Source organism: Pocillopora verrucosa, chromosome 8 (assembly GCF_036669915.1).
Source record: "Pocillopora verrucosa isolate sample1 chromosome 8, ASM3666991v2, whole genome shotgun sequence".
Classification (NCBI taxonomy): Eukaryota; Metazoa; Cnidaria; class Anthozoa; order Scleractinia; family Pocilloporidae; genus Pocillopora; species Pocillopora verrucosa.
In genome coordinates, this window is record NC_089319.1 from 11,755,837 (window position 1) to 11,898,651 (window position 142,815).

Here is a 142,815-nt window from a genome sequence, read left to right on the forward strand (position 1 = left end):
TGCCGTTTACAGCTCTAAAAATCAATGTAACAATGTCCTGTAGTCGACGAGTGGACAAAGTTAAATCGTAGTCATCATTACCATATATTGTAGAGGAAGAGCTCTCGCATTAAACCTTTCCACCTTCTGTTTATCGGACTTATTACAATTGAGACAAATAGCAGAACAGTAAGTGAAGTAAGACATTACGTTCGAGTTGAAGAGGCAAATTTTCGTTGAAATTGATTGCATGTTCTTTAGCCTGCCTAAAACGTCGAACTGCTTTCCAACTTTCTTAGTAATCTTGGCAACGTGTTTACTAAAATTTAGCGAGGTATCAATAGTTACACCTAAAAGATCTACGATTGGAACCTGCACACTATTTATACTAACGAAAAGATCACCAGGAGAGATTTTTGGAAGAATAATACATTTACATTTCTCGGGATTGAGCACTAGCTTGTTATCATTAAATCAACGACTCGCGACAGACTTTACACCACAGGACAGACTTGATTACAGACTTTACACCACAGGATCGCAACCACTAAAAAAAAATAGAACACTTAAGTAGTCTATATCATACAGATATATTTAAACATACTAACTGTAAGGAGTTACGCCGTCAGTTAACGGTTAAAAATCTTATCTCATGTATATTAAAATGTTAGAAGATTTTTCTAACACTCTTCTATAAAGTTGTAAAGCCTTCGAAGACTGTTACATAACAACAGAATAAACAGAAAATTCACAAAAGAAAGAGCGCACATGAGGTACTGCCTCTAAAATAGCTAAGTGCTGTTTGTATATGTTACCTGATTACAAATTTAGTGCGGAGGATGAAAAGTACTACTTGTTTCTACCTTTAGTCACCTTTAAAGAAAGATGTGTTGAACGTGCTAAATTAAAATTTAAGAAATATTTTCTTAATCGGCAAATTCGATGTGGAGTCAACCTGAAAATGAGAACATATAAGGGGTTGAAAATCATGATAAAAAGGTAAAACTTTTTTTATAAGATAACGTTTGTTTTCTTCGCAGTTGAAACAGCTTTAAAATCTGTCTCCATGTCAAATTCATGACTACAATAAAAGAAGGTGAAAGAAATTCTACCTGTAAGATAGGGCCGACAAAAAGATAAGAAGATCGCCAAAAGGAATAGGAAATGATCAATTTGCTTATTATAACTTTTACTGAATGGCTTAAGCTAATATGCTGTTCCATTCATATTCCCAACACTTAAATAAGTTAAAAACACATAGACAGAAAATTCTTGCTGGATGCCGATTTTGTCTTTTGACAAAAAAATACTGTGAGAAATCACGTCTGGATTAGACCGGATTATTGATTTGGTAGCCAGTCAGTCAACAAGTCTGTGCGCGAGGCAAGTGCTGTAGATATTGACTTTTGGATCAGAGCTGAACAGGGTATTGAAAACCATATATAAACCCCTCTTTTTTCAGGCTAATCACCACAATTTAGCTATTGAAGTTCTTTAGTGCTTTTATTTTTCATTCTATTCCGTTTTTTCCAATTTTTGCAAAAAAAAAAAAAAAAAGAAACTGATACATAGAAAGGGAATTACGCACCCGTCTTCCAAAATCAAAATAAAGAGTAGACTTGATTTGTAATTTTCATGGAATGCCTCAATGGGAAGTTTTTGGATCCCCCCTCTCCTCTTGGTCTCCATATAACCCCTCCACCCCGCATCCCTCCACTTAACATTCCCTCTCGTAACTAGAGTTCATCTGAGGCGCCCCACGCTGACTTTAGACTCACCTTAGCCAACACCGTAGCTGTAACACATAACAAAGCTAGTTTTTGTTTCCACTTCGTATTCGTGCAGTAGCTTCTCGGGTAATTTTACATCGGACTCAAGAGTAAAAGTCTCAGAACAACATGGTTCAAAGGTTCACGAAGCAGCTGATTTCAAGATAGAAGGAATCTTGAAGAAAATTACTCTCTTAAAAATGTATTTGATTTGATTTTCCCGCACTTCTTGTTCTGTACTGACGAAGTTGGCGCGTCTTGATTGTGTTTTTATTTCGCTTGTAATCCGCTTGACTTCCGTTTCCGGCCCCAGCAATATGAGTACTCTCGTGCATCCCCACAGGGGATAGATCAGCGGAACCCTACCTTTATTATATGTAGTAGCCCTTGGAAAAGGATTCATGGTTGATAAACAAGGAAGAGGAGTTGTCAACTGCCTGTTACAATTTACTTTTTATTTGCGTGACTTTCATTTAGCTTCATAAGCACGTGATCGATATCGGTGCCATCGAGTCATGCTCATTCAACACATTGTAATTGTCACGCATAGTTTAGACAGTTTGCACTGAGTGAAACGTTTCTCCGAAAGGAAAGTTTCTACAATTTATGCAAATATCTCGTGTGTTTAGCATAAATCGAGTTTTCCTCCATCAATTGCGCCATCCACCAAGTTGTTTAGGGAATTTTGCCGATTACGGCCGATAATTTCACGAGGGTGATCGTAACACCCAGTCCCAGTCTCAAAACGAAGAAGGGCCTTTTCGCTTTCGGCACAACCTTCCTCACTGAAGCATCAGCAAAGGTTTGATAAGATGGTGTCTTTCCGTGCCTGTGCAATTTACCTACTCTTTCTTTTGCTGGTTAAGTTTCACGGGTCAGGTAAGTGTGAAATTTATTCTCCCGTACAAAAGATTTTACAGTGTTTTTCACCATTGGCCATTTTAAGCTTAGGCAACGAAAACGCCTATCCTTAATTTCTGAACGTGATGTTCGTCCATATGATTTCCGAACTTCAAGGTGGCTTTCAACAGTTTTTGTATTTAAAAACTTAGATATGATTTGGGATTCTAATCCCGTGATAATGAGATCTGAATAGCTATGATGCGATAGAAATCAAGAGCAAAGGATTTTATTCTTCAGGGCTAAAAATACCATATTTACGTTCAGAATTAAACATTGAAACTGAGAAGTGCGCTATTTTCTTGATTAGTGTGAGGCGTCTTCAAACCATAAGAAAACTTACCACTTTGTCAGATGGCCGTCCATTACAAACATGATGGCTATGCAAACCCAGAAAAGAGTTGTCACCTGTACATAAACTCTCTTCCTTGGCATCCATCACTCTTTATTGGTCAGAGCTGTTACCAATTTTTTCACTCATTATCGGTTCAAAGAATGACCTCAGCAAGGATAATTACTGCTAGCTAAGTTGAGTGTGACTTTTCGTCCAGGCAGCAATCATGTAAAGAAACTAAATAATGCACTTGAATGGATACTTGAGCATTATTTGCTCATACCTACATGTATGATTTGTCTACTAGACCAGTTTTTAGCTTTGTGCACACATGATTGTGGTCTCCCACACCAGTGGTCGTGGACTACATATTTTTGTTTTACATTTAGAGACAGTTAAAGGTTTACTGAAGTGTGTGTGTATATAATTGTTGGCTTATCATATACACACTGAGATTTACTCCAAGTTAAATTTGAAGTAAAAAAAATGATTTGTTGTAAACTGCACAAATTCTGATGGGTCGGATGGTTTTTCTCACAAGTGAGAAATGAGCATCTGACCAATCACAAGTCCTAGATAAAATATTTGACCAGTGAAAAAAATAGTGTGGCTTTTTTGCCTTTGTGGTGTGGGGGCTTGCTAAAGTGAATGAAAGTGAATGTCAGCAATATTTGCTGGCTGTATGCAACTGTAGAATCATGATTTCAAAGTTAAAACAAGAAATCAGCTGTTGGTATAAATAAGTTAAATTCATTTATGAAGATAATGTCAGATAAAGCTGGACTTCGTGAGAATTGGTGAAAACCACTCTGATTTCACCTCATGCAAACTGATCACAATCTTAGTATAAATCTATGCTTTGACCAACTCCTGACATTTGCAATCTGGGGAACTAAAGTGGAATCTCCTCATAAATGGTACAAAAGACTTCAATTTCTAGATTCTGACTTTGCTAAGAAAGCATTACAATCCACCAGTTTGCAATTTGGTTCATGCTCATGTGAATGAACAAAAATTTATGTTTCAAATTGGCACTTTAATTCCCATGCTATTAACAAATGCTTTTCATTCAACTAATTTATTCCTTGTTTTTGTCATTACTTTGTTCCAGCAGTATAAATACACAACCTGCAATTCCCAAAATTACTCCATGGTTAGTTTGCATGTATGATTATTATCCACTCATTGAAGTCACAGAAAAGTATAATATTAAACTTGGTAATGCACTTGCTCTAAAATTATTGTTGGTTAATGGAAACAGACCTTCCGAGTGAATAAAAAATAATTTATAATAAGATTAAGAAGTTACAAAGATGCTACCATTTAATGGTTTGTGTTCCCAAGGTGTATGGACCAACCAGCTTGTCCTAGGCTTCCAATATGTGATGGTGAAAAAAAGCGAGGGCAAATTTGGCTTCTAGGATAAATCAAGGATTCTACCAAATCCAGTTTTCTTTGACAGAAGTTCTTCACATAAGAAGTATATTTAGTTTCTGTCTTGCTGTCCTGTGGATAAGTAGAATGTCAGAATGCTTAATGACACAATGGTACTTTACCATTTAATTGTTATCTAGATAAACCATGCATAGGCCTCTAGTTTCTTCTTATCACCTACCAATTCAACTGAGATTGAGAGTATAATTATGTCACTAAGTTCTAACAAAGCTTGTGTCCCATTTAGTATTTCAGCCTCCCTTCTTAAGACTTTAAAAGGTGTTTTATTAATCCCTCTTCAGCTGCTTTTTAATCGCTCATTTTCTACTGGTTTGGTGCCTGATCAATTTAAAGTAGTCAGGGTAGTTCCAATTCACAAAAAAAGGGTCCAGTTTTTTAGTCTCCAGCTATAGACCTATTTCCTTACTCTCCATATTTAATAAAGTAATTGAAAAATTAATGTATAATAGGATTATTAGCTATCTTGAGAAATTTTCTATTCTACACAATAATCAGTTAATGGCTTTAGATCAAAGCATTTGACCACCCATGCTCTTCTTCTCTTGACCGATAAGATACAAAGATCAATTGATAATGGCACCTACTCTTGTGGAATTTTCTTAGATCTATGTAAAGCATTTGATACAGTTGACCATAGAATTATATTAAACAAGTTGGAGTATTATGGCATACAAGGTGTTGCAAATGATTTGTTTGCATCTATATTATTTACGTAACAGAAGACAGTTTGTCTCTTTGTTTGGTACTAATTCTGACTACCAAACTGTTACATGTGGAGTACCACAGGGGTCAGTGCTTGGCCCACTTCTTTTCCTTTCATACATAAATGATATGCCTAAATGCTCCAATATCTTAGAATTTCACCTTTTTGGTGATGATTCAAACCTGTTTCTTAATAGTCCTAACATTCTAAATCTAGAAACCAACTTAAACGTAGAATTAGAAAAGATAAGCCAGTGGCTATATGCTAACAAATTGTCTTTGAACATTGAAAAAACCAGCTTTGTTGTATTCCATTCTCCACAAAGAAGAATAGCTCATAAGTTGAATCTTAGTATCTCCAATACATCTATTAAATCTGATAATCAAGTTAAATATTTAGTACTCATTTTTGACTCCAATTTGAATTGGAAACCATACTTACATGTACACAAATTGAGAAAGAGGGTTTCAAGAGGTATCGGAGTACTATCTAAAGTTAGATATTATGTAAACAGAAACATATATCACATCAATTATATTATTCAATTATTTACCCCTTCCTCGCCCATGTTTTATCAATTTGGGGCAATACTTATAGTTCTACTCTAAAACCTTTAATAATTCTTTAAAAGAGAGCTATACGTATCAGAACTTTCTCAAAACCAGATGAAAAATCTGAGCCTCTCCTTAAGGAATTAAAGATTCTTAAATTAACTGATCTTGTTATCCTTCACGATGCACTTTTTATGTATCACTATTACTATAGTCTTCTTCCATCTTCCTTTGATCACATGTGATGTCAGAATGTGTTAAGAAAAAGAAGTTGCACATAAGATGCAGCTCAGCTTGTTCTAGTTGTCAGTTACTGGACCAGAGGAAAAATGCAAATGAAGCGACGGTAGCAGAGGAGTTAAAAAGGGAGCGAGACTACAGCAGTGGTTACTATTGTGCTATGTTTTACTTACTGAATGCCTAGAACAAGCTAGGCACAGTTGAGTGTGTCACTGATTTATAACTCTACAGAGCCACAGTAACAGAATCCATTTGTTTTAGGTAACAAAGAAGCAAAAATTGTTAATGGTGACATCACCTGTGTTTGTCCTCCAATATATCATAAGTTCATAAGAGAACCAACCAAAATGCATGTAGAAATCAGCTTATTATGTGAAACCTTATTAATCATAGATATTCAAAGCTAAAGAAGGTGCAGTTGAGTGGTTTCAATACAAGTTTTGAAAATTGTTGACATCCTTTCTTTGACCAAGATTATAGAAAATAGAAAATTGTGGTTGATTTCTTTTTTAAAATAACATTGGAATTTTCATGCCAGCTTAATACACCAAAGTTTTTGGAAAAATCACGCACATGTGACATGATTGATCATTGCATTGTTGTTTGTGCTGTTGTTGTCATTTGTGCTGTTGTTGTTGTTTTAACTTGTGTTATGTGATACATGCAATGATTAAATACAGTTAGTATAGGTGATTATAAAGATGTGCATTTACAAGGAAGTGATAAATGCAGTAGAAGAAAATTAATTGCAAAGAGCATCAAAGATGCTAAAAGATTAGTAGAACACTTTTGAAAACAAAGGGATGAAGTTTTTGCTGATTCAATTAAACAAACCTCTTAAAAGTGCTTGCCAGCTCATCTTGATACAGGTAACCAACACAATTGTCACAAATTTTGCACAATGCTCTCTTTATTTACAGAATTTATATCAGAATTCAAAAGCACCTGAGCAAAAATACTTAAACAATTATTTGCTGAATGCCAAGGGAAAGTCAATGAATAATATTTACCTCACCTTCGGCAAATATTTGTTAATTTTTATTCACTATTATGTAATTTTACCATGTTAGGGCAAATTGGAGCATGCAAAATATGCCTTGGTTATACACTAGAACAGGGCAAGAATAGGAACAGAGGGATGCATGTGATCTTTGATTTCTTTTCCAATTTTTAGATATTAATTTTTCAGCAATGAACTTTTAAGCCCACAAGAATTTTGTTCTGGGCATCAAAAACTTGAATTGTTTCTTTTCTGTTGTTTTCTTCTTTCATGCATATCTTATGCCATGAGTAGGATGCTCAGATAAGACCAAACACATTTTAAAATTAGAAGCCAAAAGACTAGAAAATGGAATTAATAGGTCAGATGATAAATCCCTCATTCAATGGTTTAACATATAATTTTTGTGGACATTTTGACTTCACATTCTCCACCTGATGACAAGTTCTTCATTAAAAAATTCTTGAAGTGTAGCACCGTTAAATTTTGGAAATTAACCTAAACTGCAAACATTTTGGAAATTAAAGAAAATGAAACTTGTCAAAAAGAATTTTTATAAAGCACAAATAGTTACACATTACTGTTATTGAACCTTATTTCCTTGGGAATGAAAGTATATTTCAAGCTGATCGATATCTATGAATACCAATCTAGTGGATATTTTCACTTATTAATGTTACTGCTTACACTAAAAGTGCCTCTGTTGTGGACTCTATCTTAGCCCTTCTTCTTAAATATTATCCTTACTCATGTAAAGGGCTGAGAATATTATGTTTATGGTTGTCTATTTTAGGGGGTGTGGATTGGCGTTTCACCCAGGAACCTTCTAATCCAAGCTACTTCAACAATGGTAGTGATGCCAACCTGGTGTGGGACTACACTGATTCACATAATAAGATTAAGCACATTACCTATAGTGTTCTTCTAAAAGGTGTATTTGTCAAAATGATGTTTAATGACAGTCGTGGTGTCCAAGATCATCCTGATATTCCTCTATCTTACAAAGGAAGAGTTAAAATTGAAGGAAGAGCTACTCTGGTTATCAAGAACATCAACCCAGGAGACAATACCGAATTTAGATGTGAAATAAGGGGAATTGGAAACATAATTGAAAGCACAGTTCAGCTTATTGTGGCAGGTACGTATTGAAGACATAACCATTAATAATCAATCATAAATCAAATGCATTCAACTTATGTCTCTCATATTTCTGAGATCTGGAGAAAGTTATCTATAGCATAAATCTGCGCAAATTTTTATTTGCAGGGCTGAAATTGTCTAGCTTACCTGACTTTTGAGAACAATAGTACTACTTTTACTTAGCATGTGACACCACACTCCTAAAATGAGAAAAGAGAATAATTCTACCATTTAATTTGCTGTTTCTCATCAGATAGAAATCAAAGAGTTGTCAAATGGTTATTTCTTATTCTTCTGGCACCAACTACTGGACTGCCCTCTTATGCATAGATAACTATTATTGATATGAGTACTGAGATTTTATCTTAGCAAAGCTGTCAATTAAAAATGGTTGGTCAAAACTAGAAACAATCCAACTGGTTTAATTTACAATTTTGCTAGATCAATTAAAGAAAATATTACATTAACAATCACAGGCAAAATTGGGTGCAAAAAAATTGTATTGCTTTTCACGTCTTTTAAAGGGACTTGCCAAAGAGAATGAAAGTCGGTATTGGGCCATTTGCTGCTTTCTGAGGATTATGATCTTCAAGGTTTACAGATATAAATTTAGTCAACAGAATGGTGACTTCCTCAAGCAATTTTCTGACACTAAGGAGCAAGTTGAGACCTAGAAGATTTTTGCAATGGAGCAAAATTTTCTTAAAGTTATGAAAGCAATAAACCAACAAAGTCTGTTATCCAAGCTCTTTATGCTCTTTGAAGAACACTGGGCATGCAAATAGAAAATAATTCAATGATGATCAACATGGCCAGGTAGGAATGCTGTTCTGACAGGATGCTGTTATTTGTGGAGGTCAGTTCAACAGCTTTAATTTTATTGCTGACTTTGGTTGCTCCACTTAGAAACTGGCTGAATTCCATAAAGAGCTCTAAGAGACTAAACATATTCAATTTCAATTTAGAGTATAAATTTTTTGAGAGCTTATGTGACCTAAACTTTTCAAAACTTTTCATGTATTAAATGGAAGCCTAATGTTTTTTTAACAGAATTTTTAATCTTCTTTCTGAGTGTTTTACCTTCATTTTCAAGTATAGTATCTCGGATGTCCTAACAACATAAAGTTTAGAAAAACAAGAGTTATATTAAGCATGTAACTTCCTGGTCATTTGACTGTGATTCAAAGTCAAAAACATTTGTGATATCTCATTTTCATGTGCAATTTACCTCATTGTTCGCTTGAGTGATTTTATTCACTTGTTGTGAAGAATCCAAACTCACTATTTACTACATTCCCTTGCTTGTTTGTGATCTTTTACAACTCGTGAATGAAAATTGTTTGCGTTCACCAGCCATTACATAGTCTTCTTTCTTTCATTGTACTGCACTCTGTCAGAACCATGGAACTTTCTACATCATAATATTTTAATTATACGTTGGAATTACTTTGCTAAGTTCTGTTGAATTATTTTAACTGTGATGCAATACTTGTCACACTAATTCTCTTTCTGAATTGTTTTATGATAGAAAGATACCAGGTTATTATGGCTTGTAAGGGGCAAAAGGAATCAACATTCGCATTTGGTTTATGTAGCTCAAAGCCCATCCATGTGTCATATTTCATTTGCAGAAAAAATCAAAGACCGCACATCTTGTTCTTTTTTATTTTGTTTTGTTTTACCATAAGGAGGCAATTCTTATTCATGCACAATTGCTATCATTGTAACAGATTTTCCAAATTTTTTAGATGGTTCTTCTGTACCCTCTCGATTGAGATACATGCAGACCTAATGAAACCCTTGAATGAAAAGTACTGTAAATATTTTAAGGAATACTTGAATCGCAATAAATTGGTTATGTAAGTCTTAAAGGCCAATTCTTGATCCTTTAAAAGCAATGGGAATTTCTGCGGTAAAATGGAAACCGTACTTTCCGAGTAAAGAGAAGCTTTGTAACGTGGTCAATTCCACTCCCTGGCATATATCATTTGCAAGTGTTGATATATCTGCAAAGAATTGTTTTAATGTCTTATTTCAAAAATTAAAAACAAATGGAGAAACGAAAATTTGCAAATATTGGATTTACATTGGTGGAAAGCCATGTGCAAATCAGAGAGTACCCAAAAGCCTCTAGAAGATGTGATGGGCAATCTCTCTCCTTTCATCTTGAACAAAATGCTTGTTGTTGTTTTCATGTACAATGCGTTTGGACAAAAGTTGTGGCATTAAGATTGCAGTCTACTATGTAACAAGACGCTTTTGTGGGGAAGTGCGTTAGAGACTTAGATTCTCGTCTGACCAGTTTGACAGCTATTCATTCCCTAGTTTTCTCTTGTCTGCTAACAGTCAATAGTTTTGCAGGTTTTGACTTCGTGTGTTCACCATGATCCGTCTGGCAACAACCACAAAATAATAAAAAGTTGTAGTATTTTGTTTGCTAATGGGCATTTCATTTCTTTGTCTGATCTTCATCATCAAATTGCCAACAATAACAAGGTTTAGGCAGTGGCTGGAACAGTGCCCTTGATGTTCCTTGATAGGTTTTCAAGAGTTTGATCGGTAAGAATTCCCTCCTCTCTTGGAAACAGAGTAGCGTAACCAAGAAAACTTCACCTCCCATTCTGGCTTATGCCTTCTCTTTTAGTGACTGGTGGGATACTCAGCTAGACTATTTATTTCCTTCAGGTCCTTTAGCCTTTTCCAGTCTAAGGCTCTTAGGTCAAGTGACTCTAAATAAAGGAAAAAAGTGAATTTATGAACAACTTTGATTTAAATCAAGATATTTTTGTAGCATTAAGGTCAGTCACACAACAGCTCAGTTTCATTTATTTTTGGGACATGATACATTCTCGAAGCCTTACGGTGCTCAACACTTTGAATATTTCGGCCCATAAATCAAGTTTTTACTTCTGTCATTAAATTAGATTTTCCTCCTTTCACTAATACTCTCTTGGCTACTCTGGCTAGAAAAGTATTTTTTACAATTGTTACTCAAACCTCTGCAACTTCTTCCCTACCATCTCCTGTAGTTTATCAATTAACATCAGCATCTCTTGATGGTCTGGAAAATAGGTTTTTGCTAATGTTAAACAAGTTCAAATCTTGTGTCAATTATTGCTAGGAGCTGCTTACCCTGAATTTAAGCCGCCCTTTTGCTCTCAAATATTTCTCACCCAATATCGTGGGTGCTGCCTGTTTCGCGTTTTCACCGAAACTTAGCCTGGACCTTGTGTTTGTAGAGCTCTGAGGGAATGATGCTGCTACATTACAAATGTAGACAAATGTGATCGTTTGTTTTTTTAATTTATTTACTAGCAAGTGCCTCTGTTTGTCTCATATTGGCTATCGCCTTGACCTAGTTTTAAGGACAAACCCAAATTATCTCGCCACAAGTTTTGGGAACACTTACTCATAATTGTATTGAAATGTAACTCTCTTCTTCAGGGAGTAACGTGTTTGTATAGCTCTGATGGAATGATGCTGCTTCATTACAAATATAGACAGATGTATATATATATATATATAGAATATAAATATAGAGAGACCGAGGATGTGTTTAAATTGTTGAGTGATAACCTCTCTGTTGGGAAGGAGCAAAACATTTAATAATATTAGTTTTAGCACAAATTGTAAACAGTGGTCTCCATAAATCCATTCTTAATGCAGGAAAGTAATTCGTTTTCTTAGTGTTTGACTTGGGCTTAAGAACGTTTTATTTGAGGGTATAATTCTTCAAAATACGAAGGAAACGTCCAAAACTCTCCCTTCTGCAAACTCCCTTTGCAGAACAATCATGATGAATAATTAGATTATCTAATGTTTGATTAAAAAAAAAGATCAATGAGATGAGTAAGTTCTTCTTTAAACTTTAAGTAATGGACCAGCCGCATTCAGCATGCCACTGGTGTATTCTATTTATCCCGAAGAATCCATAGTTTCTCTTTAATCAAAGTTTTAGTTCTCTGGGTTGAGGATGTCTTCAGAAGATCTTTTGTTGGGCCAAGTTCCAAATGAGGTGTGGCTTTACGGGCTTTGTTCCTATTTGTTTGTGCAGCAACAAAAATTCCTTAGCCCGATGAATGGGGAATGAGGAATGATATTATCTCTTTTACCTTTCAGAGGCACCCGTTATAAACCCCTCTTTAGAAGGAAAATATTACATTGAAGGTTCCCCTGTCACCATAGCCTGTGAAGCCTCTGGGAAACCTCTGCCGGATGTAGCATGGATTAGAAATGGAGTACCGGAAAGTTCAGGGAAGAAAGCTGCATTTTTAAAGTTCGATAACATAAACAGAACAGATGCAGGACAATATACATGTGAAGCCAATAACTCAGTGGAAGTCACTTCTAGTGACACAACAATTGTAGTTTACTGTAAGTATATTTAACCTTGATTTTTTTTTTCTGAAATTTTTTTTACAGTGTGACTCCTGTTATTGGGGCCAGTTATACAAAACTGATGAATCTGTTCAGAATACCACCTCAAATCCTTTTCCGCTTTATATGCATGCATTGGTCCCAAGTATTGATTGGGACAACTGAATTTAGGTGGAATCATTGCTCACATTATTTTGCTCAGAAGGACGTGACAATTTGTTCACGAAGTCATTGCTTTAGTTGGACTGTGTTTAACTCAGAAAATGGCTTAAAGCCAGCTCCGTTTGAATAGCGCACAAGGCTAGCGCATATTCTGATTCTGTGCGAGGACTTTTGGTTGGGGCGCAATGGAAATCGTGGAATTGGTCAAAATGTTAACTGTCAGCTGAGAAATTAAACAATTTTTTTACTGATAGCTGAGATCAGCCGGTAGGTGTGGAAATGGGCTGAAACTAAAACTGCATGCCTTAGATTTGCGCACATATTTGCATATGTGGCGTTTGAAGAGGTATACTTTTTGAGGGCGGGAATCCATTCTATATTTCATTATTCGAAGGCTTTTCCACCTTATACTGAGTACTCGACTGCCAAATAACACAAAAGTAACGGACTGTTCTATGGAGTGTTACAACCTTCACTCTTTTTTTTCATCTAAAGACAGAAAAAGGAAAGACAAATGCGGTACCTGGATAATTGATTTCCATGAGTTTCTGGTTTGGGAGGTTGTGTAACCTGCAAGCACTATGCTTCCCCGCCCTGTGAGATACTTAACTGTTTTGGTGTCTGCATATGCGCAAGTATTCGATCTCTTTTGTCAGGAGCAGGTAAAAAGCAAACATGAACGGTATGCTAATCTCTAAATTTAGAAGTCACTCATCAAAATTACACCAGACATGCTTCCTTGGATAATATCACATTTAAATAACATTTCCTGTAGAGAAAAACAAACAAACAAACAAACAAAAACGACGTCAATGGCCAGAAATGCCATTTTGCTCAGCCATTGCAACGATATTGTAGCATTAGGATTTGTTGCTCAGACCGATCTCATTTTGGCATTAGGGTTGCACTTGTGCAAGTACAAATCTATTGTTGCCGACATTCCGTGACAATCTCTTTAACATGCCATATTCAATATCTGCCACTTTACCAGAGAAATTGAGTTTAAATGGTAATTTCTCTTACCGCCTCTTGATTATTGTGGAGAAATATCAGACCTACTTGCGTGATTTGAGCCATGTCATCGTACACGTAAATTTTGCATTAATGATGATAACTTAATCTACAGAAATAATCAGGATTATGATAGGAAATCATATTTCATTAGAAATTCTGAACTTTGGAGCTTGTTAAAATCTAGTATAAAAACAATCCATTCTTTTTCCACTTTTTTAAAACCATCCTACACACTCTTTATCTCTCAAAACCAGAAACTTATAAACCTCCTCGCCATTGATATATGTTTTAAGTATAATTGCTTGGGTGATTATAGAGATGCACGCACTCTGATTGGCCGAGAAGTGCATCATATCTCGCTTTAATAACCGTGCGTGAGGTAATTATAGCGGCAGCGCCAAATTTTAAAATGGCTCCCTTGCATTTTGAGAATGTGACGCAGCAAATGACAAATGTCATAAGGGAAAATTAAATTCTGAAGAGCGCAAAAGATGCTAGTGAAATTAGTCTGTTGAAATCTAGTGGAAACTGGCTTATCTTTATGCAAGTAATCCAAACTATTGTGACAGAATTTACAAGTTTCAATTTGCAAAACACTGTTACGACAATTTGAAAGCGTCTTATGAACATGGATGCCTCATATGTCAACTATTTTACAGTTCCTCTTCAAAGCTACTCTCTTCATCGCTTTCTTCTGAGTCACTGACGCAGGTCAGACCATTGGGATTACTACATGCTTCATCGTCTGCCATGCTGAAGCACCCTCCTGTGCAAGTAAGTCCGGCAAGTCCACACGAATGCTTGGTAGTTTGATTGCTCTAGATGTTGAAGTAGACGATTAGTCATTGGAGGAAACATTCCGTTTTTCATCTTATTCTCGTAGAACATGAGATAAGATAATTCAATTCTTGTCTTTTTGGTGGTCATGTATGAGCTGCAAACAAAGGCTTTGCTTTTGTCAAGTGTGTAGAGAGCAACCTACAGGAAATCGCACAGGTTTACCAAGTGTCAAAAATTTAGCATTCATGTTTAAAGTGAAAGTTCAAACGTACACCAAACGCGACGAATGTCGATTGCTACAACTTTAAATTGCCGGCAACGAAACTACAAATCAGTCGTGGAAATAAAAACATGCTAAACTAAATAATTCGAGCTATACCTTCCTTTTTGATTGGCAGTATTCTTTCCCCACTGTGTTAGTACTGGAAAGGCAGGACCTCAGATTTGCACTTCTAGGGCAATTAATGTTCTCCTTCGCTAACGCTCAACTCTTTTGATGAAGTCACTCAGTATTAGTCAAAGGCCACGTGGACTTGCAGCCAGTTGTTAGAAAGAGCGAGGAACTGAAGATTTTGAAATTTTGACGAATTTACTTGTTGTTGAAAACAGAAACTAAATGTTACCTTTCCCAAAAATTGAAAGTTATGAGCTATTTTATCTTAGTATTCAAGCCTATGTTGCTTAATCTGGCAACTTTTGTAAACAGGTGTTAATTTATTTATTTCCGGAGTGTTTTTTTTATTCTCGGGATGAAATTTTAACGATTACTTGTCTTGAAGTCAGCCTCTAAACGTCAGCCTCTAAACTCTTTACGGTGGCCAATTTACGTTTTCAACTTAGTTGATAACACTAAATTACCCTGTTGAACTCATTAATAGTTGTGTTTGATGGGCTTTAGACCTAGTAGTCGCACGATGAATAATCTCGCCTGACGGCAAATGTCCTTATTTATCGTAAGGAAACGTACTCTTCTCCAGAGAAAGTTCAAGCCAAGCTTTTTTTGAGCGGCCGTCATTACGACCAAAAATTCAGAATTCAGTATTTCTTCGCACATGGCTTTCTAGGCATTAAATGTCACATATTTGAAGTTCTCTCGAGTTCAAGTTCTCAGTGAACTTCATTTCTGTTCAAAAAGTGTGTTTACCAACTATGTTTTCTTTGTTTTTTGCTCTTCCACGAAGCACAGCGCGGGCTTATGGTGTCGGGAGAGAGGCGACTAGCATTTCTTCTCGATGAGAATGTACACAGATACATTACTTTCGGACAGGGTTCAATTATATTAAAGTTTAACCGAAAAAAAAACAAAAAAACAGCGAAATAGGTCAAAGTACGACAAATTCTTCCCAATAACAGCTTCTTGCGAAGCTGGACGTATGTTTACGAGCAAGAGACAGATGAAACCGGCGGCGGTGATGGATGCTCAAGATGGAACACCATAAAATTCTTTCTTTCTTGGATAACTCGCATTCCCCATCTCTAGTAGTCTTGGCTATGCAGAATTGGAAATTGCCACGCTTAATCCAAAAAGAGAAAAAAAAGCAATGTTTAACTGTTATCCTTTCGCCGAATTGTTTTGGAGATACGGCATTAATTCAACTCTGCAAAAAAAAAAAGATGTCACATTTACATAAGCGAAGGAAAGAGAAATATTTGAGTCGCGGCTAAATTTCTCCATGCTGCCACGCACTAGTGTGTTTTCGAAATGGGTTCTTCAAGAGCAATAGGGAACATTATCTATAGGAATGGGTATACCATTTTCGATTTTTTTAGTGATACGTTTTTGTGACTACTAAAGTAGTGACTACTGAAATTAATTACAAACAGTTTTTAGGCCGCAACTCAACCCATTTAATGACACAATTTTTCTACCAAAATTCCATTTTAAACCAATATTTTGCTGGCATTTAAAGCGATTTGGGAAAGAGAGAGAGAGAGAGAGAGAGGGAGAAAAGAGAGGATTAATAAATTATTTATCGGCTTGAGGTCGTGACCCACGTCTTTGCTTAAAAATAATGCCCAGCTGGCAAAACGAAATTTATTTATGAAGAATGGCAACGAAGGCACGGATGACTCTGCGACTCACGAAAGTGTTTGCGGTGCCCGTGGGCAGATATATCAAAATACAGACCGCGCTAAGAACCCATCAGATTCCAGGATTCGTTAGTGTGCACTCGGAGAAAAAAAATAAATACACCCTATACTAGTTGCAAAGTAATTTTTCCTAGCCCTGAAGAGGTGAGAAATAATACGAGTAATGAGCAAAATTTCCGCCCGTATTATATGTTAAACCATGGAACAAGGGATTTAGTATTCCACTATTTCTTTCAGTTTTTAGTATTTAATTTTAGTATGCGAATTCCATCGGCCTTATCTGTGCATTGTATCGATCGCATAAGGCGGTGTACGCGAAAGACGAAAAGAACTTGAACTAAACCAGTAAAGTTTTCTTTGAGTTCTCTCTTGCGCAAAAGTTCGCTTCTTTGACTGTCAAATTTAAAAAACGAAAAAAAAAAAATCAAAGTTTGGATTTTTTAGTGCGGCCAATATGTTGCTACGTATTTTTGTCATGTTCTAAAGCGTAATACTGTGGCATATTTCGCCATTCTCAGGACCTTATTTGGTAAAATGACACAGTAGTGGAATGATAAAGCTCATTAATATTCTGATTGATATGAAAGACCACCAAATATTTATTCATTTGCTTATTGCATTGTTATTTATTCTTAGACTCGCCCACAATTCAAAATGTCACCACGTCATCTAAGAAGTCTTGGATTGGCCAGATAGTGACTTTGAAGTGTCTTACTGATGGTGTTCCCACGCCAACACTCTCTTGGTACAAACCTGAAGGAAGTCAAATAAAGAGAGTCAGAGCCAGACAAAGCAAAATACAAGTGCCACTTAGGGGTGATCAAGATTTTGGTCATTACAAGTGCATTGCTGCTAATGGACAGATTCCATCTCATGAGAAATTGATAACGATAAATCAGATAAGTGAGTAAAAAAAGATCACTTTATTTTGATAAGAGGAAAATTAGGTATAAGGTCAGCATATTCTTTCGCCTTTACTCTTTATCACTGTTTCAGGTGTATGAGAAGTAAAAGCCACATTTTCTTTCAAAGTACTCGACAGGGTAACTCATTCACCTTGTTCATCTCATTCGATAGTTCAACTTATAATACTTTCATATAATCTACTCTTCTTTCACTTTCTAACCACTGCTTAGCTTTCAAAATATATCTTACGGCTTTATCTGAGCGTTCCGTTCGCATTTTCCCCTCTTTAGCAGAGTAAGACCACATATTTTTCGCGTACGTTACCTCAGTGAGGTATAATGGTGTTATACTGGAATTATGCCTGATATAGTCAGCCTGATCTCTTGTGGAAAATGCACCCATATTTTCTAGAAAGATTTACGGTAAACTGTCGACACCGTGCCCTTTGGTAGCATTAAACACGTTACAAAAGAGCATTGAACTTCAGGCAGATTGATGACATCCTCCTATGCGAGTATCCATAGGAAATTTCCTCAGCCATGAAAAATTAATTTTTTCCTCTTTTTATTTGACTTTTGGCTAAATTTATCCGGTAGCTACATGTATATTCATTAAACTGTGATATTACAATGACTTGCATTCATCCTAAGTATTGTGACGAAACTCACTATGAGGTTATCACAAAAAGAAATTTCTCCTTCCTTTCTTTTGCTCAAAATGATCCTTTTTTTATGGCACCTTGTAGAGAAACCAGGGAAAGCATCCTTAAAATCATCAAAGTCAGTCATTCAAGCAACTTTTATGACAATACAATGGACTGCACCAGCTGATGATGGAGGAAGTCCGATTACAGGATACCGAATGATCTTACAAAAGGGTGAAAATGAGATAAAAAAGGATAATATCACCGATCCTGGAACGACAACTTATTCGTTGCGTGGTTTGGAGAGAAATACAAACTACACGGTGAAACTGTTTTCCAGAAATTTTGTGTTCGAGGGAGATCCTAATGTAAGGACGATTAGGACCAAGTTTGAAGGTGAGGAATCACAAGTGATTTCGTTACTGAGCACGATTGATTAGATTTGTTGTGAGTTATATCAGTTTTTACAATGTTTTTTTTTACAAAAGAATCAAACCTCCATAGCTCCCATAGCCATCAGAATTTCTACTTAATTTATTGACATTAAACAAAACCCTCAAAACCTTCCGTTGCATGTTTTACACATGTAGTACTTCTTGTGTTAAAGCTAGGTTTGGTTTGTTTCAAACCTTGTCACGGACTTACAAATGAGCAGTTGAAGAGCCAATTTCAGTCCGAGATACCGTCAATAAAATTATACTCCTAGGTATATATTGTCTGCTCAATGCCATAGCTTGTTTTCATTTCGCAGGGATAGGCCCAAACCAAAACAAGTAAGGTTGTCTTTTTCAGGAAAGTTTCTGTCGAACTTCATCCGGCACATATCTCACTCAACAAAAAAAATATTGTGGCAACAAGCGTGAATTTAGTAACAGAAGTTGAGAAGTTGAACATGGCTACAAAATTCGTAGCACCTGTCATCGCTTTAGCGCTTCTTGTCATTGTTTCCTCAGTTGGCAAACCCCCTGGAGAGAAAAGTTTGTTTTCTCGGCGGAAAAACTCGCGTCAGTTTATGTTTGCTGAAGAAGAATCGTAGCCCTGAACGCTCAAATGGCTCGAGATGCAGAGCATGCGTACTCATTTTCCCGCTGTGTCATGGCCGAGTGTCTGTACTTAGTCTTGCGCGATGTCAAACTTTCTGTAATAACGTAGCACAAATGAATGCATTTTGTTTTAAGCTACAATCGACTATCATCACTTTTTGTCCTTTAAAATTATTTTAAATTTCTTCAATTAATTTTGCTTGCCATACACGTTCGTTTCAAAAATATCCCAAAAAATCCTCCACCAATTTACAGATTATCTTATCATCGACAAGAGTTGTGACCAGGTTTTTATCAAAAAGTTGAATAATTATTAGGAATTTCACACTGGTCATGTTGTTGACATCAATCTAGGAGCCCCAGGTGTGGTCGAAATAGACGACCTGCCAGGTAAAACGACAGACGATACAATTGCCCTAAAGTGGAAGGAGCCAGAAAGTAATGGAAAAGTTGTTATCATGTATTCAGTGTACCAAAGGGTAGTGACTGATGGGAAAGTGGGACAATGGACAGAAATAAGGAGAATCAGAGATGTTTCCGTGAGAGAATTGAAAATAGCACTGGAGAGAGGAAAAGTGTATCAGTTTGCCATTACTGCAACTAATGAGCTTGGTGAAAGCCTAAAACAAGATAAAGCAAATATCCAGGAAGTCAAGGCAGAAGGAAGTATGTACAAATGAATGTTATTTTCCTCTTTCAAAGGTTAATCCTTTTCTTTACTTAATTTTCAAGCACTCTCTATGCCATCAGCATCGAGGTTTTTACGGGTGAATTATTCGCTTGCAAAAACCTGTATTAATGAGAAACATTTCACTTACGTCGCAGATGATATTTGTGTGCCAACTGCAAGGATATGACATATCTATTAACTGAGATTTTATTTATTGGCTGGCACACAGGTATTTTGGGTAGTTTACTGACACATGCTCATCTGAATCCGGAAAGAGAACTCTGCAAAACTTCAGTTTTATCTTCTCACACTTAAATTGACTGTTTTTTTCTTTCCTTTGCCGCCATCATTCAGTTGATGCCTCTCTCCCACAAAAACATTTTCACCCTTCTACACTGAATTCCGAGACCTTTCCTCTCATTTTCACCACCACGGCACTTTATTCTTTATACCGATGAGAGCGACTTTGCACTTAGCCCCCTGTTCGCGCCTTAATTTCTAAACCACGAGAACTCTGAAGGGGCCTATTGTCGGCAATTTCGCTTTCGTTAAATTAAAGATGTATGATCATGCTGCCTCACGCTGCGAACAGAGAGGTTGTCAATCTTTTCACTGGTTTTCTTCGGTGAAGCCATAAAGTGTGACGTAGACTTCCTGTGTCAAGATCTTGAAGGGGTCTTCGTTTTCAGCTCTCAGGTCTTAGGTCTCAGTTTTCGGGGGTTTTCATTTTCGCTTCAAGCGTGCTTCGCTTTCTCTTTGTTGTTGACCTCTTTTCAGTCTTTTTCCTGGAGCTCTTTTTTTCTTCCCTTCTTACGGTGGCCTTCACTAGTTATTCGCCTTTTTACTTTAGCCTTTTCTTGTTCTTTATCGCGTTCTTCCTTTTTTGGCGTCCTTTCTAACCCCTTTCGCGTTTTTCTCGACTCACTCCCCGCCTTTTAAGTTCTTTATCTCTGTGGTCGCTCTCTCTCTCTATTTCCAGCCTATTTGCACTTGAAAATCTTTCTCCACGAGCTCAAATTATAACAATTTTGTCCGTTTAGCTCTTAGTATTGTTGCTTGCAAGTTAATTAGAAATTGCAAAATACTAAAAATTGCTTTTTTCATAGAAAAAGTTGAGACTGCCTCTACCAATGTCATCTATTTCATAACTTGCAGTTATTTAAAAAAGTTATACTCCGGCGAAAAAAGGAAGACGACTATAGGAACGACTCTGAGATCACCGTCGTGACGTAGGAATGACAAACACGCATCCGAAATAGTCGTTAGATACTCTAATGATTCCAAGCTACATAACCGCAGAACTCACGAAAAAAAAATCTCTCAAATTGGCCCTCCTAACCGTACAGTTTATGTGGGTGTTTTTTGTAAGTAAAGGCTGTTTTTATACATGAGTTCAAATGATAATTCTTTTACATACAAACAAACATTCATTTTAAGTCGTATTTTGTTTTTTCCCTGTTCAAACAGTAAGCACAGACGTTTACCTGACAGCGACCATAAGGGAGAACTGTAGCAGACGTACAGAAGTTGCTGCGAAATTTCCAGAAATGGTTAGATAATCTACTTGACCATATACCAGAGTGTATGTAATACTACCATAAGATTCTGTTCTTGAATGAAATCTTAATATTTCTATTTAAAAAAAATATGATATTTTGAACGATCTTCAATATGTAACAAGCATGCATTTGAATATACAGTTTTTCTTTATATGTCCTTTTAGGCTTGTCAAATTGCCTTTAGGTTTGGCTGCTCATCCGCCAACACTGTGAACACCAGGTAAGGTACGATTTTTTCTTTACACCAAAAAAAATCCAACGGGGGGGGGGGGAGCTTTATCTCATAGTGGCGTATTTTAGCGTGAAAACTGGTTTTTCTGCTTTAGAAAATCTTATTTAATTGGAAATAATTTGCATTTGAAGTGCATTTTGTTTAGTGTACAGAAATATAATGACACAGAATGACATGAATTAATTTTATTTACCTTGGTTTATAACATAAAAAGTACTCTTTTGGTTACAGCTCAATGTATTTTAGGACTTAAAAGTCATCAAAGTACAAATATGCGTGATGATACTCTTTGCTTCCCTCCTTATCTAGGTGTGGCAGTGTCGTTCTTGACTTCATGATGAGGTTCAATCACAGTGTAGTCGTCAGCAATGTTTTAATTGTCTTGTCGGATGCTGCAAGGCAAGACAAATTCAGAGGTTTTAAAGTCAATCCAGACTCAATTAAGCAGGTTTCTATACCCACAGACGGCGCGGAAAGCACAAAAAAGGGTAAATTTTACAAAGAAATTGTTAAATGTTTACACAATTCTTCCGAAAACGGACTTTTTCTAATTGTATTCCGTATCTGTTTAATTCAACAACTCATTTCTGTGAGTGATATATTTCCAGGTTTTTGTTTTTGTCGTTGTTGTTGTTCAACTAAACAAAATCCTACTATTAAAAATTATTATAGAGAGAGTGACACCTTACTTTTCCTTCGTACCAAGCCAATTAGAGTTAACTTTTTTCGGTCATAAGTCTAAGCTATGTAGTGAGAGCAGTGTATTGACCAGGATCAGTGTAAATGTTGTTTGAATGTTACTTCATCAAGCTTTGTAAAATGACTCATTTTAGGTCCTGAGGAATGTAACTGCCCATCTAACAACGTCTTGTTAGCCATAATTGGGGTTCTTGCCTTCACAATCCTTCTTCTAATTGTTTACATAATCTGGCTACACAGGAAAGGTAGGTAAAAAAATCATTATCTATGGTAGAGGGTTTGGCTTCAAGATTCATTAATGAGCGAAAGCAAAATTTTGACCCACATCCGCATCATTTGTCTTTTTTTTCCTTTCGTTCTTTTTTAGGCGCTGTAGGGAAAGAGAGGTAAGAATTTGCTGCCAGTTGGATTTTGTCGATGTCATGTACCAGATATGGTTTCATCGTAACAAAAAAAAATTCTACTTAAAGCTGATGAAATTCTCAGCTTTTTGTAAATATTTGTATGCTTTCTCAATGGTAGGACTTATAAAGATGAAAGAGATGATTATGACGTAAGTAAGAGCCATGACATTGCGGTCTTGTTAGTGTAGCCAGAAATTACGTAATCTCACTTTACCTCTACTTTCTATAAGAAATTAAACGCTTGCAGCAAACAAGAAGGAAAAAAGGCGTAGTTCTACAACAAAAAAGCATATTGCATTAGTGGCAGATACAATGAAATAGAAGGAAGTTAGACTCAATAAAGTCTTTGTCCTGGGATCATGTCCTTAACCAAGATACTCCATCAATTTGCCTTCGGTTTTCCCTGGTTTAACTTGGCGGCTTCACTTCGTAGATCGCTAACTGGTCTGCACCCGGTTGATATTTGCTCTCTAAATAATTGTTTTTGCGCATTTTTGGCCTTCTTATTTTCTTGATGCCTTACTTTCTAAACGTTAGTTTAGGAGCTGATAACAGCTACAGTTTTTCGTGCGTGCCTTTTTCAAAAATTACACTACCAATCGTAAATCTCCATGCAGTTTGTAGCTTCGGCGAATATGCTATGAACCTCGATCACCCCATTGGACATATCAGTTTCAAAAGCAGAGAAAAAAACGTTAATAATAGTAAATGTTCTTAATGATAAGGACAAGAGATAGTAAACCATTTGTAATCTCTTGTTAGGGAAGAATTTAAACCTTTGTGTGATAAACCATGAGTAAACTGATTTTTATAACCATGTGGGACTTTATACCGGGATTAATAACCGATTTATATTTGAATACTTTAACGGTATGTTGGTTTAATAGAATGAAACAGGATTAGATGATATCGAACCAACTATACCCGAGTCGAGAAAACTCACTCAGCCTCCTGCGGAATACATGGATCTCATAGAAGTCAACAAAGATAATAGAAAAGCACAAAGTACCGCTTCAGGTGTCGATTACGTGCCTCTTCATCCGTTAACACGCTGCTGGGAAGTTCCAAGACACCACGTAACCATAGAAAAAATCATTGGTAAAGGTGCTTTTGGTCAAGTTGCCAAGGGAACAGTGGTAGGACTTCGAGGGAGTCCCGAAACGACCACAGTGGCTATTAAGATGCTTAAAAGTGAGCTCTTATACTGTAAATAGAATAATAGTCTTGGCCTACAGTCATTCAGGAAATGTTACCGGGTTACCGTAATTTTTTAGCTATTTGCCGTATCATAACTTATTTCGGCATTTCGCATGCTATTCCCGTTAACCAAATTTTATTCCTTGTTTTTAATGCTCCAGCAAACGCCGCTGAATCGGACAAGAGAGATTTGATGAATGAACTTGACACAATGAAGCAGCTGAAACCACACCCTCACGTCATTAAACTACTGGGATGTGTTACAGAATCTGGTATGCTTTGGTTATGCGGGTCTAATTTTGCTGTACACATTTTGGTTATGGTCTACTCTGAAACGCTTTCTAGTCATTGATAATTTGCTTTAATGGAAGATTCACTGCTTCACCACTGAGCACGACAAACAACCCTGGTATAAGGTAATTTTATATTTTTTTAGCCAACAAAGACGCTCCTGGATTTACTGATAGACTGACCAAATATTTGCCACTGAACAGGCTAGAAAGCAACAAGCAGAAACGCTTGTTGTAAGGGAATATTTGGTCCGTTTCTTCTTGAGAGACCATTACAAAGTTTTTCAGCTTTTCTTGGTAAAACCATCTTGTTTTCGTGAGTATTGATCATAATTGGGCTATTTATTGATTTTATTGAAATTTCATCTTTTTTCAGTAATATATCAATTAAATTGTTTAATTTCTTCAGAACAGCTGTTGGTTTTGATTGAATATGTGCCTTTTGGGGATCTACTGGGTTACCTGAGAAAGAGCCGGGGACTAAAGGACACATACTACAAGGACCCGGATTTTAAACCGCAAACAAATTTGACGTCACAGCAGCTGATGAAGTTTGCTTGGCAAATTGCTGATGGAATGTGTTACTTGTCCTCAAAATCTGTAAGTTAATTAAGAATACAAAAGACAAACAATTCTGAAACCTTCTGGTAAGGTGAATCGTCATGTTTAGCTCTGTCTTGCATAGAATATTATGTCTTCACAAGATCACGCCCGGGAGATGTAAACGTATTCTTACCGTCTTGTTGAGGCCACTTCTTTAGGGCCGGGAATCCTCTCAATTTTGACGTCATCTAAGTTTTATTCCAATGGGTGAATGGCCATATTTGTGCATCGTTGCAAGTGTATCCCATCGATATAAAATATCTTGGTTTTTCTCGTGTAGGCAAAGGCAGAGACGAGAGTGAATAGGATCCTTCAGGATATTTAGCCTAAACTGTGTGTACAACAAATATCCATTTTAGTGACAAGGAAGAAAAAGAATTAAATCTTGAAATTCAAAAATTCGTCTTTGGTCGCTAAGCTGCTACGTTACAGAATCCTATTTCGATTAAAATCTGATAAGCGTTCTATGAAATAACTGCGTATTGCAAAAATAAAGTAGTTTGCTTCTCTCTGGAATATGGAGCAGTGTTTATAGTAATTTAATTTTCTGCCATCTGGAAGAAAGAGAAATACACACACCATATCATGTTGCTTGATATTACTATTTTCCTATCTGAACCATTTCATTTCAGATCTTTTCTTATGCAATCGCTAATTTCTTTTTGTTGCATCAATTCTTTCCTAGATCATTCACCGAGACCTTGCGGCCCGCAATGTGTTGGTTGGACAAAAGGAAACGTGTAAAGTGACAGACTTCGGAATGGCCAGAGATGTGCAGAAGGAAAATATTTATGAACGAAAGACTAAGGTAATCAAGAAAGAGGGAAGGTGGAGGCGGTACTACATATCGTTCAGTTTAGTGATCTTTCACAATCATTGTTTTGGTAAAGCTGATACATTCCTGATTTCGATCATGAATTCCTTAGAATGAACCCCAATAAAAATATTAGCCATGCGTACACGAGTATAACTTCGAATATCATTGTCTTTGACCAGTCGCTTCCTACCATTTTTGAGCTGCTTCACAAAGTGATATTTTTAAATGTTTAGGGCCGTCTTCCCGTGAAGTGGACAGCTTATGAGGCCTTGTTGTATGGTAAATATACCACCAAAAGTGACGTGTAAGTATTACCCGTAGCAGTTTTCCAACAAGTTTTATCAATTTTTATCAAGAAATTAATTCTATGCTTTTTCAAAGGATACATATATTTTATTTGTGATATATACTGTTTAAGTCTACCATATTATTTCTGCAGATGGAGTTATGGAGTTTTGCTGTACGAGATTTTCACCATAGGTAACATCGAATGGAAGTTTATAAGGCTCTGTGGATGTTTTTTTTGCTATATACCATGTTTAATTAAACAATGTAACGTGTTTAGTTAGACAAAGGTGATGAGCTTCCCCATGCAACCTCAAACTCCATCAAGAGACACAGGTGGTGTTTCAGCAAAGTTCGTTTTTTCGTCACAATTATATTTCGATGGTCTTGTGGTTCTTTCAGGCGGTTCACCCTACCCACGAATGGATGGAAGAAAAATTGCAAACTTACTTCAGGATGGATACAGGATGCCTAAACCACAACATGTAGATGAAAACTTGTAAGTTTTCTTTTTCAAATCGTTCTCTCTTATTGTACTGGGAAACGTTGTTTAAATCTCTAACAGATCATTTGAACAATTCCAGGTATCAGATCATGATGAAATGCTGGAAGAATGACCCAGATGCAAGACCAACCTTCACTGAATTGAGAAACCAGCTGAAGGACATGGAAAACTTACACAAGGTTAGAATTTTGATCAACATGAAAGTTTCTTTTCACGTGAAACCGACTGGCCTAGGCTCAGCTAACTGAGGTTTTAACCTTAACAGCATTGGGCCAAGACAGGTTACAATATGTACTCATCTCTGTAATTTGTGTGGATTCCATCTTTTTGTGATGTCTGTAGCTAGCACTCCGCGAAAAACAGCGGAGAAGCGCGCTTGAATTTCTCAATGGCAACTGACACTTTATGGTTATTTCAAAGATCATAGGACGATTGCAAAAGTGCATTGAGACGCATGAACGGTAACAGACGACGAAGCCATAAAACACTTTCTCCTTGAATTTGTTTTGGTGAGAAAAGCTGACGGTTAGGAAGGACTGAACCGCTCATAACATAAGAGGAACACTTTTTTAATGATGGTGATTATTGTCTTATTTTTCTCTGCAGAAACTGATCAACATGACAATGTACGACGAGCAGTTGTATGCAAACGTCGAGGATTTAATAGTGTAGTTAGATACACGTCAGCGGTATATGACTGACTAACAGTTTAAACACTTTGCCACAACGAGTTTCAGGGATTAATCATCTTTGCCTTACACGCTTACTTGGTAGAAATAGCCATGTTGTGTTGAGCAATCTTCTGTCACTCTCAGTTGAGTTTAAGATTCAGTTAATCTTACATCATTCTAAACTAGGTTACCTATTGGTCAAAACCCTTCTTTCCTCAGCTGCACTAAATAGTTGCATTAGAAAACAGTACCTAATATGAAAACAACGCTCTTTCTGTCTGGATCAGAGGTTGCTTGAGAAATGGTCTTAACGTCCAAATGAAGGAGAGTTTTGCCTCTGTCTTGAAATATTCACAGACGTCTTTCTTTTACTTCTGATAAAGTTAAATAGAACAATTCCTATCATTGACATATGATTAAATGGCGATTGATCAGTTTATAATTTCCAAACCAAACTAAAGCATAACTAAATTACAAACTCGGAGGCGGGAGTACATTGAATAACATAATGCAAACTCTGCAAACTGTTATAAAAACAAACATTCCGAAAGAGAAAAGGCAAAGGCAGTTATTTCTTTCAAACTTTCATTGAGAAATCTATCCATAATTAACATCTTTGATTTAATGCTTTACACGCGTCAAATACAAAAATGTGCGAATTAATAACGGAGTCTTGAATACTTTACGGTAATAAAGTGAGAAATGAAGAGACCGATAAACCAAGACAATTATCCAAAAAGTAACGTAAGCACTTTCAATCAACATAAGATTTGAAAGAAAATTTTAAGATTTGAAGTTATTGGAAGAGTAGAAATGGTGTTTGCACGGAAAAATGAGTAAATTTCTGTAAGAGGAATAGCCCACCCCTGATGCAAATATTGTGTCATTGGTGGGCTCAGTTGTAGTCTGTAGTGGGATTAAGTAAGTTTACTAAAAATAATAAATGTACTGCTTTTAGGAGTCGCTCCTTGGTAAGAATATTTACTGATATTCCTTTTTAGCCCGATTAACGCCTGCATTTTGAGAATTCTTTCTTACAAATTAGTGAATTTTTGATATGCAAATTAAGATCGAAGGGAAGGGTCTCCTCTGATCACGCTGGTATTAATATTATTTCAGCTGAAGTTTTTATATTTTGTCTGAGAACTAAATGAATACATCTTGTAACTTGTAGCAAGATAGAATTCCGTGAGCCATATTACTGCAGTCGGTGCGCGCTAGACAAAATCTGTGAAATTTTCACTTTCGATCCCTGTCCTCACGGGTGGTCTAGCCAAAAATCATTTTTGGCTTGTGTCGATGCCAAAAAAAAAAAAAACTATCCGAGAACAACTACACTATTTTTGAAATATGTATCCTAAACCCTTTTCATGGGCAAAAAATAAACGAAAATTTTTTCCCGACGGGAAGTCGAGAGGACCGCTCTTGGCGAGAGCGGCACTCAAAGTATTTCTTTTATGACGCATTTCCAAAGCGAATGAATTACAAAAAGAGGCTAAGGTGAACAAAGATAATTGTTAGCAGCAGTTGTTGCCGTGCCAAATGGAACGACAAAGTGAACTGGTTAAAATCAGTTAATACAAGCCGCCTAACTCAAGTACGTACCCATTTTATACAGTAACTTGAATGTCCATCAACTGTCACAAAGGAGTGAACTACTTGTCGTGGGATCTTTATCATTCTCAATTGATCCCTTTATGCGACGAAAAACTGTGATTGGATATAAAACGAATTCACGTGGTCTGAAGAGAGATAAAAAACATTACTACCATCCAAATTTAGACTGGTAAATGAAATGGTAAAGATTCATAGCTTAGTCTTTTCCGCCCTTTTTAAAAAACGACGGAACACTTTGGAGGTAATAACTGTGACTGTTTGGGCTAATGGTTTCCTTTAAGAAACATAGTCTAGGCTAAAAAAAACACTACAGTAGAAAGATTCCTGTAAGTGCTTTTGTGGTAGGTTTCCATTTCCCAAAATTAATCGCAGAAGGCTCTTAAATTCAAAGTGGATCCTTTGACAATTACAGCACCATAAGCTCCTTGACCATGCGTATTAATATACATTATCCGCGGGGAAGTTACCATAAATAAAGAGGTCTTCCCGTTTGAAATAATGTCTAGGAAATACGTTCTGTTAACCTTAAGGTTATATAGCTGACCACATGCTGTGGACAGTACGTGGTCATCTTCTAGTCTAACAGGTAAGGGTTCTGTCACAGAAATATTTGCAAAGGACAACATGGTGGCAGCTTCTGGTAAGGAGAGATATCTCTTGGGTAGACTGTCCCGGCAAACCTCCTATTTCCTAAATCTATACAGGCACAAAGCATCCTAAATATATCGTGCGGAAGGGGTCCTAGATCAGGAATTTTAATTCCATTTCTAAAGAAAATATACGCAACAAGAAGAAAAATTAATTAAGGACTGGAATGTCATCCAATTGGTTTTCACTGAGAAAGAATACTCTACGGCGATACGATCAATGCTCAAAAATGATTGTGGCTTACCAGTATTGTTAGAGTTATCAGGCTACTGTCATGGGATTTCCCCTTTCTCAATCTTCTCGGGTACCACGCTACTGGTATCACCAACAAGTTGACTGTAGTCGCACTCGGTTGTTTTTAGCGAATAGCTCTCACTGATAACTTTTCTTCGCAGCCTTTGCCTCTGCTTAGACGAGTCTGCATAAAATAAAGGAAGGTAAAGAAGTGTGCTTCCTTTTAAAAGGTCAAAACGCTCTGATATTTGAACAAATTAGATGACCACTGTCACTCTTAATTAAAAACCTTAAGTTCATTTATGAATGGCAGACTAAACTCTTGTTTTCAGGAATCTGATAGTTTCCAAGAGCTCTAACCTCATAGCTTTCCTATGTTGTATATCATCTGAGAAATCGAGAAATAATAAATTTCCATCTGCTTTTTTAAGAGTCTGTCCAAGAGAGACCGGGCAGGCGTGACACATACCATCTCACCGATTTCTTTAGGGTCACTAAGTTATTCAAGAATCCAGGGTGGTTCGGGCTCCACACCAAATTCGTGGGTTAAAAGGCTAAAATTAGCAACATAAACTCCGAAGTTCCCCCCCCCCCCCAAAAAAAAAAAATACATATATACATATATGGTGCATTGAGTAAAATTATAATAGGTATATAAAGTGTTTCATTTGTGTAAGTTACATTTGGCAAACGTTGCTTTCAACTGCCGACGTTCATTACTCAACTTGGTAATGTTTAATCTATGATATGTACATACCTTCATGATTAATGTTTTCTAATAGATTGTGTCACCGTCACAGAATTTCTATTATAAGTGATATCTGTTGTTTTTAGACATTAGTGCCACAAAACTAGCGTCAGCGATCACATTCTCAAATTAAAATTGAATGAATGAACATCAGGTCATGACCAAAACTTGAACAGATTAACGTCGGAGGTTAGGTATTTCAGAGGGACGTGATAAAAAATCTTTTACAAAAGGCCAAAAAGTTTTTTTCTGCCACAAACGTTGTGTTAAGATAAGTCTTTCCCGTGATGGTATGTTTGTCGACATACAATGTTGCCCATTAGAGATATTTGCAATTATTGGTTCTTTTTAAGTGGCCCTGTAGGATACGCAAATAAGCCTAGGCCATAAAATTTATTTGGCATTACAGATATCAGCACCTGTGTTTAAAAAGCAGGGATAGATAAATAAATGGTCAAAGTTTTCCTCAACGAGGACGTTTTTGAGGGATTAATGCTAATTGTAGACTGAGTTATGAATCAAGTTTGAAATAGGCCTGTACCATGAGGGATGTTTGATGTCAACTTACAAGCTGTCATGGAAGTGTTATCATTCCAAGTGATTGTCTGCTAAAACAGGAAGCCGTGAGAATAGCATAATTTGCAAAGGTTTAAAACCACAGCTTGCAGTTAACACAGATTTTTAACTTTAATTGATATTAAATTGCGTCTTGAGTCTCTTAGTAATCTCAACATGTTAAATTTTATTGGCATTGGAGACATCAACAGAGAACGTGCAGAGAAATGGCATGTCTATGTCTGTGTTTCCTAGAAGACGCGATTTTCCAGAGAATCTAAAATTAAACTCTAGAAAGTAACTAGGGACTTTAAGAAACGAGAATAGGGACGGCGACGGGGACCCCAAAACCCGCAAAAAGACTGGGGAGATAACGCCGTTGGGGCGGGAATTTCCGCTCATGATGTCTGAAAGAAGTTCGTAATCAACTTTTGATTAGCCACGATGATGGTGTGATAAACGATGAGGAACTTCTACTCCTGTACGATTTAAACAGGTCCGATAATGTTGATCTTCCGTACAATTCTTATCCTGGTTTTGACTTCGATGATTTGGAAAACGACGAATGCCTTTCAGTTTTTCGCTTCTACAAGAACGACTTACCATTTCTGGCTGAAGTATTGGGGATTCCTGAGGTAGTGGAGTGCTATCAAAGAAGTATCTGCAGCGGATTGGAAGCTCTTTGCATTTTTCTAAAGAGACATAGCTATCCTTGTCGATAATTAGACATGATTGCTCGCTTTGGGAAGCCTGTTCCAGTGTTATGCATGATAAACAACTACATGATCGACTACATCTACCAAGCACACAGTCACAGAATTTTGTAGTGGAATGATAGCATCTTACAAGGTAAATTGAAAGAAAATATTCTCGGTAGATGTTTGTCGACTGGCGCGACAAAATTCTTCAAAATTGTGCTGACAGATAAAAAAACCAAAACGGCTACATAAGTTGTAGAATGAATAAAGGGGTAAGTTTCTAAAGAAACTGTGGTGCTGCGTCGGTGGGAGAGTATAGCAGGTAATTTAGTGTTAACAACTGAGTTGAAACGTAAATTAGCCACCGTAAAGGGTAGAAAAAGCTGACGTTTCGAGTGTTAGCCCTTCGTCAGAGCGATTGGAGGAATTGTGGGTTGTGTGTGGGTTTATGTGTAGAAAGTGGAGCTACGCCATCGGTGGGAATATGGTGACAAGAAAACAGGAATAATGAACTTTAACATAATAAATGAACTTTAATATAAGGAATAAATTAGTTGAATGAAAAGCGCTAGTTCATTCCGTGGGGATTAAGGGTGCCGATTTGGAAGATAAATTTTTGTTCTAGTGTTTTACGGCTTTCCGAACTAGGCAGTTGTAAGGATCAGTAGGCTGCAAACTGCCATATGCTGTTTAGAATGATTAGGAAGATTAAAGTGTCTAGCGACTGGTTTGGATGCGTCCTTGTCATTTTTTTCCACGTCGCGAAGGTGTTCTCGGAATCGGTCACCTATCCGTCTTCCTGTTTCGCCGATGTATAACTTATTGCAATAAGTGCAAGTTATGTAGTAAATAACATTGGCGGAGGTACTCGTAAAGTGATCAGTGATCTTATTGGATCTCTTGGGTCCCGATATTTTCTCTACGTTATGAATGAAAGAACACTGAAGTTTTGCATCGTGAGCGAGCGCATTTGAAAGTTTCAGATTGGTCATTGGTTTGAAATGAACTCCTGACTAAAAAGTTGCCTATGTTTTTGTCACGTTTGAATGAAATAGGTGTGGGTTTTCGAAACGACAGTGCCAGTCTCTGAATCGTTTTGGAGTAATTCAAAATTTTTAAGAATGATAGATTTAACTGAGTGGTTGTGAGTATGAAATGTAAGAGTAAATGGAATCCGGTCAGTATTTTCCTTCTCAGCCGTTTGTAGTGCTGACTGTCGATCAATTTGTTAGGCACGGTGGTGGCCCGCTTGAACGACAGAGACAGTATAGCCACGTTTACCGAAAAACTGGCAGATTGCCTCTGATTTTTCGGAAAAATCAGAGTCGTCATTACATAAACGACAAAGTCTGAGAAACTGTGAAAAAGGTATGAAGTTCTTGACGTGAGATGGATGTGAAGATGAATACAACGAGTAACTACGTGAATCTGTAGGTTTGTAGTAAACACTAGTGCATAAACCGTTGCCTTCAATTGATATTTTGATGTCTAGAAAAGCCAAAGAAGTGTCATCAGGACTCGAGGGAAAACAAAACTAATTAGTTTCCCGAGGGACCATGCAGTAAGAGCTTTGTTATATATTTAGACTTTCCCTTTAACAATCATATGGCAGAAAAAAAACTAAAAAAAAGACTGCACAACTTCTTTATTCATAATCGTCAATCCTGCTGAATGAATAAGTCTTAATTTTATTACAAATGTTTCGAAGAACATAAAAAAGTAAAATAGGCTTTTATAACCTCAATAAGAAAAAAAAATCATTTGGAATTGTAAAAATTGATGGTAACATTTGCTACCGAAAATGCCTCTTTCGTTTAGTGTTTACAGTCTCCTGGCTATGAGAGTATTCGACGCGGGCAACAACTGCGCAATTGTGTCCCGGTCAGGATATATTTGAATTTGATCAGGGGCATGTGACCAAGAATTAACCAATGACAGTGCTCGTTGTGTTGAGTAAGAGTCTAGGTATATAACAATGTCGAATGTAATCCTCAGATGCAGTGAAGTAAGTCAATGTCCGACTATCAAGGATTTCTACTTTCTAAATGGAAATGGCAAAGAAAATGTTTACAATTTCTTACCAACAACATTACTTTTATTGTATGCATGGTTTTACGCAGGGTTTACAGCTGTGTTAGTAAGATTGGATCAGCGGGTCCAGACTCGATTGGTAGTCATTACAATTATCAAGACCACGACAGACAAGTAACATTGTTTAGCGGTATTCAACTGTGGACAGTGCCACGCAATGGTGATTACAGGATAGAAGCAATAGGAACCTCAGGGGGGTACGGTGAGAACAGTATCATAAAAACCGGAGGAAGAGGAGCACGGGTGATTGAAAACTTTAATTTGACCAAAGGTCATTAATAGACTTGTTGGTCAAAAAGGAGAAAAATGGAATTCAAACCGAGAAACTGCCGGAGGTGGTGGAGGTACATTTGTAGTGAAAGAAAACAACAAGTCTTTGATCATAGCTGGAGGTGGAGGAGGAGTCAACATCCAGGATGTGATGCATCCATAAACATAACAGGGAATGAAGGGAACAACTCGTCACTGGGGTCAGGAGGAAGCCAAGGACATGGAGGAAAAACTAGTGGTAAATTTGCAGATAAGCGGAGAAATAAGAAAAAAAAAAACCAATCAGTATATTCAATCCACCAGGACAGGAAGACGACAGTAAGATTTATCTAAACTTAATTATTGAGATTACCAATTCTAATTTTGAAGTTTTTCTTTTCTCGGAAGCACCTCTTAGAATATCTAAAGTTCAACTGAGTTTTCCGTTCAGTTTTTAAAAATCCAACACATTTATTTACTGCTCACCACCGATCTGTCAATATGCATATGTATCACTTCATTTATATTTCTCTTGTCCTGATAAGCTTTTGTATTTCTAGTAATTGACTACCCAATAATATTTTTAAATAAACTTCCAAAAATTGAGAAGTGCACTTAGTTGATTCCTCAGGAGCTCATTATCCGGAGCTTCCATCTTTCATACTTACCCTCTGAGTCAACCCTGTCCCGTATCTTTTAATTTTTGGAAGAACCTCCCACGGGGTTTTTCGCGGGTGTTTACATAATAGCTAACGCTCATAATAATAGCCAACGCTCTTAAGTAAGTAATCAAATAGGAGCCATCTATGAGACAACTGCTGCTCACTTTTCGTTTATTGTAGGTGGCGGCGGCGGCGGCTGGGGCTTCTACAATAATGGACAAGATACACAGTACTCTAAAAATAAAGGAGGTAAAGGATATCTTCAAGGAGGAGTGGGTGTAAATGCTACGGGTGGTTTCGGAGGGGGAGGTGGTTTACGTGGAGGCAACCATGGAGCTGGAGGTTATTCTGGAGGAAATGGTGGAGCTGATGAACAGTTCTCCTGTGGGGGAGGGGGTGGATCTTTTAACAATGGGACAAATCAGTAAAATAAATGTTGTTTTAATAGCTGTGAACATGGTAGAGTGATCATCACGTTTCTTCAGTGACATGCCCTTGGCAGCACTTTCACTAACGTGTAAGGCTAATTCTGTTTTGAAGGCTGATTGTTGTTAGTCTAAACTCCGGAGTTGAATTATCTTTTGTTTGATCTTCAAGTTTAGTTGCTGAGCATTTAAGGTGTTGACCGAACGGTGCAACCTGAGGAATTAAATCTATTTTCAATTTTAATACGATCAGTTATACCCAGTATCTTTGTTTTTCCGGCTGCTATGTGAGCCGACTGATTGCATTTTTTCGCATGACACAGATTGCAGTTTTACTGCCATTGGCGCTGGTTACAAGTTATACAAAAAACTTGTATTACAAGGCCTCGTTTGCTGAGTATCAATAGAATCTTTTATTTATAAATATTTTAGCTTTGTTTTGGTTATACGATGATACTCTTGATTCAAAGTTTCAAAGCTTTCAATAATACCTTAGGTTGGAAAGATCCAGACAGTAGAGAAGGGGAAAGCCGAAATATAGTGGCAAGGGCACAGCCCCCATTGCATATAATAGGCCAAGCCGAAAATAAAAAACAAAACTATCAATGAAATTTTTAAAAGCACAGTCCCCGTCAAAGTACCTGCTTTAGGGTTATGGAAATTTGAAAGCTTTTTGGTTTTACTAATAAATCTCATCAGTGATTCGGTCTTGTTTCTCTAAATACGTGAAAGTAAAATTAAGGATGTGAATAAGGTGTGCTGTTTTAAAATCATGTCCATTTATTAACTGGGAATACTCATACGCCTGTCGGGCGAACTTATGTAATAAGTAATAAGTTTTGTTTATTGAAATCACACTCAGCAATTAAAAACAAAGATATGAAATCATCATTATAAAAACCCTTAACATGACATTACGTGACATTTCTAACGATGTAGTTGCTGTAATAAGCAAAATTATTGTTAAAAAATGGGATTAAAAACAAAAGGACTTAAATAAAAAAACAACCTCTGGACTGAATGTCTGCCGTGCTAAAATATCTTTGCTTCTCAGCCTTGGCTTCCTAAGACTCCTGATACTATCAGCTACAGTCAGTACAGATTTAAGATACATTGCTAATTGGAAATACGATCTCATGCATGGGAAACGGTGAAATTTCTCTCTTCTCAAAATTGTAACTTTCAGTAAAACAGTGTCTATCGAATTTGTAATATGAGTAGCGCCACAGCGGCGCCGAGAACACATCTCACTAAAAGCTGGACTACTAAATTAAAAATGTAAAAAAGAAAGAGCCACTGTGGGTTCAAATATTACTGCTTATCTTGGGGGTAACAAAAAAAGCGTTGAATGTTTATGATATAATAAACACCTGATTTCCGTTAGCATTTTGTCTTCAACACGGTGAAGATACCTACAACGCGATGGATACGTTTCGTTCATCATATGGGCGTAGCTCATCATATGGGCGTGGTCTATAGTATGTTGGACGTTGGCAAACATATTGGGAACAATATACATAGTTAACCAAGTGCTTTGACCAACAAAACCACAAAAAACACTCCCGGATCGTAACGCATGTACGTGAAGCTATCTTGGTTTCAATTTTCCAGTATCCTCCAATATTGGAACACCAACACTTATCCCAATAGGTAACGGTGCCTTTTCCACCTGCGCACAGATTACATGGGTGAATTGGCGGAAATGATCTCGCATTTCGACGACTGCGATGTTGCGTTCCTGTTGTAGAAAGAAGAGACACAACTGCATTAAATGTGTCACAACAAGTAAAGTTTGCTTAACAAGAGTTTGGTTTGGGTTTGGGTTCTCTTCATAAATTAATAAAAGTCATAAGGAAAGCGCGAACGCAATTTAGCCTTCTGTTTTTTTTCGGTATACGCATTTCAAAATTCTCTGTCCTTGACTCACCTTCTGTCTCAACCCTTGTAGAAGTCAATGAGTCGTCCATCATTTTCACCTGATATATCGGGTATTGTGGACAAAAGTTTGCCAACTCCTCGCTCAGTTGAGACCGATTAGCCATCTCTTTGTCTACTATCCACTTGCTTTCAATTATTTTGGTCTTGTCCTTGTCTAATTCCTGCAAAATAGCAACAGGATTTCTTAGTATTTTTCAGCTATCCCTAAGCAAAAGAGAAATCATGCGTCTCCTGTACTTCTCACCAATCGATGCACTAGTCAGCTAGCAACTAGGACAATATCTAATTCTTGTAAAACGGCAACGAGATGTTTAAGAATTTTTCAGCAACGTATCTTTCTGTAAAAGAGAAGCTATGCGCATCCCACAGTGTTCACAAATCAGTACACTGTATTCTTTGGTCAGCCAGCCGCCAGGACAAAACCATTGAAACCCGTGCCCACATATTTCTCTTCTTGAATTTTTCATTGGTTTCTCAACAATAGACTGGGATACCTAGTTAAGTTTCCAAAATGTTCCCAGCTTCTTATAATGATCCAAGATGTGAGACATTTAAGTGGCAGCACCTCGAATGATGATTATAGCGAATAGTTAGCAAATAAAGACTTAACAGCAGTTGTGTTTTTTAATAAAAGATGAAAGATTAGGGAATTTTGTGACCGTTTTATTTCTTTGCCATCTAATAATGTTTAAATAATACAGTTTCTCGGAGTCGTTTGTCTGAAGAAAGGATCATGTCCTTACCTCTGTCCGGTCAAGATCACTCTCGAGTTTTGCTGGTGTCGGCATCTCTTCTGACAGTGGCATAAGGTAGCATATCTTTTTTTCCGGCAACAGCATCATAGTCATATTCTGTTTTACAATAAAAGAGGAATTTTTCGATAATCCCAATGTTGCTTTAACACTGATGTTTCATTTACACGAAAACATAAGTTTGTAAGCATGATGAATATGTCCCCTTTGTCTTGTCTAGTAAAGGGTAGCTGATCATGTTCAGCGTTGTCCCAGTTGGCTTAAAGAGGTCTCATCAAGACTTGCTATGCTTGAAACACGATAAAAAGATTGTGCTTTATAATGAGTCAGTTGGGTTTGAACTGATTAAGCACTTTTTTAGGTTTGATCGACGATTTGATAAATCCTAATGTTTTTACACCGCTTGACGCTAAAACAAATAGACTTACCGTCTTAAAGTCGTGCAAAATATTGCTTTCGTCCACGTCATTATGAGCAGGAACTTTAAACAGTTCAGTTTGCTTTTCCGTGGCCACTTCGATGGTCTCGTTGTACTCTGTCCCAGTCTCGCTGATATGAACTTTATAATCCACAACCTGTGCAATAGAAAATGCTCAGATTAGAGCGGAGTCTTCTTATATTCAGAACGGTGCGCTGACCTTTGAATTTTGACAGGTTTGTTGAGATATATAGTAAAAATATTTACGTAGAATGTAGCTACAAAGGACAATAGGAATCGCGATAACGCGACGGTCTGAGTGAAGTTTAATTACAACATTGTGGCAAGCAAAGGGATTTGTATCTCTAATGAAAGATGCATTTCTAAGTGCAGCGAAGCTTAAATTTTAAATCCAGTTATTTTGGTGATTGGTTTTGAAACGTTTAATTTTTTCAAAAAATTATACGAGCGAGAGGTTATCAGAAAATGACGGTAAAAGAAGACAGAGAAGGAAAAAAAGGCAAGCTCTTCATGGCATGCAAGATGAATTACTGCTGAGCCTTTTTGTGCTGATTATTGGATTGAGAGGAAATAATTAATTTACTTTCTTGGAAGGAGAGCGAGCGGAACGGACGGGACTTGCAGATGTCCAGTTTGCTGTGGCAACAAGCAGCAGGATTACGAGGGCTGGTTTCTACAAAGAACGAACAAAATACATAGAGATTGTCATTAATTATTTTAATTAATTTCTTCTAATCACTGAAAAACACGAGATGAAGCCCTTAGTCAACCCATAAAAGTTCATCTAACTCCTACTTTCAAAATTTTTATTTCTATAAAAACTGTTGCTAACAAGATGATACTGCGCTGGGAAAAATGGGAGACATCCTTTAGATTCTTTCTATGTAACTTAGCCGACATTCAATAATCAAAGTTTAGAAATAAAGATGCAGTTAAAAGTCAATCATAATAATGATGACAATATTCAGTAAAATACAGATACACAGTTGACGAAAAAGAGGCCATGATCAATACATCAGTTCTAGAAATCTGTTTCAATTGTTTGTGTAGTGCATGCAATTATAACTAGGCGATATCTAAACTTAAACAGTGTCTGTTCACTTACAGCGAGCATAGTTGTTAGCTTCTTGGCTCAGCTTTGTTTGGTTTACTCCGTCAATTTTCTTCTTGGCGTTGCTCGTCTCTCTTTGAATGAAGTTGGCGTGTACTGTAACTTGGACGTGCTTTGCTTCTTTTTATGCCGTACTTAATGCTATGCATATGCATTATTAATGCATATTTGAATTTTATGTTTCAGCGAGAGGTACATTTTATTATTGGTAATTCAGTTTCGATTTTGAGGAAGTATCAGGGTGCGTGGAAAAGAAATATCAGAAGTGCTTGCTGCATAAGGTATTTTGTAACGATTAACTGATGGGTTAATTCAACAAATACAGTTTTTTGACTTCGGTAATTGCTTACAGTTGTTTCTGGCATCTTATGTAAGTGAATCATTCACCTTCTATCATTCAAAACGCGATTCTAAACCGGGATGTAGGAGTTGCTCTGATTCGCTTCAGCATAAAGGAAACGGGAAATTCAATGGTTATTCTTGGATATCTGATCATGTAATTCTGATTCATATTTCCGCATCCCAGCGGACAATCTATGCTTAACTTCCTTGTTTTTATTTAATTACAGTAATCGCTACCTGTTTCAGCCAACAGGTGTCTTTTCTCATAGTTGTTACTCAGTCTTTGACACTTTGTCTTTCTTTGTTGCTTCCTTTCAAATGCTTACAACTCAAAAAGAAAATCCTAACCACTAAAAGTTTCATTTTAATATCCCTACTTAGTGAGTATGGCTTGCATTGAGAACATCTCGGTGGATGTAACAGTTTTCATGGGTTCCTACAAGTTTGTCAATATGATTGTGGAACTTTATAATGCAAGGCGAGAATTCCGACAATTTTGTATTTTAATTTTACAGCTTGAACCCACAAGTACACATGCTTGGCGCCCTTAATATTATCTTCATAGGTAAATGAATTTATGCTCAATTAACATGTATCTTTGCATTTGATTGTTTACCCTTCAGATATCAATGCCCGCCTGGCTATGGGATAAATTCATTTGTGATTATAAGCTTTCACACCTGTGTTTCATCAATCGCGAAAAAGTAGATGTTCAAGGTTTGACTTACGTTTGTATCTAAAACTTAAGTTATTTTTAAACTACGGGAATAAAGAGGTGTTTTATTAACAAATAAGTAAGGACTGACAAGAAAGTAATGATTCAATTTTATTGTCCTCTAAAGCAGGAAGAAAATCATAAAGAACGATAGAGACAAGGTAGAAATACTGTAAAGTATTTGAAAAGTGCCCACGTCCTTTCCGTGGGGCCTGTGAAAGAGGCGTAACCGAACCTGTGTGACAACAAAACTCCTATTGTAGATTCAATTTACAACCAGCCATTTTGTTACCAAAATCTCCATGCTTATCAAGAGCGAGTTTACCACTCTACAAAATATCCTGGAAAGATTACCAAACATGCTTGATTCCTTACACAAGCATAAGTAAATATGCTGTCATACACTGCAAATATTTGCGAAATGCCGTCGTTGCTGACTCACATCGACTCACTTGAAAGACATAAAATAATCATACTAAATATTAAACGACGAAGAGGAAATGAACCTAGAGAGGGTATATTTTTTACTACAAAAATGATAACTTGTGTTGAAAAAAGAAAAGCTTCCGTGAAGACACATAAAGCTCAGAGAAAGCATTCCATTCTATGTCATGCGAAAAATATTCGATCTAAAGAAAGCAGATGGCGAGTAAACTTTTAAAACACAGATAACTGGTTATCAACTCTAAAGTACAAAACACAAACAGCGGTCGGATAAAGGTGACACTGAGCCACCACTTCATTTCAAATTATTCTTAAAATGAGCACAATGACTTAGAAACAGAGAACACAGGAAATTCTAATGAGGTTCACAAACAATGACGGAAAATGAAAAATAATTATGTTATCTTCAGAAAAACAGAAGTAAGTCTTAATACGCTTAGACAGTGAATCAAAGTATTTCTCTGCAAAACATTTGCAGTGTTACGCATACCCATAACTATTTCTCAGGATATGTTGCGTGATGTTTGCCTTGCTTTCAGCAAACACGGAACTTGATGATATTTCGTCATTTTCAAGGGGGATACAGACTTGTACAAATTAATTGAAAGACGCCGAGAATTGTTAAAGCAGGTTACATTTGCTATACTTGCATTATTTCTGCTTTTCTTTATTGTCTATCTCTTGCATTTTCTTCCCGGTTTAAGGAGACACTTACCTTGGATCTTAAAACTTACTTGTTCTTCCTTATTTGTTTGGGGAACCAAGCATTCCTCGTGGCGTTGACGTATTTCGAATTGCCAGTTTCATTTAGACTCAACTCTTGAAAACTAATTGTCAATTGCCTCGGATATCAGTGTTCCGTGATTGCTGAAACACTGATGAAGACTCTGAAATGACGCTTGAATTTGATAAGTTTTGGGATCAATATTGATCATTAGCATTTGAATGCCAAGATACCTGTCAGTTTCTGAGCGTAAACTCATTAACGAAACTGAATTAAAACGAGCCGAAGATGGGTGTTAAAGGGTCTTTCTGGAGGAAAAAGAAATTAAACAACACAAGTTCAACTCTGCAAAAAGATGTTGTAGAAACATTTAAAACCGAAAGAAAGCTGTTACAAACAGAAAACCCATGGAGATGTTCTGACTGCTAAGCACAGACAATGAGATGTTTGATTTCATCACATCCTACGTGCGGAGTACTTTGAGGTTTTTACAAAGTGTCAAAGGCCAAATATCAACTCTGAAAAAATTTACCTTGTTGTCTGAAACAAAAATAAATAAGTGTGACAAGATAACTAAGGAAGGAACAAGGAAGTTAAGAATAGAATTTTCACGAGGATTAGGTGTGTAGATGTTCAAACAGTTGTAATCCATCGATTGAACAATTATGATGTTCCAGTTTCTGTTTAAAAGGAGTTTTTTAGTATCATATCAGGGAATGAATAAAGCTACATTTGAAGAGCCTTATTATTAAGTTTACAAAGAAGAACAAACAAACTAAAAAACTGGTCAAGAATGAATTAATTTTCTAGGAAGTATGAATGAAAATATGGATCGAAAAAAAAATTTAGAGGTACGATTTTGCTGACACTAGCCCCAGTGTGCGTGTTACCCCAAAATATGGGATTCCACTAAAGAACAATCTGTAATCTTTTGCTGACGCAAATACAATTAGCTCAAATAAAAATTGAAATAGGGATTTCGAAGTTGAACACACATATTCCTGTGAAAGCACCAAGTTTTTTCATAAAAGGTGTTGGCAAACACAAAAACGTTGGTAACAACTGCAAACTATTTCTAAGGAAAGATTATAGACTATTGTTTATAATCTAAAGGGTTATAAACAATTTGTTTCAATCGTATCTTATAATACTGTGCCACCCAGGAACATTAGCAGATACAATTTCATAAACTAACGCAATTTTATGTTGCCGGAAATGCGCACTAATCGTTACACGAACTCATTTATTCAATCCATGTCCAATCTGTAAAACCTTTATACGTAGTTTTTTTTAAAAGTCATTTTATATTACATGAAATTGCTATTTTTGTAAAAACCATGCAATTTAGCCTTAGGAGGCTGCAGATTTGAATATTTTTATAATATTTCTATCTATCTCCATCTATGTCCAGGTTCTGTGCGTGATCAGAAAGTGGCTGAGGCTGACGGTGTGACTGTGGGGTAATATTCTTGAAGCTCTTTTTTCTGAACTTCTCGTTGATTCCATGACTTAGCTCTCCGTCACTTCTGGAGAATACAATGGAGAAGCCTGTGGCTAATAAATAGCTCTGTTTTACGTTATCGAAAGACAAAATAGAAACCCTCTTAGAAGTTGTACTGTTAAAAATGCTCATTTTTTCTCCTTTTCTCACCATGTTCGTCCTGGATGTATTTCACTGTACATCTCGACTTAATTCTGGGAGACAATGAGACTCGCGGGAAAGATAAACCAATAATACTCGTGAAAAAATCACGGGCGTCTGATTGGCTGAGAACGAGTGCATTTTTTTTTGCAAAGTTGTAACAGGAGTTCATGCAAATTACAATAGCGTGCCCGCTGTCAAAATTTCGTTTGTCTCGACTTTCTGTGATGCCTTTTTCATGTACATTACTAACAAGTAATAACATGATTTCTCTTTCCACAAAGAGTCATTTCGGTCCACGTTACGAAGGAGATCACTCTACGAAGGAATGAAACCTCCTTACCAATCAAAAGTTAAAGGGACCTTCCTCTGATATGAAAATGGAGGAAAAAGTTTCAGGAAAATGCAGATTAAGTCAAGGGTGGTATCAAGCCCCCCATTACTCAATAACAACAACAAGTGATACATTTGTGAAACTTAAAAGCTTGCTTGTTTATTGAAATCACACTCAGCAATTAAAAACAAAGATATGAAATCATCATTATAAAAACCCTTAACATGACATTACGTGACATTTCTAACGATGTAGTTGCTGTAATAAGCAACATTATTGTTAAAAAATGGGATTAAAAACAAAAGGACTTTAATTAAAAAAACAACTTCTGGACTGAATGTCTGCAGTGCTAAAATAATTTTGCTTCTCAGCCTTGGCTTCCTAAGACTCCTGATACTATCAGCTACAGTCGGTACAGATTTAAGCTACATTGCTAATTGAAAATACGATCTCATGCATGGGAAACGGTGAATTTCTCTCTTCTCAAAATTGTAATTTTTATTAAAACAGTGTCTATCGAATTCGTAATATGAGCAACGCCACAGCGGCGCCGAGAACACATCTCACTAAAAGCTGGACTACTAACGACACTAACTTAAAAATGTAAAAAAGAAAGAGCTACTGTGGGTTCAAATATTACTACTCATCTTGCGGGTAACAAAAAGAGCGTTGAATGTTTATGATATAATAAACACCTGATTTCCGTAAGCATTTTGTCTTCAACACGGTGAAGATACCTACAACGCGATAGGTTCGTTTCGTTCATCATGTAGGCGTGGCTGATAATGTGGGCGTGGCCTATAGTATGTTGGACGTTGGCAAACATATTGGGAACAATATACATAGTAAACCAAGTGCTTTGACCAACAACACCACCCAAAACACTCCTGGATCGTAATGCATGTACGCGAAGCTATCTTGGTTTCAATTTTCCAGTATCCTCCAATATTGGAACACCAACACTTATCCCAGTAGGTAACGGTGCCTTTTCCACCTGCGCACAGATTACATGGGTGAATTGGCGGAAATGATCTCGCATTTCGACGACTGCGATGGTGCGTTCCTGTTGTAGAAAGAAAAGATACAACTGCATTAGATGTGTCACAACAATTTAAAGTTTGCGAAACAAGAGCAAAACATTCAGAGAAATACCTCAATTAATTTGGCGCAGGAACTTACGACATCTAGAAATTTTATAAATTTATATCACCTTCAAGATTCACCAGATGTCTATATATTTTGCATTCTTTAATTCTTTCAAGGAACAGTTTGGTTTGGGTTCTCTTCCTAAATTAATAAAAGTCACAAGGAAAGCGCGAACGCAATTTAGCCTTCTGTTTTTTTTCGGTATACGCATTTCAAGCTCCTCTGTCCTTGACTCACCTTCTGTCTCAACCCTTGTAGAAGTCAATGAGCCGTCCATTATTTTCACCTGATATATCGGGTATTGTGTACAAAAGTTTGCCAACTCCTTGCTCAGTTCAGACCGATTAGCCATCTCTTTGTCCACTATCCACTTGCTGTCAATAATTTTGGTCTTGTCCTTGTCTAATTCCTGCAAAACAGCAACAGGATTTCTTAGTATTTTTTAACTATCCCTAAGCAAAAGAGAAATCATGCGTCTCCTGTACTTCTCACCAATCGGTGCACTAGTCAGCTAGCAAGCAGGACAATTCCTAATTCTTGTAAAACGGCAACCAGATGTTTTAGAATTTTTCAGAAAACTTTCTGTAAAAGAAAAACTATGCGTATCCCAAAGTGTTCACAAATCAGTACACAGTATTCTTTGGTCAGCCAGCCGCCAGGACAAAACTATTGAAACCCGTACCCACATATTTCTCCTCTTGAATTTTTATTGATTTCTCAACAATAGACTGGGATACCTAGTTAAGTTTCCAAAATGTTCCCAGCTTCTTATAATGATCCAAGATGTGAGACATTTAAGTGGCAGCACTCGAATGATGATTATAGCGAATAGTTAGCAAATAAAGACTTAACACCAGTTGTGTTTTTAACTAAAAGATGAAAGATTAGGGAATTTTGTGACCGTTTTATTTCTTTGCCATCTAATAATGTTTAAATAATACAGTTTCTCTGAGTCGTTTGTCTGAAGAAAGGATCATGTCCTTACCTCTGTCCGGTCAAGATCACTCTCGAGTTTTGCTGGTGTCGGCATCTCTTCTGACAGTGGCATAAGGTAGCATATCTTTTTTTCCGGTAACAGCATCATAGTCATATTCTGTTTTACGATAAAAGAGGAATTTTTCGATAATCCCAATGTTGTTTAAACACTGGTGTTTCATTTACACGAAAACATAAGTTTGTAAGCATGATGAATATGTCCCCTTTGTCTTGTCTAGTAAAGAGTAGCTGATCATGTTCAGCGTTGTCCCAGTTGGCTTAAAGAGTTCTAATCAGGACTTGCTATGCTTGAAACATGATTAAAAGATTGTGCTTTATAATGAGTCGGTTGGGTTTGAACTGATTAAGCACTTTTTTTAGGTTTGATTGAGGACTGGATAAATCCTAATGTTTTTACACCGCTTGACGCTAAAACAAATAGACTTACCGTCTTAAAGTCGTGCAAAATATTGCTTTCGTCCACGTCATTATGAGCAGGAACTTTAAACAGTTCAGTTTGCTTTTCCGTGGCCACTTCGATGGTCTCGTTGTACTCTGTCCCAGTCTCGCTGATTTGAACTTTGTAATCCACAACCTGTGAAACAGAAAATGCTCAAATGAGAGCGGAGTCTTCTTATATTCAGAACGGTGCACTGACCTTTGAATTTTGACAGGTTTGTTGAGATATATAGTAAAAATATTTACGTAGAATGTAGCTAGCAAGTATGACAGGAATCGCGATAACGCGTCGGTGCGAGTGAAGTTTAATTACAACATTGTGGCAAGCAAAGGGATTTGTATCTCTAATGAAAGATGCATTTCTAAATGCAGCGAAGCTTAAATTTTAAATCCAGTTATTTCAGTTATTGGTTTTGAAACGTTTAATTTTTTTCCCAAAAATTATATAAGCGAGGTAATCAGAAAATGACGGTAAAAGAAGACAGAGAGGGAAAAAAAGGCAAGTTCTTCATGGCATGCAAGATAAATTACTGCTGAGCCTTTTGTTACTGATTATTAGATTGGGAGGAAATAATTGACCTTCTCGGAAGGAGAGCGAGCGGAACGGACGGGACTTGCAGATGTCCAGTTTGCTGTGGCAACAAGCAGCAGGATTACGAGGGCTGGTTTCTACAAAGAACGAACAAAATACATAGAGATTGTCATTAATTATTTTAATTAATTTCTTCTTATAACTGAAAAACACGAGATGAAGCCCTTAGTCAACCCATAAAAGTTCATCTAACTCCTACTTTCAAATTTTTTACTTCTATAAAAACTGTTGCCAACAAGATGATACTGCGCTGGGAAAAATGGGAGACATCCTTTAGATTCTTTCAGTGTAACTTAGCCGACATTCAATAATCAAAGTTTAGAAACAAAGATGCAGTTAAAAGTCAATCATAATAATGATGACAATATTCAGTAAAATACAGATACACAGTTAACGAAAAGAGGCCATGATCAATGCATCAGTTCTAGAAGTATGTTTCAGTTGTTTGTGTGGTGCATGCAATTATAACTAAGCGATATCTAAACTTATGCAGTGTCTGTTCACTTACAACGAGCATAGTTGTTAGCTTCTGGGCTCGGCTTTGTCTGGTTCTCTCCGTCAATTTTCTTCTTGGTGTTGCTCGTCTCTCTTTGACTGATGTTATCGTGCACTGTAACTTGGACGTGCTCTGCTTCTTTTTATGCCGTACTTAATGCTATGCATATGCATTATTAATGCATATTTGAATTTTATGTTTCAGCGAGAGGTACATTGTGTTCTTGATAATTCATTTTAGATTTTGAGGAAATATCAGGGAGCGCGGAAAAGAAATATCAGAAGTGTTTGCTGCATAAGGTATTTTGTTACGATTAGCTGATGGGTTAATTTAACAAATACTGTTTTGTGACTTTGGTAATTGCTTACAGTTGTTTCAGGCATCTTATGTTAGTGAATCATTCACCTTCTATCATTCAAAACGCGATTCTTAACCGGGATGTAGGAGTTGCTCTAATTCGCTTCAGCATAAAGGAAAAGGGAAATTCAGTGGTTATTCTTGGATATCTGATCATGTAATTCTAATTCATATTTCCGCATCCCAACGGACAATCTATGCTTAACTTCCTTGTTTTTATTTAATTACAGTAATCACTACCTGTTTCAGCCAACAGGTGTCTTTTCTCATAGAAGTTACTCAGTCTTTGACACTTTGTCTTTCTTTATTGCTTCCTTTCAAATGCTTACAACTCAAAAAGAAAATCCTAACCACTAAAAGTTTCATTTTAATATCCCTACTTAGTGAGTATGGCTTGCATTGAGAACATCTCGGTGGATGTAACAGTTTTCATGGGTTCCTACAAGTTTGTCAATATGATTGTGGAACTTTATAATGCAAGGCGAGAATTCCGACAATTTGTATTTTAATTTTACAGCTTGAACCCACAAGTACACATGCTTGGCGCCCTTAATGTTATCTTCATAAGTAAATGAATTTATGCTCAATTAACATGTATCTTTGCATTTGATTGCTTACCCTTCAGATATCAATGCCCGCCTGGCTATGGAATAAATTCATTTGTGATTATAAGCTTTCACACCTGTGTTTCATCAATCGCGAAAAAGTAGATGTTCAAGGTTTGACTTACGTTTGTATCTAAAACTTAAGTTACTTTTAAACTACGGAAATAAAGAGGTATTTTATTAACAAATAAGTAATGATTCAATTTTATTGTCCTCTAGAGCAGGAATAAAATCATGAAGAACGATAGAGACAGGGTAGAAATGCTGTAAAGTATTTGAAAAGTGCCCACGTCCTTTCCGTGGGGCCTGTGAAAGAGGCGTAACCGAACCTGTGTGACAACAAAACTCCTATTGTAGATTCAATTTACAACCAACCATTTTGATACCAAAATTTCCATGTTTATCAAGAGCGAGTTTACCACTCTACAAAATATCCTGGAAAGATTACCAAACATGCTTGATTCCTTACACAAGCATAAGTAAATATGCTGTCATACACTGCAAATATTTTGCGAAATGCCGTCGTTGCTGACTCACATCGACTCACTTGAAAGACATAAAATAATCATACTAAATATTAAACGACGAAGAGGAAAAGAACCTAGAGAGGGTGTATTTTTTACGACAAAAATGATAACTTGTATTGAAAAAAGAAAAGCTTCCGTGAAGACGCATAAAGCTCAGAGAAAACATTCCATTCTATGTCATGCGATATATTCACCTCACATAACCTTCGATCTAAAGAAAGCAGATGGCGAGTAAACTTTTAAAACACAGATAACTGGTTATCAACTCTAAAGTACAAAACACAAACAGCGGTCGGATAAAGGTGACACTGAGCCACCACTTCATTTCAAATTATTCTTAAAATGAGCACAATGACTTAGAAACAGAGAACACATAGGAAATTCTAATGAGGTTCACGAACAATGACGGAAAATGAAAAATAATTATGTTATCTTCAGAAAAACAGATGTAAGTTTTAATACGCTTAGACAGTGAATCAAATTTTCTCAGGATATGTTGCGTGATGTTTGCCTTGCTTTCAGCAAACACGGAACTTATTGGTAATTCGTCATTTTCAAGGGGGATACAGACTTGTACAAATTAATTGAAAGACGCCGAGAATTGTTAAAGCAGGTTACATTTGCTATACTTGCATTATTTCTGCTTTTCTTTATTGTCTATCTCTTACATTTTCTTCCCGGTTTAAGGAGACACTTACCTTGGATCTTAAAACTTCCTTGTTCTTCCTTATTTGTTTGGTAACCAAGCATTCCTCGTGGCGCTGACGTATTTCGAATTGCCAGTTTCATTTAGACTCAACTCTTGAAAACTAATTGTCAGAGAATGCCTCGGATATCAGTGTTCCGTGATTGCTGAAACACTGATGAAGACTCTGAAATGACGCTTGAATTTGATAAGTTTTGGGATTAATATCGATCATTAGCATTTGAATGCCAAGATACCTGTCAGTTTTTAGGAGCGTAAACTCATTAACGAAACTGAATTAAAACGAGCCGAAGATGGGTGTTAAGGGGTCTTTCTGGAGGAAAAAGAAATTAAATAACACAAGTTCAACTTTGAAAAAAGATGTTGTAGAAACATTTAAAACCGAAAGAAAGCTGTTACAAACAGAAAACCCATGGAGATGTTCTGACTGCTAAGCACAGACAATGAGATGTTTGATTTCATCACATCCTACGTGCGGAGTACTTTGAGGTTTTTACAAAGTGTCAAAGGCCAAATATTAACTCTGAAAAAATCCACCTTGTTGTCAGAAACAAAAATAAATTAGTGTGACAAGATAACTAAGGAAGGAACAAGGAAGTTAAGAATAGAATTTTCACGAGGATTAGGTGTGTAGATGTTCAAACAGTTGTAATCCATTGATTGAACAATTATGATGTTCCAGTTTCTGCTTAAAAGGAGTTTTTTAGTATCATGTCAGGGAATGAATAAAGCTACCTTTGAAGAGCCTTATTATCAAGTTTACAGGGAAGAACAAACAAACTAAAAAACTGGTCAAGAATGAATGAATTTTCTAGGAAGTGTGAATGAAAATATGGATCGAAAAAAAATTAAGACGTACGATTTTGCTGACACTAGCCCCAGTGTGCGTGTTACCCCAAAATATGGGATTTCACTAAAGAACAATCTGTAATCTTTTACTGACACAAATGCAATTAGCTCAAATAAAAATTGAAATAGGGATTTCGAAGTTGAACACACATATTCCTGTGAAAGCACCAAGTTTTTTCATAAAATGTGTTGGCAAACACAAAAACGTTGGTAACAACTGCAAACTATTTCCGAAATCGGTGTTTCTAAGAAAAGATTATAGACTATTTTTATAACCTGAAGTGTTATAAACAATTTGTTTCAATCCTATCTTATAATACTGTGCCACCCAGGAACATTAGCAGATACAATTTCATAAACTAACGCAATGTTATGTTGCCGAAAATGCGCACTAATCGTTATACGAACTCATTTATTCAATCCATGTCCAATCTGTAAAACTTTTATACGTAGTTTTCTCTATGCAGTCATTTTATATTACATGAAATTGTTATTTTTGTAAAAACCATGCAATTTAGCCGTAGGGGGCTGCAGATTTGAATATTTTTATAATTTTTCTATCTAACTCCATCTATGACCAGGTTCTGTGTGAGATCAGAAAGTGGCTGAGGCTGACGGTGTGACTGTGGGGTAATATTTTTGAAGCTCTTTTTTCTGAACTTTTCGTTGATTCCATGACTTAGTTCTCCGTCACTTCTGGAGAATACAATGGAGCAGCCTGTGGCTAATAAATGGTTCTGTTTTACGTTATCGAAAGACAAAATAGAAACCCTCTCAGACGTTGTACTGTTAAAAATGCTCATTTTTTCTCCTTTTCTCACCATGTTCGTCCTGGATGTATTTCACTGTACACCTCAACTTAATTCCGGGAAACAATGAGACTCCCGGGAAAGATAAACCAATAATACTCGTGAACAAATCACGGGCGTCTGATTGGCTGAGAAAGAGCGCATTTTTTATGTAAGACGAATGCAAAGTTGTAACAGGAGTTCATGCAAATTACAATAGCGTGCCTGCTGTCAAAATTTCGTTTGTCTTGACTTTCTGTGATGCCTTTTTCATGTACATTACTTACAAGTAATAACATGATTTCTCTTTCCACAAAGAGTCATTTCGGTTCACGTCACGAGGGAGATCACTCTAGGAAGAAATGAAACCTCTTTACCAATCAAAAGTTAAAGGGACCTTCCTCTGATATGAAAACGGAGGAAAAAGTTTCAGGAAAATGCAGATTAAGTCAAGGGTGGTATCAAGCCCCCCATTACTCAATAACAACAACAAGTGATACATTTGTGAAACTTTAAAGCTTGCTTGTTTATTGAAATCACACTCAGCAATTAAAAACAAAGATATGAAATAATTATTATAAAAACCCTTAACATGACATTACGTGATATTACGTATCAATTCTAACGATGTAGTTGCTGTGATAAGCAAAATTATTATAAAAAAAATGGGATTAAGAACAAAAGGACTTAAAATAAAAACCAACCTCTGGACTGAATGTCTGCAGTGCTAAAAAATTTTTGCTTCTCAGCCTTGGCTTCCTAAGACTCCTGATACTATCAGCTACAGTCGGTACAGATTTAAGCTACATTGCTAATTGAAAATACGATCTCATGCATGAGAAACGGTGAATTTCTCTCTATTCAAAATTGTACTTCTTATTAAAACGGTGTCTATCGAATTCGAAATATGAGCAACGCCACAACGGCGCCGAAAACACAGCTTACTAAAAGCTGGACTACGAGCGACACTCACTTAGAAATGTAAAAAGGAAAGAGCTACTGTTGGTTCACATATTACTGCTTATCTTGGGGGTAACAAATGAAAAAAAAGCTTTAGCTGTTTATGATATAATAAATTTGTAGTAAGTGATAAATATTCTCTTTCTCCACGGCTTGTGAACTTATATCGCAGTTGTATGGAAACATTATAATTACACAACGCTTAACGGCCATTTTATTTTTGGAATATTAATTAGCCAGCAGCAAAATAATTTGCGTTATTATCGCCAGCGTCTGATATTCGGAGATGTCTACAATAGTTTACGATAAAGAAATCTGTATCAGGCTGTATGTTAAAGAATCGTACAAATACTACCAATCCAGAATTGAGGAAGGAGAAAAAAAGGGAAAATGACCTTGGCAAAAGAGGAGAAAAGAAGGATGGGAGAGGCAGCTGAAACTGTTGTACCCTGAAAAGCTGGGTAAGTGATAAATATATTATGAACAACTGGGCCTGAAGTTAATCATTCCTAATTGATAGAGTCACGACATATGTGTGACTTAAAAGCCTCTAGAAGAAACTTTGTGTTTTGCAAACTATAAACATTGATGTTGCCTTTCAGATGAATTTTTGCGCGATAAACCTAGCTTTAGATAACATTCTCCAGTGTTTTGGTCTAACAAAGAAAGGAGACATTCTCAGTGTCCGGGGGTACTGTGAACGAAAATTGAGAGTACTTTCAGCTTTGTACGTTTGATGGCAAGTGCCTTTACCGTCCGAACCTGTTGCAGTGGTCGACAAACAAATGCTTTACATGGCTAAAAGCGAAGATATGCCTAATCTTTTGGAATAAGACCCGGAGATACATTTTATGGGTTTTGGTAGTACTGCAGACAGATTCAATGAAACCATACCCCTAGACTCCACAACGTCGCAACCTTCATCTTTTCTCGCTTTCCCTCCAGTTCCTGACCTCCCACCAGAACAGTTGGTGGAAGGCGACGATCTAGCGCAGGTATGTTGACTTTTCACGGTTACCCGTTTGGAGTCGTCACGTACTCCATGTCTACACGTTGAAAAAATAAGCTGGCATAAAAGAATAGAACGAATTTCTCCCTCATGGAAGTTTGGTCTTACTACACGGCTGCGTGTGAAGGTCAAACGTCATCGTTCCTGCCTGCAAGTACGGGCCTACGTTATGAGAGTTGCTTTCATTCCAATGTTCCGTCATCACCAGTCCCTTTCATTGTTACAAGGAAAACGATGGAGCTAATCCTTGCAGAAATTCAAAGCGGAAAAGAAAAAATAACAACGTGAGTAGACATTGTCTGACTGCGGGGTTTTGTCTGCAGTTTTCTGAGATGCCCTGGATGTTTAATAGGAACACCGTAATGATTTCTCTGTCCCTTTGTGCAGGATCCTGGGCGTAAGTTTCGTATGATGGTCAACTCAGGCACTCTTTCTGCTGATAGTGATGGGGGTGAGGTGATTAGAAACCGCAATTCATTTTACCTTTACTTTCAATCATCTTCCTCTATTTTTATACTTATTTGGCAGTGATAATGATAGTCGTGGAAGTAAAGATAATGATAATAATACCGTTTCGAACTCTTGTACAAATTTTAGTCCTGACTATTCTTATAAAGAACACATATTATTTGATATATTTAATAGCACAATAATGACCTTTTTCTCCAATCTTCCTGCAGATATTTCCTCCCTGAAATGGCGCTGTGGTTGGTACTTAGTTCAGATTTACTTTCTGGTTATTTCACAGGAAACCCAAGAAGATAACATTGACAGTCAAACTGAGGAGAATCCTACGGCTGTTCCCTCCGAAGTGGCACAACACGAGTCTTCTTCAAATGTGCCCCTGTCAGTGAGTGTTGCAAATGAAACTGCCTTCATTGAAATCTGGTATGCTGCTTTTGTTTGAGGATTAGTTGTATCGTTGTAACTTAAGGCAACGTGCACATAGAACCCATGTTAGACTAGTACTTAGTTCTATTCCGTGTGGTGTAAAGCTACTCTCTTAGCTGTAAACGAGCGTAACCCAGCTGGATACCACTTTTCTTGTCCACACAACACAAACGTGAAGAGGCCAAGCAATTGTCACACTAAATTTTTGTGCGAGTGCAGAGAAGAAAATACTGCCTGATGATAACATTGTAATGTTTTTTGACATTTAGAAAAAGTACAATGACAGCGTGCAGACAAAGTAACAAGTCATTTAGCCTGGTAAAGTACGACTGAATACAATTAACGGATAAGTTCACATCCTTGCAAGTTATCTTAATTTATAATACGTGGTATATGATCATTACATGAATGCCTTCCTTTTCAGTACCTTGAGGATAAGAAGAACAATGGTGTATCGCGACATGAAAGAAGCGTTCCAGGCAGAGAACATCATGACCTCTGAGATGAAAATTGTAATGGTCGACGTAAGAGGACAGGAAGAACGCTCGATTGACGTTGGTGGTTTCTATCGCGATGCTATTGCCTGCTTCTGGCACGAATAATATGATTCATCGACCCTTGGTGAAAGAGAAAGGGTTCCAGCCCTGAGACATGATTTCCAATCCAGTGAGTGGTCAGCTACAAAGGGTTACTTGGATCTGGGCTATTTCCCTTGTATGCTCAGCCAAGCGTTCATTGTAAGTGTGATATTCGGCGAGAACGCAGTCCCTGCGGAGATTCTTCTTAAATCGTTCCAGAATTATATCGCCAAGGATGAAGAAGACGTTGCTGAGGCGCTCAAGGGAAATTTTGACGCCGACGAGTTGATCGATGTACTTGACAGGTTTGGTTGTAGGAAAGTCCCGACAAAAGAAAATACCAGAGATCTTACTCTCAAAGTGGCTCATAAAGAAATGATTCAGAAGCCCCAGTACGTGGCTGATATGTGGCCAGAGGCCCTAATGATACTGAATAGCAAAGAAAAACTGACTACAATCGAAAGTCTGTGTCATTTGTACCAGACAGGTGAGCCCACTAACCGGAAAGTACTGAGCATGATACAGGCAGATCCTCAAAACAACTCGGAGAGGGCGGCAACTGAGTTCCTGAAACGCTTTGTGAGAGGAATGGATGAAGCTCAACTGAAATCTTTCTTGAGATATGTAACAGGCGCCGATGTCATCTGTGTACCATGTATTTCAGTCCAGTTTTCAACCTTAGATGGATTCGCTAGACGATCCATCGCACACACCTGTGGCGGTTCTGGTCTGGAGCTCCCGTCCACAACGACACGTCTCCAGAATTGTGGGAAGAGTTCAACAACATTCTTGCGAAGACGAAGTGGCAAATGATATAGTGTAACCGGATTTTGCTGTACTTTGTTCGAACGAGTCTGCTCCATGCCCGTCATACTTAACTGGGAAGTGTGACTTTGTTTTGTTTAAATATTGTTAAGTTCACGGCAGATAACAAATTCAATAGCCTTTTAACCGAAAAAATACGGTCTTTTTCCTTTTTTGGGCAGCATAGACTGAAACTGGTGCTTTGAAACGCGTAAGTTGATTTATCTTAGGTTTCTGTTTTCAAGAGTTGATCTGAAGCCAGGGCGTTATAACTGAGCTGAGTTACCTAAACATTTTCTCCATCTAAAGCCTTGGGCGTTTGATATTAATAGTTTGGTTCCGTTTCGATGTTAACATGAACAATTTTGTGGGAGGAAAAAGTTCTTTGGGGGTAAGAGCAACGTACACTTGCATTGTTGTGTTAGACGTAGTGCACCCTATCAATAAAAGAACGGGTCGAGTTACATGACCGTTCTACAGTGCTCATTTAAGCTGTACTTAACACCTATCCCACGGGTGAAGCCCCTATGACGAGCTCAAGATTCCCTTTCGCGCGAGCTACCAGTCCTCGTTTTTCAACAAAAAACCGGTTGAAAGGTTTGCGAAAGAAATATAGTTTCCGGCAACATAAAAATTTCCCTTACATAGGTCAAAGCACTTTTTTTTCAGAAACATTGTCTCTTAATTACGTGGTTAAGATGAAAATTTTTCGGGAGACATGCACATTATTTCTTAGAATTCTAAGCGTGCGACCTTCTTTCTATGAAAACTTGCACCCGTGGCCGTTCACAGCCTAAAACTAATTATAATAAAGTTCGGATATAACGCGCGCTGTCATTGGTTGAAAGAGCGTGCTCTATGAGAGTATAGAGCATAGAGCTGAGCCAAAGCTGTCACGCCATCTGCCTAATTGTACTATGTTCGACCTTTTCCGGGATTTCTTTTTAGCTTTTTTCCGATAATTGAAAGTGAAATTTCGGAACAAGCGAGCCGGCAAGTAGCAACAGAAGAACCAAACAAAGGTTTGTAAACATATCAGGCGCCGTAATTTACATTATTAAAACGTGAGCAGATACGAAAATCCTCAAAGGAAAAACAAAATAGACATTCCGAGTTTTAAAGATTTTCACGCTCAGTTAGATTGCAAGCTTACGAACGGTAATAAAAATCAAACACAGCTAACACTCGTATAGTATATAAAGTTCAGAGTTCAAAAACAAAACAGAACAAAACAGAAATTATGAAAAATATAATCAAACTGACATATCTGTTAAAATTCATACTAATCATGACGGTGTCTGAGCAAATATGATCATGCTGAAGTCCATCGCGGCTCGCTTAGCATGGCGATCTCCGGTCATTACAGTAAAGCAAGCCTCAGAAACTACATCGGCCGGCCTTCGAGTGAAAAAATAAGAACTCGCTCTAATATCCTTTCCGATACGTTGAGTAGAAAGTCACTTCAGTCACTGCAGCCGAGTTTTGCGGCGCTGTCATCCCGAGCGATCTTCATGTTCCGGTGAATTCGGCTGTCGTTCATTTAAAAAACACTCGCCTTGAACAGTTTGTTTTCTACCTTGTCATGTGAAAAAACTCGCGTGTTTTTTATGAGCCATAATTCGGCTGAAGTTCACTGAACATTTCACTTGAAGATTCTGTGTTAAAAACTTCAGGCAAAAGCGTTAAAATCGACCTGCCGAACTATTTTAGTTTGTAAACTATCGCAGATTGTGAACTTTGATGGTTTTTGAACTTTGACGGTTTGACACTTCTGACAGCTTTTGTCTTGTAGAGCCAATCAGATTATTTGAACCATTCTAACAGAGATTCTGATTGGCTTATTGTAGCGTGCTCTATGAGAGTATAGAGCATGCTGACGACATTGTTGTTCGCTTTGGAAATAAAGTTTGTTTTGAAAATTGAAAGTAATGCATGGGGAATTTGACGGATTCTTTATTATAAAACAAATAGAGAAGCCTTGACTGTGCTCTGTTCTGTTATAAAGCACTTAGGAAGCGGAAGAAGTGGGGAGAAAGTGGGGAGAAAGTGGAAGTGGAACACTTCTCTCGTGCTCTAGCCGCTTCCTGCGTGCTTTATAACAGAACAGAGCACAGTCAAGGCTTCTCTATTTGTTAAATAGAGAATCAAGCACTACGAGAATATAAGTGATTGTTTGTTTGCTTAGACGCTGGAAGCCTCTACATGCAAAAGGACTGAAAATAACCCGCGGCTTAATTATCGGGAGGCGAATGTTACAGCCTGAAGCAACAACAGCAAGCTTTATTCGCATGACCATAAAATATTACAGTATTGCCGAAATGCAAATCAAGGAGCTAAGGGAACAAGAATCGAGCTAGCTTGTTTCGTAGATCAAAGCATGAGGAAATAAATTTAACTTATTGTAGGGATGAAAGTATAGTCTCTCTGTTTTTTCCCTCTATCGCAAAATATGTCGCGCTCTACTCCAACGTATCGAGCACTGTAAAACGGGAAAATCAATACACAGACTTCCTATGAAAGGAAGTCTGTGTATTGTATATATAAACATATTGTATATATATACATAAGTTAAAGAATTAAAGAGGACACATTCATTCTCTGTGACTCTGAGTTTCGCGCCTAAGCGCTCGTCGCGACGTCTTCTTGAATTCTTTAACTTATGTATACTTAGCTCTGCTACCAGCGCATTGAGCACTTTATGCCAAGGTGGACTCTACCCCCACATTTATATGTATATATATATATATATATTTTATTTTTTATTTTTTTTATTTTTTATTTTTTTTCCAAATTCAGTTGTCATGAAATTCAGTTACAAAATGGACAAGCTTCTCGAAGACAATCTCATTTGAGGCCAACAGAGAAAGCTGCGAGCCCAGGAAAAAAAGACAAACAGCAGCTAAGTCTGCAGTTTAGGATAAATTCATTCTAATTTATTGTTACAGTTACAACAAGATTTTTATTCAAAAATCAATTTTATTTAACTGTAATTAACCCCTTCACTCCCAAGAGTGCTAAGTCAAAATTGAGAAGAAATCTTTGAATTTCAGTATGCAGAATCAACAAAAAACAAACGTTAAAACATGAAAGTGCTGCTTGACAGCTTACATTTGAATGTTCACATACAAGAGCTTCATCCTAAGAGGTTACAACTACATAAAATCAAGTCAAAGCTTGACTCTGGGAGAGAAAGGGTTAATACCATTTGTATCATCATCCAAAATTAAATGATTCATTTAAAGACTATTTTTTGACTGATAGTATTTATTGCAATAAATATAATTCAAGTTATTGTATTTTATGAAAAAGAATCAACAGATTTTATTCACAATCTGTGTCAAACCAAATTTAATGATTGATTAGGACTATTTTGTATACGATTAGCTGTAATTGAGGATAATTCTTAATAAGTAATAAAAGAAAAAGAAATCAAATTCCATCCTAATATTACTACATGTTGATGTGAATACACAATTGAAAATATTTTACATGTAAACCTGAGTTTAATTAGGTATGTAAATGAATTCCATTGAATACTTGAATTTTTAGTTGTCAGTTGCCTCAAAATATTGCTTAAAATTCTCAGTCATTCTTAAACATTCCTAGAAATTCCTGAAAATCCCTATGAATTTCTGGCAAGTTTTTAGATTTAGTCTCTCAGGGAAAGTCATTGGTGCTCTGAGTTGGAATTCCTAGGATTTTCTTAGGAAAGCCAAGTCCTGTTTGCTATTAACTTGGAATTTCTGGGAATTTCCAGGTTTTTAGAACCAGAGTTGTTACAGTTGGGAATTCTTAGGAATTCCGAGGAAAAAATACCTAGGAATTCTTAGGATACTCTAGGAATTCCAAAATCCATTTCGCAAACGTAATTGTTCAAACTGCAATTAGTGCTAACATAGACTAAAATTCAAACTTGGTCAATTTTTTCTTGTTTGAAGGCATATAGTTATGTACATGGTATGTCTTGAGGTTTCATCTTCAGAGCTCTACTCTCCGGTAAAAACTGATAGCAGTAAAACATTGAAGGGTAAATATTGCAATAAAACTACATCAAAATGTTGTCAACAACCCTGGATTAGCTTATATCATCATGTTTCAAACAAACCTATCCGGGTTTCTGTTACAACCAGAAATTGGAGTTTATTACTTAGCGTTAAGTCAAGTTTCCTTTCTGTTTGAGTGGTGCCTACTCTTACAAATTCCTGGCTTAAGACTGATCAGTCACATGTAAGATACCGTGTACAGCTGTACATGGAGCAAACTTTCAAATTTGAGTTGCCATAATAAAAGTTGTATCAAAATAAACTACAAATACCCAACTTAATTCAACATAGGAAGAGCAAAGAGATTTCTTCTGGTTTTGTTTACAATACAGAAAGTATAGATCAACACCTAAAATCAATGTCCTTTATGTAAGATATAATTTCGATCTATACTTTTATTAATATTTAAGACACCTGTGCAATTTGCACATGCGCACAGTAGTTCCACGCTGCACAAATTAGTTTCCACATCAATTTCCACAATTAAAAGCAACTTTAGTTGCTATGAATTCTTCTTGAGAGAAAATCAACCCAGACTCCTGATGATACTCTTTAAGAGGGGCAATGTATGTTAATTAACTGAAAGGTATAACTAGCAAATACAAAGCACTTACTGCAGAAGCATATAGGCCACTAGACTGCCTGTGTGAGTTGTAAGGTTGCTCTGAGACTACATTGTAGGAAGAAGATTTAACACTTGGACGAGCTCTCACCTGAAAACAAACAAAGATACATAAAGCTAGTAAGAATATGACTTTAGCAAATAAACACATAGAGCTCTATGAAGACCTCTAAATAAATCACAGTAACTCATACCAGTCATCATGGATAGCCTCACCAGTCATGCATGTACACGTGCAGCATTATCAGCTTACAGCTGTACTACATGTCTTATATTTACTGCACTTCTCGGAAAATGAAAGTGTAATTATATGCAAGAAAATGATAGAGCTGCTTTATCTTTTTTTAAAATTGTTTTCAGAGCAACTTCCTCAGTCAAAATTGAAATATATAGTAATCAAATTTAGAGAGGCCCGCAAGTTTTTGGCCAATTAGTGTTCACATGAAGATCCTATGTGCCACCTGATTATTTTAACCTTCCCTAAGTAACAAACTCAAAAAAACCATAATTGCTCAGTTTCAAGACCTGATGGGTCATTGTGTTGAGTTCTTGGGCAAAACTTGTTCTTTTCGCGTTGGCTCTCTCCACCCAGGCCGGGTACAAATGAGTACAGGAAAATAATTGTTAGTGAAGCCTGATGAAATGCTGGGGAGTAACCTTGCAATGAACTAGCACCCCATCCAGGGAGGAATAGTAATAATCCTAGTCACTTCAAGCTATGGAAACCAAGATAGGCTCTGGCAGCATTGGCCACTTGTTTCCTTTACAGACTTTTTTTAATTAAAAAATCCTAAGGAAAAGAAGCTCCCTTGTCTATCAGAAAGTTTCACAACTACTGTCCAACAATATTGCAGATTAATCAATCTTTAGTAATGATCATCAACATGTTGCTTTATCTCTAAATTACTGGGAGACTCACACCGGAAATATCACTGGAATGGTAGGAGATGAACTATTCGTTTGTCTCACGATGGAGCCACTTTGGATGTTGGTAGCAACGTTCCGACTGCAATACCGCTAGTCTTCATCAGGCGATGAAGAATTGCCTAGTGAAGACTAGCAGTATTGCAGTCGAAACTTCGCGATCAACATCGTGAGACAAACGAATAAAGTTTATCTCCAATGTATCCTACATCATGATGAACAATAAACACATATTTTATTGCATAAATGGAATGTTTTGCAATTCCAGAGAAAAGTCAACAAGGTGTGATAAAGCTTAACCACAAACAATGATCAAGGGTAGCTAGTTTGCGGTTTTGAGGTTTGTATATGGTCAGTACACAATTGATTCCTACACGTGCATCAGTAAAGTAAACTACACACCAGGCAATTTAGCACATTGGTTTTTACCTCCAAGACGCATAAAAATAATTATGAATTAATTCCAGTCGCTAATTACCCTATTGCTTTGCAAGTGTCTTACTCAGGATATGATCTCCTATAATCATGAAACTTACATTTTCTGAGGTGAATAAGGAATCACTTGAATCACTTATTGGAGGAAACTTATAACCTGTGTAGAGAGGTGGACGAACAAACAAAAAAACAATTAAGGCAAACATATCCACCCTAGTTGTTTCTATATAAAAACCCTTGCTTGGCATGTCTAACAGCCTATAACGTTTACCAGATGAGGAAGAAGGAAACTTGCCACCAACTTTGCAAAACTACCCCCTTCATATTTTCCTCTTGTTTTAGGTTTGAAGTAGCAAGAATTCCCTGTAACTTCAAGTACAACCCATTCTACTTGTAAAGTGCATTAGTGATGTTGGAAGAAATTGTATAAATACCTCAGGACACCTCACTTTCCATTTTCACGAGATTAAATGTATCTTGGACAACTATGTATTTTGGTTCTTTGCGAAATGCAGCTGACCGTGTCTTTGAACTTAATTTTCTATCCATGTAAGCACTCACATACAAAAAAAATCCAGCTAAAAAACGTGCCCTTTGAAAATCCATTTTTCTCCTTTTCTCACCATGTTCGTCCTGAATGTATTTCATTGTATACCTCGACTTAATCCCGGGAAACAATGAGACTTTTGGGAAAGCTAAACTAACAATACTCGTAAAAAATACGCGCGTCTGATTGGCTGAGAATGGGTGCATTTTTATGAAACACAAATGCAAAGTTGTAACAGGAGTGCATGCAAATTACAATAGCGTGCGCGCTGTCAAAATTTCGTTTGTATCGACTTTCTGTGATTCTTTTTTCATGTACATTACAAGTAATGACAACTATAACATGATTTCTCTAGCAACTTGGTGTAATAAGCACTTGAAAATTTATCACCAAATTGCATTCGAAAATACACCAACTGTTTCCCTCAAGAGCAAACATAAAGTGAGCAATATTCCCTATCCGTTACAAAGATTGTCAACTCCATACTCTTATGCAACATAGTAGGTAACCAAAACTTTGAATTTGACTACTCAAATTTCCCTGCTCACTGAAGGTAAGAAGACAACGATACAACTTTAACAAGGGAATGACCCTTAACGTTATTTCCAAGTCAATCAATGAAATGGTTTTCATATGTATGATCCTACCCTAAAGGTCAGTTCAAGTTTGGTTCATTGTCACTTCTTTCCTCAAAGAGTTATTTCAGTCCACGTTACGAGTAAGATTACTCTATGAATAAAGGAAACTTCCTAACCAATCAAAAGTTAAAGGGACCTTCCTCTGATATAAAAATGGAGGAAAAAATTTCAGGAAAATGCAGATTAAAGTCAAGGTTGGTATCAAGCCCCCCATTAATCGATAACAACAACAAGTGATACCTTTGTCAAACTTAAAAGCTTGCTTGTTTATTGAAATCACACTCAGCAATTAAAAACAAAGATATGAAATCATTATTATAAAAACCCCTAACATGACATTACGTATCATCTCTAGCGTTGTAGTTGCTGTAATGAGCAAAAATATTGTAAAAATTAGATTAAAAAACAAAAGGACTTAAAATAAAAAATCAACTTCTTGAGAATGCTTCCAATGCTAAAATATTTTTGCTTCTCAGCCTTTGCTTCCTAAGACTCCTGATACTATCAGCTACAGTCAGTACTACTATGTACCAAACTACATGGCTAATTGAAAATACGATCTCATGCATGGGAAACGGTGAATTTCTCTCTACTCAACATTGCAATTTTTATTGAAACAGTGTCCATCGAATTCGAAATATGAGCAACGCCACAATGGCGCCGAAAACACATCTCACTAAAAGCTGGACTACTAACGACTTAAAAATGTACAAAAGAAAGAGCTACTGTGGATTAAATATTACTGCTTATCTTGGGTAACACATGAAAAAAAGCGTTAACTGTTTATGATATACTAAACACCTGATTTCCGCTAGCATTTTGTCTTCAACACGGTGAAGATACTTACAACGCGATAGGTAAATTTCGCCCATAATATGGGGGTGGCCTATATGTTGGACGTTCACAAACATATTGGTAACAATATACATAGTAAACGTAGTGCTGTAACCTACAACCCACCCGGATCGTAACGCATATACGCGAAACTACCCTTTTTTGAATTCTCCAGTATCCTCCTCTATTGGAACACCAACACTTATCCCAGTAGGTAACGGTGCCTTTTCCACCTGCGCACAGATTACAAGGGTGAATTGGCGGAAATGATCCCGCATGTCGACGACTGCGATGTTGCGTTCCTGTCGTCAAAAGAAAAGACACAACTGCATTAAATGTGTCACAACAATTTAAAGTTTGCGAAACAAGAGTAAAACACTCCATTATTTTCCTGGAGGAATTTACGACATCTTGATACTTTAGAAATTTCTATCACCTTTAAGATTTACCAGGTGTCTATATATTTTTCATTCTTTAATTATTTCAAAGAACAGCTTGGCATGGGTTTACTTCAAAAATTAATAAAAGTCAAAAGGAAAGCGCGAATGCAATTTAGCCTCCTGTTTTTTCGGTATACGCATTTCAAACTTCTCTGTCCTTGACTCACCTTCTGTCTCTACCCTTGTAACAGTCAATGAGTCGTCCATCATTTTCACCTGATATATTGGGTATTGTGGACAGAAGTTTGCCAACTCCTCGCTCAGTTCAGACCGATCAGCTATCTCATTGTCCACTGTCCACTTGCTGTCAATAATTTTGGTCTTGTCCTTGTCTAATTCCTGAAAAACAGCAACGAGATGTCAGTATTTTTCAGCCATCCCAATGCAAAAGAGAAATCATGCGTCTCCTGTACTCAGTGCACTAGTCAGGTAGCAACCAGGACAATTTCTAATTCCTGTAAAACGGCAACGAGATGTTTTAGAATTCCTCAGCAATCTCAGTTTAGAGGAGCTATGCGTATCCCACAGTGTTCACATATCAGTACACTGTATTCTTGGGTCAGCCAGCCGCCAGGACAAAACTATTGAAACCCATACCCACATATTTCTCCTCTTGAATCACTTACTGGTTTCTTAACAATTGACTGGGATATCTTGTTAAGTTTCCAAAATGTTCCCAGCTTCTTATAATGATCCGAGATGTGTGACATTTAAGTGGCAGCACTCGAATGACGATTGTAGCGAGTAGTTAGCAAATAAAGACTTAATTAGGTTTTTGCACTCACAAAAGAAGACAGCAGTTGTGTTTCTTACTAAAAGATGAAAGATTTTACTTCTTTGCCATCAAATAATGTTTCAGAAACAGTTTCTCGTAGTCGACAGAGCTCACCTCAAATTGTTTGTCTGAAAAAGGATCGTGTCTAATCAAGATCACTCTCGAGTTTTGCTGGTGTCGGCACCTCTTATGACAGTGGCATAAGATAGCAAATCTTTTTTTCCGGCAACAGCATCATAGTCATATTCTGTTTTATGATAAAAGAGGAATTTTTCGATAATCCCAATGTTGTTTAAACACTGGTATTTTATTTACACGAAAACATAAATTTGTAAGCATAATGAATATGTCCCCTTTGTCTGGTCTAGCTTTGTCTAGTAAAGGGTAGCTGATCATGTTTAGCGTTGTCCCAGTTGGCTTAAAGAGTTATAATCAAGACTTGCTATTGTATTTTATTTACACGAAAACATAAATTTGTAAGCATGATGAATATGTCCCCTTTGTCTTGTCTAGTAAAGGGTAGCTGATCATGTTCAGCGTTGTCCCAGTTGGCTTAAAGAGTTCTGATCAAGACTTGCTATGCTTGAAACACGATAAAAAGATTGTGCTTTATGATGAGTCAGTTGGGTTTGAACTGATTAAGCACATTTTTTAGGTTTGATTGACGATTGGATAGATCCTGACGTTTTTACACCGCTTGACGCTAAAACAAATAGACTTACCGTCTTAAAGTCGTGCAAAATATTGCTTTCGTCCACGTCATTATGAGCAGGAACTTTAAACAGTTCAGTTTGCTTCTCCGTGTCAACCTCGATTGTCTCGTTGTACTCTGTCCCAGTCTCGCTGATTTGAAGTTTATAATCCACAACCTGTGAAATAAAAAATGCTCAAATTAGAGCGGAGGTACGCTGATCTTTGAATTTTGACAGGTTTGTTGAGATAAGTCGTAATAATATTTACGAAGAATGTAGCCAGCAAGGACGACAGGAATCGCGATAAGGCAACGGTCTAAGGCAAGTTTTATTACACATTGAACATTGTGGCAAGCAAAGAGATTTACATCTTATGAAAGATGCATCTATAAATGCAGTGAAGCTTAAATTTTAAATCCAGTTATTTCAATAACTAGTTTTGAAACGTTTTAGTTATTTCCAGAAATTATACGAGCGAGAAGTAATCAGAAAGTGACGGTAAAAGACAGAAAAGGAAAAAAAAAAACGCAAGCTCTTTATAGCATGCAAGATAAATTACTTCTGAGCCTTTTGTTGCTAATTATTGGATTGAGAGGAAACAATTTACCTTCCCAGAAGGGGAGCGAGCGGAACCGAAGGGACTTGCAGATGTCCAGTTTACTGTGGCACACAAGCGGTAGGAATAGGAAGGCTGGTTTCTACAAAGAACGAACAAAATACATAGAGATCGTCATTAATTAATTTTATTAATTTCTTCTAATCACTGAAAAACACGAATTGAAGCCCTTAGTCAACTCATAAAATTTCATGTAACTTGTTGTTTCAAAATTTTTACTTTAATAAAAACAGTTGCCAACAAGATGATGCTATGTTAGGAAAAACGGGAGACAACCTCTAGATTCTTTCTGTGTAATTTTGCCGACATACAATAATCAAATTTTAGAAATAAAGATGCAGTTGAAAGTCAATCATCATAAAGATGACAATATTCAGTAAAATCCAGATACACGAAAAATTTAAATGAACAATATAGATCAGTTTTAGAAACCTGTTTCAATTGTTTGTGTGGTGCATGCAATTATAACTAGGCTATACCTAAATTTAAACAGTGCCTGTCCACTTACAGCGAGCATAATTGTTTTCTTCTGGGCTCAGTTTTGTTTGGTGTACTCCGTCAATTTTCTTCTTGGTGTTGCTCGTCTCTCTTTGACTGAAGTCGATGTGTACTGTAACTTGGACGTGCTTTGCTTCTTTTTATGCCGTACTTAATGCTATGCATATGCATTATTAATGCATATTTGAATTTTATGTTTCAGCGAGGGGTACATTGTATTCTTGATAATTCATTTTAGATTTCGAGGAAATATCAGGGTGCGTGGAAAAGAAATATCAGAAGTGTTTGCAACATAAGGTATTTTTTTCGATTAACTGGTGGGTTAATTTAACAGATACTGTGTTGTGACTTCGGTGATTGTTTACAGTTGTTTCTGGCATCTTATGTTAGTGCATCATTCACCTTCTATCGTGCAAAACACGTGATTCTAAACCGGGATGTAAGAGTTGCTCTAATTCGCTTCAGCATGAGGGAAACGGGAAATTCAATGGTTATTCTTGGACATGAAATCTTGTAAATTTAATTCATATATCTTGGAATATTCAGTCGCCCTTGACAGCTTTTTTTATCGTTTCTGCTGTTTAACCCACTACTGCATTTCTAGAATTTGGAGGTTTTGTTCAAATTTAATTATATCTTGAAGTTATGCTGAAAAACTCCTTTTCGACGTAGAATAGAGTGCCGATATAGTGAACTGAATGCACTGTACTGAACTGTTTACAACATAAACACACTTTATCCGAGGGGGTAATCCATGCTTAACTTCCTTGTTTTTATTTGATTACACTAATTGCTACCTGTCTCAGCCAACAGGTGTCTTTTCTCATAGTTTTACTCAGTCTTTGCAACTTTGTCTCTCTATATTGCTTCCTTTCAATGCTTACAACGTAATAGGAAAATCCTAACCACTGAAATTTCATTTTGAATATCCCTACTTAGCGAGTGTGGCTTGCACTGAGAACATCTCGGGGGATATAACAGTTTTCATGGGTTCCTACAAGTTTGTCAATGTGATTGTTGAATTTTATAATACAACGCGAGAATTGCGTCAATTTTGTATTTTGGTTATAAAAAGCTTTGACCCACTGGGTACACAGGCTTAGCGCCCTTGATCTTATCTTCATAAGTGAATGGGTTTATGCTCAATTAACGTGTATCTTTGCATTTGATTGTTTACTATTTAGATAACAGTGCCCACCTGGCTATGGAATAAATTCATTTGTGATCATAAACTTTGACACCTGTGTTTCACCAATCGCGAAAAAGTAGATGTTCAAGTTTTGCCCTACGTTTGCATTCAAGACATAAGTCAACTTTAAACCACGAGAATAAAGAGGTGTTTTATTATCAAATAAGTAAGAACTGACAAGGAAGTAATGATTCAAGGTTATTTTCCTCTAAAGCAGGAAGATAATCATGAAGAACGATAGAGACAGGGTAGAAATACTGTAAAGTAGAAATAAACAATTTGAAAAGTGCCCACGTCCTTTCCGTGGGGCCTGCGAATGAAGTGCAACCGAACCTTTGTAACAACTAAACTCCTTTTTGTAGATTTAATTTACAACCAACCAATTTTAATACCGCAATTTCCATGTTTATCAAGAGCGAGTTTACCACTCTACAAAATATCTGGGAAAGATTACCAAACATGCTTGATTCCTTACACAAGCATAAGTAAAGAAAATCAATGCTGTCTTACACTGCAAATGTTTGCGAAATGCCGTGATTGCTGACTTTCATCGACTCACTTGAAAGACATAAAATAATCATACTAAATATTAAAAGACGAAGAGAAAAAAGAACCTAGATAGCGTGTATTTCTGATTACAATTTTTAGGGTGGTATCATTAATCGATAACAACAATAAGTGATACCTTTGTAAAACTTAAAAGCTTGTTTGTTTATTGAAATCATACTCAGCAATTAAAACAAAGATATGAAATCATTGTTATAAAAACCCTTAACATGACATTATGTATCATTTCTAACGATGTAGCTGCTGTAATAAGCTAATATATTGTAACAAATTAGACTAAAAAACAAAAGGACCAACCTCTGGACTGAATGTCTGCAGTGCTAAAATATTTTTGCTTCTCAGCCTTGGCTTCCTAAGACTCCTGATACAATCAGCTACAGTCGGTACAGATTTAAGCTACATTGCTAATTGAAAATACTATCTCATGCATGGGAAACAGTGAATTTCTCTCTATTCAAAATTGTACTTCTAATTAAAACGGTGTCTATGGAATTCGAAGTATGAGCAACGCCACAGCGGCGCCGAGAACACATCTCACTAAAAGCTGGACTACTAACGACACTAACTTAAAAATGTAAAAAAGAAAGAGCTACTATGGGTTCAATTATTACTGCTTATCTTGAGGGTAACAAATGAAAAAAGCGTTAACTGTTTATGATATAATAAACACCTGATTTCCGTTAACATTTTGTCTTCAACACGGTGAAGATATATATGTTATTTGCCGGCTGGGAGGTCCGTATGGTGAAAAACTGTGACCGAGGTCTTGAAAATACTGCCCGAGGCCGTAGGCCGAGGGCAGCATTTTCAAGACCGAGGTCACAGTTTTTCACCATACGGACCGACCCTTAGCCGGTAAATAACATATTTATTGTTTTTAAACTTGACGAAATTCTTTCCGAAAGAACCCGAATGATTTATGGACGTAAATACGGCAAGATCTTCCATAAACTGAACAATTTTTGAGTGAGTAAATGGTAGTTAAAATAGAGGTGATGCAAATTTAAGATAGATGCCTCAGCGAAACATTTTCATTTCCGTATCGATAAAGGTGATTTAAAAGGCTTCCAAACAAACTTTGAAACATTATTTTTACAAGTATCTGTCACAATCTGACACCTGTCAATTAGAGAGCGCGCAAGAAAAAAAAAAGCGTAGGAACATTTGAAAACCAACAGAACTAGTTTGGCATGGACTGTCACGACAATGTTTTCTTCAAAATCAGTTAATGATCTAACGGAAAGTATTATTCACTCTCATCGACCAATTATTCATGTACGAAGATTTACCTCTGTTCATTATGTAAACGGAGAGGAAAGTAATTGTGAGTAAATTCAATTTTTTTTATTTTGAAGTTGTGAGAGTTTGCTCGTTTGTTTGCTGTAATGGCGTGTTTAACTCTGATCTTTCCTTCACAAAAACTAAATTCGAACGGCACACTCCAACGAGACACAAGGGAATGTAATGCGGCCTTTTCTCAAAAAATTCCTTCAATTTCTGTTGTGCAATTTAAGGTACAAATGTCCAAATTGAACGGAATTGGGAAGACTCACCAGGAGCGTATATTTGTTGTAGAACTTAAATTAAAACTTCGCTCGCTCTTTCACTATGAACAAATTGCTCGAGAAAATTCAGATATTAAATGAATGAAAGTTCCATCGTTCAGTTTAACTGTAACCAAATACCTCACGTTTCAACTTTCTGGGTACTTTTTGTGAACGATTAAAATTAATTGCAGACGGTTTTTAGGCCGCTTGTCAACCAACGTAATGACACTATTGTTTATACAAATTCATTCTGAAACAAATATTTTTCTGTCAACCAAAGTGATTTGATAGAGAGAAAAGAGAGGATTCATCAGTTATTTATCGGCTTGAGGTAGTGACCGACGTGTTTGCTTAAAATACTGCCCAGCCGGAAAACGAGGTATATTTATGAAAAATGACAACGAAAGTTGGGAGGTACTCGGAGACTCACGAAAGCGTTACCGTGGCCCGTGGGCAGAGATAGGAAAATACTGACCGGGTAAAGAACCAATCAGATTGCAAGATTCGTTACCGTGCCCTCTAAAAAAACAATAAACCTACATATCGGTAGGTGTGTTTCGCCCATAATATGGGCGTGGCCTATAGTATGTTGGACGTTGGCAAACATATTGGGAACAATATACATAGCGAACGTGGTGCTTTAACCTACAAAACCACTAAAAAACACTCCCGGATCGTAACGCATGTACGCGAAGCTATCTTGGTTTCAATTTTCCAGTATCCTCCACTATTGGAACACCAACACTTATCCCAGTAAGTAACGGTGCCTTTTCCACCTGCGCACAGATTGCATGGGTGAATTGGCGGAAATGATCTCGCACGTCGACGACTGCGATGTTGCGTTCCTGTTGCAAAAAGAAAAGACACAACTGCATCAAATGTGTCACAGCGATTTAAAGTTTGCAAAACAAGAGCAAAACATTGAGAGAAATACCTCAATTAATTTCCTGCAGGAACTTACGACATCTAGATATTTTAGAAATTTCTATCACCTTCAAGATTCACCAGGTGTCTCAATATTTTTCATTCTTTAATTCTTTCACGAGACAGCTTCGTATGGGTTCTCTCCGTAAATTAATAAAAGTCATTTAGCTTCTTTTTTTTTTAGGTATACGCATTTCTCACTCACCTTCTGTCTCAACCCTTGTTGAAGTCAATGAGTCGTCCATTATTTTCACCTGATAAATCGGGTATTGTGGACAAAAGTTTGCCAACTCCTCGCTCAGTTCAGACCGATCAGCCATCTCATCGTCCACTGTCCACTTGCTTTCAATAATTTTGGTCTTGTCCTTGTCTAATTCCTGCAAAACAGGAAAAAGATATCTTAGTATTTTTCAGCTATCCCTAAGCAAAAGAGAAATCATGTGTCTCTTGTACTTCTCACCAATCGGTGCACTAGTCAGCTAGCAATCAGGACAATTCCTAATTCTTGTAAAACGGCAACGAGATGTTTTAGAATTTTTCAGCAACGTGTCTTTCTGTAAAAGAGAAACTATGCGTATCCCACAGTGTCCACATATCAGTACAATGTATTCTTTGGTCAGCCAGCCGCCAGGACAAAACTATTGAAACCCGTACCCACATATTTCTCCTCTTGAATTTTTTATTGGTTTCTCAACAATAGACTGGGATACCTGGTTAAGTTTCCAAAATGTTTCCAGCTTCTTATAATGATCCAAGATCTAGATGCGAGACATTTAAGTGGCAGCACCTCGATCGATGATTATAGCAAATAGTTAGCAAATAAAGACTTAACAGCAGCTGTGTTTTTTACTAAAAAATGAAAGATTAGGGAATTTTGTGACCGTTTTGTTTCTTTGCCATCTAATAATGTTTTGAAAACAGTCTCTTGGAGTCGTTTGTCTGAAGAAAGGAACATGTCCTTACCTCTGTCCGGTCAAGATCACTCTCGAGTTTTGCCGGTGTTGGCACCTCTTCTGTCAGTGGCATTAGGTAGCATATCTTTTTTTCCGGCAACAGCATCATAGTCATATTCTGTTTTACGATAAAAGAGGAATTTTTCGATAATCCCAATGTTGTTTAAACACTGGTATTTCATTTACACGAAAACATAAATTTGTAAGCATAATGAATATGTCCCCTTTGTCTGGTCTAGCTTTGTCTAGTAAAGGATAGCTGATCATGTTCAGCGTTGTCCCCGTTGGCTTAAAGAGTTATAATCAAGACTTGCTATGCTTGAAACACGACAAAAAGATTGTGCTTTATGATGAGTCAGTTGGGTTTGAACTGATTAAGCACATTTTTAGGTTTGATTGACGATTGGATAAATCCTACTGTTTTTACACCGCTTGATGCTAAAACAGACTTATGAGCAGGAACTTTAAACAGTTCAGTTTGTTTTCCCGTGTCCACTTCGATGGTCTCGTTGTACTCTGTCCCAGTCTCGCTGATTTGAACTTTATAACCCACAACCTGTGAAATAGAAAATGCCAAATTAGAGCGGTGTCTTCTTATTTTCAGAACGGTGCGCTGACCTTTGAATTTTGACAGGTTTGTTGAGATAAGTCGTAAAAATATTTACGTAGAATGTAGCTAGCAAGGACGACAGGAATCGCGATAACGCGTCGGTCTGAGTGAAGTTTATTTACAACATTGTGGCAAGCAAAGAGATTTGTATCTCTAATGAAAGATGCATTTATAAATGCAGTGAAGCTTAAATTTTAAATCCAGTTATTTCAGTAATTGGTTTTGAAACGTTATATTTGTTTCCAAAAATTATACGAGCGAGAGGTAATTAGAAAATGACGGTAAAAGAAGACAGAGAAGGAAAAAAAGGCAAGTTCTTTATGGCATGCAAGATGAATTACTGCTGAGCCTTTTGTTACTGATTATTGGATTGAGAGGAAATAATTAATTTACCTTCTCGGAAGGAGAGCGAGCGGAACGGACGGGACTTGCAGATGTCCAGTTTGCTGTGGCAACAAGCACCAGGAGTACCAGGGCTGGTTTCTACGAAGAACGAACAAAATACATAGAGATTGTCATTAATTAATTTCTTCTAATCACTGAAAACATGAGCCCTTAGTCAACTCATAAAATTTCATCTTACTTCAAGTTTCAAAATTTTTACTTCGATAAAAACTGTTGCCAACAAGATGATGTTGCGTTGGGAAAAATGGGAGACATCCTTTAGATTCTTTCTATGTAACTTAGCCGACATTCAATAATCAAAGTTTAGAAATAAAGATGCAGTTGAAAGTCAATCATAATAATGATGATAATATTCAGTAAAATACAGATACACAGTTGACTAAAAAAAGGCCTGGATCAATACATCAGTTCTAGAAATCTGTTTCAACTGTTTGTGTAGTGCATGCAATTATAACTAGGCAATATCTAAACTTAAACAGTGCCTGTCCACTTACAGCGAGCATAATTGTTTTCTTCTGGGCTCAGTTTTGTTTGGTTTACTCCGTCAATTTTCTTCTTGGTGTTGCTCGTCTCTCTTTGACTGAAGTTGATGTGATTCTAAACCGGGATGTAAGAGTTGCTCTAATTCGCTTCAGCATGAGGGAAATTCAATGGTTATTCTTGGACACGAAGTCATGTAAATTTAATTCATGTATCTTGGAATATTCAGTCGCCCTTGACAAGTTTTTTTTTATTGTTTCTGCTGTTTAACCCACTGCTGCATTTCTAGAATTTGGAGGTTTTGTTCAAATTCAATTATATCTTGAAGTTATGCTGGAAAACTTCTTTTCGATGTAGAATAGAGTGCCAATATTGTGAACTGAATGTACTGCACTGAACTGTTTACAACATAAACACACTTTATCCCAGGGGACAATCTATGCTTAACTTCCTTGTTTTTATGTAATTACACTAATCACTACCTCAGCCAACAGGTGTCTTTTCTCATAGTTTTACTCAGTCTTTGAAACTTTGTCTCTGAATATTACTTCCTTTAAAATACTTACAGCTCAAAAGAAAATCCTAACCACTGAAAATTTCATTTGAATATCCCTACTTAGTGAATAGGGCTTGCATTGAGAACATCTTGGTGGATGTAACAGTTTTCATGGGTTCCTACAAGTTTGTTAATATGATTGTGGAATTTTATAATGCAACGCGAGAATGCCGTCAAATTTGTATTTTGGTTTTACAGCTTTGACCCACTGGGTACACATGCTAGGCGCCTTTGATCTTATCTTCATAAGTGAATGGGTTTACGCTCAACTAACGTGTATCTTTGCATTCGATTGTTTACTCTTTAGATATCAATGCCCGCCTGGCTATGGAATAAATTCATTTGTGATTATAAACTTTCACATCTGTGTTTCACCAATCGCGAAAAAGTAGATGTTCAAGGTTTGACTTACGTTTGTATCCAAACCTTAAGTCAATATTAAACCACGAGAATAAAGAGGTGTTTTCCTATCACATAAGTAAGGACTGACAAGGAAGTAATGATTCAAGGTTATTGTCCTCTAAAGCAGGAAGAAAATCACGAAGAACGATAGAGACAGGGTAGAAATACTGTAAAATAGAAATAAACAATTTCAAAAGTGCCCACGTCCTTTCTGTGGGGCCTGCGAAAGAGCGTAACCGAACCTGTATGACAATAAAACTCCTATTGTAGATTTCATTTACTACCAACCATTTTAATATCGCAATTTCCTTGTTTATCAAGAGCGAGTTTACCATTCTACAAAATATCCTGGAAAGATTACCAAACATGCTTGATTCCTTACATAAGCATAAGTAAAGAAAATAAATACTGTCATTCACTGCAAATGTTTGGGAAATACCGTGATTGCTGACTTACATCGACTCACTTGAAAGACAAAATAATCATACTAAATATTAAACGACGAGGAGAAAAAGAACCTAGATAGCGTGTATTTTTGATTACATAAAGCTCAGAGAAAACATTGACATTTATTTCAACCGACGGAAAATATTCATCTCTTACAACCTTTGATCTACAGAAAGGAGATGGCGAGTAAACTTTTAAAACACAGATTACTGGTTATCAACTCTAAAGTACAAAACACAAACAGCGGTCGGATAAAGGTGACACTGAGCTACCACTTCACTTCAAATAATTCTTAAAATGAGTACAATGACCTAGAAACAGAGAGCACATAGGAAATTCCAATGAAGTTTACGAACAATGACAAATTAGAGTTTTTCCACGGAAAATGAAAAATAATTATGTTATCTTCAGAAAAACAGAAGTAAGTCTTAACACGATTAGACAGTGAATGAAAGTATTTCTCTACAAAACATTTGCAGTGTTGCGCGTACCCATAATTATTACTCAGGAATCAGTTAACATGGCCGCCATCATTCTCGCGATACGTTGCGTGATATTTGCCTTGCTTTCAGCGAGCAAGGAACTTGATAGTATTTCGTCATTTTCTTGGGGGATACTTTGTTGCAGGCTTTTAGGCTTGAAGTATACATCAAGACTTGTATAAATTAATTGAAAGACACTGTGAATTGTTAAAGCAGTTTACTTTTGCTATATTAAAATTATTTCTGCTTTGCTGTATTGTCTATCTCTTGCACTTTCTTCCCGATTTTAGGAGACACTTACCTTGGATCTTAAAACTTCCTTGTTATTCCCTGTTTGTTTGGTAACCAATCATTTCTCCTGGTGCTGACGTATTTCGAATTTTCAGTTTCATATAAACTTAATTCTTGAAAACTAATTGTCAGAGAATGCCTCAGACATCAGTGTTCCGTGATTGCTGAAACACCGAAGCATTGAAAATGACACTTGAATTTGATAAGTTTTGGAATCATTATCGATCATTAGCATTTGAATGCCAAGATACCTGTTCACTGAGCGTAAACCCAGTAACGAAATTGAATTAAAAACGAGCCGAAGATGAGTGTTAAAGGGTCTTTCTGGAGACAACAGAAATTAACACAAGTTCCACTTTGCAGCAAGATATTTTAGAAACATTTAAAACCAAAAGAAAGCTGTTACAAACCCAAAATCCATGGAGATGTTATGGTTGCTGAGCACAGATAATGAGATGTTTGATTTCACCACATCCTGCGCGCGGAATACTTTGAGGTTTTAACAAAGTGTCAAAGGCCAAATATCAACTCTGAAAAAATCCACCTTGTTGTCTGAAACAAAAATTAATTAGTGTGACAAGATATCTAAGGAAGGAACAAGGAAGTTAAGAATAGAATTCCTACGAGGATTAGGTGTGTAGATGTTGCAAACAGCTGCAAACCATTCAATGAACGAATTTGATGTTCCAGTTTCTGTTTAAAAGGAGTTTTTTAGTGTCTTATCAAGGAATGAATAAAGCTGATTGAAGAACCTCATTATCAAGTTTACAAGGAAGAACAAACACATAAAAACTGGTCAAGGATGAATGAATTTTCTAAGAAATATGAATGAAAAATATAGATCCAAAAAAAATTTAGACGCACGATTTTGCTGACGCTTACCAATGCGCATGTTACCCGAAATATGGGATTCCGATAAAAATCTATAATCTCTTGATGAAACGAATGCAATTAGCTCGAATAAAAACTAAAATAGGGAATTCGAAGTTTGACAAACATGTCCTTGTAAAAGCACCAATTTTTGTCATGAAAGGTGTTGGCTAACATAAAAACATCGGTAACAACTGCAAACTATTCCGAAATCGCGAAAAAAATAGCCAAAGCGTAAACATCTTTTAAATCTGTTTTGTTACACACGGTCCAAAATTGTATTCATCACAAAAGCTGCTTGAATCGGTGTTTCTAAGAAAAGATTGTAGACTATTGTTTATAATCTAAAGTGTTATAAACTATTTGTTTTAGTCTTATCTTATAATACTGTGCCACCTCGGAACATTAGCAGATACAATTTCATAAACTAGGGCAATTTTATGTTGCCGAGAATGCGCACTAATCGTTACACGAACACATTTGTTCAATCTATGTCCAATTGGTAAAACTTTTATACGTAGTTTTTTCTATACAGTCATTTTATAACAAATGAAATTGTTATTTTACATATGTGTATGTAACTTTAACTTTTTGTAAAATCATGCAATAGTCCATTTTACAGATGTGTGCTAGGTTGCCAGGCCTTTGAACAGGAGTGAGGCTAAGGGTGACCTTGTTATGATACAAACCTTGCTGCTTTTCAAATGCAAGTTTCTTTGTTATCATGCTAACTATATACTTCTCTCTATCACAACAAGGTCACCTTCAGCCTCACTCCAAATCAAAGGCTTGGCAATTAAGTACACTACTGTAAAATGGCCTATTCAGCCTTAGGAGGCTGCAGATTTGAATATTTTCATAATCACCTTATCTATCTCCATCTATGTCCAGGTTCTCAGTGTGATCAGAAAGTGGCGAAGATTGGTGGTGTGACTGTGGGCTGATATTTTTGAAGCTCTTTTTTCTGAACTTCTCAGTGATTCCAAAACAATGAGACTTTCGGGAAAGCTAAACCAATAATACTCGCGCTGTCAAAATTTCGTTTGTCTCGACTTTGTGTGATGCTTTTTTCATGTACATTACTAACAAGTAATAACATGATTTCTCTTTTCACAAAGAGTCATTTTGGTTCACGTTACGAGGGAGATCACTCTACGAAGAAGTGAAACCTCCTTACCAATCAAAAGTTAAAGGGACCTTCCTCTGTTATGAAAATAGAGGAAAACGTTTGAGCAAAATGCAGATTAAGTCAAGGGTGGTATCAAGCCCCCTCATTACTCGATAACAACAGCAAGTGATACCTTTGTGAAACTTAAAAGCTTGCTTTTTATTGAAATCACACTCAGCAGTATTAAAAAAAAAGATATGAAATCATTAGTATAAAAACCCTTAACATGACATTACGTGACATTACGTATCATTTCTAACGATGTAGTTGCTGTAATAAGCAAAATTATTGTAAAAAAAATGATATTAAAAACAAAAGGACTTAAAATAAAAACCAACCTCGGGACTAAATGTCTGTAGTGCTAAACTATTTTTGCTTCTCAGCCTTGGCTTCCTTAGACTCCTGATACTATCAGCTTCAGTCAGTACAGATTTCAACTACATTGCTAATTGAAAATACGATCTCATGCATGGGAAACGGTGAATTTCTCTCTATTCAAAATTGTTACTTTCAGTAAAACGGTGTCTATCGAATTCGAAATATGAGCAACGCAACAACGGCGCCGAGACCACATCTCACTAAAAGCTAGACTATTAACGACACTAAGGCCTAGTTCAAACGTCGATCTTTACATGTACCGAACCTAATTGCAATTTGGGTCGACTCGAATAATTAAGAGCGGCAGTTGATTCAAACGTCAATCCGAATTTAGTCGATCCTAATTGCAAAACTGAACATAACTCCATTGTAGTCAGCGGTTAATGCCTACCAAAATGGCAGAAAAAAATGCGGGAAGCACAACTTGTGGAAATGAAGAGCTTGTTTTTCTTGCAAATGCGATTAAGGAGGGTAAAAAAAGGCGACTCAAGATGCAGTTAGCATTAAACAACCTTGCTGCCAGGAGAAGACGAGTTTTGGATTTGGCTTGCCTTCTATTATTGCTTATTTCCCAAAGGAACATCACAGTTCCTCGTCCAGTTCGTTCGTGTCGTCGACTGAAAAGAAATTCTGGCTGGTGGGAAAATGTTTGCAACAATTATCAATTTAAAACAAGAGGAGCACGAGCCTTCCTCCTTTCCCGCCATATTGTTTGAATGGTTCGAAGGCTTTCGCGCATGGCACGTAAGTGAACTTTCTTGAATTGTGGGTAAAACATAATTATTTTAACGTATGTATAATGTATGCATTAAGTTCGGTACATGTAAAGTACGACGTATGAATCAATGCCGATCTTTTACCGTTCTATCCGACTAGCCGAGTCGGATAGAACGGCACTGTCGATCCGAATACAAATCTGCCGATCCTAATTGATTCAAACGTCGATCTTTACATGTACTTAATAGAAACGTTAGGTTCGGTACATGTAAAGATCGACGTTTGAACTAGGCCTTAGGCCTAGTTCAAACGTCGATCTTTACATGTATTTGTATTCGGATCGACAGTGCCGTTCTATCCGACCCGTTTTAAAACCACAAAATATACCTGTCCAAGCCAAATTCAAAACTCGTCTTCTCCTGGCAGCAAGGTTGTTTAATGCTAACTGCATCTTGAGTCGGCTTTTTCTACGTTATAATCGAGTTATAATCGAGTTATAATCAAGACTTGCTATTGTATTTTATTTACACGAAAACATAAATTTGTAAGCATGATGAATATGTCCCCTTTGTCTTGTCTAGTAAAGGGTAGCTGCTCATGTTCAGCGTTGTCCCAGTTGGCTTAAAGAGTTCTAATCAAGACTTGCTATGCTTGAAACACGATAAAAAGATTGTGCTTTATGATGAGTCAGTTGGGTTTGAACTGATTAAGCACATTTTTTAGGTTTGATTGACGATTGGATAGATCCTGACGTTTTTACACCGCTTGTCGCTAAAACAAATAGACTTACCGTCTTAAAGTCGTGCAAAATATTGCTTTCGTCCACGTCATTATGAGCAGGAACTTTAAACAGTTCAGTTTGCTTCTCCGTGTCAACCTCGATTGTCTAGTTGTACTCTGTCCCAGTCTCGCTGATTTGAAGTTTATAATCCACAACCTGAGAAATAGAAAATGCTCAAATTAGAGCGGAGGTACGCTGATCTTTGAATTTTGACAGGTTTGTTGAGATAAGTCGTAATAATATTTACGAAGAATGTAGCCAGCAAGGACGACAGGAATCGCGATAAGGCAACGGTCTAAGGCAAGTTTTATTACACATTGAACATTGTGGCAAGCAAAGAGATTTATATCTCATGAAAGATGCATCTATAAATGCAGTGAAGCTTAAATTTTAAATCCAGTTTTTTAATAATTAGTTTTGAAACGTTTTAGTTATTTCCAGAAATTATACGAGCGAGAAGTAATCAGAAAGTGACGGTAAAAGACAGAAAAGGAAAAAAAAAACGCAAGCTCTTTATGGTATGCAAGATAAATTACTTCTGAGCCTTTTGTTGCTAATTATTGGATTGAGAGGAAACAATTTACCTTCCCAGAAGGGGAGCGAGCGGAGATGTCCAGTTTGCTGTGGCAACAAGCAGTAGGAATAGGAAGGCTGGTTTCTACAAAGAACTAACAAAATACATAGAGATCGTCATTAATTACTTTTATTAATTTCTTCTAATCACTGAAAAACACGAATTGAAGCCCTTAGTCAACTCATAAAATTTCATGTAACTTGCAGATGTCCAGTTTGCTGTGACAACAAGCAGCAGGAATACGAGGGCTGGTTTCTACAAAGAACGAACAAAATACATAGAGATTGTCATTAATTACTGTTATTAATTTCTTCTAATCACTGAAAAACACGAGATGAAGCCCTTAGTCAACTCATAAAAGTTCATTTACCTTCTAGTTTTAAAATTTTTACTTTAATAAAAACTGTTGCCAACAAGATAATGCCATGTTAGGAAAAACGGGAGACAACCTCTAGATTCTTTCTGTGTAATTTTGCCGACATACAATAAACAAATTTTAGAAATAATGATGCAGTTGAAAGTCAATCATCATAAAGATGACAATATTCAGTAAAATCCAGATACACGAAAAATTTAAATGAACAATATAGATCAGTTCTAGAAACCTGTTTCAATTGTTTGTGTGGTGCATACAATTATCTTTCTATGCCGTACTTAATGCTATGCATATGCATTACTAATGCATATTTTAATTTTATGTTTCAGCGAGGGGTACATTGTATTCTTGATAATTCATTTTAGATTTCGAAGAAATATCAGGGTGCGTGGAAAAGAAATATCAGAAGTGTTTGCTGCATAAGGTATTTTTTTCGATTAACTGGTGGGTTAATTTAACAGATACTGTGTTGTGACTTCGGTGATTGTTTCCAGTTGTTTCTGGCATCTTATGTTAGTGCATCATGCACCTTCCATCGTACAACACACGTGATTCTAAACCGGGATGTAAGAGTTGCTCTAATTCGCTTCAGCATGAGGGAAACGGGAAATTCAATGGTTATTCTTGGACATGAAATCTTGTTAATTTAATTCATATATCTTGGAATATTCAGTCGCCCTTGACAGCTTTTTTTATCGTTTCTGCTGTTTAACCCACTACTGCATTTCTAGAATTTGGAGGTTTTGTTCAAATTTTAATTACATCTTGAAGTTATGCTGAAAAACTCCTTTTCGACGTAGAATAGAGTGCCGATATAGTGAACTGAATGCACTGGACTGAACTGTTTACGACATAAACACACTTTATCCCAGAGGGCAATCTATGCTTACTTTCCTTGTTTTTATTTGATTACACTAATTGCTACCTGTCTCAGCCAACAGGTGTCTTTTCTCATAGTTTTACTCAGTCTTTGAAACTTTGTCTCTCTATATTGCTTCCTTTCAATGCTTACAACGGAAAGGAAAGGAAAATCCTAACCACCGAAAATTTCATTTTGAATATCCCTACTTAGCGACTATGGCTTGCACTGAGAACATCTCGGGGGATATAACAGTTTTCATGGGTTCCTACAAGTTTGTCAATGTGATTGTGGAATTTTATAATACAACGCGAGAATTCCGTCAATTTTGTATTTTGGTTATAAAAAGCTTTGACCTAATAAGTACACAGGCTTAGCGCCCTTGATCTTATCTTCATAAGTGAATGGGTTTATGCTCAATTAACGTGTATCTTTGCATTTGATTGTTTACTATTTAGATAACAGTGCCCACCTGGCTATGGAATAAATTCATTTGTGATCATAAACTTTGACACCTGTGTTTCACACCTCTTACATCGACTCACTTGAAAGACATAAATAATCATACTAAATATTAAACTACGAGGAGAAAAAAGAACCTAGATAGCGTGTATTTCTGATTACAATTTTTAGGGTGGTATCATTAATCGATAACAACAACAAGTGATACCTTTGTAAAACTTAAAAGCTTGCTTGTTTATTGAAATCATACTCAGCAATTAAAACAAAGATATGAAATCATTGTTATAAAAACCCTTAACATGACATTATGTATCATTTCTAACGATGTAGCTGCTGTAATAAGCTAATATATTGTAACAAATTAGACTAAAAAACAAAAGGACTTAAAATAAAAACCATACTCTGAACTGAATGTCTGCAGTGCTAAAATATTCTTGCTTCTCAGCCTTGGCTTCCTAAGACTCCTGATACTATGAGTTACAGTCAATACAGATTTAAACTACATTGCTAATTGAAAATACTATCTCATGCATGGGAAACGGTGAATTTCTCTCTATTCAAAATTGTACTTCTAATTAAAACGGTGTCTATGGAATTCGAAGTATGAGCAACACCACAGCGGCGCCGAGAACACATCTCACTAAAAGCTGGACTACTGACGACACTAACTTAAAAATGTAAAAAAGAAAGAGCTACTATGGGTTCAATTATTACTGCTTATCTTGAGGGTAACAAATGAAAAAAAGCGTTAACTGTTTATGATATAATAAACACCTGATTTCCGTTAACATTTTGTCTTCAACACGGTGAAGATACCTACATATCGGTAGGTGTGTTTCGCCCATAATATGGGCGTGGCCTATAGTATGTTGGACGTCGGCAAACATATTGGGAACAATATACATAGCGAACGTGGTGCTTTAACCTACAAAACCACAAAAAACACTCCCGGATCGTAACGCATGTGCGCGAAGCTACCTTGGTTTCAATTTTCCAGTATCCTCCACTATTGGAACACCAACACTTATCCCAGTAAGTAACGGTGCCTTTTCCACCTGCGCACAGATTGCAAGGGTGAATTGGCCGAAATGATCTCGCATGTCGACGACTGCGATGTTGCGTTCCTGTTGCAAAAAGAAAAGACACAACTGCATTAAATGGGTCACAGCGATGTAAAGTTTGCAAAACAAGAGCAAAACATTGAGAGAAATACCTCAATTAATTTCCTGCAGGAACTTACGACATCTAGATATTTTAGAAATTTCTATCACCTTCAAGATTCACCAGGTGTCTCAATATTTTTCATTCTTTAATTCTTTCACGGGACAGCTTCGTATGGGTTCTCTCCGTAAATTAATAAAAGTCAAAAGGAAAGCGCGAACGCCATTTAGCTTCCTTTTTTTTTAGGTATACGCATTTCTCACTCACCTTCTGTCTCAACCCTTGTTGAAGTCAATGAGTCATCCATTATTTTCACCTGATAAATCGGGTATTGTGGACAAAAGTTTGCCAACTCCTCGCTAAGTTCAGACCGATCAGCCATCTCATCGTCCACTGTCCACTTGCTTTCAATAATTTTGGTCTTGTCCTTGTCTTATTCCTGCAAAACAGGAAAAGATTTCTTAGTACTTTCAGCTATCCCTAAGCAAAAGAGAAATCATGCGTCTCTTGTACTTCTCACCAATCGGTGCACTAGTCAGCTAGCAATCAGGACAATTCCTAATTGATAATTAACGAATTGTTTTAGAATTTTTCAGCAACGTGTCTTTCGGTGAAAGAGAAACTATGCGTATCCCACAATGTTCACATATCAGTACATTGTATTCTTTGGTAAGCCAGCCGCCAGGACAAAACTATTGAAACCCGTACCCACATATTTCTCCTCTTGAATTTTTTATTGGTTTCTCAACAATAGACTGGGATACCTGGTTAAGTTTCCAAAATGTTCCCAGCTTCTTATAATGATCCAAGATCGAGATGCGAGACATTTAAGTGGCAGCACCTCGATCGATGATTATAGCAAATAGTTAGCAAATAAAGACTTAACAGCAGTTGTGTTTTTTACTAAAAAATGAAAGATTAGGGAATTTTGTGACCGTTTTATTTCTTTGCCATCTAATAATGTTTTGAAAACAGTCTCTTGGAGTCGTTTTTCTGAAGAAAGGAACATGTCCTTACCTCTGTCCGGTCAAGATCACTCTCGAGTTTTGCCGGTGTTGGCACCTCTTCTGTCAGTGGCATTAGGTAGCATATCTTTTTTTCCGGCAACAGCATCATAGTCATATTCTGTTTTATGATAAAAGAGGAATTTTTTTTCGATAATCCCAATGTTGTTTAAACACTGATATTTCATTTACACGAAAACATAAATTTGTAAGTGTAATGAATATGTCCCCTTTGTCTGGTCTAGCTTTGTCTATTAAAGGATAGCTGATCATGTTCAGCGTTGTCCCAGTTGGCTTAAAGAGTTATAATCAAGACTTGCTATGCTTGAAACACGATAAAAAGATTGTGCTTTATGATGAGTCAGTTGGGTTTGAACTGATTAAGCACATTTTTAGGTTTGATTGACGATTGGATAAATCCTACTGTTTTTACACCGCTTGACGCTAAAACAGACTTACCGTCTTAAAGTCGTGCAAAATATTGCTTTCGTCCACGTCATTATGAGCAGGAACTTTAAACAGTTCAGTTTGTTTTTCCGTGTCCACTTCGATGGTCTCGTTGTACTCTGTCCCAGTCTCGCTGATTTGAACTTTATAACCCACAACCTGTGAAATAGAAAATGCGGTGTCTTCTTATTTTCAGAACTGTGCGCTGACATTTGAATTTTTTACAGGTTTGTTGAGATAAGTCGTAAAAATATTTACGTAGAATGTAGCTAGCAAGGACGACAGGAATCGCGATAATGCGTCGGTCTGAGTGAAGTTTAATTACAACATTGTGGCAAGCAAAGAGATTTGTATCTCTAATGAAAGATGCATTTATAAATGCAGTGAAGCTTAAATTTTAAATCCAGCTATTTCAGTAATTGGTTTTGAAACGTTTTATTTGTTTCCAAAAATTATACGAGCGAGAGGTAATTAGAGAATGACGGTAAAAGAAGACAGAGAAGGAAAAAAAGGCAAGTTCTTTATGGCATGCAAGATGAATTACTGCTGAGCCTTTTGTTACTGATTATTGGATTGAGAGGAAATAATTAATTTACCTTCTCGGAAGGAGAGCGAGCGGAACGGACGGGACTTGCAGATGTCCAGTTTGCTGTGGCGACAAGCACCAGGAGTACCAGGGCTGGTTTCTACAAAGAACCAACAAAATACATAGAGATTGTCATTAATTAATTTCTTCTAATCACTGAAAACATGAGCCCTTAGTCAACTCATAAAATTTTATCTTACTTCAAGTTTCAAAATTTTTACTTCTATAAAAACTGTTGCCAACAAGATGATGTTGCGTTGGGAAAAATGGGAGACATCCTTTAAATTCTTTCTATGTAACTTAGCCGACATTCAATAATCAAAGTTTAGAAATAAAGATGCAGTTAAATGTCAATCATAATAATGGTGAAAATATTCAGTAAAATACAGATACACAGTTGACTAAAAAAGGACTTGATCAATACATCAGTTCTAGAAATCTGTTTCAACTGTTTGTGTAGTGCATGCAATTATAACTAGGCAATATCTAAACTTAAACAGTGCCTGTCCACTTACAGCGAGCATAATTGTTTTCTTCTGGGCTCAGTTTTGTTTGGTTTACTCCGTCTATTTTCTTCTTGGTGTTGCTCGTCTCTCTTTGACTGAAGTGTGACGTGCACTGTAACTTGGACGTGCTTTGCTTCTTTTTATGCCGTACTTAATGCTATGCATATATATGCATTATTAATGCATATTTGAATTTTATGTTTCAGCGAGAGGTACATTTTATTCTTGATAATTCATTTTAGATTTTCAGGAAATATCAGGGAGTGTGGAAAAGAAATATCAGAAGTGTCTGCTGCGTACGGCATTTTTTTACGATTAACTGATGGATTAACTTAACTATTGCTGTGTTGTGACTTCGGTGATTGTTTACAGTTGTTTCTGGCATCTTATGTTAGTGCATCATTCACATTCCATCGTACAAAACACGCGATTTTAAACCGGGAAGTAGGAGTTGCTCTAATTAGCTTCAGCAGGAGGGAAACGGGAAATTCAATGGTTATTCTTGGACACGAAGTCATGTAAATTTAATTCATATATCTTAGAATATTCAGTCGCCCTTGAAAAGTTTTTTTCCGTTTCTGCTGTTTAACCCACTACTGCATTTCTAGAATTTGAAGGTTTTGTTCAAATTTAATAATATCTTGAAGTTATTTTGGAAAACTCCTTTTCAACGTAGAATAGACTTTTAATAAACTTTTAAAACACAGATAACTGGTTATCAACTCTAAAGTACAAAACACAAACAGCGGTCGGATAAAGGTGACACTGAGCCACCACTTCATTTCAAATTATTCTTAAAATGAGTACAATGACTTAGAAACAGAGAACATATAAGAATTCTAATTACTTTCGCGAACAATGATAAGTTAGAGTTCTTCCACAGAAAATGAAAAATAATTGTGTTATCTTCAGAAAAACAGAAGTAAGTCTTAACACGATTAGACAGTGAATCACAGTATTTCTCTGCAAAACATTAGCAGTGTTGCGTGTATCCATAATTAATACTCAGGAAATAGTTAACATGGCCGCCGTCATTCTCGCGATATGTTGCGTAATATTTGCCATGCTTTCAGCGAGCTCGGAACTTGATAGTATTTCGTCATTTTCTGGGGGGATACTATGTTGCAGGCTTTTAGAATTGAAGCATACATCAAGACTTGTACAAATTAATTGAAAGACACTGAGGATTGTTAAAGCAGTTTGCTTTTGCTATATTAAAATTATTTCTGCTTTGCTGTATTGTCTATCTCTTGCACTTTCTTCCCGATTTTAGGAGACACTTACCTTGGATCTTAAAACTTCCTTGTTATTCCCTATTTGTTTGGTAACCAATCATTCCTCCTGGTGCTGACGTATTTCGAATTTTCAGTTTCATATAAACTTAATTCTTGAAAACTAATTGTCAGAGAATGCCTCAGACATCAGTGTTCCGTGATTGCTGAAACACCATAGAAAATTCTTGAATGACACTTGAATTTGATAAGTTTTGGAATCATTATCGATCATTAGCATTTGAATGCCAAGATACCTGTTCACTGAGCGTAAATCCATTAACTAAATTGAATTAAAAACGAGCCAAAGATGGTTATTAAAGGATCTTTCTGAAGACAACAGAAACTAACACAAGTTCCACTTTGCAGCAAGATATTGTAGAAACATTTAAAACCAAAAGAAAGCTGTTACAAACACAAAATCCATGGAGATGTTATGGCTGCTGAGCACAGATAATGAAATGTTTGATTTCATCACATCCTGCGCGTGGAGTACTTTGAGGTTTTAACAAAGTGTCAAAGGCCAAATATCAACTGTGAAAAAATTCCACCTTTTTGCCTCAAGCACTATCAGTTAGTGTGGCAAGATAGTTAAGGAAGGAACAAGGAAGTTAAGAATAGAATTCCCAGGAGGATTAGGTGTGTAGATGTTGCAAACAGCTGCAAACCATTCAATGAACGAATTTGATGTTCCAGTTTCTGTTTAAAAGGAGTTTTTTAGTGTCTTATCAAGGAATGAATAAAGCTGATTGAAGAGCCTCATTATCAAGTTTACAAGGAAGAACAAACACATAAAAACTGGTCAAGGATGAATGAATTTTCTAAGAAATATGAATGAAAAATATAGATCCAAAAAAAATTTAGACGTACGATGTTGCTGACGCTTACCAATGCGCGTGTTACCCGAAATATGGGATTCCGAGAAAAATCTATATTCTTTCGCTGAAACGAATGCAATTAGCTCGAATGAAAATGAAAATAGGGAATTCGAAGTTGAAAAAACATATCCTTGTATTGTATTCTTCACAAAAGCTGCTTTAATCAGTGTTTCTAAGAAAAGATTTAACCACAAAGAAGGCACTGTAGCTCTCGCTGAAGCGCTGTGCTCCTTTTACACATTAATAATGCATAAACAGAGCCCTGAACACCACATAAAAGGAGGCCAAGCCCAGCTAAGCTGAAGCTTTGTTTATTTACTAGATCTTCGTTAATCGTTACAATGAAATAAAACCTACATCGGAGATATAAATATATGCAGTTGAAATAAGAGTCCCGTTCGAAGTAGCGTCTGCCTCATGACACGGAAAGACGATAAATGCCTCGGGGCACTAACCCGAACTTTTGAAAGATGTGGTAAATGACGAGACGAGTTCACTTTTTTACTAGCATACTGTTTGAAACTTCTTGAAAATTAAAGAACTCTCAAACATGTTTACGCTTTGGTGTGAATGAGATATAAGTTAAACCATTTTACTTCGCGATTTCGGAATAGTTTGCAGCTGTTACCAATGTTTTTGTGTTAGCCAACACCTTTCATGACAAAACTTGGTGCTTTTACAAGGATATGTTTTTTCAACTTCGAATTCCCTATTTTCATTTTCATTCGAGCTAATTGCATTCGTTTCAGCGAAAGAATATAGATTTTTCTCGGAATCCCATATTTCGGGTAACACGCGCATTGGTAAGCGTCAGCAACATCGTACGTCTAAATTTTTTTTGGATCTATATTTTTCATTCATATTTCTTAGAAAATTCATTCATCCTTGACCAGTTTTTATGTGTTTGTTCTTCCTTGTAAACTTGATAATGAGGCTCTTCAATCAGCTTTATTCATTCCTTGATAAGACACTAAAAAACTCCTTTTAAACAGAAACTGGAACATCAAATTCGTTCATTGAATGGTTTGCAGCTGTTTGCAACATCTACACACCTAATCCTCCTGGGAATTCTATTCTTAACTTCCTTGTTCCTTCCTTAACTATCTTGCCACACTAACTGATAGTGCTTGAGGCAAAAAGGTGGAATTTTTTCACAGTTGATATTTGGCCTTTGACACTTTGTTAAAACCTCAAAGTACTCCACGCGCAGGATGTGATGAAATCAAACATTTCATTATCTGTGCTCAGCAGCCATAACATCTCCATGGATTTTGTGTTTGTAACAGCTTTCTTTTGGTTTTAAATGTTTCTACAATATCTTGCTGCAAAGTGGAACTTGTGTTAGTTTCTGTTGTCTTCAGAAAGATCCTTTAATAACCATCTTTGGCTCGTTTTTAATTCAATTTAGTTAATGGATTTACGCTCAGTGAACAGGTATCTTGGCATTCAAATGCTAATGATCGATAATGATTCCAAAACTTATCAAATTCAAGTGTCATTCAAGAATTTTCTATGGTGTTTCAGCAATCACGGAACACTGATGTCTGAGGCATTCTCTGACAATTAGTTTTCAAGAATTAAGTTTATATGAAACTGAAAATTCGAAATACGTCAGCACCAGGAGGAATGATTGGTTACCAAACAAATAGGGAATAACAAGGAAGTTTTAAGATCCAAGGTAAGTGTCTCCTAAAATCGGGAAGAAAGTGCAAGAGATAGACAACACAGCAAAGTAGAAATAATTTTAATATAGCAAAAGTAAACTGCTTTAACAATCCTCAGTGTCTTTCAATTAATTTGTACAAGTCTTGATGTATGCTTCAATTCTAAAAGCCTGCAACATAGTATCCCCCCAGAAAATGACGAAATACTATCAAGTTCCGAGCTCGCTGAAAGCATGGCAAATATTACGCAACATATCGCGAGAATGACGGCGGCCATGTTAACTATTTCCTGAGTATTAATTATGGGTACACGCAACACTGCTAATGTTTTGCAGAGAAATACTGTGATTCACTGTCTAATAGTATTAAGATTTACTTCTGTTTTTCTGAGGATAACATAATTATTTTTCATTTTCTGTGGAAGAACTCTAACTTATCATTGTTCGCGAACGTGATTAGAATTCCTATATATTCTCTGTTTTTAAATCATTGTGCTCATTTTAAGAATAATTTGAAATGAAGTGGTGGCTCAGTGTCACCTTTATCCGACCGCTGTTTGTGTTTTGTACTTTAGAGTTGATAACCAGTTATCTGTGTTTTAAAAGTTTACTCGCCATCTGCTTTCTTTAGATCGAAGGTTATATGAGGTGAATATTTTCCGCGTGACATAGAATGTAATGTTTTCTCTGAACTTTATGCGTCTTCACGGAAGCTTTTCTTTTTTCAATACCGGTTATCGTTTTTGTAATCAGAAATACACGCTATCTAGGTTCTTTTTCTCCTCGTCGTTTTATATTTAGTATGATTATTTTATGTCTTTTAAGTGAGTCGATTTAAGTCAGCAATGACTGCATTTCGCAAACATTTGCAGTGTATGACACCATTGATTTTCTTTACTTATGCTTGTGTAAGGAATGAAGCATTTTTTGGTAATCTTTTCAAGATATTTTGTAGAGTGGTAAACTCGCTCTTGATAAACATGGAAATTGCGGTATCAAAATGGTTGGTTGTCAATTGAATCTACAATAAGAGTTTTGTTGTCACACAGGTTCGGTTGCACTTCATTCGCAGGCCCCACGGAAAGGACGTGGGCACTTTTCAAATTGTTTATTTCCACTTTATAGTATTTCTACTTTATCTCTATCGTTCTTCATAATTATCTTCCTGACTTAGGGGACAATAACCTTGAATCATTACTTCCTTGTCAGTCCTTACTTATTTGATAATAAAACACCTTTATTCCCTTGGTTTAAAATTGACTTTTTTTTGGATACAAACTTAAGGCAAATCTTGAACATCTACTTTTTCGCGATTGGTGAAACACAGGTGTGAAAGTTTATGATCACAAATGAATTTATTCCATAGCCAAGTGGGCATTGATATCTAAAGAGTAAACAATCAAATGCAAAGTTACATGTTAATTGAGCATAAACCCATTTACTGATGAAGATAAGATCAAAGGCGCCAAGCATGTGTTCCTAGTGGGGCAAAGCTTTTTAAAACCAAATACAGAATTGATGGAATTCTCGCGTTGCATCATAAAATTCCACAATCACATTGACAAACTTGTAGGAACCCATGAAAACTGTTACATCCACCGAGATGTTCTCAATGCAAGCCATACTCACTAAGTAGAGATATTCAAAATGAAATTTTCAGTGGTTGGGATTTTCTTATTACGTGGTAAGCACTGAGTAAAACTATGAGAAAAGGCACCTGTCGGCTGAAACAGGTAGCGATAAGTGTAATTAAATAAAAACAAGGAAGTTAAGCATAGATTGTCCCCTGGGATAAAGTGTGTTTATGTTGTAAACAGTTCAGTGCAGTGCATTCAGTTCACTATATCGGCACTCTATTCTACGTTGAAAAGGAGTTTTCCAAAATAACTTCAAGATATTATTAAATTTGAACAAAACCTCCAAATTCTAGAAATGCAGTAGTGGGTTAAACAGCAGAAACGGAAAAAAAAATTTTCAAGGGCGACTGAATATTCTAAGATATATGAATTAAATTTACATGACTTCGTGTCCAAGAATAACCATTGAATTTTCCGTTTCCCTCATGCTGAAGCTAATTAGAGCAACTCCTACTTCCCGGTTTAAAATCACGTGTTTTGTACGATGGAATGTGAATGATGCACTAACATAAGATGCCAGATACAACTGCAAACAATCACCGAAGTCACAACACAGCAATTATTAAGTTAATCGTAAAAAAATGCCGTACGCAGCAGAAACTTCTGATATTTCTTTTCCACACTCCCTGATATTTCCTGAAAATCTAAAATGAATTATCAAGAATAAAATGTACCTCTCGCTGAAACATAAAATTCAAATATGCATTAATAATGCATATGCATAGCATTAAGTACGGCATAAAAAGAAGCAAAGCACGTCCAAGTTACAGTACACATCAACTTCAGTCAAAGAGAGACGAGCAACACCAAGAAGAAAATTGACGGAGTAAACCAAACAAAACTGAGCCCAGAAGAAAACAATTATGCTCGCTGTAAGTGGACAGGCACTGTTTAAGTTTAGATATTGCCTAGTTATAATTGCATGCACTACACAAACAGTTGAAACAGATTTCTAGAACTGATGTGTTGATCCAGGTCAACTGTGTATCTGTATTTTACTGAATATTTTCACCATTATTATGATTGACTTTTAACTGCATCTTTATTTCTAAACTTTGATTATTGAATGTCGGCTAAGTTACATAGAAAGAATCTAAAGGATGTCTCCCATTTTTCCCAACACAATATCATCTTGTTGGCAACAGTTTTTATGGAAGTAAAAATTTTGAAACTTGAAGTAAGATGAAATTTTATGAGTTGAATAAGGGCTCATGTTTTCAGTGATTAGAAGAAATTAATTAATGACAATCTCTATGTATTTTGTTGGTTCTTTGTAGAAACCAGCCCTGGTACTCCTGGTGCTTGTCGCCACAGCAAACTGGACATCTGCAAGTCCCGTCCGTTCCGCTCGCTCTCCTTCCGAGAAGGTAAATTAATTATTTCCTCTCAATCCAATAATCAGTAACAAAAGGCTCAGCAGTAATTCATCTTGCATGCCATAAAAAACTTGCCTTTTTTTCCTTCTCTGTCTTCTTTTACCGTCATTTTCTAATTACCTCTCGCTCGTATAATTTTTGGAAACAAATAAATCGTTTCAAAACCAATTACTGAAATAACTGGATTTAAAATTTAAGCTTCACTGCATTTATAAATGCATCTTTCATTAGAGATACAAATCTCTTTACTTGCCACAATGTTGTAATTAAACTTCACTCAGACCGACGCATTATCACGATTCCTGTCGTCCTTGCTAGCTACATTCTACGTAAATATTTTTACGACTTATCTCAACAAACCTGTCAAAATTCAAAGGTCAGCGCACCGTTCTGAAAATAAGAAGACACCGCATTTTCTATTTCACAGGTTGTGGGTTATAAAGTTCAAATCAGCGAGACTGGGACAGAGTACAACGAGACCATCGAAGTGGACACGGAAAAACAAACTGAACTGTTTAAAGTTCCTGCTCATAATGACGTGGACGAAAGCAATATTTTGCACGACTTTAAGACGGTAAGTCTGTTTTAGCGTCAAGCGGTGTAAAAACAGTAGGATTTATCCAATCGTCAATCAAACCTAAAAATGTGCTTAATCAGTTCAAACCCAACTGACTCATCATAAAGCACAATCTTTTTATCGTGTTTCAAGCATAGCAAGTCTTGATTATAACTCTTTAAGCCAACGGGGACAACGCTGAACATGATCAGCTATCCTTCACTAGACAAAGCTAGACCAGACAAAGGGGACATATTCATTATGCTTACAAATTTATGTTTTCGTGTAAATGAAATACCAGTGTTTAAACAACATTGGGATTATCGAAAAATTCCTCTTTTATCATAAAACAGAATATGACTATGATGCTGTTGCCGGAAAAAAAGATATGCTACCTAATGCCACTGACAGAAGAGGTGCCAACACCGGCAAAACTGGAGAGTGATCTTGACCGGACAGAGGTAAGGACAAGTTCCTTTCTTCAGAAAAACGACTCCAAGAGACTGTTTTCAAAACATTGTTAGATGGCAAAGAAATAAAACGGTCACAAAATTCCCTAATCTTTCATTTTTTAGTAAAAAACACAACTGCGGTTAAGTCTTTATTTGCTAACTATTTGCTATAATCATCGATCGAGGTGCTGCCACTTAAATGTCTCGCATCTCGATCTTGGATCATTATAAGAAGCTGGGAACATTTTGGAAACTTAACCAGGTATCCCAGTCTATTGTTGAGAAACCAATAAAAAATTCAAGAGGAGAAATATGTGGGTACGGGTTTCAATAGTTTTGTCCTGGCGGCTGGCTGACCAAAGAATACAATGTACTGATATGTGAACACTGTGGGATACGCATAGTTTCTCTTTTACAGAAAGACACGTTGCTGAAAAATTCTAAAACAATTCGTTAATTGTCAATTAGGAATTGTCCTGATTGCTAGCTGACTAGTACACCGATTGGTGAGAAGTACAAGAGACGCATGATTTCTCTTTTGCTTAGGGATAGCTGAAAATACTAAGAAATCTTTTTCCTGTTTTGCAGGAATTAGACAAGGACAAGACCAAAATTATTGAAAGCAAGTGGACAGTGGACGATGAGATGGCTGATCGGTCTGAACTTAGCGAGGAGTTGGCAAACTTTTGTCCACAATACCCGATTTATCAGGTGAAAATAATGGATGACTCATTGACTTCAACAAGGGTTGAGACAGAAGGTGAGTGAGAAATGCGTATACCTAAAAAAAAAGGAAGCTAAATGGCGTTCGCGCTTTCCTTTTGACTTTTATTAATTTACGGAGAGAACCCATACGAAGCTGTCTCGTGAAAGAATTAAAGAATGAAAAATATTGAGACACCTGGTGAATCTTGAAGGTGATAGAAATTTCTAAAATATCTAGATGTCGTAAGTTCCTGCAGGAAATTAATTGAGGTATTTCTCCGAATGTTTTGCTCTTGTTTTGCAAACTTTACATCGCTGTGACCCATTTAATGCAGTTGTGTCTTTTCTTTTGCAACAGGAACGCAACATCGCAGTCGTCGACATGCGAGATCATTTCGGCCAATTCACCCTTGCAATCTGTGCGCAGGTGGAAAAGGCACCGTTACTTACTGGGATAAGTGTTGGTGTTCCAATAGTGGAGGATACTGGAAAATTGAAACCAAGGTAGCTTCGCGTACATGCGTTACGATCCGGGAGTGTTTTTTGTGGTTTTGTAGGTTAAAGCACCACGTTCGCTATGTATATTGTTCCCAATATGTTTGCCGACGTCCAACATACTATAGGCCACGCCCTTATTATGGGTGAAGCGCACCTATCGAGTTGTTGTAGGTATCTTCACCGTGTTGAAGACAAAATGCTAACGGAAATCAGGTGTTTATTATATCATAAACAGTTAACGCTTTTTTTCATTTGTTACCCTCAAGATAAGCAGTAATAATTGAACCCATAGTAGCTCTTTCTTTTTTACATTTTTAAGTTAGTGTCGTTAGTAGTCCAGCTTTTAGTGAGATGTGTTTTCGGCGCCGCTGTGGTGTTGCTCATACTTCGAATTCCATAGACACCGTTTTAATAAGAAGTACAATTTTGAATAGAGAGAAATTCACCGTTTCTTATGCATGAGATAGTATTTTCAATTAACAATGTAGATTAAATCTGTATTGACTGTAACTGATAGTATCAGGAGTCTTAGGAAGCCAAGGCTGAGAAGCAAGAATATTTTAGCACTGCAGACATTCAGTTCAGAGTATGGTTTTTATTTTAAGTCCTTTTGTTTTTTAGTCTAATTGGTTACAATATATTAGCTTATTACAGCAGCTTCATCGTTAGAAATGATACATAATGTCATGTTAAGGGTTTTTATAACAATGATTTCATATCTTTGTTTTAATTGCTGAGTATGATTTCAATAAACAAGCAAGCTTTTAAGTTTTACAAAGGTATCACTTGTTGTTGTTATCGATTAATGATACCACCCTAAAAATTGTAATCAGAAATACACGCTATCTAGGTTCTTTTTTCTCCTCGTCGTTTAATATTTAGTATGATTATTTTATGTCTTTCAAGTGAGTCGATGTAAGAGGTGTGAAACACAGGTGTCAAAGTTTATGATCACAAATGAATTTATTCCATAGCCAGGTGGGCACTGTTATCTAAATATTAAACAATCAAATGCAAAGATACACGTTAATTGAGCAGAAACCCATTCACTTATGAAGATAAGATCAAGGGCGCTAAGCATGTGTACTTAGTGGGTCAAAGCTTTTTATAACCAAAATACAAAATTAACGGAATTCTCGCGTTGTATTATAAAATTCCACAATCACATTGACAAACTTGTAGGAACCCATGAAAACTGTTAGATCCCCCGAGATGTTCTCAGTGCAAGCCATAGTCGCTAAGTAGGGATATTCAAAATGAAATTTTCGGTGGTTAGGATTTTCCTTTCCTTTAAGCATTGAAAGGAAGTAATATAGAGAGACAAAGTTTCAAAGACTGAGTAAAACTATGAGAAAAGACACCTGTTGGCTGAGACAGGTAGCAATTAGTGTAATCAAATAAAAACAAGGAAGTTAAGCATAGATTGCCCTCTGGGATAAAGTGTGTTTATATCGTAAACAGTTCAGTGCAGTGCATTCAGTTCACTATATCGGCACTCTATTCTACGTCGAAAAGGAGTTTTTCAGCATAACTTCAAGATATAATTAAAATTTGAAAAAAACCTCCAAATTCTAGAAATGCAATAGTGGGTTAAACAGCAGAAACGATAAAAAAAGCTGTAAAGGTCGACTGAATATTCTAAGATATATGAGTTAAATTTACATGATTCCATGTCCAAGAATAACCATGAATTTCCCGTTTCCCTCATGCTGAAGCGAATTAGAGCAACTCTAACATCCCGGTTTAGAATCACGTGTTTTGTACGATAGAAGGTGAATGATGCACTAACATAAGATGCCAGACAACTGTAAACAATCACCGAAGTCACAACACAGTATCTGTTAAGTTAACCCACCAGTTAATCGAAAAAAATACCTTATGCAGCAAACACTTCTGATATTTCTTTTCCACCCACCCTGATATTTCCTCGAAATCTAAAATGAATTATCAAGAAGACAATGTACCCCTCGCTGAAACATAAAATTAAAATATGCATTAATAATGCATATGCATAGCATTAAGTACGGCATAAAAAGAAGCAAAGCACGTCCAAGTTACAGTACACGTCAACTTCAGTCAAAGAGAGACGAGCAACACCAAGAAGAAAATTGACGGAGTAAACCAAACAAAGCTGAGCTAAGAAGCTAACAACTATGCTCGTTGTTAGTGAACAGACACTGTTTAAGTTTAGGTATAGCCTAGTTATAATTGCATGCACCACACAAACAATTGAAACAGGTTTCTAGAACTGATCTATATTGTTCATTTAAATTTTTCGTGCATCTGGATTTTACTGAATATTGTCATCTTTATGATTGACTTTCAACTGCATCTTTATTTCTAAAATTTGATTATTGTATGTCGGCAAAATTACACAGAAAGAATCTAGAGGGTGTCTCCCGTTTTTCCTAACATGGCATCATCTTGTTCGCAACAGTTTTTATTAAAGTAAAAATTTTGAAACTAGAAGTTAAATGAACTTTTATGAGTTGACTAAGGGCTTCATCTCGTGTTTTTCAGTGATTAGAAGAAATTAATAAGAGTAATTAATGACGATCTCTATGTATTTTGTTCGTTCTTTGTAGAAACCAGCCCTCGTATTCCTGCTGCTTGTTGTCACAGCAAACTGGACATCTGCAAGTTACATGAAATTTTATGAGTTGACTAAGGGCTTCAATTCGTGTTTTTCAGAGATTAGAAGAAATTAATAAAAGTAATTAATGACGATCTCTATGTATTTTGTTCGTTCTTTGTAGAAACCAGCCTTCCTATTCCTACCGCTTGTGTGCCACAGTAAACTGGACATCTGCAAGTCCCTTCGGTTTCGCTCACTCCCCTTCTGGGAAGGTAAATTGTTTCCTCTTAATCCAATAATTAGCAACAAAACACTCAGAAGTAATTTATCTTGCATGCCATAAAGAGCTTGCGTTTTTTTTTCCTTTTCTGTCTTTTACCGTCACTTTCTGATTACTTCTCGCTCGTATAATTTCTGGAAATAACTAAAAGGTTTCAAAACTAATTATTGAAATAACTGGATTTAAAATTTAAGCTTCACTGCATTTATAGATGCATCTTTCATAAGATATAAATCTCTTTGCTTGCCACAATGTTCAATGTGTAATAAAACTTGCCTTAGACCGTTGCCTTATCGCGATTCCTGTCGTCCTTGCTAGCTACATTCTTCGTAAATATTATTACGACTTATCTCAACAAACCTATCAAAGGTGATAGAAATTTCTAAAGTATCAAGATGTCGTAAATTCCTCCAGAAAAATAATGGAGGTATTTCTTTGAGTGTTTTGCTCCTGTTTCGCAAACTTTAGATTGTTGTGACACATTTAATGCAGTTTTTTCCTTTCCTTTTAACAACAGGAACGCAACATCGCAGTCGTCGACATGTGAGATCATTTCCGCCAATTCACCCTAGTAATCTGTGTCCAGGTGGAAAAGGCACCGTTACCTACTGGGATAAGTGTTGGTGTTCTTATAGAGGAGGATACTGGAGAATTCAAAAAAGGGTAGTTTCACGTATATGCGTTACGATCCGGAGGTGTTATTAGTGGGGATGTAGGGAAGAGCACTACGTTTACTATGTATATTGTTCCCAATATGTTTGTGAACGTCCAACATATAGGCCACGCCCATATTATGGGCGAAACGCACCTATCGATTTGTAGGTATCTCCACCGTGTTGAAGACAAAAATGTTAACGGAAATCAGGTATTTAGTATATCATAAACAGTTAACGCTTTTTTTTCATTTGTCACCTCAAGATAAGCAATAATATTTGAACAACCCTAATTAATTCTTAAATAGCGAACTATTCTCTATAGAATTATCATATCGAATGCTGCCACTTAAATGTGAACAATTTTTCTGTACTGCGTTTTAAAAAATTGATCCGGAAGCCATGTCTATTTTTTACCCAAACCGGAAGTGAATTCAAAAGAGAAAATGAGGATATGGATTTTAGTTTTGTCCTGGCGGCTGGCTGAACAGTACAATGGTGAACAGTATGCAATACGCATGATTTCTCTCTTGTATAGGGATTGCTGGAAAATTCTAAAACCATCTTGCCAAGTTATTTTGCAGGAAATGGACAAGGAAAAGGCAAACATTATTGAGAGCAAGTGGACAGTGGACAATGAGATGGTGGACCGGTCTGAACTGAGCGAGGAGTTGGCAAACTTCTGTCCACAATACCCGATATATCAGGTGAAAACAGTGGACGTATCGTTGACTTCTACAAGGGTAGAGACAGAAGGTAAGTTAAGGACAGAGAAGTTTGAAATGCGTCTATCGAAAACACCAGAAGGCTAAATTGCGTTCGCGCTTTCCGTATGACTTTTATTAATTTATAAAAAGAACTCATACCAAGCTGTTCCGTGAAAGAAATAAAGAATGAAAAATATATAGACACCTGGTGAATCTTGAACGTGATAAAAGTTTCTAAAATATCTCGATGTCATAAGTTCCTGCTGGAAATTAATTGCTTTTGTTTTGCAAACTTCAAATTGTTGTGACACATTTAATGCAGTTGTGTCTTTTCTTTTTACAACAGGAACGCAACAGCGCAGTCGTCGACATGCGGGATCATATCCATCAATTCATCCCAATAGACTATGCGCAGGTGGAAAAGGCACCGTCACCTACTGGGACAGGTATTGGTGTTCTTATAGAGGAGGATACTGGAGAAGACAAATCAAGATATCTGGGCGTGTTTCCATTACGATCCGGGTTTGCTCTTGGTGGAGATGTTACTTAAGGCGTATCATTTACTATGTGCTTTGCTCGCAATATGTGTGTTATTGAACCTGCAGTGGTTTGTCAGCCAGCCTTTAATGAGATATGTTCTCAGTGTTTTGGCTTTGCTCTTATTTTATTTCAGTAGACACCGTAAGGCTTAGTGCAAGTTAAAAATTAAGTATAAGGACAATAAAGTTTCAACATTTCCCATGCTTGATATTGTTTTTTCAATAAGCATTGTAGTCGAAGTATACACAGCGTAGCTGATAGTCTCACGAAGCCAAAGCTGAGAGACAAAAGTGTTTTACAACTGTAGACATTTTTCAGAGGTCGGTTTTTGCTCCGACACCTGTGTTTTTTGTTTTTTTGTTTTGGTTCTTTTTGTTTTTTTTTACTTTTTACCATATTATTGCTTATTATACCGTTAGAAAATGATACGTAAGGGTCATAAAAATGGTTGCTATGATAATGATCATATATCCTTGCTGTTAAGTGCTAAGTGTGATTTCAATAAACAGGCAGGCTTTGAAGTTTCACAAATGTATCACTTGTTGTTAATGGGTCACGAGGGGCTTGATTACTAAATAATCTGACATTTCATGAAACAGGAGCGTTACATTCAGTACAAATAGTGCCGACGCGTTTAAAACTTGCAAGTCGCATACAACTAGAGACCAAAGATATTGGCGATCGTGGTAAACTTTTAAACACTTTTCTTTATAGTTTCAGCACGGATGAAGTTGTTCTTTACTTAGTATAGATAGCAAGGTTTCACTAATTCGTTGGACAATCTGTCTCGTAACGTGGAACGAGATGGCTCCTTTTGTGGAATGAAACGGCGATAGAGCGAAGTGACAATAAAGCAAACTTGGACTGACCATTAGGGTAGCCATTAGCATGAAAACTACTACATTGATGAATAACGAAATAACTCTTCACTTGTTTGATGCTATTCCCTCTATAAAGCTGTATCGTTGCGACGTTATTTTCAGCCAGCAGGGAAACTTTAGTAATGAAATTAAACTGTTTGAGTGCCCCATTGCGTTACAGTAGGATTTAAAGTTCACAATATTGGTTAGTGATCGGATAGGGAATAAAGATATATATAAAAAAATTGTTCGAGCAGTGAGTTTTGTGCTTTACAGTATTTCTGCTTTTTTCTTTCGTCTAAGTGATCTTCCGTTATTTCGTGCCGGTTTTAGCAGACACTAACCTTGATTCGTAAAGCTTTCTTGACTATCTCCGTCAACTTTCTTGAGATCAAACCAAAATCTCTCGGTGTACCAAGAACTACCGAGTTTATGCGGTCTTTCAAACTGAGTTTTCGAGAATACCTTGATAATCACTTTTTCGTGACTACTAAAACACGGAAGCTTCAGTCTCTAATCAGACAAGAGTTTAAGAGAGTAGAATATTAGCATATCCAACACTGTAATTTGATTTCTATTAACAGATCAATTAAAAAAGATGTCATGTGTTCACGAAGCATGAAACCACAAAAACATCAGTTAAGAAAATCCAAAGAAAGCTGAGAAACAAACGAAGTATTCTCATTTCGTTTTATTTTGTTATATTTACGATTTATTCCACTTTAAAATACAAATTATGAAAAAGAAAAACAAAGTTAATAACTTGTGACAATAGAATATATTATCAACAGTTCAATTCACTATTATGGCGAGCTGCTGGCACAAGCCATCTTGATTTTCGAGTAGAACCTGGCAAACTACTTCTGAATAATACGTAATAAGACCTATCAAGCCCGCAACAAATATTTCTCCAGTTGTAAACTGTGGTTAATTAAAAGATATTCACAAACATATGCAAAAACAAACACAAATATACAAAACCATCCATACTGTCGCTTCATTTGTCACTTTTTACATTTCCACCCGGACAGAAATTATATCGGTTAAAAATTACAATCTCCTGACCATTTACCGGTTACGTTATTGAACAAACGTTAACACAAGAAAAGAAATTCGAAATTTTATTTATACATGTAAAATCCACGGTTTCCTTTAATCAAAAGATATTAACTCTAGATCCGTCAACTGCCTCTGGGGAGGTGGGCCTTGGGGTGGCGGTGCTGATCCAAATTGCTGTGGCGGTGGTTGACCAGGACCCGGTTGGTACCCTTGCTGAGGTGCAAATTGTTGGGGCTGTTGTTGTGGTTCATAAGCCTGCTGCCCTGGAGGGCCCTGTTGAAGGGGAGGGCCCTGTTGCATGGGATGGCCTTGCTGCATTGGGTGACCTTGCTGCATCGGGTGAACTTGCTGCACCGGGGCTCCTTGTTGCAACGAAGGAGGTCCTTGTTGAAACGAAGGAGGACCACTGGGTGGAACCATGTTGAGTTGTGGTTGAGTTGGTAAAGAATTGAACTGCATCTGAGATGATCCTCTGGAGGCGTCCATTGCCGGAGGAAAGCCATTCCCTTGAGGAACATGGTATGACTGTGTTTTAGTCTGTGGAGCCTGGTTTGGGGGTTGAGGGTACTGGGGTGGGGCAGTCTCTGGTACCAGTGGCGCCTCCGTGGGGTTGGAATATTGTGGATGTTGTGGGTATTGGGATTGGGTCTGTGGTGGCGGCATCTGGTTATACTGGGGTTGTTTCCCTGTGGGGCCTGGAAGTGTTGTAGCTGGGAGCTGATTCTGTAGCGCAGATTGTGTTGGCGGCTGCTGACCAACTGACTGTCCATATAGAGGTGGAGGGCCAGGCTGCTGGGAGCTAACCTGAGCATACTGAGGAGGAGGTGCTTGGGGAAGTACTTGCGCAGGGGCAGTCGGAACGGGGAGGGGTCCCCCAAGACTATAAGGCTGAAGAGATGATGGACCAGACTCTGGTGGAACTTGAGATGCATATGATGGTGGCTGATACTCTAGCGAACTTGGCTGGGGTTGGAACTCTGTTTGAGGGGCTGGCACTTCGTTCCTGTATGACATATAGTCCGCCCGTGTGGTGGGTACATAACCCTCTCCTGTTGGTCGAGCAGAATACTGAGACGGTGGTGGGGCATCAGGGGCCTGATATCCAGGAGGGACAGCAGGGGTGTAGCCCGCGAGTGGATTCTGAGGATTGTAAGGTTGTGTACCAGCTGCAGTCATTGGAGCGTAATTCATGGAAGAATACGGACTGGATTCCCCTGTGGATGGATATTGCACTCCGGCATATGGGCTTTGCTGCTGCTGCTGCGATGGCTGCATCTGTCTTTGATATTGTAATCTCTGTTGTTGCTGTTGTTGTTGTTCAATGACTGCTTGTCTCTCGGCCTGTAAACGTTGTTGGTAAGCCAAGTACTCAGCCTTCTGCTGCCGCATCAGCTCCAGCTTTTGTTCAATTTGCATCCGTCGAAGCATATCTTGTTCGAGTTCCTGCTGACGAACTTTCTCACGGTGTTGCTCTCGCATCTCATCTAAGGATGCACGTGCTTCATGCACAAGACCAAGTTTCACTTGAAGTGCCTCGTATTTAGCTGAAAGCAAAAGGAATGAAACGAATTACATGGAGAAAAAAGTAAGGGACAAAATCTAGTCAATAGAAACTGCCAAACATGGACAGACACCAATAGTCAACTTAACTGGCGGTATTTCTTTATATCTGTTGACTCTGAACCAAGAAAACAACCAGTTAAGAGGGCTAAGGCAACAAAAAAACAAATTACTTACCTTTTTTCTCTTCTTGCTCTTCTATGAGTCTCAAAATTTGGGGATGCATTGCGCTGACAGTTTGGAATAATGACTAATAAAAACAAAAGAAAATACCCCTTTGTTGAGGCAATAGTCCGACAAAGTACAACTAATACTAGACGATACTAGAAACTGACATCACCGGCACCCATCACCACAAATAAATAGGCATCTTTTTGATTTCAAAAGTCCAAAACGCAATAACTTTTTCAACAAGCACAAGCGTTTGTAAGAACTTTTGAAACACTCCTACTTGACTTTCAGGTTGACAAGTTTTTAACCCTGTGAGGTTGTCCAGGAGTGTGGATCGGAACTGGTAAACTGTAAGTGACGAACTAACGTAATGCTTGGAGAGAGAGAGAGGGGGGGGGGGGGGGGAAGAGTAAGGGAAGGCAACCCTGCATGGACCGGCACCCCGCCTAGCTACTTCTTGCTGATGACATCAGGATGAACTCTGGCTCAATTCTCAACATGAGGAGTAGACAACAATACCTGTGCTGTAGCATCCATAGCGATATGCTTCCCTTGACCAGAAATTCTCTGCATTCTGTCTAACAGCATTTCCACGTTGCCTTGAAATGTTTTCACCATAGCATCCGTCACTTCAGACACGTCCGAATTTACGCCTTCAACCTGATACACATGAGTGGAAAAATACAAATCAAGCCAAATTAGGGGAAAAGCCTTGAGGACTTTTTCTCACTCCTGAATATTACTATTAAAAAAAAAAAAAAGAAGAAAAGATTGTCTCAGGCACCCTTACATCTCGATGCCATATTTTCAAATAACTTGATTTAACAAGATCTTAATACAAGGTCTCAAAGCAAGCTCAAAAATTGATCCGACAGATGTAGGTCCGGCTTCATAAAAATATCTACAGCCTGTACGTCTTAGCGCTGCTGCACGAGCGACGAGATTGGAGCCAGCGAGAGGTATATCAGGGGTCTGGACCCTCGCAGATCTCTTGCAGACCTCTAGTGCGCTAACATCGCTGGCCCGCTCGAAACCCGCGGGTTTGGCCGCTACTGTCACAACTTCAAGACCGCCTGCTGGCTGTGTATGCATGTCTACGATAAATTTGTTCTCAAATTCAACAAAAAGTACTGTTATTTGGCATTTTATAAGACAGGAAGGATCTTTAGCCGATGGGTAAATATAAATTAAGTTTGTTAGAGCATGTCATCAACAGACGGTTTATGTGGGTGACTGACAAGGGTCTCCCTTCCGTGTTCGCGTCATAAGTATGAAAAACTTATCTGCCATATTTTTGCAGGATATTGAGAAACGAAAGATTACAAAATAAATATGTTGCTCGAAAAAAATTAAAACGCGTTCATTTAGAGCATTAATTTAAAACTTAAATCAGTTTTTATCCTGAAATAAAATTAAAAACGCTAATCAAAAGTAGGAAGCATTTTATCCTCTTGTTAATGAGTCTATGATGTTAGAATTAATAAAATAATTAATAAAATTTACAGCAAGAGGGTTGTTATTAGCCATGGGTTCATTGTTGTCTCTCTGAGATTTCCTTCCTTTCTTTTTCTTTTTTCCTTTTAATCCACCAAGTCTCATCTAAAACGAAATACACAGTCTTTTCTTAGCCTTCAAGGTTAGGTTAAAAACAGTTCTTCTAGGGTCTTCAGATGGAGATAAAATGCTGGGTTATGTTAATTTAGTCTACATCCCTGTGAAATTAGTGTTTAAAATTATTGACATAGTTAGCGTAATTAAAATAAGGATACATGATGATCAAAATAAATACGGGGTAGTAAACTCGCAGAACGAATTTTCAACTTTTATACCCTAACCCTAGTAACTATGTTCTCCGCACTTTTTTCTTTTCATTACCGAAGCACACCTGGAGTAGAATTCGCTGAACATTTGTCTCATTCAAACTTGATTATGTAAAAACTCAAGATGTGACATAAATCCTCTAAATTTAAACAAACACTCTGCTGTGAAAACAATTTCTTTCTTTTAATCTGTCACAACGTGCTTTTATCTGCCAAGTAGAATACCTGATACTTAAAACTTACAAAACAATATGTTTTGCAGTTTGCTTTGAGAAAGTAAGATGAATGATGACACCCGTTGTGCAAACATTTTTTCATTACGATTAAATTAAAAGTTTCAATAATTTTAGAAATTTTCCATTTTATTTTTTTGCGAGTCAACGTTTTTATAGCTAAAAAGACCATTTTTTTCCTAAATGACTTTCAATGTAATGGTAACAAATGTTTTATATGTGTATCATAACCTGGATAAAAGAACTCTACCTTAAAATGGTGGATTCTTTTTGCCACTGAATTGTTAAGACTCTAGCTCCCAATAGTTTCAATAAAAGTAAGTGATAAAATGCTGGTCTTATTTAGCAAAAAATCTCATTTAAAATTAAAACAGTTATTACTGGTGACACCTGTATAGTTCATAAACTCAATAAAAATACTAGCAGACCTAACAAAACAAGGTGATGCCTTTCAAAAATTTCCTCTGGAAAGCCAGTAGAAAATTACAGGACTGGTGCAAAATGACTGGATTTGTCTGTAGCATAATCCATCGATCTGTTTAACCCTTTATACTGTAACAACGATCAATACAAAATTTATGAGTACTCCATACTGTTCTCTACACATTTCCTAAGGTGCAGACAAGGAGAACTGGTTTAACAATCAAGAGCTTCTCTAGCTGGTGATCGTTCGCTTTATTCTTGTGATCCTAATGTTTGATTCAGGGGTGATATTGTAAGGAGAAATTAGATGTTGGTCACTCTTAAAAGTCAAGGGGTTAACAGTAGACAATCAGCAAAAGATGTTTACCTCTACATGATTGTTAGCCTGCGTTGGTGCTGGTGCACTGGCTGGAGGACTTGTTCTCTCTCTTGATGTTTGCCTTTCACTCCTCTCTTCCCAGTATGAGCGATTCAGATATCTTGCAAGCTACAATTCACACAAGTGAGTTAGGAATTCAATATCTGTATACAACCAAAGTTGCCCACACATGGAGTAAAACCATGGGGCTAATTGTTCTAACTACAATTAGTGCTAACATGTACATTAGAATTTAAATTCCATCTTGGCCTTTTGTTTTTCTTCTTTTAAGGCATAAGTATGTCTTCGGGTTTATTCTTTAGAACTCCTCTGTTTGGCAGAAGTGATAGCAGTAAAATATTGAAGAATACAGTGCAATAAAACGACACCAAAATGGATTAGCTTATACATGTGTATTCATGTTTCAAACAACCTTATTCTGAGTTTCTGTGGTACATAAATTGGAGGTTATTACTTAGTGTTAGGTCAAGTTTCCTATGTGGTTGGATGGTGCCTACTCTTACAAACTCCTGTCCTGAGACTGATTAGTTACATGTAAGATAGAGAGCATAGCTGTACATTGGGCAAACTTTCAAATTCAATTACTGTAATAAAAGTTGTATTAAAACAAACTACAAATACCCAACTTAATTGATAGGAAGATCAAAGAGATTTCTTTTGATTTTGTTTACAATACAGAATGTATATATCAACACCTAAAATCAATGTCTTCTCTGTAAGATGTAATTTTTTATACTTTTACTGTTTTAAAACAGCTGTGCAATTTGGACATGTACACAGCAGTTCTCATGGGGGTTGGTAAAACTGATTTTATGCACAAAGAAATAACTGTGTCATACCTCTGGATCCATGCTGGATGAATCAGCTTCTACATCCTACAATTTAAAACAACAGTACTTTAATTGCTATGAATGCTATGAACGAGAAAACCCAGACTCCTGACAGTACTTTTTACGAGGGGCAATGTATGTTAACTGAAAGGTATTACTTGCAAATACAAAGCACTTACTGGAGAAGCATATAAGCCACTGGACTGCCTGTGTGATTGGTAAGGTTGCTCTGAGACTACATTGTAGGAAGAAGATTTAATGCTTGGACGAGCTCGCATCTGAAAACAAACAAAGATACAAAAAGCTAGTAAGAGTATAACTTCAGCAAATAAACACATAGAGCTCTATGAAGACCTCAAAATAAATCACAGTAACTCAAACCAGTTGTCGAGGATATCTTCACTAGTCACATATGTACACATGCAGCATAATCAGCAAACTAAAATAATGTCTAGTATTTACAACACTTCTCAGAAAATGAAAACGTAATTCTAGGCATGAAAGTGATGCCATGCATCTATTTTTAAAATGGTTTTATGCAAAATTAAGCCAAAGAGTTCACATGAAGATCTTGCAAGGCAATAAAAGTGAGCCTATGCCCCCTAATTATCTTAACCTGCCATAATTAAGTTTCCTAAAAAAAAGCTTTTTCACCTACAATTTAGATATCACATTAAATTTTGTAACAGACTCCAAATCCATGATTCATGCTGTAATAAATTTTGTGTCTTCTTGATTTTACATTATTATTTATTTAATAAACTTACAACATTTTATTTTGAAAGAAAAGATCAATTTATGAGTGCAGCTCTACCAATCCACAAAAGATCTTTCTACTTTTTAGGGTTGGAGGTATGTAGAACCTTCATGCTCTTTATCAAATTCTTCACCTTGTAAAGACAGATTTTCAAAACATAAACCCTCCCAAATTCCTAGATTCATTCTCAATCACCCAGGTGAGAGGAATATAGTTATTACTTTATAGTGATTCCTTCCTGTACTACCAAATTCTCCAAACTGGTAAATGGAAAGTTGGGTTGATTGCTTTTGAGAATCGATCTCTTGAACATAGCAATGAGTGGGTTCACATGACTTTATTATAATAGTGTCTGTTTATGCTCACATCTTTAGTTGCTTCCTCTTCTGACAGTGATAATGCCATAGCCAGCTGCAACTCTTCTTCCTCTTCATCCTGAATTTCCTGTTCAGTCTTCTTTGTAGGAACCTAGCAGCACAAGAGCATGTACAGCCAAAGGATTAAAAAGAGACTGAGGATTAAACTTCCTCTTTCTCGTTTAAAAATGTTCACTCTTCTATTTCTATTTTTGTATACTATATACAATCATGTTTTTGACAAATCCCTACCTGTGACTCACGACTGAGTGGACTGTTAAGATATTCCGCTGGTAAGTCAGAATCTGCAGATTTTTTTTCTTTATCGGACTTCTTGGAGCTGCCTTCTTCACTTTTTCTAGAGACAAAAATAAGAAGTATGATTATTTACAAAATCATGTACATGACTGTAAATAAAAATTATGAAATTAGTGTCAATACTCATTTTGACTTATCAGAAGCAATAAATCGGAGACACAACTGTAGGATAAGTGCTCTTTGTAAGATCTACTAGTATCAATAACACCTTGAAAACAATGTTGAAAAATTTGGAATTCTGTAAAAGGTTCAGTGCAATTTATATGGTGCAAGCACTGTATTGAATACATAATACCTAAATCATGAAATTATTCTGCAATGTAATGTAATAAGCGATTTCATACCCTGCTGATGGGTTGATCTTGTAAAAGCAGGGATCACAAACCCTGACTTCTCTTTCTATTCCATAGTGTGGGATGATAGAATTTTTAGATGAACACTTCTGGCAGAATACTTGGCCACAATTCCTACAGTGGTGCTGAGATGAAAAAGACAAAATAATTATCATGATATCCTACAGTAGCCTGCACTTCAGGTCAAGAGGTTCAAGGTCAAGACCTAGCAGGTCATTATGTTGTGTTCTAATGGGTAAAACATGCTATTTCACAGTGCTTCTCTCCACCCAGGCCGGGGTATAAATGGCTACAGGCAAATTATCAGTGGGGAAGGCTAATGAAATGCTGGGGAGTAACCTGGAGTAACCTGGCTGGACTGGCATCCTATCCAGAGGGGAGAAATAATAATCCTAGTCACTTCATGCCATGGAAACCAGGATAGGCTCTGGCTGCACTGGCCACTTGGTTCCTATATAAACTTTTTAAAACTTTTTTGCATTCTGACTAAGAAAAAGACGCTCAGTTGTCTGTCAGAAAGTTTCACTGCAGTGTAACAATACCCCAGAGTCAATTGTTAGTAATGATTATCATGATGTCACTTCATCTCTAGATTACTGGGAAACTGGGAAAACCATGAACACCTGAAATATCAATGGAATGTTTTGTGATTCCAGAGAAAAATCAACAAGGTGTGACAAAGCTCAACCACAAACACCCATCAATAGTACTTAGTTTGTGGTTTTGAGGTTTGTGTACAGTATGGTCAGTACACAACTGATGTGTTTGACACAAGTACATGTGTTAATGGTTTTCTGAATTCACAATGAATAAGCCAAATTGAGTCTAGCTACTGTTTACCTGTCTTTGAAATGTGGAGAACTTAACCCTACACATGTGACAGACATCACCTTCTGCCCATTCAGGAGCCTGGTAAAGGAATCAATAATAAGTTTTAAATATTTCAATCAAAGATATTTTCCTATACATGCATCAGTAGTAAACTACAAACCAAGCAGTTTAGCACAAAGGTTTTTACCTCTAAGATGCAGAAAAATAATTATGAATTAATTCCATTCACTAGTTACCCTATTGCTTTGCATGTATCTAACTAAGGATATGATCACTTATAATCATGAAACTTACTGTTTCGGCCGTGAATAAGGCATCACTTGAATCATTTATTGGAGGGAACTTATAACCTGTTCAGAGAGGTGGACAAACAAACAAAACAACAGTTAAGGCAAACATGCATGTCCACCCAGTTGTGTCTATATAAAAACTCCTGTTTACATGTAGCATGTCTAACAGCCTTATGTTCATCAGATGAGGAAGAAGGAAACTTTTCACCAACTTTGCAATACTAACCCCCTCATATTTCCAATTTTTTTAGGTGTGAAGTAGCCAGAATTCACCGTAACATCAAGTACAACCTATTCTACTGGTAAAGTGCACTGGTGATGTTCAATCTAGGGAAGATTGGAAAAAATTGAATGAATACCACAGGGCACCTCACCTTCCATTCTCATAAGATTAAATGTATCCTGGACAACTTTGTATTTTGGTTCTTTGCGAAATGCAGTTGACCATGTCTGAATCATACTAAGAATTTGTTCTTTGACTGGATCTGGGCTTGACTGAAGTAAAAAAAAAAAAAGGACATAACTTAGAGAAAGATGTTTTTCCTCTTGTCACCATGACATAACCTTTATAGCCAACCACAATAGAAACCATACAAACTTATAATTGCCATCGAATGAAGCTTTCCCTCCTCAGTTTTGAATTTGCTATCCAGTAAACACAAACACACAAAAAAAATCCAGCTGAAATCATGTCTCTTGAAAATCCATATTTCTCACACTTTTTGTACATACATTGCATAATTAGTTACTCTGGGTCACTAAATTTACCAAATAGGCAATAGTAACCTCATTTACAACTACCCATTGAACTGGTGAAATCTGACATTGAAATACATGTCTTCTATCAAACTTGGTTTGTATACACAAAGAATTAGTTAGTCATTCTAATAGCTACCAAATTGGTGATAGCTTTGAGGATCATAGTTTGATTCTTACTTTGGCCAGCTCTCTGAAGCAGTCCATAATCTCTTTTGTAGCCACCTCTTTGTGCATAGGAGCCCCACAATTCTTCACACATGCTTCTAACACCTTGATGATAAGGAAACAGTATGAGATTATTGAACTTCACAAAATCATTCAGTATTCTCAGATTATACAGATTTACAATTCATATTCTGCCAGCTCAACTGTGTCAGTGCAGAAGCAAGAATCCTTTTTTTAAGTAATTGGATTGTTACTGAATTGATTGTTATACAAAAACTGTACTGTTTTATACTGTTTTAATACATCTTTTTAGATAACAATCACGCAATCGTATCTAGCCACCATGTTTGTTTTGTTTGTTGACATATTTAAAGCTTGTGCTATGGTGGTATCCAAACCTTGCACAATTAAAAACCCAGTATGGAGCCTTCTCAAGCACAGTGAAATTCAAGTAATTTTAGAGGAGATCTGAGACCAATTGTACTGTTTGTAAAGGTTTGACTGTTGAATAATTATTTCACAGTTCAATTTTACATATCAGGCACAATACATCCCCTTCAAAAGGGTTTCTGTTATCATATGTGCCTTCAAATCAAAGATAATCATCCTCACAGACTTCCAATGTACCAGTTTGTGTTGTCAAACTTGATGTAAATGTGGTACCAGCAGTATGTACATACAAAGTAATTTTCAACAAAAATTATCTATGGGCAATTGGTAAGTTAAAATGCAATCTGTAAAATCATCTCTTGAAATACCAACATCTTTCAAGCACAGATACATTGACCTTAAAATACAGTGCATCATGTGATGCCTCATTCTACATGTGACATGACACTTTCCTTTAAATCAAAAAAGGGGAAAATCATGTGCCATAGAGAAAGCAAACTGCTGTAACTGTCAAGATGGCTGGTGAATCTTAAACTTTTTTCAGCCTCTGACATCAGGAGCAAAAAAATTTTGCTGCCATTGCGAAAATAAAAATAATTATGAAGTAACTGCTTAGATAAACAGTTGTTTATCTTAGTATGTTGCTTTCAGTTGTTGCTTTTGAAAAGCAGTTTCGCATTTATCAAAACAAGGTAGGAGAATGTTAGGGGTCAAATCTTCTAGTAGTATACGTCAGGTCCTTTGAGGGCCAATCGTTAAAACTATGTCATTTACAAAACAAATAAAAGTAAAAGAATCTGTCCGAAAGTACAAAATCAATTAACATTAAATTCTGATCAATATCAAACAATGCTACGCTTACTATCAATCCAAATTTCGCAACGTGGGGATTCTTGTCTAAAATCTTTCTCTTTATAGCTGCTATTGCGTATTTGGGGCTGTGAACGAGAGAAAAATACAGTAAATAAAGGCTAGAAATCATGATGTATACCATTGTATGACAGTTGATAGTACTCAACCACCAATCCCCTGAGCAAAATTGAATTCAGTCACCAACGGTTGTGAACTTTATATAGCATTGAAAGTACTCTTACTTTACATCTTCTTGTCGGATACAGTCACAAATTTGAAGAATACTATTCCAGTCTGGCTCCAAAAGAAGCTGACTCGTTGCTTTCTCTAGAAGATAAATAAATAACATACGGTAAGCTCATATTATTATTCAAAGACAACAATAAAATGCAGCGAGGAAGACTGACTTCTGAAACAAGTTTACATCAGATAATTAAAAGACTAAGAGCTTACCGAGATGAGAATCGAAATTTGTAGAATTTGAAAATATCCCCATCTTTAAAAACCGATGAGGAACTAGAAAGGATCGCAGCACTGTTCACCAAAGTGCTTTCACGACAACACTAGGTATCTGACAAGATGGCCGACTATTGACTTCCGAGTAAATGACGTCGATGCGACAAAAATAGACTCTACTTAGTCTCCGGAAGTGAGTGTTTTACTCCCAGTCTCAGTCGACTGGTAGCTGACTCACGATCTGACGTCATAGCTTAGACGTGCCTCACGTTTGTAAAAAATCGTGATCGACATATCAATTAAATGAATTACACAAAGCAAATTTTTGACAGTTTAATTTTCTGGCGTCTACATTCTTTATTTTCATGCCGTAAGGATAAAAAAATATCTCGAAGTGGGAACTTTCAACTACTTCCTGGTATCAAGGTTAAAAAAGTTATTAGGGGAGTTTTAGTGACACGACATGTGCGAGAAAATTCCCCCCAAATTTGTTTCACATAGAATTTACTGAGTCCGCGATATGCATAATGGACTCTTTCAAAGTCGCACGACCTTATGACGGATTTAATGAAATAGCAGTGAGCGTTTAACGAGACGGTTTCACATCTGGGTTGTTAACGTTGAGTAAATTTTCAGGAAAAAATTGTAACGTTGTTCATGAAACCGGTTAACGGTTGCACAGAGACAAATACTAACTGTGAGGTGTGTCCCTAAAACATTGTGGGGAATAGCTGATAAGGGAACTGGATAATTACCTGGAATTCCACTAAAAATGGGAACAAGGCCCGTCACATCTCAGTATCTCCTCGACCTGTTAATGATTATATTTGTACCCCTTACCTTCTTTAAAAAGGCTTTCTTCCCTCCGTTTCAAACTGCGATACATCTACGTTAAAAATCCAGGCCCACTTTTGTTGCTGATATACTCTCCCTTTTACGTTTTAGATTTTGCGGTTCGATGCGGTTGTTAACTGTAACTTGATTAAGCAGTCGGACCCCGTCTAAAATCTACTAACAAGGTTCGATTCCATACGTGGGCACTCGCGTGTTTCTTGATTCGATAACCAATCTCAGTTACCCTTTAGCTCCCATGAGTGACTAAGAAAGAATTTCTCCTCACATGATCAATGCAATATCGAGCAAACAAGTGATGAAAACAAAGAAAATTAACAACTCGGGGATTATTGGTTGATCAATACTAATTTTTGCGAACTAACATCATAAGAACTGTAAGGTTGACGGTAAAGAAAATTACCAATTAGATCTTGGGAATTTTAGGGTCAGTCAATTTTTTTTACTCCACTTCCGACACGTTTCCATTTTTGTTTACAAAATAAATCTATCTGCGCCAAAAACGCATCTCAGTTCCTTTATTTTCTGGTCAACATTGAATCCATCCTGAGTTCAAAAGCTACGTAAATATGTTATACACAACTTTTATTCTGATCTGCGTTCCAAAAACAACGCTCGCCCTTCCGTTCTAATAACTCTTCCTCTCTTAGCTACAGCTGTACGTTCAAATCTTAAACACCACTTTCAACCAGTTTCCCTTTTATCCAATACAGGTTCCCCGATCACCGAAAATTAATAAAAGGCATGTTTATGGACACCTAGGAAAATTTCAAACATCTTGAATTATATTTCCCATCTTTTCGAAAAGTGGAAACTATCATTGAGATTACAAGGGAAGCTGACTGAAACCACAGACTACACCAGTACTTCCCAATTCCGGTAGGTCTTCTAACTATTTTGAAGAATGAACAGTCTTCTAAGAAGAACGCACTCCCTCCAAAATGATAAGTCAGACTTCGACAGAGGTTCATTTGATAGGATATAAAAAATTCATTGCAAATCCCGTGTGAAGATATTTTTATTTTCTCGTTTATGTTTCTGCTTATATTAAATATCAATACATTTTTCACGATTTAAATTAATAAACACCAATTTATCATGTCACAATTTATAAGTATTACTCCAACATTATGAAAGCTGAACTGAGACAGAACAAGTATTTCAAGCGATCAGTTACAATATTTGTTCTGATCGGCAAAGGAGAACAAATTAACACGTTGATTTCTACATGAGGAGATTGTCACTTGAGTGTTTAAGACGCGTACTTCAAAGAAAATGACTGACATTGACGCTCACCACCTGAAAGCAATTTTCTTTAGCTATACCGTTATTTACTGGCATAACACATGCCTCAGATCTTCATTTTTTTGGTTAATATTTCTTTTTAATTATTTTTCATAATTCTATGTGAACTTCCGTGTACTAGTCCCATCCCTCAGCAGCTGACCACGTCCGATCGTTTGATTTTATGGTACCTTGTATTACAGGATATTTCGCTCGAACAGCCAATAGGCTTACTTCCCTACAAAAGAATCGACATACAAACACTAAATGGAAATTGGTAATTAAGATATATGATATAGCCTTTTGAATCGTTAACACTGGAGCATGCATGCAACGGCCGACTTATCTTATATACATATTAATCAATCATTTGTGCGACGACGCCAATGACTCCTTGTATTCTGCATCTGCGTTTCAACTCATTGTAATTATACCAGAATGCAGGGGTAAGATTTATTATTGATCAACCGTTTAATCCTTCCAATTCTATTTAATGCTGCTGAAGTGGTCGGCGAATTCCATATCAACGTTCGCTAAAAGGTAGGGTACCGAAAGTGCTTTTCAGGGCAGGTTGGTAATCCCACCCCCACGGAGCGTATCACGGTCAAACAGACTTAGCTTTGGAAATGTTCCTATAAGAAAAAGATCGACACTCACCTGTTCCCTTGAACCACTTTGGCACTACACCTTTAGTGGTTCCTCCAACGTGCGGTTTGCTGTTGGGGTCGGAATTCTGTTCCTCAAGGAAACCTGCCCCATTCGAGGATGTACCTACACCTTGCTCACTGTATACAGTGGACGAGCTAACCAGCGAGTCTCCTATATCAGGTCTTGAACCAGCGCGAACTGTCAAAACTCTACAAACAAGCAAGCATAGTCACAAGAAAACAATCCTCATCGTGGTCACAATGTAAAAAGAAGCGAACCCAAAATTGCCTGTCAGTCTTTTTTCGCAGACTCCAATGAATCATTCATAGTCTTTCTTTAAGATATAACTTGTGAGGGTAAAGTTCGGGACACACCACGCTTCGGGAGGCATCACAACTTTCTGCGTGAAATCTCTACACTAGCAACAGGACTTTATCCAAGTTCGGTTTGAAGTTGAACGTTTGATCGCAGCCAAAAATGAAACGCAGCGCGACTCATTTGAGAGCAATAATCAAAGAGCTCTCTCGTTGCAAACACTTGACGCCAAATGTATCCTAAAGGGCTTCTGTGGCCTATCAACTCTGACCCCAAAAAGGCTTAACAAATGGCCATTAAGACTTCCGATTTAAACTTTTAGAGTTTTTGTCTTACCCAGTATCAACAACAGATTTCTCCGCATCTAAAACTGATGAAAGGTTGTCAAGTAGTCTTGTTGAAAGGTAGTGCTCTATGATGAAAAAAAATCATTACATTTTGAAAGTCTTTTTTTCACAGCTCAGAAAAAAACTGCAAGGTCTAATTAGACATATTAGGAAGAATGTGCCACATCATACTAAGTACTTTTTCTCATACCTCTTTGATGTTGAGATCCAAAATGTACAACTGAGGCTGGATAAAGTTTATTCTAAACCGAAAAATATACACATGCAAGTACGTTAGTAAGTTTTGCGACAAGTAATCTTGCATAAACACTCTCAGTTTGTTACAGAAACTATGGAGGAGGTGATGACCACCGAAAAAATAAATTTAAGATTTAGATCGTGTCGATAACTTGGCAAGATTGAGTTGGTATGAATTATTCTTATTGGTGTGGAAAAGGAAAAGACTTTTATAGAGGGACACTATTCAGTATTGCTGACTCACTATCATTGATGCTAGGTGACTAAAAACACCCAAATAACCGCAAACAAATAATACAAATGAAACTTAACATGAATGAAAACCCAATGACCAGCGGGGTCCTTAGGCTGATCGAGGAACAAGTCAGATCGAAACAAATGCGTCTAGATCCATCTGGTGATCAGAGTGGAACTCGACACCAGGACTCCCGGATTAAGAAGTAAAAGAAAATAAATAACAATAAAATAAAAAGAATGGTGTGGCTCGGCAAAGAGTTCTCAAAGTGGGAATCGGGAAGAGTTGGGGATGGGAACTGGCAGCCGTTCATGCCATAAATGACTGATTTTTGAAAAGGAAAACATGTGGACTCTGAGAAGTATGTTGATTTTCCACTAAGCTTTCGGGTCAATACTATCGGTAATTTTACTTTTAAACATTAAGATAAGTGGCATTTAGGGTTGTTCTCACCTCAAACAAAGTTGAATTTGGTTTGTCCAGGAAACGCTTAGGTGGTGTAGTATCTAAAGACATGGATACAAACGAAAACAGTTTAAATTCAAAACTAAGGATTATAAAATAATTTAAAAAAAAAGATTGCAGCTTCTTCAAAAGTACATACAGGAGTGACAGTATTGTACAGAAATAAAAGTACTTACATAAATAAAAAGGAATATTCTGATCTTCTAGGTGGGATTTAACGAATGCTGTCAGGGTTGAGACTAGAAGTAAAAGAACTCATAATGTTTAATAAGATAACAGAAAAAATGGAAATAAGTAGTTTCAAAAATAGTTAATGGTGCTGTTTAAATATCTACTCTGTGCTTTGCAATCTATGAATCATCCACGCGTTTGTAAACCTCTTCTAGGAACCGACAAAAATGTCTTTTTGATAGTGAGGATCCCTCATTGAGGGCAGTGTATAGAAGACATCATACTTTACCTTTTTCCATTGGTCTGAAAAATGCTTGTAAGACCAGCCTGTCAGGAAACTTAATACGCACAACAACCTGTGAAACAAAACAAAACAAAACAAACTAAATTGTACTGAACGTTCGATTAACGTATGTCTCTTCGTTCGATAACACATACATTGTACTAAACATATATGGCCTTTAATTAGTGCTATAGAAGAAAAAAGGGTTTTGAGGTTTCAGACGAAGTTTTAATGAGTTACAGTACCGCTCGCGTATATGTTAACTGCGCAGACCAATTTCATACGCTCAGACGCAGGGTAGTCAGACGCGCATATACGATTTTTTTGCGCGCACGCTGGAAAAAAATGCGCGAGTCATGTGCTTTTGTTAATCAGTGCTTTAAGTTTCCTTTGCATTACATTGTTTAAAACAGAGAACTTTCAGCTTCAAATTAGTCGTTTTTAAAAACTTAAAAGTTTATGTTTACTTCTGTGATATGTCTTGCAGAGCAGTTATGGTTACATAACTCTGTTCTTAATGATATGGTTGTATAAAAAAATACTGCTCATCACAAAATACTAAGCTTTAATAAAAGAATTTTGCGGGCTAGAGGTTGTTGATATTTATTAGTACCTTATCGTATTTGTACATTTCAGATTCTTGTCGCACTTCTCGCATGGCTCTCGTCATTAGAGGAGCACTGTCTGCTTGTTTCCTGTTATTCACAAATTAAAAAAAACTGATTACACGACAATATATAATCCTTGGTAGCGTTTGGCACCCTTTGTGACCATCTGTTCACAAACTACCTCGTATTCAGGCTACTGCCCACCTGACTGGAAATGGTCTACAGAATTGTATTATATTTTCGAACTAGTTAATTTTGATAAAACCTACGTTCAGGAACCCTATCTCCACAACGGCCTGTTAGTTTTGCCCTAAACTGACCGATGTAGAAAGAGTCACCCTGTATTCTAAGTGCAGTTCTCTCACTCAAAATACTTATAAATGACACTGTAAGAATCACTAATGTAGTCCACTTGGAAAGATACAGAGGACCCTATGTAGAGCGGACAATAGCTCAAGTAACGAAAGTTTTCACCCATTACCTAAGGTAACACGAATCTGCCCTCACTTGACAACTGTATTATACCAAAAAGAACCCGTGACAAGCAAAACTTTAGGCGATTTTTCCATCCACTTTCATCGACTATAGCAGGAATACCCTCAAACATTTCGTTTGTAAGTAAGCAGACAGGTCATAGAAGGTAAACTGTCTATCAAAACAGTTAATTCACGAATTAGTAGTATCGCAAGCTAAGATTTGTTTGCTGCCCTCAAAAACCCTCCCTGTCAGAGCATGAACATGAAAATTGTAACACAGGATTAACTTAAACAAGGTTATATCGAGTACATAATCTCCTTTGTCCAATCACATCTTTACTCTGTATTAGCCTTTACAGTACCTTTCATTCTTCAAGTCTCTTAACATGACGCGGATGTCATCCACTGTTACTTCAAAGAACGAATCTGGAATTTCACCTGGTTCAAAAGGCATTCATAAATTACCCTTCATAAATGCATGAAACATACAAGTGCAATCACATCGAATATGTACGTTAAAGAGAGCAATCGAAAAAGTCTGTCTTAAAACCTAAGCAAGGTAAGGCCTGGGAGATCACTGCAAAAGAACTGACCCACACAGGTTCTTACATTTACATGTATATGTGCTAGGTTAAAGAAGCCTGAGAGGCATTTGGCAGAGAAACCATGGGAATGCAGTACCAAAAGGGGAGAAAGAGAAAGCTGGAAGAAGGAGAAAAGAAGCAATGGATGATTTGAGGGAGGCCTAACAGGAAGAAACTGAGATAACTGGTTGAAGAAATTTCAATTTTTACCTGACTACTGTAAATAAATTAAAATGAGTGAAGAGATGAAAGGGTGATGGAAAACTTTGACGAAATTAAAAGGTCAAAGAAAATTATTTTACCTTCATCGTGTTTAGGAGAAGATGGATCTTCTTCACTAAAAGCAACAGGCTGTCTGTCACATGGTGTGGCTAGGAATTCCTTACGGGATGCATCAGCCCTGAAACAAAAAGACACTTAACCACCTGTAATCATGATTCTGGAATTTTTGGTACGTGAGTTTGTGTTGTCAAGGAGAGACCAATGAAAAGAAGCATATGCCAAGATAAGCCAAGTCAACATTCAACATCATACAAATACATGTGTACAAGCAGAGAATTCCTGACCAAACTTGGTGAGGTGAAGAAATAAGCACTACTGAAATACACTCTTAAAAAAATTATCCATTCCAGTACCTTTCTCTTTGGAATAAGTCCATGCCTGCTGTCTCTTCTGGGAACTAGATATACAAGAAAACAATGATAACAGGTTGCCATTACAGCATAGAAATTGTTAGCTAGGAAACAGTATTACTTAAAATATACCTTAAACTATACCTTAAAATTTGCAAAAGGAGGCTCTGGAGGAGTTATTCTGGCTCTCTTAGGTTCCTTTATACTGTCTGTAAAAAGGATTTAAGACATGTCACACTCCATGAATTTAGAGAGATTAACAAAAAAACTGTAAAAACAAAAACCACACCCCTCCATTCCAATTTGTACAGCTCCAACTTAGAAAACTCCCTCTAAAAGCTGGGTACACAGGCCACAAAAGTATCAAGATAATTCTAATACTAAGATTTCTTTTTTTTACCTTGAATACAAGTTCCTCGTGCACCTGCAATATTGTCTCTCCTGACATTTCTAGGGACTTGATTTAAGTTTTCTTGAATTATGGTTTTAGCAGATGAGGTTGTTGATGTAACAACAGCACTGTCTATCATCATTTGCTCAGATCTGCATGCACCCTGGTCTACATCTTGTGAAGGAAGTTTATCCTGTAAAATGCTTGAGGCTGAGTTTGTCTTATCTAGCAAAAATGAGAAAACAAACTTACATGTAAATGTTTAGCTATGGTGAGGTTGAGTGGTCAGTTTCATGTACATCTGATAACTTGCTAAAGACGGTGTAGTTCCAAATACAACTTTGATTTTAACTTAAATTATATCATTTAATTTTATAATTTTCAAACAGAAACATTGAATCTCTTTATTTCTAAAAAAATGATAAATAGGGGACAAGTTTGAGTCAAGAGTCATTCACGGTCTCTATTTCTTATGGCTTATGGCACTGTGATTCCATGTAGGATGGCCTACAAGCTCCATGAGTACACTCATGATACAATGTGCCATTTACAATCAAAGATAATTACTTAAATACTTCATGCTCCATCAACTTCTAATTACTTTGAAAAATTGACACATATCTTGGCATGGAATTAGCATAAAATTTATATTCAACCATTTTTGTTCCATATGCAAAAGAGCTGCAGGTTTAAACAAAGTGGGTATTGTGTTACTGTAAAACATATAATAACCTTTCACTGTTGGCGGCATTTCTACATTTTCAGCTGCTGTTTCGACCAGTTGTCTATGAATCAACCTGCAAGTTAATTTTCAAGAAGGTTGAGAGATCTAAATTATGATAGATCATAATTATCTTGACCTGTGGATGATATACATGTAACAAGTGACACATTTATCTTTACAAGTTAACTGGGAAGCAAATGTTCAATCTCTGCAAATGCCTTTCTTTTTTGCATTGACTTTGATTGAGACTGATCATTGAAGATCGATATTTTACTGATAACGTTAACAGTTTATTTCTCACTTCTTTGTTATCTAATAATCTAAACAACAGTAAATAGCTTTCAATCAGCACACACAAAATTATAATATTGACAAACCTATACTATGAGTTGGAAATAAGATAGGACCACTGAGGCACTGATATGAAGCCTTTGGAATGAGTTAAAAACTCACTTTTAATTTGTAAAACTACAGTTGAGACTGTATCAACTGAATGAAAGTAAAAAGCAACTACAAAAACAACACCAAATCATAATCAAAGGGCAATTGGTATTGAGATATGGGATCTTCACAAACCTTATGACAGCTCTTTTTCCAGTCAAGCCCAAGGAATGTAGAGTTGCTCTTCGCAAGCAGTTTTCACCTTTTATCTACAGAGTCACAATTAAAATAACATTACCTTTATGAAAGTGAATGAAGCCACCACTAATAACAACATCGAGTTATCAAGATTTGTGTAATTTTCAGCAGTGTCAGTCATGTGGCAAGGGACACCATCAGCAGTAAAACGATCATCTCAAACAGGCAGTAGCAACTTATTACAAACATTACCAGACATGTTTGTTTGTAACAGTAACTCCAAAGAATGACTCTTTTTTTCAAGTTATAGTGATTTTATATTATGCAAAACTGATATCCCTTTGTGAGACCTACATCTATCCTGGTTGAACTTTTGACCATTTGGATTAACCCTTTAACTCCCATGAGTGACCAAGATAGAATTTCACTTTACAATATCAATACAATATCAGGCAGACAAGTAATGAGAATCAAGAAAAACATTAATTAGGGGATTATTAGCTGATCCAATACCAAATTCTCAAAACTAACATCACAAGAACTATATAGCAGACAGTAAGGAGAATTACCAGTGAGATCTTGGGAGTTAAAGGCTTAACAGTGGTTAACCTAACGTGAACAAAACACAGCCTTCAATCTGTACCTCTTGTGTCATGTATATGCACACTGGACTCTTCTGTTCTTCAGGAAAAGGATTAATAATCTTCCCTTGCTGAGAACTGCAAAAAAAAAAAAAAAAAAAAATAAATAAATAAAGAACATTAAATAAGTACCTGTGGCATATCAATGTACATCAGCTATTAGTATTTAGACAGGGAGACAGGGAGACAGGGAGACAGGGAGACAGGGAGACAGGGAGACAGGGAGACAGGGAGACAGGGAGACAGGGAGACAGGGAGACAGGGAGACAGGGAGACAGGGAGACAGGGAGACAGGGAGACAGGTTCATAAATGAATCAACTAAAACAAATGTTACTATACCAGAAGCAAGATATCTATTCTCCAATCATTCAGTTGTATCTCTCGGAAGCAGGTTTCTTGCCCATGGGTTTCCATGAAAAGGCATAATTATTATCAATATTTCTTTTCATGCTTTGCTTAGTGACTGTAGTTTAATGACTTACATCTGTAGACACCAAAAATGTTCTATGGCTTAGTGACAGAGTACACACATGTAGCTGGCAGGCCAAGGGTTTGACTTTTTATGAAAGCGTACATGGTGTTTTTTGACTGGATATGACTGTGACATTGATGGCCTAATTTCATCTTTGACCATTGTGCATATGCTAACAGAAACATTAAGTTACCAACAGTACATTTAGTTACAGCAGATTTCAGTTTAGTTAAGGCCTTGATGTCTAACCTTTTCTCATTTACATCCCAGTGCGAAAGAACATCCCACAATGAAGATGATGAGGGGAATTCCTTTACAAGTCTCTCTCCAGACTCTAGTTGCAGGCCCAAAGTAGAAATAGACTGCACTGTTCAGAGGAAAATAAGGGTGCATTTTACAAGGCCAGATTATTTTGGTACCAGAAGTTCTCTGCAACAATTACCTAACTTTCACAATTGTACAGTTATTGGGTTATTGTTTGCACTCTTAAGTACTCAACAAAGCTTTTCATTCACCAGGACACATTAATAAAAGACTTAACTACTGCAACCACTTCCCTTTGTGAGCCTACATTGACTCTCAGTTACCAAGAAAGTATTAAGCTTTTATTCAGGTGCTTCACTGGTTAACAGCCCTTACAGTTGTATGTTATACCTACAGCCTACAGTCACTTGATTTGTTTTTTACAAAAAATACAAGTCAAACTGTTGTAAGAATGGTAAAAGTAGTACCCTTTTTCCAGCACTCAGTTATTTAAGTTTTATGTAGAATTAATTTAAAGTTACAGCCACTGTAAATCCTAAAAATAACAAGTTACTGTATTCAAGTTATGAAAAGTACATCAAATATCACTATTTCATGTTTGACTTTAAGCATTAGCTCATTTGAAAAGTCTCAACTATCTGGCCCCTTCCAATATAAGATTTCACAGTTACCTTGCTTCTTTAAAAATATAAACAAAATATTTTAAAAACAGGTTTCGACAGTTCTTCTGTCATCTTCAGTTCTGATTTATGCAAAGTTGAAGTTAAAGTGTATAACAAAATGCTGACTGGACAAAACAAACAATAGAAACAGAACAATGTATGCAATTACAGGAAAGTTTTAAATTAACATGATAAAGTTGATAATTGAGTACCTTACTAAGCTTACCTTGCTTTGATTTCTGGCTGGCCACAAGTTCCAGATGTGCATTATTTGATAAACCAGTATATCGTATTGGTAAGGTATCATCAAGAATCTTTCTCTGGTGCCTAAGAAATGGTCAAATATAGGACGGTTCAACCTGTTAGAAACCATTAGCAAACAGGTAAACTGGCACAGATTTTGTGATCACCTTGGTTGGCATACTCCAAAAAGGGGCTACTCTCAGTAACAGTCAGTGTCATAAAAAAAGAAACATGCAGTCCCTTAATCCACGTGGTAAATTAGTACAGAATCCTCTATGACTCCTCATAGAAACTGAATTCCAAAATAAAGCATTGCACTTAAGCTAGATAAATGGGTATATACTGATAATGTAGTACTGATCATTTTTGGTGCAAAACCAACTTTCAGGCAGGATATTTTGGTTTTATCGATTGAGTTAATAAATAAATGTAAATTGGCCACTGTAGAGGGCTTTTAGAGCTGACATTTTGAGTGTTAGCCATTTGAGAGTTAGCCCTTCAACTTGTAACATCAGCTGTGGAAACTCTTTACAATGGCCATTTCACCTAATCAACTCATTTGATAGAGCCAAATTGTCTATTATTAGCACCACAGTTTCTTTAGAAACTTACCCTCCTCAAAACTTTCAGGCAGGCCTAATATATGGTGTTGCCACCTGTTGCTACATATCTTGGGCAGGTATAATCAACATCAGACTTATTTGACCTCAAAGCATCATGCAATCTAATTTTATAACTTGAGTTATGATAATTGTTGAATCCAGTTTCAGAGAGGACTGTCTCCAACCCCTCCACATTATATACAGTGTATGAAACAAGTAAAGTAAGGTTATGTCACACAGATGAACTGGTACAACTCATGGTGAAACAAGTGAGTTTCAGGCATTAAACTACATGATACATGTGTAGGTACTTCACTAGAATACAGTTCAACTACAAAATAAATATTAAAATAAATGCCAACTTTTTTATATCACGATTTCTGCACAGCCTTATACTTCATGAACCTTTGATTGAGGAAATGATGGTGACAACAATAAATTGCCTTTGGGACGTCGACTACAGTTTACTTTTATAATAATATATTTTGTAAAGAAGACTGGTTTACAACAGTACTTTAGTTTTAGCTTGATTTATAGTTTATGGTTACTACATGTACATGTACAGCATGTCCTTTTGCACGAAACACTGGATTGCAGATCTTTGAGAAATTTGCATGCATACATTTTTATTTAGCGATTATTGGTCATCAAAGTAATTGAAAAATGTTGGTATTTCCTGGTTATATAAACTGAGAGGTTGAATGAACCCGACTGTGTTGTTGTTTTACATGTACCCTGTACACGTCACTGAGACAAAAAAATTCTCAATTATGAAATAGCTCGACCAATGATAGAAGCAAATATTTTACTAACTGTAAAGAGAAGTTTTCAGATGAAAGGCTTTGTTTTCTGCACACTTCTTCAAGTACCTGGAGAAATGAAAGACACGTTTTAAAACCCTGAAAATACTTAGTCTACCTTACAACGCCTGTTTCCGAAGCACTTCAGTCAAGCTGAAAAAAACTCATATCTCTTCGTGAACTAACAAAACCTTTAACGCAGAGAGGCGAAGAGTAAAAAGGAACAGACAGACCTGAAGTAAAGTGGTTGTTGGGTTCACTTTAACGGTTTGCCGGCGCGCATTAGGACAGAGAACAACGACACTCTTACAAGCCGCCATATTAAATCTGTGATGAGGTCAGCGTTTTTCCCCGCTCCGCACCAGTCTTCCTCGTCTTCGCAATTTCCGCGGAAAGCAGGCAGCTTAAATCTTTCGAAATATTAAGGATTGTGGCAGAAATGTACGATTCTCCAGTCCGCAATAAATCAAAGTGCTCTGTGTGCAAACTCGTGCATTGACACATGATTTTCTGGATTATGTTTAATGTTATCTGGTTTAGGGAATTTTGTGGTTGATTGTCATATCTAGATTACAAGCAGTAGTTCAGTGTTCGCAGCAAAGAAACAAAGTAACGTTGGGATAAGAAGGCATTACAATTGAAATGATCATGCTATTACATTTGACAAGGGTGGATGATGTCATGTGTTTTAAACGTATATCATTTTTGTTTCTGGTTCAAAAGAAAAGGCTGGAAGTAAATGTGGGTGAAAAGTGAAATTTACCGTCTATCATTGTTAATATTAGAAAACCAAGGCAATACTGTCTTAATGAAAACATTAACGATTCCCTCTTAATCAAATAAGACAAACGGGAACGAGTTTTGAGTGATATAACTAAGCCAAGACTGCCACCGTCATTTTGGATCTCCGCCTGGGTAGATTTAAGTCACGTGCTAGGCAACGTATAATCAATAACTAGACCCTGTGAGCAGGGTAACTGGGATACCTGGATGGTACTGGATCCGTGGAATCAAGTGTAGTGATACTACGCGTGTCGGACTAGTATACTGAAATAGTGAGCTCAAGTCTGGCCAAGGGCATACACCTGTCTCAAAACATAGGCATGCTATGCATGCAAGAGTTATTTTTTGTAGGGTGGGTGGATTACTTGAAACATTGTAAGTGGTCTACATTCTTACAAAAGGAAAGAAGATTATTAACGCGAGAAAGAATGAAAATGTCGAATTACCTCACACACAGGTATTTTGTGGTAGATTATGTGTGTTGTGCGAATAAATGTAACCAAAAATAAACTGTATTGGTGCCACGGATACCTGTTAGTACAAAATGTAGACAGCAGACTGCAGACCGGATACAAAATATAGACTGCAGAGTGGGTAAAAAATGCAGACTGAGAATCTGAAAAGTTTTTACGTCTGGTATATAATAACATGTCATTTTGCAGCTTACCGAGCGTCACGCAATCGCTTTTCCGCGATCAGCCTTCACGATTATTTGCACTATTGTGGAAAATTCCTGACCCATTTCTTGATGAAAATCGATCGTAATATAATTTCAAGCCTTCAACATAGTTGGTTGGTGTGATGTCTGTACATATTTTACCAATGTAATAAAAGTAGATGACATGAATAATAGTGATGGTAAAGCAAGCTTAAAACGGCAACAATCGCCAGAAGCTACAACGGATACACAGGGTATGAGTAAGTTTTATTGATTTTACGAGAAAAATCTTCATATTTCGAAATATTTATCGTTGTAAATCGACCATATTTCGTTCCCTATACTATTCCTTATAACGTGTTCAAATTTTCAACGGTTCCTAGCATAACTTACTCTGAGTCACACAATGCGTAACGCGTTCGTGAATTAATGGCCCGATTTATACCAGAGACGGATCATCCGTCTAAACGGATCATCCGTCTAAACGGATCATCCGTCTAAACGGATCATCCGTCATACGGATAATCCGTCCAAGTATAAATCTGAAGACGAATTTTGACGAATAATCTGTCTAGATATAAATCGTTCGCGAGTTTCACGACGGGTGTCTCGGTGTTGAGCCGAGTGGAAGCCTGGCGAGAGCTTAAATATGGCGGCTCTCGTACCTTGTTGATGAAATCGAGAAGAACAGCATTGGATATGGCGGTATATCAGAGAGGAATATCCTCTGTCAAGCGCATGTTTGAGCCGGAAAATAGCTTAATGAACTTCATGTTACCCTTTTCTCTCGCTAATCTTGCTCAAGATAGGAAGACAAGAATTAGAGATGAGATAAGAAACAAGAAACGGTGGGAGGACGGCCTTCAAAACTGGTTGGAGTCGCAGTTTAAAAAAAGACTTTGAGTTAATCGAAGACACATTTCATTTCAACTTCTTGTTTGCTTTCTCCTTCTTTTTTGTGATTGCTTTCGAGGGCACGATTACTTTACCGGACGCCATCTTGAAATAGGCATCCCAAGAAACCTTGCAAAACTATAGAAACCAGTCTCTCTCATATGGAAACTTCGTCAAAAACCGTCTTCGTTTTCCGTCTAGATAAAAATTTAGAGACGGATGATCCGTCTAAGACGAGCTATCCGTCTGTTAGCACGTCTTGAAGACGTGCTGACAGACGGATCAGCCTGAGACGAATTTTGCTCCATAATTCGTCTTAGTACCGAATTTATATTTAGACGAGTTATCCGTCTGAGACGGATAATTTGTCTCTGACGGATAACTCGTCTCTAGTATAAATTCGGCCAATCGTTGGCTATTTCTCGAGACGTGACCTTGGGTCGCCTGTGACAAGACAATTGCGTAAACAATACTTAACATAATAACATTATACACAAAAAACACGGGATTTTGGATCATGTATTTATTAAAAAAGAATATCCATACAACTACAATGAAAACAAACATAAGTTTCACCTTTCTGATCGTGAAATTAATACCATTCGCACTGTTATCGTAGCTACGTTCCCTGGCATCAAGTGAATCCAACATGGCGTCTTTCCTCACACGCAGTTTGCATCCATTCCGTCTCACGGTAGTAGTGTTGTTCAATAGATTGCATAGAGGATATGCAGTTTGGTTTCAGATTTCAGATTTTGCTTTTTACAACGAGTTAACGTTTTCAACTAAGAAATTGGCATACTTAGCATACAAGACATACAAGGCATTCAATGCTTTCATGGCTTTCAAGCGTTCGCGATTCAGTCCGTTCTAAAATTACCGCTCAATAACATCTTTTTGTGTGGATTGGCCGCGAACAATACGACTTGTGTATGCGTCTATAAGTATTTTGAGCGTTTGCGCCATAATGCTCCAGATGATCGTAATCCAAATACGTTGAAATACAAAACGACTGACAAAAGAGTTTTATGGGCAAAAATCTCGTGTTCGTTATGTGACCCAGCCCTGTCCGTGCATGACAACGTCAATCATCATCAAGATAGCACGTGTGATCAGCATGTGAACTCCTCATTGGATCACAGTTAGTTGTCATGGTGTTGAGGGCAATGACCTCTGGGTACTATTGCGCAATTTTTCCATTTTGTGGCGTAGGAAACAAAAAAAAAAAAAAGACGACAAAAAAACAAAGGCATTTTATGACTGGGCTACCACAGGTATCCCAGTAATAACAAGATAGAATTTCATTTCAGGCCTATTTATCAATTTTGTGGTGTATAACTTTCGCATTTTAGTACGTAATATGTATTTTGAATCTTCAAATTGTCTTGAAACTTAAAAGAATATTGTTCTTTAAATATTCACTGAAAATCGGTAGCTAAAATTGTTTGTTTAGATGTCATTTGATTTTCGTGATAACTTGTAATTTCGTCAGTCGCCGGCATCTTTTGTTGCTTCACACAAGAAAAACACACGAAACGAAACATAATAATCGATTTTGTCCTCAATCTCATGCCATAACAGAAAAAGCTTTTGAACATCTGTAAACTTCGAGCGCTTCGCAGTAAGTGATATTTTCAATGAATCTTCGGATTGTTTTCAAGTTCAAGGATTGTAAATTACAATTTTATGAAAAACGAAGGTTGTTCTGTTATTTCAGTGTGAATCCTTGCATGCCTGCCAGTCGCTGGCGCCGCTTGTTGAAACTAAAACGAAAAAAAAAAACTCTTTTAAGATTATCATTAGCTTCTTTTTCACCACACCACTATTCTTAGCAACAAAGGTCGCCATTTCGTCTGTTTATTGCTCGCCAAAAACTATCAAATGCACTCAAAAGCCTAAAATCTAAAAAAAGTTTACAGGAATCGACCAATCGAGCGAGCGAGCGAGCGCCATTCCCCACATCATATCTATAACTCGCTCTTGCGCATGCGCTCAATTCACGAGTTAAAAAGTAGGTACCCAAACGGTACATGTCTGAGATAATAATGACTGAATTTTAACTACTAGCGAAAAACACAAGCCAGAATGAAATGGATGTTTTCATTTTCAGTTTTCTACCGCTGAAAGGGAACATGGGAAAAATATGTGGGTCAAAATATTATCTCAGAATGAAAGCGCAAGTTGGACGACATCACAGAAACCGTGTTCCAAAAGACTACTTCCCTATTCGATTCTTATCGCCATTCGATCGATCCCTCAAAGATGTGCATTAACCGACCCTATTGGAGGTCATATTGTGAATTACTCACTGTCGCAGAATTGAGATGTGAAACTTCAGCGAGGGACAAAGTCCTGTCCTTTTTCTTGATTGACTATTTATGTAAGCCACGATAGAAATTTCAAACTGGCCAAACGGAAAACACTTCTTCCTCCTCCAAGTATTCATTTCCTTTACAGCTGTTTACAGAGCGTCACTAAAGGGGACCTTTGATCATATTTAGCATGATTAAATCTCTGTGATTCATATTTAATAGAAGTAAATCCCTCTTAATTGTCAAATTCTTTACTCATAATATTTTTCTTTCTCTGCTCCGCGTTGATTTTAATCTTTAAAACAAGGCAGACCAACGGACTGCATTAGGAATTGACCTTACCCGATCTTAGATTTCTTAGGCTAAGAAATCTACGCAATTACCCATATTTGACGATTAAAGCGCGCTTTAGCAGGGGACAGTCATCTGCTCTCCTAATTAACTGTTTCGGCTGCAACAAAACCAACATCAAACATACCAACTGAATGAATTATTTGACCCCGAAGTGGATATCTCTTTTGTTTGCCATTATCTTCTGCACTTTATAGTATGAACTCTCGATGTCTTTTGAAAGCGTCTGGTATATGTTTACCCTGCGGGTGCACCATAGTGGTTTGGAGACGAAAAATTTGCTTGAGTTTCTTGTTGATTAACCTAGTACGTGTTCCGCTTTAGCTGAGGGGGGCATTTGTATTCGTATACTTTTTTTTTTTTTTCAGATACTCAGGAGCTACCTGCATATGAACTTTCCTCCACGATCAGATTGCTGTGTCGCTTTAAAGTTGGAAATTGATAAACGGATTAAACCATGCTTGGTTTAGATTTGATGCTTCAGTATGTTTTCTTCTCTCTTCATGATGTGTATGCGCTCCTCACGCGTGACAATTATGCAAAATACGGATACGTATTGCACTACCAGGGAATTAGGTTACAATGACACGTGCTCTATCTACAAGGTCTTAAGTTCCTTGAGAGCTGATTAAGCAACTTACCTTTGATTTACCTGAAGCAAAATTAAATTTCTTCCGGATTTTCAATTATAAATAAATAATAAATAAAGACTTTATTTATAGAGGGGGACACGTAACAGCTGAAAAGCTGACAAACCTGTGGCCCTCTAACTAGATTATACAGCATTACAAAATAATACTAATAAATAGATAAATATACAAATAATTACAAAATTCTATGATAGAAATAGCAGGATATATTAAAAATATTCAGAAAGATAAAATTAATTTATAAAAAATTAAAATTAGATAATGTGCTATTGCTTAATATTGTTTCAAAGTTGTCCAGGTTTCTATATGAGCTTATAAAATACTTTTTCACAGCTGTTTTGAATAGTTTGCTCTGCACTCCGTATAATTGGGAATCATTTACTGCAAACTTTCGTTTTCAATATAATCATTGATCTCATAGTGTATTCTAATTCTTGCTTACTTGTATATGACTTTACTATTACCCCTGATCATTTTCCGTGCTTGCTGAAGGAAGGAGAACATAACAGACAGATAGAGAAATGATCAATAAGGAATCATATCCGTTCCTACTGAGACAACAAAATCATCACGCCATGTAAAACATATAAAAAGCAAAGTCTCGGCAGAAGAGATGTTCATTAATTGAGAGAAGAGCAAATTATACTACAGGAACAAAGAAGCACCATGCAGTTTGTAAGTATCAAGAAAAATTATGCCTTGTTTTTTCCTAGAGATCAAGGCGTCACTGAATTATAAGTAGGAAACCAACTCTCAGATAATCATCTTTTTATAAGCTCCACTTTTTGTTAACTTTTCTAATTCTTTAAATTTGAGGCTTAAATTTAAATGGCCATTCAAATGGCCAGTCAAGAGCCTCTAGTCGCGAGATACAATTTAATTCCCCTGTTGACGTGATGCCACCGAAACATTCGTAACTTAATCTGAAAAGTCATGCGTTTTGCGACTTTGAGATATTGCTCACGATTTGAAATGTTTCACTTTCATTTTACTTGAATTTATTGTTGTTGTATTTTTTTTAACTCTGCGCAGTACACATGCACCACCACAAGAACCCGGCTACCGGTCATCTTTCTTTTATTTCTCGCTTTGGTTAAGTTGGCTCCTGCCAGCCCTTTTTATGTAGAAATGGATTCTCCTTCTCAAAAGGTGAGCTGTTTCATTGATGTAGCTAAGCCGTGTAGATCAGTGAAGTGAGACTGCAATCTAACCCCTAATTTCTCGTGCAACTGGTCACGAGATGACATTTGCGTGACATTGAGTCAAAAGAAGTCTGAGTCATCATTCGTGCGTTTGCTACCGAGAGATGGTGTTGTTTCTATATTCAATACGTTGTGTGGATTTGAGCTGCAGTATTTGAAATGGATCTCAAGGTACTCACTCTCGAAATAGCACTTCACGTTAGGCACTGTTGTCCTTTGATAGGGTACGTAGATCAAAGAAGCTGTTTGAAGGTTTAAAACAAGTTTGAACCCTCGATTATAAAAGTTTGAAGTATAATGCCGTGTCCATTTTCAATCTCGCTTCCTTTAAATAGGGTCAGGGTTTTCTCATCTTGCGAAAAAAAAAAACATTCAAAATGGAATGTCTATGTACCTTATAGGGGGTTTTTAACAGTCTGGCTTCTTCTGGACTGTTTTCGGCCTTCAGGTAGTAAACGGACTCGCTGTAAACCGTATGCAATCGGCGCGAGTTTTAGAATTAGCGACCCAAGCTTTTGCCGTTTATTCGTTGCATCTTGCTCTGTTTACTGCCTGACCTTCTGGAACATGCAAGGCTTCTTATCAATAACGCATTAAGAAACCACCTTGTAAAATGTCATTGCATTTTCAAGGTCGTGGGTTATAACATTCAGATCAGGGAGTCTGGGGAAGAGTACACCGAGACAATCGAGGTGGACACAGAGAAGCAGACCGAACTGTTTAAAGTTCCTGCTCATGTTAACGTGGAGCAAAGCAATATTTTGCACGATTTCAAAAAGGTAAGCCTGTCATCTTAATTTTAATTTACTCAAGCTCATAGTGATGTTGCCCAAGCCGTAACGAAGTAAAGAGTTAAAACCCTATTTCAGCCTGAGTTCGATGACCATCGAACGAAATCGCCTCAATTTCTTTCAGTACTTCTGTAAGGGCCATTTACCACCTTGACAGCCCGACTCGATGAAAAAATTACAGGACCAAGGTCGTAAGTAGTTCTCGTGCCTCTCATTCAGATATGAAAGAGGCCCATAATTGGCTAGGAGAACAGTCATTATTTATCGCTCGGGGGAGGGGAGGGGGTGGAAGATTTTGGGGGGCAACCAAAAACATTTGACTTAGAGGATATGTCAGTCGTAATTCTCTACCAATATGCAATCCCCACATAAGTAGGAAACCAGAAGAGCTGTTCCGTTTTTTTCGTTTCATCTTACCGATTCTAAAACGAAAACGTTTCAATACTCCCATAACCCCTAAAATTGCAAATAACAGTAATCAAATGTTCACTCCAACTACTGCCTCACACTTTGTCTTATTCAGTTTGGAGAAGACCCTCAGTAAATACCACACAAATATTGTTTCATTATACTTCACTTACGGATGTTCTCATGCAAAGCGTTGACATATCATATCTAGTTATTTCTCACGCTTGCAGAGACACAACCGTACTTTTGGATTAAGACTATCTTTGGATTCTTTATTGGGACAAAAAAAATTCGTTTTTACTTTGAATTTAAAGCCCCCACCCCCTCCTCCACTCACTTCTAAATAGCTCAATAGCAGTGGCTAACACTTCATTGGCTACAATTTTAAGTCTACGGTTAAGAATATATGAAAGTCATATATTAATATTATTATTAAGTCATATATTAATATTATATTAAGTCTCTTTAGTTTTTCACCTGTAGCCCTCTCCCTTCCCTGCTTCAGTAGTAATGAACGGTCCCAAAAGCTCAACACCAGATCCTTTTTTTCTCAATATCGTTTATCCTACTAACAAAAATTAATAAGTTCGAAAAAGAAACAATGCAATTATACACAAAAGAAAACAATACACTTTACTTCTCACGACAATACAAAGATAAGGGAGCTAAAGTTAATTTTTATTACCGTAAAACTGTTTATAGTCGAGCACAGAAAAATTTTGCGTAAAAATGTAAATTAATCGAGGAAAGTAATTATGCATGAGTTAAGAAGCACTTCGACTCAAATTAATTCTAAATGTTTAATTTTTGTTCAAATTTAAACACAAACTCGTCAATATCACATGCTTTGGAAAACGTTTTTGGGTGATATAAGTAATATTTTGCTTATAGTAAATAGTAATTAAAACGCACTCAAGGAAGTGCATGCGTATTTTGCACTAAAACGATAAATAATTTCCGTATAAAATTCTGGAGTGTTGTGACGTGAAAGGAAGGTGTGGTGAATAGAGTCTGGCTCTTTGAAGTTAGGCCATATCTGCATAATTTTTTCATGGTGAAAGGTCGTCTATGCAGTAACTTGAAATTAAATCATATAATCTAGTTTCTGTTGTGTTTTGCCAATTGCAGTGAAATTCGATCTCCTACTGCCTCCTGGCTTAAGTTCTTTTTCCCATTTGTTTGGTACTGATCTTCATTTCAGCCTGTTTTAATTTTAACCATGTGTGACCGTTTCTTGCTCAGACAAATTACCGACGAAATCTTTCCACACTGGTCATTAATATAGTCAGATACCTATCTATTCTTGCTTTAGGTTAAATAAGAATTATTTTCTCTTTCTGCAGAATCTCAGCATGATGCAGTTGCCGGAAAAGAAGATCTGTTATATTTTGCCTCTAGAAATGGAAGTTTCGACGCCAGAGAAACTCATTAATGATCTCGACAAGGCTAACGGGGTAAGAAAATGCCAATTTTATTTTTCTGATGTGCCTTTTAACAGCTCAGCATGAAAATGGGCATGCATAAAACACACCAAAGCAATCTTCGAAGCAGAGCAAGAGTAAAATTTTGTTCATGTGTGGAGGAGATCCTTTTTCATCCCCTTTCGAGTTTGGCACAGTTTTTACTTATTTCTAGCCTCTTTTAAACAGCAGGAGGGGATGGCTTTTGGATTTGAATTCCTTGAATAACACTTTCGACGAAAAGTTTTCAATATTAACATCTCAGTCTCTCTTTCACTCCAACGAAAACTTTGCCAAAATTGTTCAGTGGTTAATTTTTGAGTCTCAGCAATCAAAGAAGAGCTAAACAAACACAGTGAAGATTTATCTAGAGTTTTTCTTAGCTAGCTAGAAAATTGCATCTCTTACACAATTGAAACTAAGATCTGAAAAAGGTTTGGGTAGAGAGAAAGGGAAAACACCTCTCTCTCTATGAAGTTGCTTTTGCTTGGTGAGCTCGCAAAGGTTCTTCGAAGCCGTTGTCAAAGAGCTGAGTTAAGGAGCGATGATTCTCTATGAATTTCCCGCGTTCTTCACACCCTAACCGTTGAAAGAGAACTGTGGGGGTAGACTTCTTCAGTAGCATAACGATAAGTAACTTATCTTGACCGTCATTCTCAGCTGTACTTTCTGTCTCGTTTTAGTTTCACCTGCTGGGAAGTAATATGTCTAATCTACATCTTACAGATAACCATCAGCAAGAAGTCAGTTATTGAAAACAAATGGACAGTGAATGATGAGGTGACTGATACATCTGCTCTAAGCGAAGAGATGGCCTCGTTTTGTGAAAACTACGCAATATATTACCTCAAAAAGATAGAGGACACCGTGAAATCTATCAGGATCCAAACAAATGGTAAGCATGCGAGAAGTCCTCAATACATCGCGCTCGGACAAAACAGTGGTAGACCTGAAGAATTCTGAGTTTTTTCGGAATTGAGGCGATAATGTAGGGGTATCAATAAAAGGTAATGTCGCCATATGAGCAAATGACTACTAAAATAGCATGCATTTAAATTGAAACTAAATTCGGAATTACTTTTTTTCTGATCTTTTGATTAGAATCGTTTTTCCGACAAGAGTGCATGCGCAAATGGTCATTCTCGTAGAGGCATTATATCACCGGAGTCGATTCATTTTATTTATTTATTTCATTTTATTTATTCATTTATTTATACACGGTAAAAAATTCATCAGGTACAATAAATTCTAATACAATGACTAACATCCTAAAACCTAAAAATCCTAATCCTAACATTATATTAACTTACAATATGCTATTTAAAAAGAAAAAAAAACCTGATTTCCATGAATGCTGTGTTTAAAAATTTTTTATAGAGAAGGCGTTTAAATTGATTTAATGAACCAGACTCTCTAATGCTACAGGGCAAGGTGTTCCAAAGGGTTGCGCCGTTGTAACTAAAACTATTTTTAATGTAATTAGTTTTTGGAAAGGGGACCGTAAGTTTGCTTACCGAGTCCCTCAGAGAATAGTTTGATTCATTTCGCCTTATAAATTTAGACGTGGAATATTCGGGAACCAGCATCAAGACAGCACCGCTCAAAGCAAAGTCTGGTGAAGTCATCACCGACCAGAGCAAGCAGCTGCAGCGTTGGGTCGAGCACTATCTCGAGCTCTACTCGACCCAGAACATCGTGACTGACGCTGCCCTTGATGCCTTGCCCAGATTACCAGTCATGGAGGAGCTTGACGAGATGCCCACACTGGAGGAGCTCAGCAAAGCCCTCGACAACCTTGCCTGCGGCAAGGCGCCAGGGAAAGACAGCATACCATCAGAAGTCCTAAAGCACGGCAAGCCTTTCATCCTCCAGCCGCTTCACGAGCTCCTCTGCCAATGCTGGGTAGAAGGGCACATCCCACAAGACATGAGAGATGCAAGTATAGTCACCATCTACAAAAACAAGGGTGACCGAAGCGATTGTAATAACTATCGCGGCATCTCGCTTCTCAGCACTGTAGGCAAAGTCTTTGCGCGTGTCACTCTAAGTCGTCTACAGAGTCTTGCTTCACGAGTTTACCCAGAATCCCAATGTGGGTTCAGAGCCGCCAGGTCCACAGTGGACATGATCTTCTCCCTCCGCCAGCTACAGGAGAAGTGTCGTGAACAGCAGCAACCATTGTTCCTCGCTTTCGTGGACCTGACCAAAGCCTTTGACCTGGTAAGTCGAAGCGGGCTCTTCCAGATCCTTCAGAAGATCGGCTGCCCACCGAAACTCCTTGCCATCATCGCCGCCTTCCACGAGGACATGCAGAGCACCGTCTGCTTTGATGGAGCCACCTCGGATGCCTTCCCAGTCAGAAGTGGAGTAAAACAGGGCTGTGTTCTGGCACCAACTCTGTTCGGGATTTTCTTCTCGATGTTACTCCAGTATGCCTTTGCCGATTCCTCGGACGGTGTATACATTCGGACAAGGGCAGACGGCAAGCTCTTCAACATTGCCAGGCTCCGCGCCAAAACGAAGACCTTTGAGGTGCTCATCCGCGAGCTGCTGTTCGCAGATGATGCTGCCCTGGCATCTCACAGCGAGGCAGGCCTCCAACGCTTAGTCGATAAGCTGTCTCACGCCTGCAAAGAGTTCGGCCTTACCATCAGCCTAAAGAAGACGAACATCCTTGCCCAAGATGCACTGACACCTCCCGTCATTACAATCGACAATACTGAACTGGAGGTGGTGGACTCTTTTACTTACCTAGGGTCCACAGTATCAAACAAGGCATCACTAGACGTCGAGATCAGCTCAAGGATTGCCAAGGCAGCGGGAGTAATGGCCAAACTCAACAAAAGAGTGTGGAACAATGACCTGCTGAGCGTGAGGACCAAACTGCAAGTCTACCAATCTTGTGTCCTTTCCACACTCCTCTATGGTAGCGAGTCATGGCCCACATACGCCAGACAAGAGAAGCGGCTCAACGGGTTCCACCTCCGCTGCCTTCGGCGTCTTCTCCTGATCAAATGGCAGGACAGAGTCCCCAACACCGAGGTCCTTGGGCGAGCCGACATGCCTAGCATCTCTACACTACTCATCCAAAGACGCTTACGGTGGCTTGGCCATGTACACCGTATGGACCCCGGTCGCTTGCCAAGACAAATCCTTTATGGGGTACTGCGAGAGGGCGTCCGACGCACGGGCCGACCACTCCTTCGCTTCAAGGACGTTTGCAAGCGTGACCTGCAACTCACTGAAATCATCCCCAACACCTGGGAGATCCTTGCGACAGACCGGGAAGCCTGGCGTCGGGGTGTGAAGGACGGGGCTCACAGGGCTGAGATGAAGGCCAGGGCCGAGGCGACTATCAAGAGGGGGACGAGAAAGAAACGTCAAAGATCAGATCAAGAGGCCACCAATTACATCTGTTCCAGCTGCAACAAAGATTGCCACTCAAGAATCGGGCTTTTGAGCCACTCAAGAGCCCACCAACACTGATGCGCTGACCATCGCCTCTCCGAGACGAGGATGCCATTATTATTATTATTATTATTATTATTCGGGAACCAGCCCGTTTAAAGACTTGAAAACCATTAAGGAGTTCTGAATTTGACGTTGAGTCAAGACTTTCCAGCTGAGTTTGTGAAACAAAGAATCGACACTACGTCATAGTTTGATGAAGTTATTACTCGTGCAGCACGGTTTTGTAGTTTTTGTAGCTTGATAGATAATATTTGGGCACAATTACCCCAGACTAGGCTGCAGTAATCAAAGTGAGTTTGAACTGGTGAGTTGTATTTATTGAGTAGGGTGGATTGAGGCCCAAATGGCTTAACTCGCTGTATGACTCCAATTGCAGAAGCGATCTTTTCACTCAGTTTATCAATGTGGGAATGTCACGTTAAATTTTCATCGATATATATTACAAGTGATTTCACAGAGGAAACTTGTTCAATCGGAATATTATCAGTGGAGATTTCGAGTGTATCAGATAGAGTACTTAGTCTTTGCCTGGAGCCGATCAACATAAATTCAGTTTTTGTAGCGTTCAAGGTAAATCTGTTAGACACAAGCCATTTGCTTAGCTTTTTAAGGTCGTGAGATAGACTAGACTGAATCAAATGCAAATCAGAACCAGCATAAGTAATGTGGGTGTCATCAGCATACATTCTAGGTTTGCTGAACGAAAGACAGTTAGGCAAATCGTTAATATAAATTAGAAATAAAATAGGGCCAAGGATCGTTCCCTGTGGCGCACCACATTTAAGAGAGGTGAAGTCAGAGAGACAACCGTTAACTGAGCGCCGTTGCGTACGATTTGTCAAATACGATTTAAACCAATCAAGAATTTTACCTTTTATTTTACCGATTCATTTTAGTTGGTAATATCTTACGATCAATAGTGCCGAATGTCTTTTTTAAGTCGAGAAACACTGGAATTGACGTAGCCACGATCGATATTAAACGCCCAACTGTCAGTGGCTTCTAGAAGTGCAGTAACAGTTGAGTGCAGAGACCTGAAACCAGATTGTTGTTTAGAAATGATTTCTTCACTACTTAATAAGTTGTATAACTGATCGTACACAATCCTCTTGAACACTTTGGCTGCTACGGAAATGACTGAGATAGGTCGGTAGTTGTTTAAGTCAGATGACTCGCCCTGTTTAAACAACGGAGTCACTCTGGCACATTTCCAGTCGTCAGGAAAATATGCCAGACATCAGGGATTTATTAAATAGATCGCATAACGGGCCTGAAATAATATCAGCACACTCAAGAATCAACCTAACAGAGATATTATCTAGTCCTGTAGCTTTAGTTTTTGACAATCTATTTAGAAGGGTAAAGACATCTCTGGTAGTAGTTGGACGAAAACAAAATTTGTTGTAATTTTCAGTACTATTTTCTAAATAAATAGACTCCTCGTCCGAAGTTAAGGGTATTTCCCGGGCTAGCCTGGGTCCAATAGTTGAAAAGTGTTCGTTAAAGGCGTTGGAAATCTCGTTAGAGTTACAGATAGAGATGCCATATACCTTCACATCCTTTACTATCTGATTGTTCTGACGACGAGACATGAGGTTGTTAATAGTTTTCCAAGTCCTTCGAACATTTCCTTTGGACTGAATAAAACTATTGCGATCATAGGATGCCTTAGTGGCTTTCACTTTATCGTTGATTCGATTTCGGAGCTGTCTGTGATTGCCCCAGTTTTGAGGATTCTTTTTTTTTCATCGCTTTCCTTTTAGCAGCATCGCGACAGCGCTAACTTTCTTCAAGGCTGAATTAATCCAGGGTGTTTTGTTCAATTTAGTACGTCTATGAAAAGGAGCACGAGAGTTAACAACGCGCAAAAGTTTTGTTTTTCAGTCAGACCATGCCAAATTTAGATCTTCTGATTCATTGAACGACCAGTCTTGTTGAGAGATTTCATTTCGAAAATTTTCACGATCAAAATTTCGAAAATTTCTGTAGGAGATGGAAGAGTGTCCCTTGGATGGTAAATCAGAAGATATTTTCCGGTAAACATAGACGAGGCTATGATCGCTGATGGCAATATGGGAGACACCGGAACAATCTACCCTGTCTACATAAATTGTATAGATCAAATCAATTAGTGTAGATGAGGATTCTGTAACACGCGTTGGTTCATTTATCAGTTATTTGAGCCCATCTAAATCCGAAATCTCGAGTAAACGATGAGTATTTTCATCAGGTGTAGGAGAGGGCAAATTACAGTTTAAGTCACCTAACAAATAGTACTCTAGGTCGAAAATTTGCCTATAAATGACTCGTAACTCGAAAATAAATCGGTTGGAGAACAGGGAGGTCTGTACCATGTCGCTACTAGAAATGGCTTAGAATTCGGTTTACGAATTTCCATAGTTACATTTTCAAGATTAATCATGTCTAGATCGGAGCGCACTAAAGTATATAAGAATTAGGAGACTTAATGAAAAAACCTACCCCTCCACCATGTCTATTTTTGCCACGACGGATAAATTCATAGCCTGGTATATGGAGTTCGGAACTTTTTATGGATTCGTCAAGTTTGGTTTTATTAATTGCCAGAATATTAAATGAAAACTCAGCAAGAAAGACCCTAAGTTCGTCAAAATGTTTGACGAGATTGTTAATGTTCAAACAGGCCATTTTGAAACCACGTTTAGCTGGTAGAAAATCTTAGACATACTGGAAGGACCCGAACTACCCGAGTGAGCTTCGTTGTGTTCTAAGTCTGGCAACGTTTGAGAACTAGAGGATAATCGGCATTCATGGAATTAGGAAATCAATTAGATCTCATAAAATTTACAAAGTTCTTTTGCAATAGTTCGTCACCTTCCCTGTTTAGGTGCAGTCCACCTTTGTTTAGTGATTTTGAACTGATGTTGGCATGGCTGATGAGTTTTCAGTTATTTTATTGGAATTTGACACAGTTAACAATTTTTCATCGAAGTAGAGATGATTAGCTGTGAATTTTTACCGAGCTGCGAAGCAGCGAGGTTAATGTCCACCACTAAATTGTTTTAGTAGATAACAAAAAAAATGAATTCATTTCTTTCAATATACCGCAAAATAGCCGGAAAGTAAGCTCTTGACACGCGAATTTGTCTCTTCGGCTGCTTCAACTTAGCTATTACTATTTTAAAAAATTTTACACTCAGGGTGTCAATTAGCTCAGTCACCATGTATGTCCAACAATATGCATAATGTACATTCACATCCGGTTCCATCAGTATCCTTTTTTTCCGCAAATTTCTCAATATTTGTAAATGATTCACGCAGCAAGTAATGAGCCCCACGTAGTGGTGACTGTAATTGAGTAAAGACATAAAAAGTATCCTCTTTCATGAACAACGCATGGTATAAAGGTAATCAACTTCAAACAACCAATCAGAAACCAACATTTTGTATCAGCCCGTCAAAACTGGTCATGTGGGAGTCTTCTCGCTCTCTTATTGGTTATGGAGTCGTTAGGTGCCCTTTACTACTCAAAATCATTTTATAGTTACGCAAAAGCAAAAGTTTTTTTCTACTGTTTCTCGAGCCTTGACATCCCGAGAACAGCCATTCAAATTACGAGGATCCTTAAATAATAAATATAACCACTGTTTATCACTGGTTTCAACCGCAACACTATGATAAGCTGAATAACGTCTCTCTGTTTTACAGGCAAGAAACACCGGCAACGTCGACAACAGATTCTCTACGAAACCGTTGCGGTAGAATTTCCTGATATACCAAAAGATTTATCATGCCCAGGTGGCAAACGTATAGCCACTGCTTATGATGACTTTTTATGTCGACAAAAAGGAAAGGAGATGAGAGTGGAATGCAAAGTGCTAAGTAACCCGTGCTACTATTACAATGTGTGCGAAACACTGAACACATGTACTACCAGGCATGTACGTAGCACCATTAGTTGTTGTGAGTACAAATGCTTGCCTGTAAAAGCTGCTTGACGTAAGGATAGCGAACGTGACCTAAGAGATTAACTCAAATAAAAGTCCTTAATAATCCGATAAGTTTTGCATGCAATTGTCAAAAGTGGCTGTGGAAAATGATGTTCTTGTTTACCCTTGATTGTCTAATTTTATTAAGCATTTTTCTTTCATATTATCTTACTATTTTGTCTTCACCATTATGCACAGTATGATTTGTGATTCACGATCATCACCCGAGGCTGAAGTATATTTCTTTGCATAAGGGTGTTGAAGAAATCGATAAATAGATCAAAAGAATTTTGTTTTCAGGGTGTTAGCGCGAGAGCTGCGAGATAAATCCTTTACAAGTTTTGTGTAGGTATTTAAGAGGTGGGGCTCTAGAGTCTGCGCCGAAAGATTAATCACTTCATACAGGAACTAGATTAATTGCAGGAATTCGCCTTGTTCCTCGTTTGTAATGTTATGAAATTTTGGACTTTTCAGTTGTACAAAGTCTTCCTGATTTTAGTAGAAACTTATGATTTTTATTTGATATATGACTGAAACGAAATGTTGTATGTGAGCCGAAATAAAATCCTTTGAGGTAGTAAATCATTTCTTTTACTATTTGTGTGACTTGGAGATTTAGTAAGCTTGAATTTATGCATGGCGGTAAGAGATTACTTTATCAAATTTGATGGCTGTTGTAATTACATAACTGAATAATTTTGTGTGGCTACATGTAGAATTTGAATTTGCCCGTTGCTGTGAAGTTTTCAAGGTTGTGAATTTTTGACCGCCTTTTTGTCCCCCCCTCCCCCCCCCATCCCCCCTTCAATGCTTACGATATAATACCTAACCACTTCCACAAAATCCACTCATTCATTTGATTTCTGTCCGTACCGCACGAAAGCTTGGTAATTCAAAAAGTTGTTTCATTGTCTCGAGCAACTTTGAGTTGCAAAGAAGAATTTGAAATTCGAGACTGAACTGTTTAAAAATTTTATCTCGACTCAAAATGTAATATAACTCGAAAGAGCTATGTTTAGCTCATCCAATTCAAGATTTCATGTGTTTTGATATCGTTCTGAAATCTCTTGCCTTTCAAATCTGGAGAAGATAATATAAAGACGTAATATTTGCTTCTTTACTGACACCGAAATTGCATTCCTTACGAGATATTATATAAAACGATGCGGTTCGAATTAGATCCAATTTCCTGAAAAATAACCAATTAACAGAGTGATACGTTATCTATGTTCAATTATTCGGTCCTAGGTAGGTAGGTGTAAATGGTAACTAAAGACACAGCAACGTATATTTTAATATTAAAGCTCAGCAGTTCTTTCATCTTCGAGAAGGTTCAAGCTTAATCTAAGGTCTTTCAAACTAATCATAAGAGATTCAAGACAATTTATTCCAGACAAATTGGCAGAGACTGCACTTCAAAGGCTGGCTTTACTGAAGAGACCGAAAAAGAATCAGCATCTGTTCACCCCAATCTCTAAGATGAAGAAGTTCAAAGCTACTTTTTCAACATATAAACTGAACGAGGATATAGGTCACTATCGTTCTAATGATAGTTGATTACTGTTAGTAGCGTTCTTTATTGACTAGGATAGAAATTGCGCCTTTCATTAAACATGATGGAGATTGTAACAGCAATCAGTATACGCTGAAAAGGATACACGGTAATCGAAGTAGTGCTGTTCAGTAATATGCCTGGGATAGGGATCTAATTTACTTCCACAGTCAATAACGCGTAATATGTTAACTTTTTCATACTTGCATGG

The 142,815-nt window shown here is 37.1% G+C and overlaps 9 protein-coding genes, 1 long non-coding RNA gene and 1 pseudogene across 17 annotated transcripts; 3 read left to right on the forward strand and 8 right to left on the reverse strand.

Annotated features, from left to right (window-relative positions):
• Window positions 1-2,303: 2,303 nt before the first annotated feature.
• Window positions 2,304-27,984, forward strand: LOC131780414 (netrin receptor DCC-like). Of its 4 annotated transcripts, XM_066171371.1 has the most exons (21): window positions 2,304-2,627; window positions 7,725-8,069; window positions 12,191-12,445; window positions 17,132-17,398; window positions 18,147-18,440; window positions 19,442-19,753; window positions 21,225-21,307; window positions 21,481-21,536; window positions 21,858-22,036; window positions 22,382-22,492; window positions 22,615-22,633; window positions 22,770-22,800; window positions 23,539-23,842; window positions 24,010-24,120; window positions 24,548-24,738; window positions 25,427-25,549; window positions 25,792-25,862; window positions 25,998-26,038; window positions 26,246-26,342; window positions 26,428-26,527; window positions 26,955-27,984. In XM_066171371.1, the coding sequence occupies exons 1-21, from the start codon at window positions 2,561-2,563 to the stop codon at window positions 27,018-27,020; spliced, it is 3,123 nt and encodes a 1,040-aa protein (XP_066027468.1). In that variant the 5' UTR covers window positions 2,304-2,560; the 3' UTR covers window positions 27,021-27,984. The 4 variants fall into 4 exon arrangements, 3 of the variants coding, with proteins under 3 accessions (XP_066027468.1, XP_066027469.1, XP_066027470.1); XR_010718554.1 differs by lacking the exon at window positions 25,792-25,862 and having other exon boundaries at window positions 26,955-26,994; XM_066171372.1 differs by lacking the exons at window positions 25,792-25,862; window positions 26,428-26,527; window positions 26,955-27,984 and having other exon boundaries at window positions 25,998-26,284.
• A 5,932-nt stretch (window positions 27,985-33,916) lies between these two features.
• Window positions 33,917-34,949, forward strand: LOC131780413 (uncharacterized). Its single transcript, XM_066171147.1, has 2 exons — window positions 33,917-34,118; window positions 34,702-34,949. The coding sequence occupies exons 1-2, from the start codon at window positions 33,917-33,919 to the stop codon at window positions 34,947-34,949; spliced, it is 450 nt and encodes a 149-aa protein (XP_066027244.1).
• An 879-nt stretch (window positions 34,950-35,828) lies between these two features.
• Window positions 35,829-41,591, reverse strand: LOC131780412 (uncharacterized). 2 transcript variants are annotated; one of them, XM_066171627.1, is made up of 7 exons: window positions 41,422-41,591; window positions 39,181-39,260; window positions 38,659-38,748; window positions 38,065-38,211; window positions 37,628-37,735; window positions 36,874-37,045; window positions 35,829-36,684 (listed from the first exon to the last, which is right to left on the reverse strand). In XM_066171627.1, the coding sequence occupies exons 2-7, from the start codon at window positions 39,187-39,189 to the stop codon at window positions 36,359-36,361; spliced, it is 852 nt and encodes a 283-aa protein (XP_066027724.1). In that variant the 5' UTR covers window positions 39,190-39,260; window positions 41,422-41,591; the 3' UTR covers window positions 35,829-36,358. The 2 variants fall into 2 exon arrangements, with proteins under 2 accessions (XP_066027724.1, XP_066027723.1); XM_066171626.1 differs by having other exon boundaries at window positions 39,181-41,591.
• A 1,941-nt stretch (window positions 41,592-43,532) lies between these two features.
• Window positions 43,533-48,130, reverse strand: LOC131780415 (uncharacterized). The gene is made up of 6 exons (XM_059097024.2): window positions 47,068-48,130; window positions 46,547-46,636; window positions 45,957-46,103; window positions 45,519-45,626; window positions 44,771-44,942; window positions 43,533-44,450 (listed from the first exon to the last, which is right to left on the reverse strand). Exons 1-6 carry the CDS (start codon window positions 47,074-47,076, stop codon window positions 44,125-44,127), a joined length of 852 nt encoding a protein of 283 aa, XP_058953007.2. The 5' UTR covers window positions 47,077-48,130; the 3' UTR covers window positions 43,533-44,124.
• Window positions 48,131-64,517: 16,387 nt separating this feature from the next.
• On the reverse strand, window positions 64,518-65,796 carry LOC131780411 (uncharacterized). Its single transcript, XR_010718544.1, has 3 exons — window positions 65,687-65,796; window positions 65,110-65,256; window positions 64,518-64,634 (listed from the first exon to the last, which is right to left on the reverse strand). It is a non-coding gene; the product is annotated as an uncharacterized lncRNA (long non-coding RNA).
• A 1,895-nt stretch (window positions 65,797-67,691) lies between these two features.
• On the reverse strand, window positions 67,692-71,516 carry LOC136283109 (uncharacterized). Its single transcript, XM_066171380.1, has 3 exons — window positions 71,384-71,516; window positions 70,626-70,797; window positions 67,692-70,341 (listed from the first exon to the last, which is right to left on the reverse strand). The coding sequence occupies exons 1-3, from the start codon at window positions 71,486-71,488 to the stop codon at window positions 70,142-70,144; spliced, it is 477 nt and encodes a 158-aa protein (XP_066027477.1). The 5' UTR covers window positions 71,489-71,516; the 3' UTR covers window positions 67,692-70,141.
• Window positions 71,517-71,707: 191 nt separating this feature from the next.
• On the reverse strand, window positions 71,708-76,986 carry LOC131780416 (uncharacterized). Of its 2 annotated transcripts, XM_066171382.1 has the most exons (5): window positions 76,783-76,986; window positions 75,457-75,598; window positions 72,883-72,985; window positions 72,377-72,466; window positions 71,708-71,929 (listed from the first exon to the last, which is right to left on the reverse strand). In XM_066171382.1, the coding sequence occupies exons 3-5, from the start codon at window positions 72,889-72,891 to the stop codon at window positions 71,729-71,731; spliced, it is 300 nt and encodes a 99-aa protein (XP_066027479.1). In that variant the 5' UTR covers window positions 72,892-72,985; window positions 75,457-75,598; window positions 76,783-76,986; the 3' UTR covers window positions 71,708-71,728. The 2 variants fall into 2 exon arrangements, with proteins under 2 accessions (XP_066027479.1, XP_066027478.1); XM_066171381.1 differs by lacking the exons at window positions 75,457-75,598; window positions 76,783-76,986 and adding an exon at window positions 75,057-75,236.
• A 4,401-nt stretch (window positions 76,987-81,387) lies between these two features.
• On the reverse strand, window positions 81,388-85,053 carry LOC131780410 (uncharacterized; annotated as a pseudogene).
• A 6,079-nt stretch (window positions 85,054-91,132) lies between these two features.
• On the forward strand, window positions 91,133-99,833 carry LOC131798930 (uncharacterized). Of its 2 annotated transcripts, XM_066171450.1 has the most exons (10): window positions 91,133-91,256; window positions 91,662-91,751; window positions 92,188-92,334; window positions 92,670-92,777; window positions 93,357-93,528; window positions 93,832-93,977; window positions 96,557-96,607; window positions 96,728-96,818; window positions 97,344-98,235; window positions 98,533-99,833. In XM_066171450.1, the coding sequence occupies exons 1-9, from the start codon at window positions 91,248-91,250 to the stop codon at window positions 97,529-97,531; spliced, it is 1,002 nt and encodes a 333-aa protein (XP_066027547.1). In that variant the 5' UTR covers window positions 91,133-91,247; the 3' UTR covers window positions 97,532-98,235; window positions 98,533-99,833. The 2 variants fall into 2 exon arrangements, with proteins under 2 accessions (XP_066027547.1, XP_066027548.1); XM_066171451.1 differs by lacking the exons at window positions 96,557-96,607; window positions 96,728-96,818; window positions 97,344-98,235; window positions 98,533-99,833 and adding an exon at window positions 94,878-96,508.
• Window positions 99,834-100,262: 429 nt separating this feature from the next.
• Window positions 100,263-111,725, reverse strand: LOC131798938 (hepatocyte growth factor-regulated tyrosine kinase substrate-like). 2 transcript variants are annotated; one of them, XM_066171297.1, is made up of 17 exons: window positions 111,586-111,725; window positions 111,375-111,459; window positions 111,143-111,218; window positions 109,903-109,995; window positions 109,341-109,461; window positions 108,971-109,026; window positions 108,686-108,754; window positions 107,837-107,970; window positions 107,427-107,532; window positions 107,185-107,286; window positions 106,241-106,339; window positions 106,071-106,106; window positions 105,220-105,339; window positions 103,880-103,975; window positions 102,896-103,036; window positions 102,383-102,455; window positions 100,263-102,189 (listed from the first exon to the last, which is right to left on the reverse strand). In XM_066171297.1, the coding sequence occupies exons 1-17, from the start codon at window positions 111,626-111,628 to the stop codon at window positions 100,739-100,741; spliced, it is 2,901 nt and encodes a 966-aa protein (XP_066027394.1). In that variant the 5' UTR covers window positions 111,629-111,725; the 3' UTR covers window positions 100,263-100,738. The 2 variants fall into 2 exon arrangements, with proteins under 2 accessions (XP_066027394.1, XP_058972584.1); XM_059116601.2 differs by lacking the exon at window positions 103,880-103,975.
• A 1,722-nt stretch (window positions 111,726-113,447) lies between these two features.
• LOC131798939 (tether containing UBX domain for GLUT4) lies at window positions 113,448-124,438 on the reverse strand. The gene is made up of 20 exons (XM_059116602.2): window positions 124,338-124,438; window positions 124,118-124,173; window positions 122,686-122,786; window positions 121,783-121,900; window positions 121,063-121,138; window positions 120,417-120,490; window positions 119,849-119,913; window positions 119,126-119,341; window positions 118,870-118,934; window positions 118,729-118,772; window positions 118,396-118,493; window positions 117,872-117,947; window positions 117,039-117,120; window positions 116,432-116,498; window positions 116,148-116,210; window positions 115,960-116,012; window positions 115,225-115,276; window positions 115,024-115,099; window positions 114,382-114,581; window positions 113,448-113,962 (listed from the first exon to the last, which is right to left on the reverse strand). The coding sequence occupies exons 1-20, from the start codon at window positions 124,422-124,424 to the stop codon at window positions 113,955-113,957; spliced, it is 1,677 nt and encodes a 558-aa protein (XP_058972585.2). The 5' UTR covers window positions 124,425-124,438; the 3' UTR covers window positions 113,448-113,954.
• Between the last annotated feature and the right edge of the window lie 18,377 nt (window positions 124,439-142,815).

Coding starts and splice junctions, on each gene's coding strand:
- LOC131798938 (XM_066171297.1), bottom strand. CDS start 111,628: ATGGGGATATTTTCAAATTCTACAAATTTCGATTCTCATCTCG. Junction 103,976..105,219: donor AGGCTAACAATCATGTAGAG/GTAAACATCTTT, acceptor ATTTCGTTTTAG/ATGAGACTTGGTGGATTAAA. Junction 103,037..103,879: donor CTAATAACAACCCTCTTGCT/GTAAATTTTATT, acceptor CATGTGTATCAG/GTTGAAGGCGTAAATTCGGA.
- LOC131798939 (XM_059116602.2), bottom strand. CDS start 124,424: ATGGCGGCTTGTAAGAGTGTCGTTGTTCTCTGTCCTAATGCGCGCCGG. Junction 117,948..118,395: donor TTCTCCTAAACACGATGAAG/GTAAAATAATTT, acceptor CTTTTGAACCAG/GTGAAATTCCAGATTCGTTC. Junction 115,277..115,959: donor CAAATTCAACTTTGTTTGAG/GTGAGAACAACC, acceptor TTTTCGGTTTAG/AATAAACTTTATCCAGCCTC.
- LOC131780412 (XM_066171627.1), bottom strand. Junction 37,046..37,627: donor GTGATCTTGACCGGACAGAG/GTAAGGACATGA, acceptor GCTATTTTGCAG/GAATTAGACAAGGACAAGAC. Junction 36,685..36,873: donor TACAAGGGTTGAGACAGAAG/GTGAGTCAAGGA, acceptor TTTCTACAACAG/GAACGCAACATCGCAGTCGT.
- LOC131780416 (XM_066171382.1), bottom strand. Junction 71,930..72,376: donor CTCGCTCTCCTTCCGAGAAG/GTAAATTAATTA, acceptor TCTATTTCACAG/GTTGTGGGTTATAAAGTTCA.
- LOC131780415 (XM_059097024.2), bottom strand. Junction 44,943..45,518: donor GTGATCTTGACCGGACAGAG/GTAAGGACATGA, acceptor GCTGTTTTGCAG/GAATTAGACAAGGACAAGAC. Junction 44,451..44,770: donor TACAAGGGTTGAGACAGAAG/GTGAGTCAAGGA, acceptor TTTCTACAACAG/GAACGCACCATCGCAGTCGT.
- LOC131798930 (XM_066171450.1), top strand. Junction 91,752..92,187: donor CTCGCTCTCCTTCCGAGAAG/GTAAATTAATTA, acceptor TCTATTTCACAG/GTTGTGGGTTATAAAGTTCA. Junction 92,335..92,669: donor TTTTGCACGACTTTAAGACG/GTAAGTCTGTTT, acceptor ATCATAAAACAG/AATATGACTATGATGCTGTT.
- LOC131780414 (XM_066171371.1), top strand. CDS start 2,561: ATGGTGTCTTTCCGTGCCTGTGCAATTTACCTACTCTTTCTTTTGCTG. Junction 19,754..21,224: donor GGAAGTCAAGGCAGAAGGAA/GTATGTACAAAT, acceptor CTGTTCAAACAG/TAAGCACAGACGTTTACCTG. Junction 26,343..26,427: donor CAACATGTAGATGAAAACTT/GTAAGTTTTCTT, acceptor GAACAATTCCAG/GTATCAGATCATGATGAAAT.
- LOC131780413 (XM_066171147.1), top strand. CDS start 33,917: ATGGAATTCAAACCGAGAAACTGCCGGAGGTGGTGGAGGTACATTTGT. Junction 34,119..34,701: donor ACATGGAGGAAAAACTAGTG/GTAAATTTGCAG, acceptor CGTTTATTGTAG/GTGGCGGCGGCGGCGGCTGG.
- LOC136283109 (XM_066171380.1), bottom strand. CDS start 71,488: ATGACTATGATGCTGTTGCCGGAAAAAAAGATATGCTACCTAATGCCA. Junction 70,798..71,383: donor GTGATCTTGACCGGACAGAG/GTAAGGACATGT, acceptor CCTGTTTTGCAG/GAATTAGACAAGGACAAGAC. Junction 70,342..70,625: donor AACAAGGGTTGAGACAGAAG/GTGAGTGAGAAA, acceptor TTTTTGCAACAG/GAACGCAACATCGCAGTCGT.